Source organism: Sceloporus occidentalis, unplaced genomic scaffold (assembly GCF_023333645.1).
Source record: "Sceloporus occidentalis isolate IW3139 unplaced genomic scaffold, rSceOcc1.0.p SCAF_95, whole genome shotgun sequence".
Classification (NCBI taxonomy): domain Eukaryota; kingdom Metazoa; phylum Chordata; class Lepidosauria; order Squamata; family Phrynosomatidae; genus Sceloporus; species Sceloporus occidentalis.
In genome coordinates, this window is record NW_028317075.1 from 1,542,803 (window position 1) to 1,686,981 (window position 144,179).

Here is a 144,179-nt window from a genome sequence, read left to right on the forward strand (position 1 = left end):
GTTTTAGTATCTACCTTAGAACACCATAGGTTACCTTGGTGTTCTATGCATAGTAGCATGACTGGGTGGGTTGGATGAATGAATATTGCAGGCAGAAGGGAAGTTGGGTTGGTGTCTGACCTAATTCAAGGTGTTCTTTGGCAGGGTAGCCTACCGTAGGTCCTTATATTTACAAGAAAGTACACTTGCAATTGTATGATTTATTGCAGGAGGTTTGCTGCCTAAATGTCCTGCAATTGCTATGTTAACACGCTTACCACATACACACACACATGTACTTTTGACAACATTTTAGCTTATTAATTTGTTTTTAACCACCAAGTTACAATTACTTTGTGGGTGCTATTTTTTCATGATGTAAAATAGTAACGCAAAACTGCATTGCACAAAATACCACGCTATGAATGCTGTACGATGGATAGGAGAACTGTCAGGATGAGGAGAATTGTACAAAAGAAAGAAAATTAGCACACAAGCTGAAAATATGAATCATATAGAAAAAAAACCTTCTACAGGCTAAATAATACACAATATAGATCTCCTTAACACTAAATTTACATTTTTATGAACGGTCTTCCTAAACTGATTTACCCTGATCACACTTTATATATATTGGAAGCAAGTTAGGTAATACTGGAAAAGCCAACAAAAGTGTATTCAATATTTACAGCTTGTTTTGACACAAATAGGACGGTCACAAATCTATATCTTATAATAAAATTATTTTAGATTTTTTGTTTGCCTTAAAGAATATCTCAAAACAAAAATAGATTATTCTTTCATTACAAGAGTTAACAATTAATAAACTAATATGTGAACACAGTGTAAGGTTTCTTTGGGCATACATTGCTTTCTATTCATGATTATGCCTTCGGTACATTGCTTTAGCACTGAAAGGATAACCTAGAAAGCAATGCACAATCAGCCTAAGAATTCACATAAGGCACTCTGTAGTTCTTTACAGTGTAGAACAGAAGTAGAATATGTTCACGTATTTTTGGCTAAGGTTTAGAAGGTCAGATGTGTGATAGAGGCTGGGTCAACGTCTTGAACGGATCTTAATGATGGCTTGCAAGCCTGGAAAAAGAGAAAAGCGAGACAAAGTGTTAGACATCAATGAAAAGTTAATTCTAGTGGTTATAAAATTTTAAGAAGGTCAAGCTAATAAATATACCTAACACAAGAACATGTTGTTTTATCTATATTTCTCACAAAAGAGAGTGTGTCCTCACTAAGAAAGCACCGGGGAGACATAATGAGGAGAGAGGGGAAGAACATTATGTTCAAAATTTCTTTTCTCTTATGGAAGAAAAGGGCAGTGGCAGCAGCACATGGGTTCCATGTATTCTAAATATGTGTGCAAAACCTTGAACGCATCCTGTTTAATCTAAATTTATATATGTAATGTGGATGGAACCCATGTGTTGCTGCCACTGCCCTTTTCTTCCTTAAAGAAGGAGTAGATATAATGCAGATTATTCCTCAAATTGCTGCATTCATTCCCAACAGAATTATATATACTGTAAATTCGTATGGAACAAACTTCCTTTCCATATTTAATGTGCAATCTTGTGACTTTGAGGTCTGTAACTGGGTCTCATGCAGAAAATTGGGCACTCAGGCCCCCCAAAAATTGCCATCACTGGACTATGACCTATAGAAGGCCAACCAAACTGTTCTTGAAGCAGAAGCTCACCGGGATTGAATTGTCATTATGTATAGTGAAAAGAAGGGAGATGACATTTTCAACTGTTCTGCAGACTACCTGTTTTGTAAATATACCCCAAAGCGGCCAATAAGGACACCAATGTCCGTTAAAAGGTCACACTGTGGAACTAATGGTTGCCTGTGGGGCATTAAGTGAATTGTCTCCTCACAAAGCCTTCTGCTGCCTACCTCTAGTAAACTATTTCTTCATACCCGCTTGGCTATGGTTGTCACATGTCTATTATGTTTTATAAATACATGTGAGGTGTATTTCAGTTAGTATAATCTCCTTTGTTGATATACTAAGTCATTAAGCCCCTTGGAACCAATGAATAACATTAAAATGGAATGGATTTATTCTAGTGAAAAGTTCCAGCCTATGGGATCATATACATCATCCCCTATAAAGTTGATAATATCCAATTCTATGCTACAATGCCTACATATTCATGTGTGAGATGCTAGGTAGTTTTGAAAAGGGTCTGTAGATTTGTCTTTGTATATTCCTTATTACCATGTGAGGAATGTCATGTTTTATAAGCATAATTTTATTCCATAAACATTTAGGAAGTAGGTAATTGTAGGCAAGGAATATGTTGGCCTGAACAAGCCTTATCATGCCAAATGGATGCACGGAATAACAGACCTTCTCAAAAGGAATGATGAGCCTTTACAGTGCACAGTGAATTTCACAGTCCACTGATGGCAACTGTAGTGGTTGTTTAATATCATGGACACCCCTATAGAAATGCATTTCAGCGACGGATATAGCTCCTTCACTGATCCTAGAAATTTGAAAGCTAAAGCAATCAACTGCTCTCATTGAAAAGTTTGGCAGTCTATTTATCTTTAAGTAAACTATGTGCAGTTTGTGAATGCCAACGTATCAGTGCAGTATCTCGGTATGAGGCAAATTCTCAGATCACTTAAGACCATCTTGCTTTACTTTGTTAGGCTTTTCAAACGCATATTCTGTTTTATAACAAAACATAAATCTGTCCTGCTGTGTTGGCGCCTTACTGATAAATGTTCTGTTGATTAACCCTGTCCAAGCCAAAGTAGTTTGCACTGCATCAATGATTCAACCAGCTGGCTAATGTATATAAAACATTGGAGCAGTAGCTGAGTTCAGAGGTAACGCATCTCTGAAATACTGCACTTCAAAAGTAATTTCTGTTATTCCAAACTTTAGACTTCTAAAGTTTAAACGTGTAAAACGTTTGTGGGATTGTCTTATATACAGAGTACGCACTCCTTTACATTGGTGATGTACAGAGGAGAGCAGGTACCACTTGGCTTCGGGGTGCATCTATAACCAAGCACCTCCCCGTTACTAACACACACATGCTTACACAAAGACTAATACACACTAACTCGAACACAAATACTCACTCATTCATTCACTGTAGCACACACAGACATCACTCACCTTCAGGCACTACTACTGGGGATTATGACATGTCGTGTTATGTGACCCTGCTGAGCCACCCCCAGGCCGTAAGCAGAACTCGAGTGGGCCCTGGTTGGAGAATTAGGACTGCCCCAGTTATTTACTTTATGTACCTCATACAAAACCATAGGAAAGGGGTTATGCATAAGTGATTTTGTTGCAAAGTGCTCTTATTCCCATGGCAACAAATGGAATGTTTCTGGTGAGTGGTTCATTCCACTGCTATGGTAATAAGAGTACCTTTCAAACTTGGGAGGAGAAACTCTCATAGGCCATAATTTGACAACCTATTCTCTGACAAAATGACTTCTAAAAATAAAAGATAAAAATATATAGGTGGTAAAAATAACTTTATAAAACTACCTGTGGATATTTTATCACTATTCTTCCCTTTCACCACAAACAGACTGCATTCCACATCCCATGATGCACTGATATAATATTTAGCAGAAGTGTTAATAAGTGACACAGAGATTGTGATGGCAGATATAGTACAAATTATTAATAAAGCCATCCAAACACATTTGATTATATTATGTTTTGGTTCAAATAAGAAAACGTTTTACATTTGGAACAAATATTTTAGATAACTACTGAATTTGCTTGATTACTGAATTATCGATTATTGGAGAAAGAGAGGTGCAGAAACGCTTCCCTTTCTCCACAAATCGGTCTGCAATATTCTGGCCTCTTGGAGTACTTCCGCAAAAGGGCACCACAGGGACAGTCTCTACCCCAGTTTTTCCAATCGGGGTACTTTAGTGGAACAAAAAAAAAAGGAAGACAGAAGAACAAGAAGAGACAAGAGACGAAGCTGCATAAAAGGAGACAAGGACAAGGAGGCGGTTGACAGAGATAGTGATAGAGTGTTAGAGAGAATGAATGAGAGTGTGAAAGAAGGAGTTGGAGTGAGAAAGTAAAGAAAGCAAAAAACAATTGTTTTGAAACCCCCCCCCATATGGTTGTTTTATATTCAGGGCTTTTCTTTTTTTCGTTCATTAAGATTTAACCGCTTAGGTCAATGGGCGGTCCCTAAACCCATTGAAAACAATGCATTTTGAGCCTGTACATGTACGGACTTTGTTATAAAGTGGTTAAAGTTTGGGTTATCATCTTACAAGCAAGAAAACATAGTATATACTTAATCTCCCACGCGTTGTGAATCTATTTCTATTCATATTACATAGCTGGTGTATCTGTCCACCTGCACGATCAACAGAGTTCTCCATATCACCATCACTACAATAAACTCACTTAAACAGTCCCCTCCTACGGCCTACTTTCCCCCTTAACCACCAAATAGATTATAAGCTCACGGGAGCAGGGCCCTCTTTTCCTTCTGTGATGTTTAAAGACTATACTATACTATACTGTACTGTAACAGCACTACGAAACCTGCCGTTGTGTATGAAGAGATGTATAAATAAATGTAATGTGAAAAAGACAATAAGAAAAGTCTAAGGCATAAGAGATACTCCATTAAGAAGAGGAAAATACTGATTCTACAAAACAATACATACCGCTTGTAACATACTTGGGGCACATAAAAACTACTTCAGAGTTAGATTTGCCATTTTTCTGTAACATTTATATGACATTTCCTCTCCTGTAAGTGGATGTGTTTGTATTTCTAATGGATAATATGTTGCACCTGGTACTTTTAATACTTATTGAACAAAGAAATACGAAGTCTAAAAGATTTTTGTTTGGCAACCTAAGAGGCATACATGACTCCTCTAAAAATACCTATTTTCACCAAGACACAAAACATGTTGTAGAGATTAGCACAATGTACATTCTATTAAAACATGCAGCCCTCACTTTCTCAAACTGCCAGGTTCCTGGATAAACAGTCTATTTCCTTAAGTAATGCCATTTGTTTCTTTCAATAAACATCATTTTATGTATACACTATTGTCTGTCTGTTGTTGCACCTACCTTGTCCGCCGCGGTCCCATTCCGGTCTGCCGCTGGTGGGCGGGGCTCGCGTTGTGCCGTATGCACGGTGAGTCCCGTCCACGGCGGTTGCATGAACCCGTTGTCATCAGTACGTGCCAGCGTGGCACACCCGCGGGTGTAGCACACGCTGACACTGGTTTTAAAGTTTAGTGTACATCGCGATGACGCTATTCGTGTGCGTCAGTCGCGATTACGTCATAGTGCACTCATTGGTCGTTTGCCGTTGTTTTCCCGCCCTTGCTCTATTTAAACCTGCCTTTTTCATTATTTGTTGCCCGGTCAAAGAGTCACGTTGCCTTTGTGCTCTGGGTTCATGTGTATCGCGTTTCTTTATTCTTGATATATATATACCTTTGGCTATTGTTCTTTCAACTTGGATCACGACCTCGGCTTATCCTGACAAAGGTTTCCTGCCTCTGGCCCTGAACTGCTTTGTTTGCATTGGACTGTCCTACTTGCACCTGCCACCTCGGGAGTCCACTACCGTCTCTGCATCATGGGTTCATCCACCGGTGCTATCCAGGGCCCTGCATGACATCTGTCTGTCTATACTGTATTTCAACTCCCTGGTAAGCAACATATTTATGTTATGAGTGACTGGATTACAGCACTTAGCTACCTATTCCTTAGGTACCTCATATTTCTCTGCTCACATCCCCCAAATACTCTCCTACTTGCCCTCTTCACTCTGCCTGAGACTGGCTTCTCGCCTCAACAGTTCACAAAACTTCCCACTCGCATCTGCAGTATTTACTTGTGTTTTAACTATTTTCTACTTGTTCTGTCAGACTCTAACCTACATATTCTAGCTTTTAATGCTCACTAAAACCCTACTTGTTCAGAGAAGCATACAGTCTTATCTTAATACCCATAATCTCTACATCTTTGAGTTCACAATACATTTTACTGCTTCACATGACCTTTGCTACACTCAAATAGCCCATCCCACCCAAAACAAATTCATCAGCCTTAAGAGCGGGGACCTCTTCTCCCTAACCCCTTCATGACACAGGACATACTACTATCTTCTCTAAAACATGCTCTAGAGCACATAATAGTATGTCCTATGATTTTTGTACTGGCGGGTATGTTTCATCATGGGTACATGGGAGGTCAGGGTGTCATTTGATAGCCTGGGGTTTCCAGTGTAACTGCCCTGTGCATGCAGTTTAAAATTTAATAATAAAAAATCCAGTGATGTCACCATGATATCATAATCGGCACCATCTAGTTCCAAGAGAGATCCTTGATGGCTTTAAAGACCTCAAAGGGATCTCCAGTAAACTAAAAATAAATGTTTTTTTTTTAAAATGTTAGACAATTTTAAATAATGTAAGAAACACCTAATGTCTCTCTCACTCCAAAAATACTAGGGCTGCAACTAACGATTATTTTCATAATTGATTAGTTGGTGATTATTTTTTAGAATAATTGATAAATCAGATAAAAAAACAATATGCACATTTTTTGTTTATTTAAAATAATGTAATAAACAAACTGGGTGTTAAAAACAAACATACAAAAAACAAAAACTGTCTGCGCTTCTTACCCTAATAAAGTTGGCAACAAATATATAAACATAATATAAATGAGAGGTTTTGGTTATATGAATTGGCCAAAGCATAATTAAGCTCACCCGCCACGTCAAGGCACACTCTCAATAGGGTGAGAACCTACGCTCACCTCCTACATAGTGGGCACACAAAGCAGTTTATACTGCTACCAAAACCTTATTAATGTGTTGGGGGAGGTGCAATTAAACCTCCTCCCTATTAACCCCTGGACAGCAAGCTGCAGCCAGACTAATGAGGAGCCAACAACCTCAAATATGTGCAAACAGGGAAAAGAAAAAATGTCGGTGCGCTAAGCTAAGTTATGTTTATATATTTGTTGCCAACTTTATTAGGGTAAGAAGCGCAGACAGTTTTTGTTTTTTGTATACATTGTACAGCCAATACACTGTTTTTGCAGCATGCTTACACCTGTTTGGTAGGCCTCGTATTATACATTTGTATTATTTGAGCCTGTGACTAGCTTAGCGCACCGACATTTTTTCTTTTCCCTGTTTGCACATATTTGAGGTTGTTGGCTCCTCATTAGTCTGGCTGCAGCTTGCTGTCCAGGGGTTAATAGGGAGGAGGTTTAATTGCACCTCCCCCAACACATTAATAAGGTTTTGGTAGCAGTATAAACTGCTTTGTGTGCCCACTATGTAGGAGGTGAGCGTAGGTTCTCACCCTATTGAGAGTGTGCCTTGACGTGGCGGGTGAGCTTAATTATGCTTTGGCCAATTCATATAACCAAAACCTCTCATTTATATTATGTTTATATATTTGTTGCCAACTTTATTAGGGTAAGAAGCGCAGACAGTTTTTGTTTTTTGTATACATTGTACAGCCAATACACTGTTTTTGCAGCATGCTTACACCTGTTTGGTAGGCCTCGTATTATACATTTGTATTATTTGAGCCTGTGACTAGCTTAGCGCACCGACATTTTTTCTTTTCCCTGTTAAAAACAAACATCAGAAAAAACAAAAAAATTACATTAACAAGTGTCATTGTACTCTGTGCACACAACACTTGTATCTCTATCATGGCATTTCTCTAATCACCTTCTTATTTTACTATGACATAATAATAAAAGCTATATTGTAAAGGTACAAACAAAAGAAAAAACCTGAATAACAGACTACCGTATAAGCCCCCTAAAATGCATTGTACCCCCTATATGCCACCCCCCAGATATGCCTTATACCCCCATGTTGCTTATGTTGCTTAGACAACATCGCTCAGACGTCCATCGATTGCCAGAGAGGAGGATCCAGGTCCCCTGCAGAGCTTCGGAGGATCTGGATCTTAGTCTTATAGTGAGACTATTTGAGGTCGGATTATAAAACGACCTTGCATAGAAGACATGGGGCAATGAAAATCGTTGACAATGATTTGTATCATCGATTATCATTGATTTTATCGATTAGTTGTTGTAGCCCTAAAATATATCTTAAAAAACCTTTTCTGGTACCTAATCCAAAGTTTAAAAAAAATAAAATATGTAAAGGAACATTTTCCTTCCTTAAAAAATAAGAACCTATCCATTGTTGTATTATTGTACTCAGGGCATGCTGTTGAACATAAATCAGAGGTTTTTTATTAGTCTAGAAATACTAGGTGAAATAAAATAAATAAATATATATATTCTAAAACATAGAAAAGGGGAATCATGGTTGAACAATGATATGCTAAAAATTACAAAACCCCTTTGTGACCCTTAGGAGTACTATTACATCCTTTGAAACAAGCCCTGCCGGGACATGGGAGACACACCCTGGTGTCTCCCCTGTCAGCAGGAGCTAGAAATGCTCAATTTCGAAAGGGATATAATTTGTGTGGGTACACTAAACATGGAAAATGGGAATCATGGGTGAACAAAGATATTCTAAAAATGGCATTGAAGCTCTGGTCGCTTAGAGGGTTAAACAACAGCCACCACCAATGCATTTTCTTTATCTGACAAACGACTACTCCAGGACTGGAGGCATTAAGCTAGTATAATTTAGTTTGTATTAAAAAGATAGATAGACAGACAGACAGATATTGCTTTTTTAAGACATTTATCCTTTTTAAAATTTTGAATGATGATATATCGTAACAGCGGCAGTTCATTTAAAGTACATCCTGAGGTTACAGTAAGCACACTGATGAAAGAGGCATGGAATTAATGAATCATGTGCGGTGTACGGTTTGTATTTTACAGTGCAGTCTCTAGGATTTCATAACTTACCAGCGCACTGTTGTTGTGATGAATAGCCTGAGACTCCAGTGGCCAACAAGAAAGACTACATCAATACCCACAAGACAGAATGTAGCCATCATCACACACCTGGTACCTGCAAAACAAAACAATTCATATATAAGTCAAAGACTCACAAAGACTCAATTACCAGTGTGTCTTCAAGCTAGAAAGTTACCATTATAAAATCAGTTTTATTATTAATAAAATCGTGCTACTACCATATTTGCTCGATTATAAGACAAGGTTTTTTTCAGAGCAGATGCTCTGAAAAATACCCCTCATCTTATAATCAAGGTCGTCTTCTAATCAGACCTCAAATGAGGTCTGACTATGAGACTAAGATCCAGATCCCCGCAGCGCTGCAGGGGACCTGGATCCTCCTGTCTGATAACCTCAGCTGCTGCCGGCACTTACACCGGCTGTCTATCACCCATCGCCGGCGAAAGTGCCGGCATCGGAGGTTGTCTACGCGCATCGCGCATACCTTCCCCGGTTCCCAGAGAGGAGAATCCCCCTCAGCGCTGCGGGGAATTCTCTTCTCTGTCAGCCGGCGAACGTCCGCTCGATGAACGCAGACAACTCCCGCTACTGGCTTGTACTTCCGCCGTAGCTTCTATGACGCAGCACCTGCGTCACATGACCTTCCGATGCTCACAGAAGTTCTGGCGGAACTAACCCCAGCCTCCACCCGCTGCCCCCACCAGACACCAGGGAGTCAAACGCATATCTCCGATATATTAGATGGAGAGAGCTCTGCTCACAAGCTTACAATCTTGGGGTTTTTTCTTTATAAACACAAACTCTACTGTGGTCGAATTCATTTTTTTTTATCATATTACACAAATTATCAGGGAATACACTAATACAGAGATTACTAGACAGGATATGGAATGTAAATAAGAAATAATGTTGCATGGCTAGGTGCTTTTGTTGCATTACTGTCCTCAGACTTATTTATAAAGGGTCAGCATTGACCAGATGCTTAACAACCCAATATGAATGACCTAGTAGTGGAAGGTATGTGACCTCGCTCATTTCAGACAAGTGACATCACATGCATGTTTCTTTCCTCAACTGTATATATACACTTCTGGAATGTATTAAGGGATTAGGCCATATCAAAACATACAGAAACAAGCCTTTAACCCTGACCACCATATGGAATTACCAACTTCATCACATGTGCAAGTCGATCTCTCCATTGTTTTCACACCATGACATTTTGTTATTTATATAAAGAGAACTGTGACCTTTACATCTTTTAGCATAACTAAATGTATTTAGCAAAACTATCTGTGCTTATTTCAATATATGTAATTGTTTTTTAGTTTATTTCACCTCAGTGAAGCTAAAGTTAGTACAAAAGGCACTGTGGACATCTAGGCAGTGACAGATTTGGTGTCTGAGTGGTACCGTGACCTTCTGCCGACTCATGGCCAAGGGCATGGTAATATTTCAAGGTTTAAAACATTAGTAATGATTAACTTTGTATTTTCTGCACGTCATTTTAGCTTGCTACCTTTATGTCAAAAAGCTGTTATATCAAATACTGCACACAGAACAGCCTTAACTATATAGTTTCTTTCTATACTGAATAGCCTCAATGTAATGACTTGTACTCAAAGGTGGTGAAATCAGCATAACTAAGATTCCTCACCCATGAATATTATTTGTAAACAATCATTACATGGGGTTTTCAGATGAACAGTAACGAACATCTTGAGGCCAAAGCAAGTAAAATGAGAATATTTATTAGGATACCCAAAATATACCTAAACGTACATCTGTATTTATCAAGAAAGCAATGGTTCCAAATAAGGAGCATGCATTTAGCTCCTCGACGAAAAGAAAATGGCTGACTTGAAAAAACCCCTGTTCTTCATTTATCAGTATAGAACTGGAATTTAAAGGTTTTTCTTTTCTTTTACATTTTTTTTTCAATCAGCTGAAAGGAATACATTCCCTCCAAAACAGTTTTCCAGGGTTTTTCATCACTAAAATCATCCACAGTCATACACTTTTGACCTATTACATTGATTGAAGGCCAATTTAACCTTCAAATTTTCCTTTAATCCTTTGTGAATGAGTGAATTTTATAAACTATGACAGAACGTGCCCGCTAATTGCTCCATTATTTATGTTGAAACATGTTAACAGGGTATCACAACAAATCAGTTTTGCATACATACAATGACAGCCGAGACACCAATCCTAAAAATAAACATGACATATTTTTCTCACACATTTTTAACGTCATAAAATAAAAAACGGGGTAAAGGTGAACACAGCCAACAAAGGCTCATTTAATCTGAAACAGAACACGTTTTTGTTCCAAAAACACTCCAATTGTTGTGGGTGAATGGTGAGTGAGGAATGCAGATTGGGATGTGACAGGAAGGCTTTGTGGATAATAAATAACAAGTACAAATGAGAATAAATATTTAAAAGCCTAGCATTGGATAATCTATTTTGAGTGAATCCACCTGTCAAATCTATGGATTCCTCAGTATGGTTTTTTTAACACGTTTTATTTTAGGAAAGAACATTTAAAATGTATTACAACTGCTAAAAGCTTTACAGAACCATAACAGAGCACGAATGCAAACAAACGTCATAACATACTGTGGTATTCTAGACTGCAGAAAAATAGGTCCTAAAATAGGTTTAGTAATTAGGCCACCGATCGCCAAAACCTTTACAGATCGAAATAACTGTTCGATCATATAACATTTCCCTTCATTCATGTTTTTGACAGGGGGCACGTGTCATGTGGCACAAAAGCAGGCACTGATAGCTTAAAAATTGTGTATATATATGTAATTAAAATTTCAGAGTAAAGAATAAAATGCTACATCCAGTAGAGGGTACAATTAATGTTTTGTGTAAGTGGAGCAACATTTTTAAATAAAGCAGTCATACATTAAATCTTTTTTTTTGTTGTTTGAGCCCCCTATTTACCTCCAGGAGGTGCCCTGACATGGCGGATGAGCCTGTGCACTTAGGCCAAGTATAGAACTAATGGCTTAGGACTATTTGATGCATATATCTGGAGGCTTTTTCTTTGTGAGCTAAACAGTAAATATTTCTCTTATGGGACATGTTAAAGGGACGCTCTGGCCACCATAAACACTAGCTGTCATTTTTAAATTATTATTATTTTGTGCCCCCCCCCTCCAAAGGCCTTTTTGATTGCAGGGGACATGTTGTGCCAATTTTGTACAGCTGGTACTGTGAATATGTTTATGTTTCCTGTGATGTCATATTTTGAATTAATATTTTTGTTTTACTTTTACATAATATGAACCAATATAATGATTGTTTCTAAAAAAATCACATGATTGCATTATATTTCAAACAATCTGATGAAAACGTATGATTAGATAAGAAGCTATCCCTATAGACGTGAATGAGAATATCATACAGGAATAAATTCATCTTTGCTGTCTATTCACTAAAAGGTAAATGCAAACTAACAAAAATTGGCATTAAGCCAAATGCCAAATGCAACCTCACTTGCACACTTGAAGAAAAAAAAAAACAATCTTGACTCACATACACTCCACTGCAGGGGAATTGTGTTGACAAGTGTTAAAAAAGCAGTTGGGACTGGCAAACTTCACCTTGTATTCTCAGAGATATGTAAGGTTAAATACACCCCCTCACCTTCCAGAAATAACAAAAATTGTGTGATGGGGTAATAAATTTACCTTATGGGGGTTGTACATATATATACATATATATATATATATATATATATATATATTTAAAGAAAAAAAATGGGCGGGGAGTGGAGCGTGTCAAGACCCCGCTCCCACGACCCGGAGAACCGGAGGAGCAGCGCTCACCCGGCAATCTCCGGGCCAAACCTGGAGAGTTCCCAGGTATGGTGATAATCACCAAAAGGGTACTTGGATGGACCTAACCCTGCGAGCTGGGAGAAGAATAAGTGTTTATGCATAGCCCCTACTGTTGCCACAGTACCATTTTGTGTTTCTTCATGCAATGTATGCTTAGTGCATAACATTTTAAATAAGTATATAAATCTACAGAATATTCAATATACTATTATTAATAATTTTCTACCTTAAGAACATACATAACATTTATAGAAACATTATATAAATAATTAAAATATCTTTTGTTGCCTAAGAAACCACAATATTTAGATTTTTTTGGAATTACCTTGACAGATTTTTGGCTTTCTGTTTTAAGCCCTGAAGAAATACAGCTAATTTAAGAAACCTTTATACAATTATAAAGATTAATTCAGATTTTTTTTTAAAAACAATTTGGAGTCCTAATCTAGCCGTGACATTTGATATGAACAGAACGCGAAACCTTAAACATTATTCAAACTTTATTAAGTTAGACAACAATGTTACATCAACTCTGAATAAGGATTTTAAAAATGATAAGATCTGACAAAATGACATCATCTAATTACATATACATGATGTCACTCTTCATTATAAACCACACAAAATTCACAAAATTATTAATGCTTCATGGGAATATACCATTGCGTGTGAACATGGTTTTCTTCCAAATAATCATCTTAATTTTTTAATTTTTGGTCATAAGTGATGTGAAGTGTAAAATCCCAAGGTTTTTTTCCATAGAAAGTTTTGGCTGCCCACATGCAGTATTACTGTATTTTTTTAACCAACAATAATTAACAAATCAGCAATCTAAAACACGTTTGACAGCTTCCTTCTAAAAGAAAGTAGTTACACAAAATGCATTAAAACTATACTCACATGTTACTCAGCAGAACTGTCGGGACTTCCAGCCCTGAGAAGTAGCATCTGAGGGTGGGAGCCAGCGGACCTAGGAAAACAGATAAAAAAACATTGGTATTGTTTGGACAAAACATGAGCTAGTACAAATTATAAAAAATCATCTGATAGTAGTCCATGATGTAGTGTCAAAAACCTACTTTACTACACATATATTAGCTTATAAATAAATTCTACATCTGTAAGTTAAAGCTTCTCCTGACACCACTGTTCCTGCTGAGTTATTTGAACTTTAACCAGTGACTGTATGAGATGTGGCAAGTGTTAAATTCATAGGGTGGCCCATGAGCCATTTTTTTCTAGGACACACAAACAGTTCACATTTTATTCATGGAACATAGATAAGGGCTGCCTTGTGTTACATTGGATGTAAACTGACAGAGAAGAAGCTCCTACACAAAACTTCATGAAAATACAAACGAAGCTCTCGGAGCTGAATGGTCCAACATGAAAAGGTGATGCAAAAAAAACCCCTCACAAATAAGTCTCTCAAATCACTCTCCTGTATGTCCTTAAAAATGATCCTTGGGAGAATGTAGCAATTTATTTTCAAAAATAAATATACATTTGCTTTGATAGGTGTATAGCAATAGTGTCCAATATAACTTCTGCCAGTTCTTCAGTAAAGATCCTTAAAAGAACATCATTATACATTGCAATACGCAGTAAATTAAAATTAGAACAATAGTGCAGGTAACTTAAAAACCAAGAAGAATTTAATCTGGATACGCTTCTAGGATAAAATCGATCCCTCATCATTTGCACAAACACATAGAAGGGAACAATTACAACATGGAGCTTTGTGGTCAGATGCTTATGACAACTGGTAGGAAACAGGAATTCTGAGTAAGAGGCACTCAGGTGAGCACTTAGTTAAGGTAAATTGTGCATTAAATAACCATAGCAGAGAAAAATATGTTTAATGTATGGTAAGGTGGTATCAGCTGATTGACCATTCTACTGACAGCCATGGGGTATTGCAAGCTCCAATGGATGCAAACAATTCAAGTGGAAGACTGTATGTTTTTGGTGCAGTAATGTTGCATTGTATCTTATCCGTTTATTGCTTCTGAATTATTAAGCCATTTTGTTTTATGCACACAGACTGACCCTCCTGACCCACACCTGTTCTAAATCGTGCTCACTTCTGCAGTGTACCCAAGTATATTGATGAAGTGAAGAAATCACACTCACCTCAATTGGGCAGGTGGGAAAAGGGGCCAGAACATACAAAAGGAATATTTGAAGAAAAATTGTAGAAGGAATGATGAATAATATTATTTTTTACACGTTCTATAAAGTGGCATGAGAACCTAAGGCTGAATAATTGAGTATTTTGCAAACTAGTAAAACTTCTGTGATGCGTTCATTCTCTTCTCCTACTGGGTTTATAAATCATAGCCAACTGGTCAATCCACCAACATTTGAGGGCACAAGGCTTTTCCCCTGGATTTCTAAGGCATAGTATAATATCCACAGTCATATTGTTGGCAGCAGATATGTTCTAATTGTTGTTCCAGTTCAAGTGGTTAATTTCCTTCTCATTGTTGGAGATCTTATCGGATCTAGTAAAAATTATTACATAGGACATCTCAGGATTAGCAAGTAGGTGGTTATGTACCAAAAAAAAAACCATGAGGTTCTCATGCTAACCTTTGGAATAACTAGCAGCATATTTAAAGGTTTTGAGAGTAGAAGTTTGTGGCAAATTCAACCTTTGTGGAAGATAAGCCCACAATATTGATTGAATTCCCAGGCACAACTTGTTAGAAACGGCTGTGGATTGGTTTACATGATAATTGATTAGGCCTGAAGTTGTGACTCCTGGCAACATACTACCATAAGAGGTATAGTTAATATAGTAAGTAAATCAACGTACAGTCGGAACACTGTTTTTAATAAAAATGTTGAAATGATAAAGAATGAAAATTCTGTATACACCATTGAGTACAATAAAAATGGTTGCAAAAATATCTACTCAGCACCTTGCTTCCAATTTAGCACATTCAATATAATACAGTCTGTTCTTTTTTAGACAAAATGGGTCAAAATTGTGTGTCATCCTAACAAACATGCAGATCATGACCATGACTTACTAAAAAAATGGTCAGTATTTTATTAGGTTGTTCACTGTGAATAACACAACTAAAACTGGGACTAAAAGATGTTGTCCTAGGAAACAAACTAGTTGATAATAAGGTGATTATCCTTTTATTTAAAAATCATTGTAATTATTTTTTTCTATTCAGTTGAGCTGGCCATATTTAGCATGAGCGGTTTTCCCTGTTCTATTCTTCTCAGGTTAAAAAAATATGTTTCCGAGATAACCTATTTATCTGAAGAAATTAAGTAAAACCACCTACAAATGTTTCATTCTGTTAACTGAAAAAACATATTACCTACTTGAGAATCCATTCATGGACCTCAGTCTAAAGTGTTAAAAACTGAATACTTTTTCGCTTAATTCAGAATTATAAGAATTATATCCCTGTCATATAGAAAGGCATATGATGGTTTAGCTTAGCTCATATGAAATATGCAAGAATTTTTACCAATTCAGCCAGCTTTTTATATAATGCAAAGGGAGAAGTGACAAGTTCAGGGTGACCTTCAGACTGCAACTCAATGTCCATTTTGTATGGTCAGTCTGTGATCTCCCCTGTAACCATGACCCTTCCAATACCCAAAACACACCATGTTAAAGTAAAATTATGTATCAGTATGTGGGATCCCACTCGTTTTTTTGCCAGAGGCCACTTTCTGCTATAGAATTATCTTCTTTGGGATAGAGAACTATTTTACATGGGATCAGATTATATTTGCAAGCAAAAGATATTCGTAACATTCTTTAACCTAGAAGACAAATTAGGTTAATTTTTTATAAAGTCAGTGGCAAATAAGCAAAAATGTTTTTTTACATAGATAATATGGCTTAATTGCATCTACTAGAAGGACTGTGGAAGGAGCATAGTCAACCATTAATTTTTAGGGTATGTGTGAAGTACATTTTTTGACAGATGAGTTACTATACAGTAACTCTGCTTTGGATTGTTAATAACAATCTGATTCAATTGCAGTTTGCAATTAAACACATTTTTCGTTGTTTCCATTAATATCTATTGTGGCTGTAGAACATTGGAGTCTGTATTGGGGTATAAAAATGGATAAAAATGCTAATTTAGTTTCCTGGGAATTACATTAGTACAGAGTTATTTTGAGTACTAAACTCAGGTGGACCGCTTTATGAAGCAATGTTCTGTTTCCAGTAATTTGTACCATTTAAAACTCAATAAGTAGAGTGACGAAATGTAATTGGTATTCAAGTGGCATGTACAGACTTTAAACTGCTCATTTATGGAAGATATCTAATTTTGGCCAACATAGCCTGTCATCTGGGAAAATACAAGAGAATTAAAATCGCTAGCAACACTTTTTTCAATCCAATATCCCAATCCAAAATGTTTTTATTAAGGCTTTCAATTGAACATGACATGCAAAAATATGACAGTCGGTGTCCCAAAAGGAGTTGAGTGGTGTACCAGGACGTCTTTTCAAAGGTGTTGTGAACTTGAAACTGACACCATTTGTATATAAAGAGTCCAACTGTGAAAAAAGGTTGTTGCCCTGGTTTCCCTAGTGAGACACATATAACATTCTCAGCATAAAGTAAACGTAATTTTAATTATTGGATTCTGGGTGGATTGGGGAGAAACAATCTTGCAAAACAGCTTTTCATGCTGCCGCTGGGAAAATGCGGATCTTATTTTAGATGATAAAAATGCAGGCTGACTTAATCCAAAAATAGCCGCTTTCTCTGGCACTTTATGTGAACAGTCACATAACAAAGGAGCTCCTTCCAAAGTCATTTTATAACCTGGTAATCTCAAAAGCAATGATACAAATGAGCATCTATTACCTGATATTTAGGACATTTGCCTGTAACAATGAGACCTATGTAATGCTGTTGTTTTAGGGAGTAGCATGCACGGCACACCATTGTATGTATCATTACACAATATGTGGAGGCAAGGAGACATTTAAGGGTCTTCTCAGATGTCTTAAAGAAAGTCCTCCTTTAGCAACATGTGGCATCGATGCCACTTTGCGGTGTATTTCTGGTGGGGGAGATTCCTGAACCTTCTTGTATCTTCTAAAGGAACAGAGCATACTTGTAGAATGGGAATCCCCCGCCCTGCAGGACAAGGATATCAAAGTATTGCCCCAGTCGCCTTCTTTGAAGTATGGCATAAGTGAAAGCATAATTTTGCTAATGTAGATCCAGGTATTTGTCCTTATTTTGTCAATATGTCAAAGGCCTACATTGTGGAATATTAAGGACATTCCACAATGAGGTAAACCCCCACGCAAGTCAAGTCAAAGTCAATCTTTAACTTTTCTTTAACTATTACCTGTAATACCAATAAAACTAGAAGCCAAGAAGCATCCCACGGGCATACAACTAGTGGAGAAACACTACATGCAACCCTAACGCATGAATTTAAAAGCTCAGTAAGTAACCAGTTAATAGCTCCAAGCACCCCAATCTATCATAACTACCCACCCAGTGCATACCAGACAACTAACAATGCAGTGTCTTGTTTATAATCTGTTAATTTTTAACAATTTCCCATTAAGTGCCCTGGGTGAAATCTAGCAACATGCCTCGTTGATCACAAGGCTCTGCCTTGATATAAACCAAATGTATCTCTATATTTTGTTCTTCTCCTGCTTACGATAGTTGTGGTTGTGGAGCACATGCCTCTATAATACAACATTGGAGCTTTCCATGCTTCATATCTTAGTAAGTCTATTACAAAGCTTTATACAGAATTCCTTACCAATTTGCATTCTTTGGTCACTAATGCAGCACTAATTTTACCTACTTCCACAAAAGTTAAGATAATTGTCTTGATAAATATAACGCAGCTTTGTATACCATGTTAAACCAACAGAGACCTGTAATCATTATGTTTCCATCCCATCATTGTGTTTCATAAACCTTTGTACATAACTGCTAGGTGACACACTCAAGAGAAGACAAGTTTCATATGATATATCCTCATATTCCTTTCTGTACTATATCCTTTTAGCACAAATAATTTCTGACAGCATGACACATGGTATTTAACCTAAGTTTATATTCATTTATACTGTATTTTGGATTTTGTCCCAGTCCTACATCATGAATGTACACTTCTAAAGCAGATTCATTGTTTTGTCTATTAAACAGCTTTACAACATGATACCTGATTGTGACGGAAGCCTCCATCACTGGGGCCACTGGAGAGGCCTAAGAGCCAGCCTCCTCCCTACTGACTACAGGCACTGGCTTCGTAAAGACTTCTGTGTGTAGGTACAGGGGGTCAGTTTCTACTGCTTTTCCCCCTGGTACAGGCTTTACCATAGAGAATCTGAGGACTGTGGAGCGCTGATATTGATTTGGAATTGGTCCTATACTTCACCAACACAGATGATGTTTTGCAATTAACCCCCCCCCCCCAGTTCCACCACTACAGACATTTACCCCGTCCAAACCATCTGTTTCCCTGGAACTGATTTTGGCCATTAATAGATAGTGGAGGTTGGGACCCCATTGTATTGTTAATCCCTTTACTGGACCTATTGTCTCTGGAAGACAGATTAAGGGGTGGTTTGTATCCCAATATTTTATGTTAATATATGCTTTGCTTTCTATATCCAGCCATGTTTGTGAAAAATAAAACAGTTGTCAGTTTATTTATACCCTACACTGAGTCTCGGCTAGCGACTGGGAAACCGGGGAAAGAGTGTGTTGTCCCAGGCTAAGAGAGCACAAGTCAGTGGAGGTAGCCGGTCTGACTATACAGCTCCGTGACACTGATAATCACTAAACATTCCATTGGCTAAGGCTATTGGGACACTACAATAGACCACATTCAAGCTTAGGGATATCTATGTGTACTGAACTTCAGCTGTCAAGGTTACACAGCGGCATACTAAATGGAACTGCCCAATAAAATTCTTTGATTTTGTAGAACATGGATCACTGGTAACTAAAATCTTAATTTCCAATTCTACATATGGCCACATATAGTTTCCAGAATAAGGAGGGCAGACAGCTGCTGCTTCCTAGTTCTGCTTCTATTCGTAAGGGTTTTATGACCGCTGACAAACACACACTGACTATCCCAAGTAAGCTGACCCACGAGCCCCATCCAGCACTCACTTTTATTATATTTAGTGGTCTATTTTAGCGGCATTCAGTTAGTGCTGGATGGGGCTGGTGGGACAGCTTACTTGGTGTAATCGGTGTGTGCCAGTGGTCATAAAACATTTATGAATGTTCCAATCAAACCAGCAATGTGATTAAGTAGATTAAGGTAAACCAAGCAAAGTTTCACATCATGTTAACAGAGTTAGTACTGGTACTAGAGATCTAACAAATTTGCAAGGAACTTTAATCACGATATTTTCAGCAAAAACACCCTTCAGGTACAATGGCTTAATAAAACAATACTGTATCCTGCGTATCAAACAGAGATAGGCTTTTTTACTCACCAGCTTCTGTGGGCTACAACTCCCACATTCCCACACTATGAAGCTGCTGGTTATCTGAAATGGCATTTGTAGTCAAGTGGAGCTTAAAAGCCAGAAGGCATTTGTTTTTGGTCATCAGAGCAACAGAAACCATAGACTTTGAGTTTCAGCTTGAGTTATTGCTTATTTTTTACTAATATGGCTGCTTTTAGATACTTTTCCCTTTTCCAATAGCCAAGAACAGTTCACTATGTTCCACCCGAATCAATGTTAAAGCCTGATACAGTATACAATCTGTATGATTAAAGTTGGTGATTACTAATCACAGGTATGGGTCATCTAAAGAGGTTCTTAGGATCAATTACAACAAAAGAAGCATCAGTCCCCGTGTGGTAAACTGGTTAGCCAGTAGAACGGAAGTTAGTGTGTGGAGTGCACTGTGGTACCAGGAAAAAAGGGTTGGTGGAATACAGAGTGAGGTCGTGGCTGATTGGTGTTGATTACCTGGGCATGCAGTGAAGCGGGATAGGTGAAAGCAGGAGGAGGTAGAGCAGGTGCTAATTCCGCTGGGTAGAGGGGGTATGGTGCCCACACTTCAGGGCTACCTGGGTAAAGTGCAGGGACTGTGAGTTCATCTGTAAAAAAAGAATAAGGACACTGTGTTAGTAACAACATTGCTGGAGGAAAAAAAAGGTCAACTGTGGGGGAAATATTCCGGAGGCACCATGTTTTTTAAGACATGTATTTATTTTTGCATACCTCGTCATTTTCCATGTGCCACAACAAACACACACAGTGTAGGACAATGCTAAACCTGTCTTGTGTCCTTGTAAAGTCATAACAGTCTTTAATCAGTAGTTCATTTAAACGTGAAACGAGAAATTCATCTACTGTGTGCCAATAAGTGAAATTGTCATGCAGATATTTGGTTTTTACTTTACACGCGCTGGATCTTTTCAAATGGTGGTAAGAATACCGTACTTGTTCATTTTCATCATGATATAATCTACTATTCTTCACCCCAACCCTTACAAAAGACTTCTGAATCAATCAGCTGCCATCAAGGATAGGCAGTGACTTCACAAAACTGTAGAAATAACAACTGACGCCAGTGATATACCGTACATACAATACATTGATATATCATTTTTTTTATTTACGGTTAGGCTGGGTTAGAATGCCAGATATGTACTCAGTAAGTGGTGGCATTCTGTGGGGTATAGCGCCTGTGCTGTGCAGCCTTCCATTACCTCCCCCAGGTTGAAGTCTCACATTTTGCATTTACACTTTAACAAGAGGCTCCATTCTCGGGAGAGAGAATGCTGCTAATTGGTCTGTGATTGCTCAGCAACATCTATGAGCAAAGGAAAATGTAAAATTAAAACCTGATCCTGTCTTTAGGCAGTGATCACCTCACAAAACAGGCAGCCATGAAAGCCTGCTCACTACCATGGAAACCTGTGCTGCTGACAGCTGAGATCAGCAGACCAGCATGCAGGAAAAAGTCTGATCCCTGCTAACACACAAGGGCCCAAAAAAAACCACACACCTACTTGCATACAAAATACTTGTATTGGATTAATTAAGAAAAAGGAATGATACACTTCTGTGAACAACTTGTCCTACCCAGAGTGCATGAACTGTAAGGATTGCTTGTAAATTGTTGGCACTATATAAATAAAAGATAATGATAATTGTGGCAACTTAGGGATTCCTTGTTAAGTTTGTGATTTCCACCTCAAGAGGAGCCAAGGGGAAATGCAAGTGTGAACCTCACCTAAGTAATGAAATGGTTTCCTTAACCATGGGAGTTTGATGAGTGACCTTCTTTTTCTACTACCCTTGTTACCGTGTTACCTTTGCATTTCCTCTTCTCAAATCTAGTGGCCCAGTGAGATGGGTAATTAAAACATGTTAACCTTTTGATTAAAATAAATGTGGACCCCTGTATTGGTTAATAGAGTGAGTGAGCGTAAACATGCATTGGATACACATATGACTATCCTGAATATAAGGGGCTGCACGTTTTGTGTTTTTTTTCTATCTGGCATCAAATACTGCTTCTCTCTACCTTTCTCTGATGGACAGAGTTAACTTGTCACCCTCAACTTGTTAAATAAACCCATATGACCATCTTCACTTCAGACTCAACTGAAAGACATGCCTAACAGCGACTTGACAGCGAACTCACAGCAGGAGCTTGACTGACAGACTTGACAATCAGCTTGTTAGAAACTTGGTATGAGACTCATAAAGTCAAGCTCTCCACTTTTTGTAACTATAGAAGTTGTGTTTCGGTTGGCTTAGGCAAGAGAATTTGATTTTCTTCTGTAACTCGGCTCCTCTTTAATGAATAAACCAAATCTATATTTATTGGAATAAGCATTAAGCATTACAATAAAGTCCAACATATTTTAAAAGTAGTGTGTCGTACATTAGGAAAACACACTGGACACCAGAATCTCTTGAAAATAAGAGGACTTTTAGCCACCTACCCACATCAGTAGAAGTGAAACCAAGCCTTCAAGTGACTAGAATGAGATCCACGGGAAATATCCAGCAAAAGGTTCCAAGTGTGGTTGGTGTGTTACCTTATAGACCTTCTACTGAGAGTGCTCTAAGAATAATACCCTTTGTTGGTTGTCCTACATTTATAAACCCTCTTTACTATTACCCTATATTAAAGGGTATAAAAAAGGGATAATATTTTGTTACATTATATATGTTTAGATAATGCATATTCCAAATATAACACAAACGTTTATATATACATATTTATATATATATATATATATTTGTTATTTTATTTGCAATTAGCAAGAAAATCCCTACCTGATTGCCTGGTTAATACATTGTAGAAATAGCAATTTGAAAAATAATAAGCCAAGATTTGCATGCACTTCTACAAATTATTTATAACTTTTATCGTAACTTTACAGTTATAATCTTCCACTGGTCACTGAAAAATCCAGTAATTAACATTGTTTTCTACAAATAGTGCCTCATTTTGTGCTGATTTACTGATCTAATTCAGAACATTTTAAAGCTGAACATTACCTAAATTGGGATGGATCTGGCAATGTTTCAAGAAATTGTTCCTTTGAGCTTGCCAACAGTGTCTTGGAAGCAAACAGAAAAAAAATCAAGTTTTTATTGAGATATGTACTAATAAGAAGCTAGCACGTACGTTTTCAGGAATCCCAGCATTTTACCACCAGCATAGCAGCCAACATTATTTCCCGGGATGCTGTGAGTGAATTTTGTAGAAGGTAATTTTTGAACAGGGCTGTGATGTCATCTAATATTATCCACTCAATGTGTGGCAGTTTGATGATGTAACATATACGCAGCACATGACAAAAGCATGTTTTACAGAGTGGAGTAGGCATCATGCCAATGAATGAGACTGTTCTAGAATACTTCTGGAGTGTCCATGCTGCTGCATACTTTTAGGATCATTAAAGGCTGAGTTTTGGTCTAGCTTGAGACTGTGGAAGGTGGTGTAACCTGACAAGCCTGCAAGACTGTCTACAGATAACACTTCACTGTTTTCAATGGGGATTCCATTCAGAAGCTGTCATTTTAATACAACTATTTATGTAAATATGTTGTTTTAATGTCATTATGTTTTTTTTCTGAACATACCATCTATAGTAACCATCTTACAGATGTTTTCATTTCATTTAGGCATATGCAATGCAAGACATGTCTACTTCCTGCTCATTACCTAATACTATTAATGTTATCGCTAAAGTAAAGTCAACAATCCGAAATAAGAATGTATTCTCAAAAGGACATTGATTAAGTAAGCTTTAGAAGATACATCAGATTTGTGTTTGTGTGTGTATGGGGGGGGGCTCCAACTTGTTTCCCAAGTTCTGGGGAGAAACACAAACATATGTGCGCACCCAAAGCCATGAGTTCCCATGGATTGGTCTTTTTTTAGAAACATTGTTAAAAGTAAACATGCTTTTTTAGCATCCCATAGGATTTGTATTCCCAAGGCAGTATATGAACTAGAAGGGAAAAATAAACTTGTGTTTCCTGCAAGTGGTAATTTATTCATGTGAATACCAGGAGTTCTATGAAAATAATGGTGACATCCTAAATATATACTTGTTAAATACTACTTCCAAATCAACAAAGATACATACATTACATATATATATATATATATATATATATATCATAAGAAAACACAAGATGCACAACCGGACGGCACAGAAAATCTAGCATTGACCTTGCGGCTCTGCATATTCCTGCTGAATAAAGGATGATGGCATATGACATCATATTCACTACAGTAGGTTCCACATGGTGCTTCGCACTTAGGAAGTGAGAAACGTCTCCACCATTGTTGGCGTTAGTTTGACAAATCCCAGAAGCAAAGTCGCCATAGCTTCGAAAATTGTACTGCTGGCACCTGATGAGTAATCTCTATGAGTATACCCTATACTTGACTGCTCACAAAAATTGATTGGCTGCTCCAATTTTCCTCTGATCATGGTGAATTCCAGTTTCCTTTAAGAGCGTACTGTGTTGCGGTCTGCAATATTAAAAGCCTTTCTAAAACATTTAGAGAACTAATAAACATGAACATAATCCATAAGATAAGCAAATACGAATTTACAAAACAGAACAAGTTGTTTCTTCGCAGAAATAAAAGTGCAATTGCTACATTCCATGTCCTGTTTATAAAACAAAGAACATTAAGCACACACAAATTAATTTTTTTTTGAGGGCTGTATACTTCCTTTGCAAGCGTCCCGCTGGACAACAAATGAGTTTCTATCTTTTATAGATTGTCCGCAATTAAATAACTGCAGTAAGGCCTATGGTGTATGTACACAGTATGGAGCTATGCAAACCTTGTGAGGTCCTGGTCTATGCCACTCATCTGAGCTGGCCTTTGCAAAAGTGTAGACTTTTTGTTACAGAGTGACTGAATTCTGGATATTTTGGGTATATCTGGGTATGTTGAACTTTACCATATATTGCCAGGGCTGGACTGCGGATTAAAATCAACCTTGGCACGTTTTCTGGATATGTAACCAGTTGGCGGCTGCACATTGAAGTGCCGGATCTTCCACATGAACAACATTTAAGTAAGCGGCACCACTGGGCACAAGCCCTCTGGCCATCTGCCCAAGTGTGTCAGATGGCCAGTCAGGGCTTGTATATTGCATTGCACAATTTCTAAAAACCTCCTCACTGCTATACACATTATAAATGCGTATCAAAAGGAAATGGATAAAAAAAAAAACAAGTAAATATCAGCTAACTAAAAATCCCAACTGAAATATAGATGATAGTAGTGAAAAATTGTCCTTCTAGCTATATACAGGAAACCAGGATAAATGAAAATCAAAGCCAAAAGATTGTCTTCTGCCTCAAGTTGACAATTTACTGCTCTCAAGGCTTTTAAAAGCATTACACATACCAAAGTGTATTTAAGGTTCATTTATAGTTTAGTTTAAACAGATGCTTTGGCGCTGACTCATTAGTTACATTATGCATAAAGTGGAAAGACAGTGCTATCGTATTCTCTTCTCTTGGTAACATGAAAAACCAAATCTTTTGGGAAATTAAAAAAAGAGAAACATTAGGTAACTGACCCTGAAATAATCACAGTGACCCGTTCCTAAAATCTGTACTGAAATCAGACGTGCAGTCAAGAGTAGTGGGTCTACTCTATGTTCTTTGGCTCAAAAGAAAAGAGTGCATGTGGGTGAGAAAGAAAATGACTACAGAGAGGGGGACGAATACATAGAACAGCTTCTCATCAGAAGTGGTAGAGGCGAATACAGTAAGGGAGTAAGTATGCATGGGATAGCCATAAAGCAAACCTGAGTCTACGACAAGACCAAGAGCTGGTTAAGGTCTAAGTCTTTACGTCAGGAAAGATGGGCAGACCAAATTCTATATTTCTATGATGTCTAAAAAAAGACATCTTATAACATGGTTATCTGTTGATCTGTTTCCTCTGGGTAGGAACACAGCCTAGCACGCTGGCATGCTTGAAGAATGTACAATTAATTGGGTAGCTATATCTAAGTTAAATACAGCTAGACATCCCATAAGTCACATCAAGCTTCATACCTCCCATTTACTCCTCGTATGAGGACAGAGTGACCCAAACGCCTTGTTCCGCCTGTGATGCCTTTCTTTTCTAGAATGTTTTGAGCATGAGTTTATAATAGTGCTCTTATATAACAATCTCTCCCCATTTATAGCAAGAACCAATCTTAAATTGGTATGGTTATTCATTTTTCTATAAACATTGCATTTCAATGCGGTAGCAAAGCTGCAGGCACCAGCTGACTATGACTATGTTTTTTTCTCTAACATTTGGCACTACCTTCAAAAGCAGATGATCATAAGCTACCATGTCACCTGATGGTGGTATGAATGTTCCAGCAGATAGGCTAAGCCCCTTGTCCATACCCTTTTGTTCAAAGGTTCTTGAGATAGATTATTATGCATTTATATGCATCTGCAGTACATTAGAAATTCTTTTTCTGTACTTGTTGATCATTTTTTGAACGAGGGTACGTGTGAGCACTGAACCTCTGAAATATATTCTCTTTAATGACATTCACGTTTTAAAAAAAAAAAAATCCTGGGAGAGTTGCAGTTGCAATTCTTAAAAAGTGATGTCATTCACTCACAATAGAAAGTCTTATCTCCAGACAGAATTCTTAAAGAGAAACTGCATCCTGGATTTCTAATACTGTATATAAACAGCTATGTTTCATTCACACAGAACATTCTAAAATATCCATATATATATATTTCCATAGAGTATTGAAACCAGACTCAGATGTATACTACCAAAAGATAAAAAAAAATATTCTCTATAAAGTATCCCCCCCCCCTTATTAAGCTGGGGAAATCAGGCCTGACATTTTTTTGGCAAGAAAGATATTAAAGGAATATACCGGTATTAACCAACAAGTAAATAAATAATCCATCTAGGTTGGATTATTCAATGGATATCTGCTGTGTTCAGCAGTTTCAAACTGGCTTCACTTGCCTAAAATTTAATTTTAAACAATTCAAATGAAGATGTCCTCAGATCACAGGTTCATAGGTCCTAGGTTCTTAAGGATGTTTTGTCTATAAAAACCAGATCTATGTTTTTTTCTACAATTGTTATCACTAAAATCCTAATGGTCATAGACAAGATATGTTCTACAGAAGTAGAGAACTTTTAATGGGTCAACAAATTCCTAGATCTTTTTCTGAAGCTCTTCTTCTTCTTTTGCCTCTTCATGGCCTTCTGTATTCTTTCTTCTTACTTCATCAGGTTCTCTCCGGTATCATCTCCGTTATCCAGGTAGTTCTTCTTGGTGCTTCATCATTTTGCAGACGTGCTCCAAGAGGCCAGAATATTGCAGATTTGCGCAGAAAAAGAGGTGCAAAAATGATTTCTTTCTCCACAAATCCATCTATCTATAGTACCAGGATATCCGAGCTGACAAAGAAATAGACAGATGAACCAGAAGAGGCAAGAGAAGAAGTGGAGCTGCTGAAAAGGAGACACGAACACCGACCAAAGTGGTAAAAGGAAAGGTGATATCTTTCATGTTAGCCTGGAACTTGACAAAGGAGAAAAATGTTCCAGGTTGGTACGATATAGAGAACCATGTGTGTAAAAAATCTGATCCTTTCCTATTTTTTTGGATGCCTCAAACTCAATTTAAAAAGAAAAAAATTTCTAGTCTTATTATCAATGATGTTTTATCTACTTTCTTTAAAATTAAGAAACGTTTGGAAGAGGGGATTATATTTACTAAGTGTTGTCCTATTGATGTCCTTTCTTTTTTCATCCCTGACCTCTCGCTGGAAAGCTGGAGACTATTGGGTGTGGAAAAGATAGGCGATCTTTTTATCGGATCTCAAATGGCCCCTTTGCCCTCATTGATTGAAATATATGATATACCTGCTAAAGACATTTTTAAGTATATTAGACTCAAGCATTTCCTTACTATTCATTTGCCAGTTGAGTCTACTCCTTGGTTTAAATTTGTTACTTCTAGTACCCCTAAGAATTTTATATCTAAAATTTTGAAAATCTTTAAGGTTAACAAAAATTATGAGAAGAGTAAGGCACAAAAACAATGGGAGAAGGATTTTGATTTACCTATTTCCTTATCTAACTGGAACAAAGCATGGCAAGTTACTCGAAAAGCGTCTCATTGTTTGAACCTCCATGAACAGTTTTATAAACTCATGCATAGATGGTATTTGGTACCAGTCCGCCTTGTTAAATTTCAACCATCTAAAAGTTCTCTTTGTTGGCGATGTCATATTGAAACAGGTACACACAAACATATTTGGTGGGAACGTTCGGGTTTAAGTCAGATTAAAACTCAACTAACCAATCTCTTTTTAACGTTATTTGGATTTAATACTTTCCCCACAGGGGTTTCTTCTCCATTTAGATCTACCTGATATGAACAGAAATGATTTAATTCTCTGGCTAAATACCCTACTAGCAGTTAAAATCTGTATAGCTAGGAATTGGAGAAACTCAACTCTTCCTATATGGCCTGAGATTAAAACTCAGATTAATCAACAATGTTCTGCTGAAAGATACTTCTTTAAGAGATCTAATGCAGAAGAGAAATATAAGACAATTTGGCATAGGTGGCTTCTATATATTGGATAATGATTCCTGTGCATTGTAAAAAAAATTAAAATATTGATAACATACCCATATTTATCTCCATGACCCTTTTTCTTATTGAATCTGTGTTTATACTCCCTCCTTCGAATCTCTCTCACGCAAGATTGGTATGATTGTTAGTAATTTGAATGAGAAATCCTAAAACAGGTATATTTATCATCATGTGATATTACTTCTATCAACCCACTCTGTTTTAATACTGTGAAATGATTGAATGTCTTTGTTATTTGTTTAAAATTTTATTTTTCTATTGAAAAATATTCTTAATAAAGATTGATATATATAAAAAAAAAAAAAAAAAAGGAAAGGTGAGTGATTATTGTATTATTAGCATTTTTCCTTGTGTGAAATTAATAGCTGTCAGCGTATTTGAGGATCTCAGGATATTTTGAGTTGCTACTGGTCGATTACCATTAAAGAATAATTTTCAATCTTCAGAGCAAATCGATTTTAAATGGCACGAGGATCATAAGAAATAAACTGGGAAATACACAATACTTTTCATTAATGTACAAGCAAATATATTTGTTTCTGAAACCCTGCAGGAGTTCCTGTATGCCGTATAACTACTGTAACTGCATTCAGCAGCTGCTCTCCGCCAGACATGAAATCAATTCTTGTGGTGTTAACTTTCCTACAAAGCGGCAAATGCTGCTGGTGTCTGGCATCTAAGTTAATGTACGTGTGCCCTTACTATACGCCCAGAATAATAAATTGTGAGAACATAGCAAGTGTCAGTCTGGTGTTCCTGATTAGATTCATTACCGCTATTTGGAAATTAGTGCAGGGGAAGTGGGCACTTGGGTTACCGATACACATTATACGTACAGAGAATAAAATTAAGATATAATCTTGTTGGAGAAAAATGTGCTACCTTATGATTGGCAATATTTAGTTTTGTAAACACATGAGAATAATTGTTGCATTTGGTACTTCACCTACAAATAGACGAAACAAAGAAAGGGCTGGGAATGGCGACTCGGAAATAAATATTGCTCTTTTCATTTATATTATTTATTTATTTAGTGCATCTTACTGGAAATCCGATGTATACTTTCCAGTTGTTCCGTATTCCTCTCACAAATTTCAATAAGCAGGTATTGTGTAAAATTAGGCTCTTATTAGACAAAACAGGTATGTATTTATGTCTACAACATGATAAATATAATAGTCTATGAATAGGTATTATAACCCGCATAGGGCCTTATGCCCCCAATGAGTAACCAGTACAAACGTATAATCTAATAATGCGATGACCTCATTAATGTTATTTTCTTTTACTGATTTTATTGAATTTTTTTATGGCACTCAAATAATAAAGATAATGCATAAATGGGCACAGGATTAAATAACTGGTTGGTTTGAACGGCATAGAAGGAAATCATCACCACCATTAAATGTCTCCAAGAGGGAATACATATGTTAGGAAATATGATTTTGATTTAAAACACTCTAAAACATTCTAGCTACGCTTCCTACCCTCCAGACTTACTTATTCTGTTAGTCGGTGGCTACAACAATGCAGGTCTCATAACAGCAACTGGACACGTTTCAGGTAAACCAAGAGCAGATGTATACGACTTAAAAGTGGATTTTAAAATTACCCATCAATCATTTAACCCTTTACGAAGCAGGTAGGTGAATAAAGCGTTGTGCATTCAAAACGGTTAATTGCTAGGCAACCATTTATGTTGTCCTTCGGGGTAACCACTTGTACAACTTGAAAAGCAGATTAGAGTTGTTCCAAGAATTGTGGGTAAGGTGTGGGCCCTCATCACTACTATAATTACTTCAATCAGTTCATATTGGTATCATTGCGAGATGTGCCACTGATATATTTGCTGCCAGTTCAATAAAACGGAACTAAAATCACAAGCTCAAGGCGAAACAAAATACATTGAATCTTTGAATGGGTCTTGCATATAAACACATTTCATTATGATATTACGAGAATTTTCTACAAAAGAGCAGTTCTGATGGAAAATGGTAAACCTTTAGCGATCAGTAAGAACATCCCATTGGTTGCTATGGTGACAGCAGCACTTTGAGCAATTTGCAACATAATTTCTATTTAAATATAACCCCTAATGACTTTGGCAAAAAAGCTGTATCACGAAGTCCACAAAACTCGAGAACCACAGTCATTGGGTTTTCAGGACAACATGTAGCCCACATTCAGTGCATCATAGAGATGGGGGTCAGATGCCTCCACAGAGTGCATCATCTCCCCCTAGGTGCTAACCTTCCAGTACAGAGGGCTGATGATCCAGTGTTTGCCTCTACTAGATCAGATTTAGAGGTGTAGTGTGCATCCAGCAGGGGCCTTATGTGATTTATTATCTGCTGGCATTAAAGTTTTTAGTCCCAGGTTTTATCTACACTGCCCACAACCCTCTTCACAAAATATCACATGACCACATGGCCTTCTAAATACCTGGGAAGGAGTCATAGGACAGTAAAAGCAAAGATCTCTCTTCTCAATCAATCTAGCAAGCCTATATATGTATGGAAAATATTGTGCCTGGACAACTTACACAGCAGGTACTCACATTGCTCTCTGGAGATAAACTGAGGTACACTGTTCAACTGAGGTGTGCTTGGATTTGGGGTGCCCACAAGCTTGCTCTTGGCCATCTTTGTGTTCGCTTTTGCAAACTCCAACCGTAACGTCTGAGGAATTTCTGGATCAAAACGGATTCCCTAAAAACAATTAAAGTGGAAAAATCTGAGTATTTTGACACAGAATCATTTACAACACATTTTTGTATAAACATTGTATAGCTGTAGCTGAAAGCAGTTATAAGCAGCCTCTAGTTGATAGCAAAATACAATTCTCATTATCGTTGATGATGAAAGTAGTAGCGGGGGAGAGGTAGGTTCTTTTGACTTGGTATAGGGTTTTTACGTAGGACATCCTGCCATTAATCCGTATAGGACGCAGCAAGTGGGGTGGCAACAAGCAGATGGGTCTGACCGGCATTGGGGCGAGGCTAGCTACAGTTAGACTTCGTAGTGGCGAGAAAGTTGGTGGAGTGTGCGTGGCCAAAAAATTTGATACACTGCTATAGTCTATACACTAAAGGGGGAGTTGTGGTTTCAGCTCCTTAATTTTACTATGCACTATGGAAGTCCAGCCCAGGAAGAGCTTGGAAGGCCCTATATAATGCATAGTTAAATAAGAAAGATTTTTTTCCACTCTCCTTACACATTAAATGATGCATTACGCAGGGCCAGCTCAGACCTTCTTGCTGGAGAAACCTGCCAGTGTTGGCCTTCCATAATGAATAGCGAACGGAGCTGAAACCACAGCTCTCCTACAAAGTCTTCCTTCCAGCAACAGAAAGAAATATAATTCAAGAATACAATATGAAGGTACAATAATAAAGGAATAGAAAACTTAGCATTTACTTCTAACCCCTAATGTTTCTTTCAATATAACTTTTTACATTTTTCATTCATCATAAGCAGTTCTCTTTAAAGAATATGGCCTCTCTGAAGAGGCCACATTCTTAATTTTTTTTTTAAAATCAATTTGCCATTAAATAGCCCAATCACTACACAGATGTGTGCATTTAAACACAGCAATAAATAAACTATTTCACTTTCTTTTGAAAGCTAATACGTTGAGAAACATTTTAACTAAATTGTTCTCATTGTTAAAGGATGTGTGGGAACAATTTAATTAAAACAACAATAAGAAACTGTCCTCCTGTAGCTCAACCAGCCTCGGGGGTGCCTGATTCTAAGTAAGCCCTTAAATGGGGATAAGTTTAAGAATGGAGAACAAGACATAAGCACAAGTGTGTGTTCAAAGCAAAAAGAACATTTCTGCTTCTCAAAATAAATAGTGCTCAACATCTATATATAGGTGGAAGGAGTACATATTTTTGGAATAAGATGATGCCAAAGTTATATTGTCGAGCTCCAAAGCAGTTGTGCCATGGGTTTGAAAACCTAACTTTCAAGAAAATTCTTTTTTTTTAACATGTATATGTTGATATAAAAGGCATGCTTGGGGAGATTAATATTTGGCAAGCAGGTCATAGTAGTGTATTAGCTGATTTCCCATAAAGATCTGGTATAAAGCACACTTACAACAAGGCAAAGGTACAGTATTATCGAACTACGATTTTGAATACTTTCATATGCATTTTTTTACCGGTATAAAGAAATACAAACTCAAACATGTATCTTTAGGAGAAGCTTCAGCTCCAGGGCTGCAGAGCCACACGCTCTCCAAATTTCGCACCACTTTTGGTAAGCAGGAGATGTGTTCTACCAGACATATCTCCTGAAAGCCAATTTGCTGTGCCATTGGGAAAAAGTGCAAATGCATTGCATGGTTCTAAAAAATCCCTCTACACATTTTCAAGGGGACAAAAAGAGAACACCTAGCTATCAACTGTCTCTTTAAGTTATGTCTAAGAATTTTAAGTGTAATCTAGGTTAACAAATAAATATGACCTATGTAAAACAAAGCAAGAATTTATATATATATATATATATATATATATATATATATACAGAGAATACCAAAACAATTCAAAAGACGCCTAATATTGTGGGTTCCGTCACACTTTAGAAGGGTTGAACTTGATGGACTTAGGTCTTTTTTCAACCTTATGTACTATGTAACTATGTAACACTTTATACTGGTTAGCTAGCTACTACGTCAAAGTATCGCAAGTTTGGCTAGTCTTATCTAATTTTTCATCTCTATATTGCTTAACAAGGAGCTAAATTATTGGGACTGCATTTTAATCCTAAAGAGACTTTCAAGCAATTAAAAGCTCTCTCTGGACATTAATGAGATACCCGTGTGGCAGGAGGGTCTGTTCAACCCAAAGGTTTGGTCAAAACCAGCAAATATTCATAGCACAAAAAATATGCACAACTTAAAAAGCATAAAAGGCATACAAATTCAGATTCCTGAGTTGCTGCAAGAATAATAATGACCAATAAGTACACAAAACAAAGCAATAATTCCGTAAACATGTTTAAATGTATTTCAATTGTATTTTCTGCTTACAGCGCAACACTTTAGATTGCTTCTATTTAAGCAAGTAAATATTTCACTATTTTCGAGTCAGTTAGCTAGCCAGCCAAAAAGCTTTGTAGAGTATTATGGTAATTGCAGTTCACATCAGCTAGTAAGCCAGACCCCCCCCCCCCCCGATTCAGTCTGAACCAAGGGGCTAGTTATAGTATAATGTATAATTATAAGATGGGTAGGGTATCCTCAACTTGGATGCCCCACAACTCCCTGTATGCTGAATCATCCCTTTTCTTTCTTGGGTGGGTAGTGGCATTCACAAGCTAAAGAACAGTATGACACAAAACCACACAACCTTAATTTGTATTACACCATTAATTATAAGCATTACATCATATCGCCGTGGCTGGGTCCATCCTCACAGCTGTTGTGTTTTGCTATCTGAGGCCTACACCAGACCCAAAAGAAAAAGAGCAGGAGTGCAGAAATTCTTCTCGGCCTGTGGCACGCGCACATATTGATTTCATTTTCCAAAAGATGGTCCAAGTAGTTTTTATACAATGTTTAATAAATTAAGAATTTTCCGACAGTAGGCTACCTTTCGAACATATTCTAACCACTGGGGTAATTAAAAACAGACAGGAAACATAATCCCTCTACCTGCAGATATCCCAACATTGTGCACACATGTCAAGCTCTGAGCAGAACACCAAGGGCTGTTGCGGTACATTAGAGTATTATTACAGTAACATCTTTAAAAGCTCATGCGAAATGACCTCATTTGTTTTTGGCAAGGCTCGCTATGGCTATCAAGCTTAAAGGCGAAACAAACATTCTTTTATCGTCTTTATGTAGCAAAGCACCATTTATGGAAAGTTATATCCTGCGTCGCTAGGTGCTTATCCTCTGACATTCAGCATGAAAGGAGCATTTGAACATTTCAGAAATGATCAAAAGAACATAAAACTTTCATATGAAAACTTAAAAGTTGATGAGGTTACTTGTTGGGCATTGTGACTCCATCCAGAATGTCACTATGATAAGATTTAGTTTTAGCTGGCAAACCATCCCTGTTTTATATCTCAGAAAATGACTATAAAAGTGCAGATTTGGCAACACATGAGTTGACTGTGATTGGCAGTAGGCTGCTGGTTAATATTCTAGGGCAGGGATTCTTAAGCACATTCCTGGTGATAATACATAGTAAATCTGTACACTCTAATAATGCAGCTGTCTGTTCTGCTTCATGCAAAAATTGATGGTCTAAAAAAGGGGGATCATGTCTGTTTTTTTCAGGAGTTTACTTCACCATCCCTCTCTTCCTTTAAGCCGAGCAATATTTCCCAGAGAAACATTGCATTTATTTATAGTGTGCCAGCTGATTTCCATGGAGCACTGACAACACTGGCGTGACTACAGGGGTCACAGCTGCGATGGGGCCTGTGCCTCTAGGGGTGTACTTTTGTGTGTGAGCATGGATGGATAATTGTGTGTGTGTGTGAGCATGCGTGTGTAGCTGTGTGTGTAAGCATGCATGTGTAGTTGTATGTGCAAGCATGGATGTGTAGGTGTGTGAGCATGTATGTGTAAGTGGGGTGAGATGGAGTGTGTGTTAGTGAGTATGATTGTTTATAATTTGTGAAAGTGTGTTTGCATATGTTGTATGTTTGAAGGGGAGGCAAGAGGCAAAGAAGGCACAGACAAGTTGTTTGAGGGCAATGATTGCACAGAGTAGCTGTTGAAGTTGGGGGCCCTGTGGTTTCTAGTTACCCCCCTGACTGACAATATACAATTTTGGCAAAAAATTTACACTTGTGTGGTACAGAAGAAGAAGAAGACGATCCTGTTCTTGCAAAATTATTATTATTATTATTGTTATATTTTATAAAGCACCAACAATTTACGCAGCACTTCTTACAATACATTAATTCAAAGGGTATGACAAAACTAGACAAACTAAGACAAACCAGTATGATAAGTAAAGAGGGCTCTGCTCGCAAGCTTACAGTCTAGACAATCGGTTCATGCCTCGGCTAGAAACGCTACAGCCTACAGCATCTTTATATATAAGTAGACGAAAAAAAACCCCATGAAGTAACAACCCACTAAGACAACTCTGCATATTGTGGACATAACTGTCAGTAATATGCATACTTGGAAACTTTCAGGGTTTGCCCCCGAGTCTCATGGTTTTTGCCTGGATCTCAGAGTCTCAGGGTGAAGGGGCAGATTCTCAGGGTCACACAGTCTGATGCTGACTACTTCCTATTCTACACTGATAAGACTCCCGATTTGGGGAGTCACTACATAGTCTCTTCACAATGGGCTATTAAAGGGTTAATATTTCAGAGCGTCTCATGGTCAGTTTATTTACAAAGTTCCAAGGTATGGTAAAATGTGTTGGATATGGGAGCAGTCAGATGGTTTGAATATTCATATAAAGGCTTTCTCTCAAAATAAAATACTTCGACAACGATAGATGTACCAAAAGAACTGATCATGATGGTCTCCTTGTGAAAGGTCACACTGAAGAAATCATGGTAAAGCTAGGATCTCAAATAAATCTAAAAATATACTGACATCTGGTTTAAGAAAAACAACCATTATGAAATACTTAAGCATGCTACAAAATGATAAGAAAAAAATGTGGGTTTTTTTAGATTTCAAAATTCTGTTCTAATACAGGACATGTCAAATCATTTGGTAATCCACAATAAACAGCACTCTTTATGTACAGCTAGGAAAACAACATCGAGTGTCTCTCAAGTGTTTCTTTTCATGGGGTAACCATGTCTCCCTCTGTCTGATTGAAAAATACTTTGTGTTACTAGACATTTTCTGTGTTTCCCCATATACATGTATGCATTCTCTTTTGGTGATTGAGTACACACTGGGCATGCTGTCTTCTAAATGTGCCTTATCACTAGACCACCTGGCTAGAATTGCCCCACGGCTTTAATGCTGTCAGTCCTCCCCAAGATGTATCAGAATTTACAGAGAATTGGATGTCTTTAAGCAAGCAGAGAACCTAAGCTTTCAACAATGGTGATGACTGTACACTGGGTGGCATGTCATCTTTCCTTTGACAAAATCAACCCCTAGGTCACTGTAAACTGTTAAACCCCCCAAATGTCTTTTTTTTAAACTTGTCGGTCACGCTATTTGGTTTACCTTTGTGTCATAAACTATGTTTGACAGCACCCAAGCGTAAAAAGAGTCTATGCGTAAACTCCAAAAAACCTTACCGATGTATTTTAAGAATTCTTAGAAAAACAAGATGCAGTAAGGTTAAATTTCAATTTCTCCAATACATACACCCACACAGGTAACAAAAGAATAAGTCTAAATCATAAGGAACTTCTGTTTTCCTTTACTTCACTAATTACATTGTTATATTTGCTTTTTATTAAAAAAAAATTTACGGTAAATCAACCATTAAAACACCTAATTAAGTCATTTGTTAATGCCACATGGATGCAGGACATACTAAAAAATGTCTGATGCAGAGCCCTCCCAGCTCCAAAATAATAACTTAACGCTGGATCTGCATACTCTTTATAATTCAAAAAGTCATTTCTTGGCAAAAATATGAATGTGACAAATATTTACATGATGCATTATTTTTAAAGTCCACCCAATGTATGCATGAGCCAGGTACACACACATATATATAAAAAAGTCATATTTTAAAGTGATTACATATTTCCCAGCACTTATCCAGAAACTTCTAGAAACTGCATTTTGGACAAAGATGTATGGGAAAGACATGTTTTTTTTGTTTTGTTTCTTACTTTTTTAAATAAATCCACACTATAAATGTCTTAGGTTCTTCTGTGGCTACTCACAATGGCTCCACCAAAAGGTACATGGAAACTTTCCCTGGGCTACATTCATGTAAATGAAATCGGTATATTATTATTACCCCGCCAGTAAAAATCTGTAAAACTAGTAGTAAAGTAGTACTAGTAGTATATTTTGTCACAAGTAAGACAAACTAGCCCTCTCAGTATAGTTCATGTAAATTAGAGAGAGTCCTACTAGTAGCAATGATGTCATAGTGGTGAAAAGGACTGATTTGGCCTCCTGGTGGTTTGAGGATCATCCCTGAACAGGCAAATCCATGGTTACTATGGCAATAATAGCAAGAAAATACACAAAAATAATAATTAAGCTTTTCAGCTATTCTTTTATTGACAGACACTGTGTAGTGTTAAGCACAAAACCATTAAATAACTATTGCACAAGACTTCTGTCACAATCTACCATGTTCATCTGCAGTTACAATACACAAAGGAATATGTAAACATCAATCATTTGAATCAGATAATGCTGACATAGAGCAGATCCAGTACGGAACTCCTGAGAATGTTATGGGTTCAGGAGTGTATAATATGAGAACAACAAGTGTAGACGTCATACTGGTACTGTATCATCAAAGCAGCTCTGTCTGTCTTTGTTTTTAACACAGTTGATTTGATTCATGTAGAATTTACTAGGACTGTTCAATAAAGCAGAGCAAGTGGAGGATGCAAGGAGGAGACTGTTTGAGGTTAACATTGTGATTCCCCGTATAGCAACCTTTACTTATGGCTTGATCAGCCAAATTCTAAGACAATGAGCAGTGTCTGGGCTACAGGATGTTTCCTTTTATTTGTGGTGTCAGGCATTAGTTCAATTTCAGGTCCTGTGACCTCAGATTTTGGAGCATTTTTCTAAATTAAATCTATAGGAATAAGCAAGGCGCTTATGCAGTTCATAATAGCTGGGGTGTATCTGGCTAGAGTCTGTTTATTTATGTATATATATATATATATATATATATATATATATATATATATATATACTGTACCTGTGTATATGGTATTTAGAAAAAGAATAAGGCAGGGCTTGACAAATTTGTTGTGAATCTAGGCGCCAGCTAAAAAAGTTCTGTTCATCAATAGCCCACTTACTAAACTCACAGCATTTGACCTGGAAGCACCCTGGACATTCAGGTCAGTGCTGGTTTGTTTTTTTTGATATTTTTTTTTTTAACTCTTTCAATGCTGATGTTCCATTAGAGCACAGCATTGACTGATATTTAGTCCCCACAAGCTTGTGGGGACAACTGTTAACCGCTGCAATGCCACGAATGTGTCATACACAATTGTGGCATTGAAGGGGTTAACGCTGCACTGTCGCTCTCATGGAGCGATCCGACAGCAGGAGACCGAAGAACCCTCTCCCCTGTCCCTGAAGCTGCTGGGACGCAATTGCTGGTCTATAGACCAGCCATTGCAGGGGGGGGTCTCTGATGACTGCTGTAGGCTTCCATGCCTACAGGAGTCATCAAAGGGCTTGTGGGGGCTCGTATTTGCTGTTGCTGGCCTGTCTGGGCTTCCAGGCAGACCACCAGCAGCAGAGCCCCGTACAAAACGGGAATTAACCCCTAAAATGCACGGCATTGAAGGGGTTAACGCTGCACTGTCGCTCTCATGGAGCGATCAGGCAGCAGGGGGGTGCTGTGTCAGGTCCCCACACTTGTGTGGGGACCCAATCAACACACAGCCCCCTTCCCTGAGGTTTTCCTGCAATTGCGGTTTCAGCCTACAGGATCACTCCGTGGGAGTGCTCACAGACTCGGGGGCGGGCTCTGAGTGGCTGTGCTGTCTGCCCAGACTCCTGGGCAGACAGCAGCAGCAGCACCCCCGCGATCACCACGATTGTGGCGACATTTTTTAGGGATTTAACAGGCTGCCAAACACCTAGGCTACAGGGCAAAATGCTCAGTCGCCATGGCGACCTGGCACCTGGGATTTGTCAAGCCCTGGAATAAGGTACTATATTTACAGAATTTTTACACATTTTTCATGTCTCTATACATTCAGAAGACTGGGATACATTCACACTCGGCAAACATTCTGAGCTTCTGAAAATAAAGACATCATGGGAGGAGAGAGGGGCAGATACACCCTTCCTAATTTAAAGGAAATGTTACCTTATTATGAACGTGAAACCATTAAAATACACATTGCCACATATTTTGGAATACTGCAGAATCTAGAGTAACTGGAGCAATCAACAACAAATGTGGACTTCTAAAAAATATAACCACGTTTAAATTGCTAACAATATGTACTTGTATAAATCCATTTAAATTTACCACTCCATTATTTTCGCAAAACCTTTCTTTTCATATTGTGTAGCAGTAGGCTGTGCAAACTTCACAATATGGAAAACAAGAGACTTTAGAACAAATTGGGACTAATATTTAAAGTTTATTGTGACCTACAAGCTAAACTCTTGGCTGATGGTCATCTCTGCTGCTACTAAATAGGAAATTGTTAGATAAGTTGTTGTATGCAATGCTTTGGCCTATGTCTATGTGTTAATTTATTGGGTGTGGTGGACTTGCTATGTTATTACGTAAAACATGAATGTATCAGAATTAAATATAAACAGAAATTATATTCCAAAGTATGAGGGATCTGCAATATTTGTTCTCACCACTTAAAATTGAAATATAGTCAATCTAACATTCTATCAAGTGTACAAAAAGAGGGGCTACAGAAAACAAAAATTGGCTTTTTAGACAGATCTTGCAAGATACAGGGTATGTAATATCCCTGTTTGTATTTTTTTTAAGTAGAAGATAAATAAAGCAACGGACATCTCCGTTATGTCCTTTTTTGAGGAACTGTCCCTCTCTGGGAATTAAATCTTCCCCCACCTGATGTCTCTCAACAGCTCAGAATGTATCGGTGTTCTGCAGTCTGAAAAGCCACAATAAGCCACAGAAAGAGCATAAGTTGAGTAAGAAATGTTAGAAAAACCATTCCTAGGTAAAAAAAAAATGCTTTGTATAATTCATGTAAACTTATTGCCTCATTTACTATTTTCAGGGAATGATTAATTGTCATGTGACACAAATGGAGGCACCGATTGGTTGTTGGCGCGAAAACGGGAAAGTGTCTTAAGGTAAGAAAAAATAATTAATGTCAAACCTTGTATATAAGATTAAATAATATGCAAGGGGGCTCAGTTTATATTTTGTCGAACTGGAACAGTCCCTTTAAACGCTGTTGATGTCAGGATATTTGTTTTATTTATATATCCATCAAAAGACTGTAATGGCAGAATTTATTTAAGAAGTGATTAATGGTTTGGGGCCTTCCAGTGTCTGTTAATCTGGACCGTGGAGAGGGGCTTCCTGTTTATACAGAGGCAGGATTGAGAGATGGAGCCATTCTGTAAGCCAACGGCATCAGCACTGATGGGAGACAGTATCCCTCTAGATATAATAAATATTTTCCTTGCGCTATACACTTCTTAGACCCAGAACAGTCACTGGCAGGTTTAAAAGACAATATTTCTATTTCCTACAAGAAGTGTTATATACAAACACTAGCAATCCTTGGCTTGTAAAATTTCTTTTTCAGATTCTAACCTTTTTTTCAGGTCAAGATTCAAAATTAGACATGATGCATTCAGCTTGGAAAGATAGAATATAATGTGGAAAGATAATAAGATGGCAAATCAAAACTGGCAAATAACCAGATGCTAAGATGCGTGATGACTCAGATCAACCGACCTCGATGGTATTTTCCAAAATAATGTATTTATAAACGGTATCAGTCCTATGGCAGACATTTCTAATATAATTTACCATGGAAACTTGAATAAAACATTCTGTACTATAAAGTACATAGATTATATGAGAATAGGCCTTCTTTTACATTTCTAATGTTTTATTTCTAAGTAGCAGAAAGTTGAGCAATTAAGTCAGTAGCATACAACCAGTCAGATAGCACAACTGGTTAATATACTATGAGCTGTGAAGGTCACGGGCTTTGTCCCTGACAGGAAAAACTCTGCCTTTCTTCTCTCCAAGGTTGACAGAATGAGTACCACTCATATAATTCAAGGCTGCCCACTAAGGACTCCTTGTCCCTACAATAAAAGCAAATTATAAAATATGTATATTAACTGAACCTTTTTGCTCTTTTTTTTATGATTAAAAAAAATGATTAAGGCTAAAGTCAAGACACTGCAGGGGAGGATCTCTAGAAAATTGTTTTCAGAAGAGGTGCCATTTAAGCAAATTAAGCATCTGCTTAGGGTCTCATTGGTCAAACGGCCACCATCAAAGGATGTTGTTAAAATTCGTTTTTATGTTCTTTTGTTTATTATTATCTATTTTTTTATATGGCCAATAATTTACATAGCACTTCTTACAATAGTGTCTGAACTTCAAACCCAAGGTTACTGTACATTTTTAGGTCCACTTTGTCCCCCAAGTCTGGCAATATCAGCTTGCTGGGCATTTACCTGATGTTCCAGGTAGCCTAGAGCATTAGGCTTTTACAAAAGGGAAAATGGGCACACTAGAGGGTCCAAAGGGTTTTTAATCTATGTTTCACTATCCTTGAATCAGCCAATCAGTGGCTGAAAAATGCTTGAAACCAATGGTGACAGGGGGTCTCATTGTGATTGTAGCAAGCAAGTCAAGAAAGCAAACACATCTCCTAAAACCCGGGGTATCAGGATAAGAGGCAAATGCACAGGGGGAGTTTCTGTAGAATTGCTTCATGCATGTGAGACAGGGAGAAAATTGTAATTTAAAAGGATACTCATTAAAATGCACATGATGGCTGTCTCTTTCAACATGATATACTTCATATGATTTCCAGGAAGTTTGTCTCTGATGACCGCTTGCACTTAATTCAATTCTCCATTAACAAGAGATAGCAAGTGATAAAACAGAAGCAAAGTCAAAGTCAATGTAAAAGGGATGTCTGCTGATATGTTGAGAAGAGACAGGTACAAGATGTTTGTAAGACAGCATTCCTTCCAAATGCCTTCCTTTAACCATCTCTCCCAGGCCTGGCAGACTATGGAGTCAGTGTTTGTAGTACAATCAGATAAACATACTAAGGAAGAAGATGTTAACACATTCTGTTCTCTCCCAGCACAGGCATACAGGGTCAGAAAAGAAACCTAAGGTACATGCTCATGTCGGCCTAATTTTAAGTTGCTTGCTGTCCTTTGTATGGTGTCACGCAGACAGAATCTAAAGCTTACTGCCATTTTCACATGGCCTGCTCGTGTTGTTCCCAGCTATGTGGAGGTGAAAGCCTTCAACGCAAGGGACATATTTTATGTCCCTTTTTGCGTGACATCTAGAATCTAGAACTGCTTTGGAAAGTTTGCACTTTTGGGAATTCCAAGCAGAAGCCACAACACTACTCCTATGCTAACATTCACAAGAACGCGCTTTTTATCATATATATTTCAAATATATAAAAAGTCACATGTAATAAACACCACAAACAGTAAACATTTCTTAATAACGTGCTCACAAACCTATGTACAAAGTAATGTTCAGATCTACTTTTAACCGTTTTTTAATGCATCCCTCTAGCATACATTTTTTTTTTCCATGAGGCTTTAAAGAAGTCACCTTCTCACTTTAAACTTGAGTTATTATCTTCTTAATAAGACTGCATATAAGAATTCAAAAATGTGTAATAACGCTCACAAACATCAGGACAAATAATAAAAACCAGCGCAGCATTTACTGTCTCCTATGGTGGGGTCATAAGTTTGCCCATATAAAAAAGAGGTACAGGTTTGTCAAACAGTGTAGTTTTTCTGGAGAAAGTAATGGATTATTTAACGCAAGGGAAATAATGGGGCAAAACGAGCATTTCTGTTTATTTCCTCCCCTGGTGTTATCTCCCCAGCCAATACATTTTCAAAGTTTACTAGCCCTTTAAATGCAGATCCTAAAAGTATGTGCCTTCCTATGGTCTGCAAAGATTGCAAATAATGCTTAGAATGGCAGATGGATATAACAACAAAACAGCCGAAATTGAGCACATTGGGAAAATGTTAATGGGAGAGATTAAAAGTTTTTCACATTTGCAAAGAATTTTTTTTTTTTATCTAATCAGAAATCAATGCTGGCTGTTGAGACACTTCTACACCGAAAAGCTAAACAACATACTACAGTAATATTGCTAGTTTATAATGGAATGCTGTTTAGGTGCCAAGCATTTGATAAACGTTCCAAACTAAATTTGGAATAATTTGAAAGAACTGGGGGAGCACTGTCACGCTAATAGGGGCAAAACCCAAGGGAAATACTATTTTTTTGAAGGATAAAAAAATTACATATTTTTTGGGCAAGCCTGATACACACAATTTCTTAGCATATTATATATTAATATGAGAAACTAATCTCAATATATTGGCCTGTGTTATGTGCATCACTGAATAAGTCTATTAGATGCTTAATGTTCTTCGACGACTGAAGTGGTGGTAGCCAGCAGGACTCCCACGATGAACATAGTGGAACCTTGTGTTGTCTCCTTCCTATCATCAAAGCATTAGCCTCCTTATCTAGCCCTCACCAAGCAAGTCAAAAAATATTTGTATTTTTTTCATTATGATGCTGAATGCACAGCAAGACGAGCATTTCTTTGAATAACATGCATAGAAAAAAGAAACAATCATTCTTTGAAAAACATGATGCTTTTGATCCATAACGTGTTATATTCTAAGAATTGAGGTGGGTTTGGAGTCAAAGAAGGACCGGCAAAATTCAGATGGGGGGACAAATACTCTAGTAATAAAGTAGCTCTAAACATATTTGCCAAAAAGCACTCAATATGTACTATATACACTTTTAGAGAAATGGTATGCCTGGCAGACCCAAAAAATAGACAGAGAAAGGGTGCAGCCCTCTCTAGCTCCCCAATACATGGAGTAAGGGGTGCAAATATATCTGGGACGGAAGCTAGAACAATCAAAATAAATCTTTTTTGGAGTAGGCCTTCAGCTGTCACTTGAATTGCCAACAATACAGCAAATGCATCTAGTATTGAAAACATTGTGCATATGTTATGTGTCTGTACGTATACATAGCATCTACTATTATCTCATGGTGACTTACGTTTAATGCGTTCTTGGCCGCTTCTGCTTCTGATCGGCTGTCAAAACTGACAAAACCCACAGGCTGCGAATCAAGAAAACATAACGTTATAATCCATTCAAAATAACAAAACATGAGGAGCGCTGGATGATATGGGTCTGCTGTTAAACAATGGCCTACAAATTAGGTAGACAGATGAGAACTATGGGCTGCTTGAACCTAACTAAACTCTGGTAGGAAACATATTTTTAACCTTAACGTTTAATTGAATTTTATTTCTAATTTTTCAATTACAGTATATTATTACATCAGGGCTGTTGTCATCACTCAGCCAGGCTGGGTTAAAAAGTACTGCTGCGACTCAAAGCGAACACGGATGGGAATAGGGAATCTAGGAAAGAGGTCAAAATGTTGACATGACTCACAGATCGGAAACTTGGCTCGAGCTAAAATCTAGAAAGTATTGATTCCGCTAGATCCCTAAATTAGAAATATGCTCCCTCCCCGGTGCATTCTGTTTTATGGTTGACACTGTTATCTGCACTGCTCTGATTCAAAGGCCTGGCAGTTTGTATAAAGGCATGGTTGTGCTGCATATGTTTTTTAGCTCAGTCTGAAAATGTGTTTTATCAAGTCCAGTATCTGTACTCATGGAGTGAAAAGAAAGAACATATGAACCGACTTTGCACGCCAACAATATGACAAGTAGATCTTTCAATACCCACAATTTATTTCTGCGAACTGACATCGGTATGATGGCCATGAGCACACAGGCAAGGACACAATCACAAGAGCGGCTTGCGTTTTTTTTTCTATGGCTTTCCAGTCCAGACATTGAGACAGACTGTGATTTCTCTGTACACAGACATCGTTAGTTTGCTTAGACACATATTTTCCTGACGCTTAATAAAAAGATATACAACGTCTACAAAGGCTATTCTAAGAATCAGGACTAGTTTATTAACTCATGTTCCAGGTAACACTACTCATAATTAATTTTATAATAAATGCACTTTAATGAACCGCATATACGGTATGTTGCCTGGTGAGAGCCAGTAAGCATCTGCTAAATCGGTAAAAGAACAATTTTTGTGGCCTATTTAGGGTCACTTAAGAGCGTTGTGCGTGAAACATGTCAGATGTGACCTGTTTGTGATCATCTTAATAACAAAGTTGATTGGTGTTACAAAATACCTGCTGCTTGTCCCAGTTTTGCAGGCAGTGAGGATCATAGGAGGGTTAGGGTGATCCACTGATCTCCCCTGACTGGCCCAGGGAGCTGTATATATGAATGGAGGTCTGTGCTGTTGCAGCAAAGGCCTTGATTGCAGCTCTCATGTAAAGCTAACAAAGACATCTTTCCTATAGGTAATATATATAGGTCTGTAACCTTTGGAAATCTGTCCCTTTTCACCTTCATTCAATTTTTTATTTTTTGTGAACCACTCCATGGACAAACTCAAAACTTTCACAACAATTTAAATTCTTTTCTTACACGCATGATCAAAAAGTCAAATTCTAAGTGCGGTACACATATTGCCAGCTTTGGAATTAAGCCTTTTTTCGTTTATCACTGCGGGGGGGGGGGATTGGAATTCTGTCTTACAAGGAAGGTCTATCCCTTATTGACAGACATATGGAATGACGTGATCTATACAAAGTTAAGCAAGATTTTTAAGTCCTAACATCTGGGAAGGGGTCTCCACATGCTTTTAATTTGTTTCATCATGCTATTTACAAACAAAAATGTGAAAAAAAAATTACACTGGTCAATAGATAATTTTTAACGTCATAGTCTAGTGGTTTAACTTCTTAAAGTGCACCTGAAAAACGAAAAGGGGGTAACATTTTACTGCATTGATGAAAAGTGACTTAAAAGTTTAAATTCCCCCATTATCTCTATGCCAGAAATAAGCAACATCCCCTGTGTAGAATAATACCACGCATACGTAGGGGTCTATTCACTGAAGGCAAAGTTGGCAGGACGTTTGTGGTTTCAACTCTTTCACTTTACTATTCATTATTAAAGGCCAATGCCTTTGAGTGAAAAACAAATTGCATTGGTTTAACTGTACATTAGACACGCCCTCTCAGCATTTTAATAATTTTATCTAAAATGTAAATATTACTTTTTTTTCTAATTAAGTTGTTGTTGTTTTTTCATTTCTACTGAGTGGGATATGATTTGTTTGGAAACCTTTGACCCTCCCAAATTAAGAGACATGTTTCCCCCTTTAATTGGCATGAGCATGGGTACATTATTTCTTGCATATTTTTCAACCAATGAGCGAGTAGCGAAAACCCTACTACAATGACTACAATACAAGTAAATGACAAGTGGTCTTACCTGCTTTGATGTGAGTTTTATTAGAGAACCCTCATAGCCCTAAAATGAAAAAATAAGAACATTACATCAAGCTTTGGGCATGTCATTATGGGGAAATCTATTTTAATCATAGAAAAGAAGTGAGTGAATAATCTAAATGATGTAAGTAATAAAATAATAATTAAAATGTTCAATGATATAAATAATGCATCATCAAAACAAATCTCTGAAAATAAATGTAAAAAATGTATTAGATACTACTAATTACTTCTAGTACCCCTTTAAGTCTTGTGTACCCATCATCTTTTTAGGAAAGTTCACATGACCATGCCACATGGCTTTCAGACTCAACTTAAAATTGATAAATTCCTCTTTTAGATTGGAAGCTCACAAGTGGGGCCCTCTTAAGCCCACCACTCTTGCCAGGAACTCTCTATGATAGCGCATAAGGCTAAATGGCAAATTCACAGGCAGGGTTCTCAACTCCTGTTGTATCTGTATTCGCATATTTGTTGTGTATTTGTCAACCACCCCATAGTTAAATTGTACAGCGTTGACGAATTTGTTAGCATAAAGAATAAGAGTAATTATATTGTTTAAAGGTAACATACAGTAGCAGAGCACACACAGCTAAAAGGGGAACGCAGCTGCTGTGTTCCAAGAATACCAAATTAAATATGGTTATTCTCCCTGTTCAACAGCTGTGTTGGAAACACCAGATGTGCACAGAGACTGCTGAGCGTTTCTGTGACCTCAGAGCTGGCAAAGCGACATCCCAACAGCCTACAAGCGCATGAGTGTATGGTGAACATGGAAGACGACTGTCATATGTGGTAGTCTATAAACCCTTCAATATCTTAAGCTGTGAGCGTTCAGGACACAAAATAATTTACACAGCTGTATTGCTCACATTCCATATATCTTTTTTAATTCTTACAATTATCATGTCAAGTGTAAAGAATATGTTAAACATTTGTTTGTTAACCCCTTAAGGATTCAGAATGTTCACTATGTCTATCTCCAACAGTAATTTTCATCTTTCTCATTTAGAGTACCCACTCGAACATTACATATATCACTTAGCACATAAATCCCCCCAAAAATTAAAAGTCAGTTTTACGCTTATGAAATACTACAAAAAACTAGAGCGAATACTCAACAGAACCCCATTTGTTGCTGAGCATCCAAAGAACAGACAATAACCCCTATAATACAGATGAATCACAGAACGAAAAAGGCTGTCCATAATAATGATTAATAAAACATAACTTTTATTAGTAATGTCTAAGGCTACAATATGTTAGATTTTAATGTAGGGTGTTATACTATGATAGCCTTAGATATCACTAATAAAAGTTCTATTAATCATAAGACTTGTGCATTCGGATTTTGTCTTCTTTCTTGGTCGGTTCCCTGTGGTGTGAGTCGTGACTACACCCCTTCGTGGAAGTACTCCAAGAGACCAGAATAATGCAGACGGATTCGCAGAGAAAGAGAGGTGCAGAAACGCTTAATCAAAACGAATTAAGTTTTCCCAATTCCTCCAGTTGGGCGACAGGATGTGCGCAGAAGTTCCTCCATTTTGCGCATCCGTCTGTATAACGCAGCAGATAATGAGAAGTGGACCAAGAAAAAAACAGAAGAATCAAAGAACAAGAAGAGGCAAGACAAGAAGAAGAAAAAGCTGTGTAAAAGGAGATGGGGACATGAAAGAGGTTGGTGGAGAAGGTAGAGCATGTGAGAGAGACAGTGTATGCCATCTGAATTTCGTCGGGACCAAAAGGGCAGGAAATAAATAGTTTTTGGTCCATGTGCAAAAGTCTATTAGTCATGACTAGTGGGTGTCTTCTACATTTTGTGATTCATCAATGCAACCCCTTCCTTCTAAAAAAAAAGTTTGTAAAACCTCAATATGCCTTTAATTGTATGTATGTATCATTTCCATTTACAAGCAAATGTTAGAAAGCGCTCATTTTTTAAATTAAGTATATGAAATCTAGAGAGGTCATACTACCACTTTTATGCAGCCACTGACCTCATACAATTTGACAAATAATAAAACTTTTTACAGGTGCAACAGCGGCAAAGTAGAAGATATTTATCTTTAAATATTTATTTTTTTCAATAATAACGGGAAGTCAGCAGTATTGGTCCCCGCTGCCATTTCACATTGCAAGTACATTCTTCATACACAGTTAAGCGAAAGCTTTTTATGAGCATACTCATACTCAGGAATTAGTTTTTTGTTGAAGGCAAATTTGCTTTCATTAAATTTATGTGCTGTGATTTTCAGAATCAAATAAAGGTTGAACTTGAACTTCTGTTCTGTTTTTGATTCTCAAAATATGTGAAAATATGTTTACAGAGTTGAAAAAAGCACAAAAAAGCTTAACTTTTGAAACCATAAGACAGAATTCCAAATCCAGAAATGTGAACTATTTGACACTACGTAAAGAGTTACGAAATCCTTAACATCTTCTTAAGCAATAAAAAAAATGATTTATTTACATTTTCATTTGCCAGGCACTCTTGATTTTATTTTAATGAGAAATACAATACCTTAAATGGCCTGAATAATAAATAGAGTTCCCGAGGTTTGATATCTAAAGGCAATCCGCTGACAAAAAGCGTCCTCACCTAAGGAAGAAAATTTGAATACAAGTTAGATACCAGAAAGACTAAATTATGTGAAATATTTATTACAATTGATCAATGAGTAGATGACATGAAAAAGTGGCACAAACATACCCTGGGTGAGGGAACATGTAAAAGAAAAGTGATTCTGCTGCACCCTTCCATTTCATTGGTTGCTATGGTGAGAAAACCACTTTTCAAACTTTGACTCAGGATCACTTTATGCACACACCCTATTTAATTGATTCAAACAGCAAGTCAATAATTCCCCCATCATTAAGTGTTATTTTTTAATAGGCTGTATGTCAAATAAGCATGTAAACCTTCCCACACCCTTTTAGTCAGCATGCACTGGCCGCATCTGAGGTATATTTTCATCCAGGAAAACCTCAGTGTTGGTAATGTATTTTGCAAAAAAAGTAGTAAAACTTACATATTAAATATTTTACTATTCCTAACTACTCTCCTTTTTGCCTACCCTACCATCACAAAAAAAGGTGAGCAATAACTTAAATAGGGAGGAATACATTTGTTCCTGATGCAAAGACCTTCAGTCCTCGGTCTTATCTAAGATTCAGGATAGCATTATGTTTAATCCCATGCATGTTTAAATTCCCTCACTGTATTAGCCTCTACCACTTCTGATGAGAGACTTTTCCATTTATCTAACACCATCTTGGTAAAGTAAAACTTCATTACATCTAAACCTCTGACCTTCTAGTTTTAGACTATGGGCTCTTGTTCCAACATTCCCTTCCTTTGAAATAAACTTCCCTCCCATACTTTGTTAAATCCCTTTAAGTATTTAAATGTCTCACATCTCCCTTCTCTCCTCCAAGCTATACATAGTAGGATCCCTTAGTCATTCCTGATCATTTTTATTCTGCGAGCCATTAACTTTTTTAGTAGCCATCCTCTGAATTCTCTCCAATGTGTCAATAACCTTCTGGAGACCTCCAGATGGCCTACTTGGGGTCTCCAGAACTGTACACCATACTTTAGGTGAGGTCTGACCAGATATCGGTAGTGGCAGAACTGCAGCTCTCTTTCTGCTACTAATGCCTCTCGCCATACAACCCATCACCCCGCTTGCTTACCTTATCAAAAATCTATCTTGCTTACTTAAGGTACACAGAAGTATATTTTAATTTTAGTGTACTGAACTGAAGTCTAGGACCTAAAATGTATCTTCTTTAGATGGAATCATCTTTCTGAGAGGTAGTAGAACAACCTCCAAACAGTAGAGGTTTTTAAACATTTATGGTATAGGTATATGGCTATCCTGAAGCTAAGATGAGACCAAGGTCTAATTAAGGTTTGAGCCGCTACATCAAGAAAAAAAAGGGCAGACAAGATGGGCTAAATGGTTCTTATCTGCCGTCAAATTTTATATTTCTATCCGGAGAGATGATGAGAAGCATTTACTGAGGCAATGGACACTGTTATTCCAGTCATATTTCATAACAGAACAAATATGATTTTTTGGGCCAAGCTATAAGTCGTGAAAAATGTATTTAAGCAAGCATACGGCCCGTGTGCAACCAGTTAAGCAATGATGAGTACATACCCTGAAACAAACTGCATCAATAGAATCATTTCAGCAAAAAAACCCTATTCCTCAGACTACAAAATGATGTTCCATTTAGATAAATGTATTACTAAGCCAAATTGTGTATTGATCTTGAAAGTTGCATTTTTTTTATATACGAGACACAAAAATAAGTTGAAAACTTGATTTTATCAAACATCATAAATGCCTTTTCCAGTAATATAATTTCTTGGAGCTCGTGCTGAGGTCATATACAGTTTCCCTTTATTTTTACTACTAGAAAAATAATTGAATGACTTTACTGGATCAGGTGCATGCTTATCTTTTACACCCCCCCCCCCCCAAAACTAACAAGACTCTTGAGTAATGAATGGCATTTTTAAGAATACAAAACACAAGTTATTTGAGGGGAGGTTGCTAAGTCTTTAAACCCTTCGATGTAATGATTAACTTTTTTATGGCAGCTACTCCTAATTTTAAGATCAAAGAGAAAGAATTGGGAGCATATGGGTAGTCAGGAGAGAATTTGGCAAGCAAACAATTGGTTAGTGATTTGGCATAAAAGAAACCATTTGCTTCTTAACCCTTTTGACTCACTTAAACATAACATAAGCCCACCTGATTTATTTGCAGCTTGTTTGTTAGAGAGTTAAATGGCTTTTCACCTTACTTGAAGATTTATAATTAATAATAATATGAACCAAATGGATCATGTATAAAAAAATGACTTGCTATTGCACATCCACATAACATGTCATGGCACCCACACAACTTGACATGGAACCCAAAAGACCTGCCGTTTCCATAAACACTTTAGGCACCTGTCCATGCTCAACAGGTTATGTGCCATCAAGGGTCAGGCCCAGGCCATGAAAGACTCTTTTTTACAAAACATCTTATGTTAATATTAATCAATTCCTAGGTCAGCTCTCTTGCGTTAAACACACACACACTATATATATATATATATATATATATATATATATATATATATATATAGTTTTAAAGAACATTATAGCATTGCAGTATTCTGAGCTGTACTGGGGATTGAAATCAGCCCTGGCACTTTAAGGCCAGGGGCCAATTAAATGATGAAAGGCCCCCTGCTGAATACACAAAGCTACATGCTACACTTACGTTCATCCAGTTTTGCACCAAAACAAAGAATTGATTTGGCAAGATCAGTTTAAAACAGAATCTAAAACAAAATCAAATAATAATACAGCCTGTCACTACCTCAAACCAAAAAACACAGAAATATGAGGAAATTAATCTAGATTCTATGAACGGTAATTACCAATCATGTCCCACTAAATCCATAAAAAAACTTGTAACGTAAGTCTTACAAAAAATAAAGGAAACCATGTAGATATTAGAAATATCAATGTATGAATGACATAAACTTTTCTTTGTAGAACTGGGCCTGTTCTTTGTGCCATGAGAAGATAGTCTGCTGTTTAACCATACAAAACAATAGGTAATGTGTTTTGCGTGCTCATAAGTAGCACCGAAGGAAACCCTTTTCTGACTTTTTTGACCACTGCGAACGTCTGTCACTACCATGGACTGAGCAGCCATTTTATTGATGCCTCGACGGCGCAAAATCTCATCAGTACTGTAGAAGCCTACAAATATCGTATGAGGAAACGCTTGTGTTTGTGAGATCTAAGGCATATGGTTCAGACAAGTCCTAAAACACTGTTGGATATAGACCAGTAAACTGTCTTAAAGAGTAAAGTCAGCCCATTGCTTTTTGATGGTTTTTTGGAAACCAGAATTGACATGTCAGTCACAATGTAAAAATACCATTAGTATCAGTAGGGTCCATGCTCTTCAATGATTCTTCGGGGGGGGGGGGCGGTATTGTCTTTCATATTGTATTAAAAAATACAGCACTGCATAAATATTATTTTATTATTCTAATATATATATATATATATATTCTCCTTTAACATTCCAGTTCCTCCATTGATGGAACAAGTAAAGTCAGAGCATAGAACATGACATTCATTAGAATCTTTGCTTATCTATAAGTGTGTGGTGTCTGAAAGCAATTCTGGTTACAAGCGGGCACTGCTAACGGCTTCCAGCTATTAGCCTGTGCCAGACCCCATGCTGTTTCAGTAAATGTCCTGCAGAAGTATTACCCTAGTTTACACAGTGATTAAGGAAATTATTTTTCAATTATATCGGATGCATCTGTTTTGCATGCTATACTATGTGTTGATGTTTTAAAAATATTAACAGTTTCACGTTATTGGGTATTATATATATTATAGGTCACAGTTTTTCAAGAAATACTATTCAAGTTTCCGGTGCATGTCAGCACTTAAATAAGTAATAAACATGTTAAATATGTAAGTAAACCAAGTAAGCAAAAGCCAATGTCTTTGATTACTTGGCCATCATTATGCTCCAGCATACTTCCCAAAGTGATTTTTGAGGGACAGGCCTGATTTTCAGTCCCTATTCTGGGTAGATACCCTACTGTCCAGCTTTCACCAGTTGGGGAGATCCTTTAAATCTGATTATGTTTTGGGATACATACTAAAACCAAGATACTGTTTATTTATTATATAAGGCAAAAAAGCTCTGCTGATTCTCATCTACATAAATACTTTCTTTGACAGCTTTATTTCACAGGACATAATAAAGCCAATTCCTTTATGGAAATATTCAGCACTTCTAAGGAATCATATTCCAAGCATTTCAACACATGGATTGCAAAATCTTTGTGAAAGAAAGCATAGACCATGGATATTTCTGGTAAAAGGTCATATAAATGTAAAACAACTGTGAAGCTTTAGAAATAGGATACTATGGGACAAAATTACAATATTAAAGGGAATCTCCAGCCATCATATGCAGTTTAATGCATGATAGGTGTGTGGTCCCTTAACATTTTTGTGTACTCCGTTTTGCAAATGAAGAATCCCTCAAAAGCAGAAAGCCCATTTCCTCACCAACAGCTAAATGCCCTGCAGGCGAGGCATTCGGCTGAATGCATCTCTGTGCACATGGTCTACTCTATCTCTAGCGCTGGCTCTAGTGGACACTGCATTAAGTCTTCCCATTGAGTTATGGAAGAACTTTCCTACCACTGATTGACAGCCCTAAGCATCCAACAGTGGCAAGACCTGTCAATCATGGAGGAAGAAAGAAGATTTTGCAGAACATTCTGTGTCAGGTTAGTGCATTATTTTTATTTTTTCACGTTGGAAGAATACATATTAAAGTTCTCAGAGTACTTTAGTATGCATTCTTCTTTAGTAGTGGCATCAGGTACATTAGACTGTCCCTTTAAGGTGAAAATATATTAAAAAGGGAACTCCTGCCTTTTTGCAATGTTGGCAGAGTTACAAGTAGTTTGGAAGTTTAAAGGCTGCAATGCACAGTGTTATTAGTTTAAGCAGAAGGAAAACTTAAGTTGTGCATGGATGTCCTCAGTTCTGGGTTCTCTCTATGTGAACAGCCTCTATCTGTTGCACATGTCGTCTTTTCTAGCAAGACATCAGACTTCATGGAGCAGAACCAGCCAGCACTGACATCAGATGTCCCATAAGTAAAGTTTTGTCAACAATAAAGCCACAATTCGCTTCTTTTTTGACAGTAAGCGGCTTGGTTTGGGAAGTACTTGCGTGAAACATATGTTTTAGTGTTCACCTATATACCATTTAACATCTATCAATGATGGTTTTAGTAGACATACTTTGTCATAACTAGAGCAACTGGAGTAATCTGGAACAAGAAACAGTGACATTACTTCTTATAGCAGTTACTTGAAAATTAGAACTTTGTCTCGGTATAGCACCGGTTCGCCCTACATCTAATCTGTGACACTTTTGTGAATTATTTTAAGCCATACACAATGTATTTATGCTGTATTTTATGATGTTTTAACTGTTTTATGCACCACATGTTTTACATTATAGTAGATGACAGGCAATTATATTACAGCTATGTTTACTCCATTAAATCATATACAGTATATATCAATAATGAACAGGCCTAGGAAACAGTGACATAAACTAGCCTAGGCCGACAGGTCTGAGGGAAGTGCTTCTGAGGGGGAACATTGGGATATGATGTCCCAGGGCTTAGCAGAGAAGATGGCAGACATAGAGGTAAGCTGTGTCAGGCGGCTGGAATGAAGTGCTTAACCTCGTTTGAGCAGGGCCCTCCTCACCTGTTGTCTCTGTAAATCAATTTGTTATGTTACATACTACTTGTTATGTCCTGTCTACCCATTGTACGTACAGTGGTACGGAATTTGATGGCGCTATATAAAACAATAAATAATAATAATAATTAGGATCAAGTGTCTCAGTGGCAGGCACATTCTCAGCATAGAGCTCTGGAAACAAATATTGGACGCGCCCATGGATGATGATGGAAGCCAAAGTTAAGTTGAATTTGCCACTGGAATTCTCAAAAAATGAGGCGTACCTTCTTAGCAATACTACCCTTTCTGTAGCCATCCGACTGACATCTGAGGCCAGTTGCTAACAATTGCTCCTGCAGTGTAGAGCACTCGTCTTAGCTTACAGACAGTACAGGATTTAGTCAAGATCACGTCTACCAATCTAGGTAAAATGTAGAAAGCTTCTGGTAGCGAGCTACAATCCTCAAATAATGTCAGCTTAAGTGAAAGCTGTCCCCAGTTGCTGGTAGTAAGACAGTGTACGAGTTTCAGTGTGAAATAAGCCAGAAGTCATTCATGCCTAGGAAACATGCCGTTTGTAGTGTCTGAATGCTGTTTGCTAGAATAAGGTAAATCACAGGCTGATGATCATCTAATCAGTCCAATATGGAACTGAGGCCATAGCCCTAAACTTGATTGCAATGGAAGGAGGATAGAATAAACCTACCTTATAATTACAACATTGGGTAAAGGTGGGATTGGTATAGTTACAGATTACCTGGATCTCATATCCATTGTATTACTTACTGGCAAAAGTCTCAAGTAAAACAGACTATTATCAATTCCACCAATTGGGGCAAATACCAACAAAGTTATCAAAGGAACAACCAAAATACAAAAATGTAAGTAAGCTTGTTTCCAAGTTACACTTTCGGAAAAGAGATCTGGCTTCTGTTCTATGGTTGCCTTGGTTATTGCTTAATAATGCGAACCCTTCATTTTAATCATGTTTTAGTTGGTGTAGTTCGTTGAACTGATTGAGGTAGAGATTATGTTTGCGCCCCTATACAGCAATTAAATGCTGTCAGCAGATTGCAATAAATTACCAAAGACTGCAGTAGTATGACCACAGGAAACTGAATTCCTGCAGATCTTGAGAGGCTGTTTTTACTTTGTAAATACCGTACAAAGCCATGTTTTTCTTTCTTCATAATGAGGACAAAGTATTTACAGTATTCCATGAGATTGTTCTAAAAATCCAAAAAATACTTTAAACAAGACTCCTACAAACCTTACCCAGAGAGCAACAGATTGCTCTGATGTTGATTAAAAATGTCAATAATTTCCGAATTTCCTGTTCAAAGAGTGTTACAGCACCACCAATTACCATTATTTTCTTGTATATGCTATGAATTATAGAGAATTAAATCACATGTGTAATAAATGTACTGTAGGAACATAATCCTTTATTAGAATATTCTGTACTGGAAAGGGTTCTTTTGTTCATCAACAGTGATCTTTCTTTTAAGAGGATACAACCCAAAGGTGATACTTTGTTTTGGTGGGCAAAATCTTTTCCAAACACAAAAACATATGAGCTGAAAATACATCTCGAGTTGCGTTCAGGCTGAAATTACGTTACTGGTTAGAAACCCGCATCATGTTTGAATTAAAAAAAGGTGTCATTGCTAAGTGGCACCAAACAGTGAAACTATTTTGTTGTAGTGGTAACTGCAGTGGAGCCTCATCTGTTACTTATAGGAAACAGGAAGGATAAAGGGACCAAAAAACGCTCTTCTGCCCAGAGTTTAGAGTTATTAATCCAACATCACGGTAAACTACCAAGCTCTGTACATGTAACAATGGGGATTTTATATAATCAACTAATTGGATTATTTCATTGGTTCCTATGGTGATAAAGTAACTTTTCAAACTTTGTGCCCCCCTTATTTATTTGTGTGCGTGTGTACTGGTAGTAAGCACAGAATTGAGCAAACAGGTGGTTCACTCCTGAATAGTGATTTTACTAGAAACGACTAAATTCAAAAAGTATGTCCACAATCACCAGCTGCAAGAAAGATACACTGGAGAAACAAAACCACACAAAATACGGAGCGCACAGTGAACAAACATAAATAATAAATCAACAATTAGTGCCAGTTTTTACATCATCGGTAATAGTCAATAGTAACGTAAATTAGATAAAAAAACGAGTACACAACCTAAAAACAGACTCCTGGTGCAGGCAGCAGTGTTCAGAATCATAATATATGAATATTGGTGTTACATTCACATGTTAAGCTCATAAAAAATAGGAGCAAGGATGTATAGCCCAGGGGAGGCACTGCCACCCCGGATTAATCTTCCTTTTTAAATAATGTTCTGTATGATCCAACCGTACTGGTATCAAAGAGACTCAAATCCAAAAGTCAGATAGGGAGATCCACCTAAACATCCCATCGTGGATGCACAAGGAAATCTGCTTGAAGCCACAGCGAAGTGGTTAGATTATCAATGTTTTCGGTTGTCTAGTTTGTTCTAGGATGGTTTTATGCTCCACGCTAACACTAAAAAAGTACTTATTTGACCAAGCCATTTTAATAATGCATATACACGCTTATTCTGGCACAAAGGCTTTATCCGACATTGGTGCGGTACTGTGAAAAGGCACAGTTCTTAATATATGAAAACCTCATAGGTTGAAGATGTATAGTTTTTTCTATTTGAAACAGTTGGCACATTTTCTGGTTCAAATAATTCCTTAGTAGTTTGTTTCATTCTTAATTGCTGTGTTTCTTGTGTAGAATTTTGTGTAGACCACTCATGTAAACAATTCGACAATTTATTTATTTCACCTGCTGGAAAGAATACTGCGATAAGCCTTATATGTAAATCTAAAATTTACAAAGTGTATATGTTAACATCTCAGTTCCAAGGCCTCTGCACAAGTTGTGATATGTTTGGTTTCCATGGATCCTTGTCTTTCAGCAACTAGGAATAGTAACGTATTACTGATCTATGGATTTATAGTCTGTTTTTTCTGGCTTAGACTTTCTGACAGAAAAAATACTGGCAAGGTTTGAAGAAACAAACTGCGAAACTTCAAAGATGTCAAAAGTAAATATATCATCACAGGGTTATGATGCAGTAATAATAACAGTTATGAGTCCCAGTTCACATTTCTATTTAGCAGCACAGCTTAAGGAACACAAAGGTTTAGTAGTAAAAAATACTCTTCTCTGATGAGGTGGTTTAAACCAGGATTTTGTCCAAAAATATAAACAGGATTAAATACGTGGCATTAACAACCAAAATGTTGTTATGGAATATACACTTTCACCATAGTCTTGTAACTTGTCCTTATTGTATAGTTTACTATATCACACATACCAAAGAGTAATTCAAGATAACATGCACACTCAAACTAAGGTTAAGTAGTTGAAAATATTTATTTATCCTACCAATGTTTTAGCTATACAAGCCTTTCGTCAGGGCAAAATGAAGTTGTATAGGCAATTATACATGTTATACCCCATAATTACTAGATTCAGATTAAAAATACATTTTTAAAATATATGTTTAAAAATAATCAAAATTTTTGTTTATATAATGTTATCAGGCAGCTGCATACCAGCCATTTGTATGTGTTCTAGCTCTGTTATCCTAGCCCAACCTCCTAGACAAGCACCCTGACTCCTTATCATAAGACTCAGTATTAATCACCCAGCTTGACACTATGACTAATGAAACTCTATGGAGGAGCAGACTTCATTAGCATTGCCATAAAGAATCAACTCAGTGTGGTCGTTGGACAGGGAAAGTCCCCCAAAATATCACATGACTGACAACAATGGCAGCCTCTAGGTCTGCAGATAAAGGACGTTTATGGGAACAAAATGAGATAAAATATAACCTACAATACTCTATACAGCACTGGACAAAATATTTTTTCTTCCTCTTGTAAGGACTGGGCAACTATTTGTAGGATTTAGGGACATGACATATTTTAAGAACCTGCTTATATTTTTGTTACAAGCCAAGAAACAATGTATCTATAGAGATAAATCTATGGCGGTACAAAAAACGCTAAACTCTATGAACCGCGGCTACTCAGGTCTTGGGATTTGTTCTGTCCTGTATAAAAAAAACGTGAAGACAGCAACAAACATTAGCTCTAGCTTATGTAGAACAGATGTCGCAGAAGAGCATGCAAATCCATTACTAAAACGAATTACATTTTTTTTTAAATAAATCGGAGTGTTAAAAATAGAAGGGGAATTATCTCACATACTTGACGCTTTTCAAGTTCCAAAATATACTCCATCAAAAGGTTAGGGTGCATAGGAAATGACACGCTTATTCAGGGAGACAGATGTAGCTGTCATGAATCCATTAATCAGTAATTTGGAGGCTGCCATTGTTGTCAGTATCCACATTGAGTTTATTCTGTAAGCCCTATTTGTCCAGTAAATATATTACACTTGTATAGGTGAATCTAATGGGCCTCTGTTGGGTATCTGCCTAATCTGTTTATATCTGTTTATATGGTCTACTGTGCTGATCATCACATATGCTCCCAGGGATATGATGTTATGGGTGCATAATAATATTGAATTTGTTTCAAATACTAACATTTACCCCATAACACTAAGAAAAAAGGTAAAGAATAATCTTCTTTTTAAATGATATATATATATATATATATATATATTTAACTTTCTTTGTGTCTTTCCTTTCAATATACCGTATTTGCTCGATTATAAGACGACCCTGATTATAAGATGACCCCCCAAAATCTAAATATTAATTTAGGAAAAAAACAAAAAGCCTGAATATAAGACTACCCTATAGGAAAAAAAGTTTTACTAGTAAATATTAATTCATGTAAACAATATTTTCATATTTAATAAAAGCTATGATTGAGAAAAATATTTTTTTTATTTCCTTTTATTTGCCAACCTGCCCCCCCCAGTTATGCACATCTGCCCCCAGGGTTGCCACTCTGCCCCCAGAAATGCCTTATACCCCCTATTTGCCACTCTGCCCCATTATGTGCCTTTTAACCCTCTATATGCCACTCTGCCTCCAGAAATGTCTTATACCCTCCTATATGCCACTCTGCCCCATGATATGCCTTTAATCCCCTATATACCAGAGTGGCATATAGGGGGTTAAAAGGCATTTCTGGAGGTATTTATATATATATATATATATATATATATATATATAACTGCTAACAGCAATCACACTCCTATCAAGCCAAGGCAGCCAGTAAATGCTGGAACCTGGGGATGATAGGAGTCTGAGTACAGCCTCCCTATGCCATGCTACCACCACCACCCCCCTTACACATCCATACTAACACACACTCATTCACAAACATTTAAATACTCATTCATTCCATTAATCACAAAAACCCTCCCTCCCCTTACCTGAACTGCAGATCTCTCTCTCGAAGACTTCTGCAGGGGCCCGGCTGTGCGAGCAACTTCTCTGGCCCCGCCCCCAGAGGAAGGAGGGGGGAGGCAGAGTTATGTGACACTCTTCTAGCTTCCTGTTCTCCTGCTGCTCGCGACCAAAGCACCGGTAAGCAGCCTGGCCCCAGCGGACATTTTGAGGTCTGATTAGAAGACGACCTCGATTATAAGACGAGGGGTATTTTTCAGAGCATTTGTTCTGAAAAAAACCTCGTCTTATAATCGAGCAAATACGGTATTGGACCTTACTGATGCAGTATAACTACCTTTTGTGTTGTTACTGTGCTCAGTCCTGCCATGGTGTATGACTTTTGACAACCTCACCTTCAACAACCTCACCTTGTGGGTGAGTTTGGCTGTTCCTCACCCGGTTTTATTCCTCCTACAAGGTTGCACATATCAGTTAGTTTTCCTTCCAATATTCCAGGACCAAGGATAGAGGTCATCTTATTCATCATATTTTTCAACTGAACAATTAATAGTTCTTAGCAAGTAATATACTGGCAAATGTGTCTCACAAATTGACTCACTTTAATTATAGTTCTGGTTAAAATAACACGGAGGATCTTTGTAAAAGCAAAGACGCCTGCGAGGAGGTGTGTGGAGGAGGAAATGTATGGCTGTCTATAAAGCAAGAGACCTTAATTATATATAAACGTAAAACCTGGGAAAATCTTTCAATCAGCAACTACGGGAATCTCGCAAGCAAACTGCAGATGGAATGTTAACGGGTTAATTTAAGAGGAAATACAGTGGAGTTTTGCTTATAAAAAGATAGCTTGGTTATATTTACTACCAATCAACAAAACACATTGTAGTCACACAGTGTCAATGTCAATTCAGCATTAACAAGTTTCCGCTTAAATGAGCTACTAAGTCTTAAATAAAGCTTTATGACATTTTTCCATTAATTTAATTAATGCAAAAAACATAAGTCCTCCGTTGCCTTCCTGTGTCCCTGACAAAGTCACTTGGTCCCTCCTGTTTCCTAGGATTGGCATGCTAGACTGTCCAACAGGAAACTGTACTAAAAGCACATTTATGCTTAAGGCACATATTTGATCTCACTAAAATAATGATGCATTGTAAATTATTAGACTTTTTTTTTAATATTATCTATCTCACTCAACTATGAATTAAGCAGGACCAACTTTGACCACTGTAGGTAGTAAAGTAAGTCAATATGGTGAAATGTTTCATCCAAACTGTCTGTTTAGTAAATAAACTACAATTGGACAAATCACAAAAAAAGTGATTATGGTTCAAAGTTTTAAAAATGGTTTTATTGCCATAATAAACAACAGAATGTGAGTGCTGTTTGTACCATTTCTTTAGCTGCTATAGTGATAAGACGCCTGTTCGAATTATTCTGCAGTTCTCTCCAAATTGTGTTTTGACCAACAACCTTGTCGAAGAAAACACAAGTATACAAAAAAAAAAGATCTTAACTTTTGTCGATACTTTACATGTACCGTTTTGGAAATTCCTAAGAGCCATTTCCTAGAAATAAAAAAGCACTAGTTTCATTTTAAGATGTTACCTAAATTAGGCCTCTCAAAGCTAAATAAAGGGAGGGCAATCAGTTAATAATGATTCTTGTTTACTTTAAGAAAGTTGAAGCACAGGTCAGCCAAGTTTCAAACTGAAATAAGGTTGCATTGTTCCACAAGTGCAGGGAGTGATGCGGAAGGAACACACAGAGCAGGCAGGGCAAGAGCTGCATTGTGGGAGTATGACTTAAAAAAGATTCCTTATCTACCCAAGGGAAAAAAAAAAAACACATTTCTCTTTACACCGCAGACCAAAAGTTCCACCAAACCTACATGGACTATTAACATACTGTAGATGGATTGACGCAACAATGCTGGAACCTCACCAGAATTCTTCAGAGTTCTTCAAGGAGGAGTGAACAAATACAGTGCACAAATTATAGGTTGTTATAGTTGAATATATTAAATAGGTTTAAAAAGCAAAATCCTTATTTAACAATGTAAAACCAACAACATGCCAAAGTTAAGTAACCTGGACAGATTTTTTAATGCAGTAGTGTCATGAGATGATGTGGTTATGAGGATGTGGTGTATAAACATGTCTTTTTTTATTAATCTGAACAAAGGGGAACTATGTGTAAATATGTATTTCAAATTTATATTACTAATATAATGTTTAAGTGATACTCAATAAAATAAAATGTTTCGTAAGGATGACACTGATCACTGTACATAATTTAAACCATTTAAATCAAAATACATGGTAACTTGTGTAGGCAGAAGTCCCATTCAGGGTACTGTCCCTTGATAAGCAAACATAACTAAAGCCACTCACAACCTTTCCTTTTCTTATAGGACAGTCCTGATTTTTAGGCAATGTCCTGGGGTGCCACCCTACTATCCCGCTTTTGTGGGCAGTAGAAATTATGAGCTGGTTGGAAAGATCCTCTGATCTCCCCTGACTGGTCCACCATGCTGTACAGCACAAACTTCTGTCACCCCCCCCCCCACATTTCCACTTTGCACTACATTGAATGTGAGTGATAATGAGGGTAATGTAGGTGCCTTGTCCTGACCTGGCTCTGCCTCTATCTATGCCCTGTGCCCCATCTCTATCCCACCCCTCCAAGTAAGGCATCCTGATTTGGACACCTGAAATGTTGTGGGGTATGGTATAGTTGACCAATTGTTACTGATCAACATTCTGATCAACAGAAAGGCCTAAGTGCCTTGATGTGCCCCATCACTGTCCTGGTGATATCCAAATTTACAAGCACTGTACAAAAAGAATGTAATTTGAAAATACTGTTGTCTCATACAAAAAATATTTACATTTGGCAGTATTTTTTTATATACACATACTAGATACACTGGTGTAATGGAGGCCCCTCGGGTCCTGCATTGGGAAAGGCACCCTGCTCAGGGCAGGCCTTCAACACCGCTAAGCCAGCCCCGCAGCCAGGGCTCTATCAAGCTCAGCAACAAGTATGCATGTTAATGTGTGTAGATGTTATAATATGTGTGTATATTAATACACACATACAAGTAAGGCTGTTTGTGTCAGTCACTATATGTGTGCTTATATTTGTGTGTGTGTTAAGTACGTTAAATATGTTAGTGTGTGTGTCAGTATGTTATGGATGTGTATGTGTTAGTATGTTACTGTGTTTGCGTCTGTGTGTGTGTGTAAGGATAAGCTTGGGGGCCTAAACCATACATCGTGCAGGGGGACCCTTTGAATTTTTTGTTACGATACTGACTAGGTTTAAGATCTAACACTGAAAAGGTAACAAAGAGTTATCAGTTGACAGATATGGCTTTGAAAGCTAAACATTTAATTAAATGATTTTCTAAATTAATAATTGTAATAATATAGTAAAAAACAAAACAACGTTCAAGTCTTTACAAACGTAACTATCTTTTTTTATACTCCTCTGTGGTAGTACATTTCCTTTAAGATAATTCCCTTGCAACCTCCAACTGAGGCGGTACCCCATAAATATTGGTGTTCCAATATACATAAAAACAGCATGAGTAAATTTTGGTACTATAAAAAAGACAGGGGCATAAGTTTGTAAAGATGCCAGTTCCTTTCTTAAACTCTGTTTATTCACATCAATACTTATATGGAAAAAATAAGCAATTTGTCATTTTTGGGACTCATCCTCCTTTAAATATAATATTCCTAGTTCTGCCAGGGTCATAAACGAGAAAGACAAAAAGAACATTAATCTTAAATTTCTCCACCATATGTTTTGCTCTGGAATTCACAAATAGCTATAATTAATAAATGATACACGGATACAGAATATCAAATATCTGGTATTTAAAATCAGTCAGCAATTTCATTTTTTTCCTCTAAGCATTTTGCTCATTCCAAAATTTTACCATAATCCACTTCACCTTTCCTTCCTAAATTGACTAAGGTAAAATTTTCAGTTGTTTAAGGAAGAGAAAATAAAAATAAAAACTTTGAAAAACGAATTTGTTTCATATATAAGGTTAACGAAAAAATGGAAGACAAGTCATGTCATAAATGTTTTAACAGTACCATATCTTTAAAAACTATTTAAAAGCACTCATGTTGCAATGTATCCTGGCACTAAAAAAAATATATATCATATTTACTAGTAAACAACATTATCTACCACTAAAATGTCCTATTTTGAACACTAAATTTAAAAGATTTTTAGCATGGCTTTATACAAATTACAGACTAACACAAGCACATTAAAAGACAATTTCTGGAGTCGTGACAAAACCTTGAGCCTCGTCATACATACCAAATGACTGATGCTTGGACCAATAAGATTAATTTATTCTCTATCTAAACATATGTGAGATATCTCCCAAGAGACAGCAGCTTGTCATTTTAGAGTTATGCGTTCTGATTACAAGGTTGTTCAAAAACCTACCATAACAATCACAATTTAATGCTTCTGGGATCCATTTTCTATGCATGAAGTCTGAAACTGCAGTTTGGAAAAAAAAAATTCTCCCAAAATAGCAAATATTTCCAAAACAGGTAAAACGGACGTGAATTTTCAACGGGGCAAATTCATCAACCTTATTTGACAACAGCTAATAACGAACAGCTTTGTCGTACTTGCTAAATTCCTGTTTCCAAATCAAGCATGGCTGTAAAGCTGTCCTTCTACTGAAGGCCCGATAAATGGCTTGTACATGCATGACACTGATAACATCGCAAGAGACTCAATATTTTAACGAGCGCAGATGTTCACTGATATCCGTAAATCTGTGAACATTTAAATACGTTATGGTATGACTAAAATGGAAAGAAACTTTAGAAAATGTTATCTTGGCTTTCATGGTAAATTTGGATCCAAAATGACATTATTTCTTGGATGAGATTTAAAAAATAGATTTTTCTTTTTTTTGTAGGCTGTTGTCTGCCAGGGATTAATTAAAAGTAAAATATGATTGTAAATAAGAAGTAAAGGTCAATTTTATATATATACATACACAAATATATGTGTATAACTAGTAAACAGCTATACGAGATCTAAATGGATTTATAAACAGCAATTAATTCCCAACAATTACATTTTCTGTGAACTCCAGATCCATTTCTTCTTTCTCTGTGCAGCTGGGAACTGTTCGGCTATGCACACTTACCTTCTACTCCTCTCTCATGTAAGGATGTCAGGAGCTAACCCCGCCCCCATGTGCAGCTAGCCACACCCCACACATTAGTTGCCCCTCCCACATGCATGGCTAACACTGTCCCTTGGCAAACCACTCCACTAGAATAGGAAAAGCTCTGGGTACCCTGCCCAGATAAGTTCCTAGGCACAGTTACGTCCTGCCCAGTACATTTCATTTTGGGACCTCTTCTGCTTAGACTTGACAGCGTAAGATTAAAATAGTTTCCAAAGACTCAACATTTTTTTCTGATCCATCACAGAATTTGTCCTTTCATGAATTCATAGTTACATATTTATGGTATACATATTTTTGTTATAACGTACCATAACAAAACATTTTACTTAAATCTAGTAAAAATATTAAAAGTAATAAAGGGACAATCATTTTATTAATTATCTTGAAACCAAATCTGTTTACTGTTTTTTCTCAGCTTTGCTTGTTCTATATTGTCAGTAGAGCATTCAACAAGCTAGCAGTCATTCGATGGTAGTAAGCCAAATAGGCATTAATATAAACATATCCCCAAGGAACAATCTGCTCCAACACAATTTATGTTCTCAATTGAGAAAATAAGGATAGTAATCACAGGCTGCTCTGAGAAACCCGAAATGCAGTTTGTTCTCCTAACAAGGTCATAGTGGCATTAATAAAAATAATGGAACCATCCTTGCTTTCAATAGGTTATAAATCAGTAAAACGATACCTTCATGTTGCACAAGGCTGCATAATATTTTGTTTCAAGACGATTTACCCATTTTGCTTTTATAGGCATGATTTTATTTACGAAGCGTTGAAAGTAAATATTTTATTTTTTTAATAATAGGTTAGAGACAAAGAAAAATGCAATTTCTTTGTCAACATTTGTAGGTCTAATTTCTATTTAGAATTCTTTTAGTATGAACAATTAAGGAAGCCTCATGTGTGTCTAAGCAAATGGAAGGGTGACAAAAAAGCTGATATTTGATCTTTTCAACATGTAGTTTTACACCAATTTTAGAAAGAAATCTCTTCGGATTTAACAATCAAAAAAAAGAGCAACAGTGCTTTATGATCTCATAGGCAACTGAAATCTGATTTATTGATATTTCAGAGTCAGTCTTGGGAATTACAAATAAGACAGATTTTCATGATCCCCTCGTGTGATCTTCTGAAGCTCTTTCATGGACAGGTATGCCACAATGGCAAAGCCTGTACTGCGCTCCTTTATGTGTCACAGCTGTAAAACAAACTTTACGGTTTGTTCTAGAGGTGGACAAGTTGTCCTAGGGCGAAACAAGACTTTGCTATCATGCCCATGCACAAGTTGATCCAATATGCCTACCAAAGACTTGCTCTTATGGGCAGCGGTGGCTTTGCAAAGGTTGGGTCTTTAGTAGCTTAGTACTTACTTACAGTTTTCACCCTCATGTTACATAATGGTATTTACCAAACACTCTGCTTCAATAGGTCACTAGCTAACAACTTTAGCGTCCCCATTCTGCGTCCACATGTTAGGAGGTTAGGTCTGACGTTCAAGACCATGCTGACGCCTAGCTTTAGTTATGTCATTTTCTTTGCAGTTTAAGTGTTACGATTTTTTTGTAGCAAGCATCTAATAAAAATACAATATAGTACTGAGTAGACCTACGTAGTATGATCCACCTACCCAGAGTGTGGAGTTTGAGGACTGGTGTTTAAAACTCCAGATGTAAATGGACGGGGCTGCTACCAATATATTATCATGTATACGTTCTGTGCAAGGACTGTGTGATTTATTTCTGTCGCTAATAATGTAATACATTTTCATCACCTGAAAGAAGCTCACCAAAATATGGCTACATCTTAAAATATGTTTTCCTTTTTAAGAGACTGTAACTAGCTTATTTGAATTTTTGTGAGGCCTACAAAATCTTTTAACAGAGGGTATGATATAAACAGATTAAACATGGTGTTTGACTTAACCCTTGTGCTGAGGGATTCAACGACTTTTTTCCACCTTCCTTACAAGTCAACTTGTAATTACAAATGTGTTGAAAAGGCTATAATCTAAACGCACGGGATAATGGATCTTGTGAAAGCTATGTAATATTATACATCATTACCGAGTCTGAGTGAAAAGGCGAAACTACTACGCTGGAACTCTGGAGGACTGTCAGGTGAAGAAAAGGATTTAGAGAAATACTCGGGAGGGAGGGGGGTCTTAAAGTCTGACAGTTTGGTAGATATACAAATCGTCTCTATGATGTCAACTCTTCGATTATCACATTCATTGTGTTATAACTTTGTGTATACAACACATTCCTTGTCAACAGTTTTAGTGAGAATTTCCAAAGCAAGTCTGTTTGACCCCACAAAAAAAACTTTATCCCAAAACGAGCTTTGAAGAGCTTGTTCACACCGTGGCTGAGCTACCTGTTTCACTTGTGCCATGTAAGCCTGAACTCACTAATGCCTCAGTGGAAGTCCTGGGCTGTCTAGCTTTTCCTAACATCCTAGGTCAAGCTATGCATCCTATGACTTCCAATAAAAAATAAAAAAAACTCAGTAACCCCTTCAAGCTCAACGACCTTGGTAACTGCCTAGTTTGCATATATATGTTAGGATCGACTGTAGCATATCCGACTGAAAAGGTTCGAACACTCCCTTTTTCTGAAGGTTAAGAACGATCATGTAGAGCGACTGCCTTTTGTATGCGATTCAAATACATGATTCCAACCACATGTGGAATTATTTTGTTATCCAAATAAGAATATTGCTATTGCTATTTTTAGATGGCTAAGCACACACCATAACAAATTATTTCATCTTTTTGCTGCCAGCAAATTGGCTAAGCTCTTTTTTTCACAACTTACCCCTTCATCATGTATGTAACTATAATTGTCATCTCAGGAAATACTTGAAAGAAGATTTATATCTTAATATATATTGGCGTGTATTGATGTGTATTGTGTACTGCACGAAGTTGGAACCTACAGACATCTGAATGCTCTTGGCACGCTATAATTGAATGATAACACACGTGTAGGTAATACTATGTGTGGAAGCGTAATAAATCTTAAATTAACAACATTTTTAAAAACAAAAATACTCCTTCTTTTCAAAAGGTTTGGGCCAGGACAGGGCACAGACAAACAGAATCATAGTTATAACCAGAAACAGATAGGCAGATAGGTAGATTATGGTAGACAGGCTATGAAATCAACAATTGTGGCCACCTTGCCTCATACTGAACCAAAACTCTACAACATCCGAATGGCCAGAGGGGTAAGGTAGGTGGTTGGACCTTCCATGCCAATAACCATAGCATTAGGACACCTGAAATGTTGGTGGGGTGGCAATGTAGAAGGTGACTGGTATGAAGGCAGGGTGAAGTCAGCAGATTTGGACAGAGAGGTAGGCAACAAGTTTTTCTTAAACAGACAGTTTACAGTCCCCGAGAGCCCCACTAAAAATACTTCATATTCAAGTACATTGTGAGTCCATTGATATGCATTGTTCTAAAAAATTACGATAAAAGCACTTACCTGAGCTATTATCTGCCTCCTCTGTAACGCAGGGGAAGGGGCAAATGTTTATGAATTCCCCCATGCAGTTACAAGGGGTTCACAAATTTAAAGGGACCTCTCAGCTACCATATGCATTAAGCGCATATGATGGCTGGAGTATAACACTTTTCTGCAATTGGAAATGAATAGCTGCTGGCTACCTATTTGTACAGCTTGCGCGCTGCAATAATTTACTTAGCAATATGTGGAAAACATTTCCAAAAGCTAGCTAGTTCTGACAAAACCATATCCATATGTGGGTAACACAATCACCTGACATGACACAAGCACTGATGACTAACGCATGGAACCACAACTTAAGAGGTGAAAGCGATACACGCAGTCTCATTATACTGCCTCTTGCACAACAAACTAGACTGGGAAATAAGATACTGTACTTTCTGATTAGAAAAAAAAACCATTCCGAGCACAGATTTACAGGAAGAATTTAATTTAGATAGTCGTATTCATAGACATAGGTGAGGCAAGGGAGGGCATATCAGGTCAAGTATGCATCAGGACAATAAATCATATATATGGCTTGGGTATTCAAGAAAACTCCCTGGTGGTTTTTATTTTGGAATAAAAAAACATAGTTTTATTGTAAAGCAACTGGTATGAAATGGTGTGGTTTAACATTTTATAAACCACTTTCATCTCCTCGCTCTTTCATTTCGAAAGGAGGTGTAGGATGTCCTTTCCCTTTGTAAGTAACTGCACAATATAGTGATGCTATATCCAAGGGGTATACTTTAAATACTATCTCTCGTTTTAGGGAACTTGAAGAAAGCCTGTGATAAAGGCATGTGATAAAGCTACCCTAAAAACATTAATAGTTACAAAGCAAGTTCAAGAGAGCAGACTACATGCGTCATCCGGTTCTTTTTGCAGTCACTAAATTATCTTTTTATTTATCTTTCTACCTTCGCTTTCTTTTTGTGACATGAGTTTGTTTAACCTATAAAATCCAGAGCTTTCCCACACTTGCAAAGCCTGTATACCCATAATTTATTCTGTAACGTGTATTTCAATAATAATTTATTCTTTAATGTTACAGGACATGATCCAAATGAGAATGCAGAAATAGTGAGGATACAACGCAGAATATCTCGTAGAGTTAATTTGGAGCTGCAATTGTGTAGACGACACACCAAAATGCTACTTAAAAACCTCATAAAACACAATAAACTGCATCGAATACTGTGAGTTATTGTATGGCTGTTAATGGAGGAAGTGTAAGCTATGCATTGCTACAGGCTCATAGCTGCCAACAGTCTAGATTTATTAGGAAGAGACCCGACTGCTGCCTCACTGGCTAGACGACAGCTACAAATATTACATTAGGTGGGCCATGAGATGAGGAGTATAATAGAGTCAAATGAAATGAATGAAAGTGTTGTAAAACATTTTATAGAATTATAGTTTTTTTTTAATATACATCTCCACTTTAATAAAATTAATTGTTCCTACAGGAACAGGACTCGGTTATAATAAACTGGCGATATTGCTGGTAGCAATAGAGGGATTTTACTTCATACGGTGTATGTTTATGGAATACTGTGGTGGATTTACGCGCGGCCACAAAGTAATCTTACAGCTCACATCATCAAGTCTATAAAAGGATTTGTTCATTGTTTTCGGCAAACCTTTGTCACTGGAACACAGTACAGCGCAGCCAAAAATGCACAGCCAGACAATTAACAAGGCTTTAAAATACCACAACATGCAGTAATTCATCCAAGACCCTGCTCAATAACCCCACTACACTCATAAAAGGAAATCTGATTTTTAACTTGAGTGCCGGGGATCAGGGCACCCCCCCCCCCCCCCCCCGAGGAGGCCTGACCACATTTCCTAGTTTTGCTATACTTTAGGAAACAACTTTAGCGACGGCTTAAACTTTATCTAGGAAATCAAATATTTTTTGCAGGAAAAGTTACGCTGTTCATAGATACTTACCCAGTCTCAGTAAACACTGTATAAATGTAAAAACATCAAAAATATTTGCCCCATTATTTCTTAATATATGCCAAGCCAAAGCTCCGACCCCCTTTTTAAATGTATCCAATATATATGAGTGTAGATACATGCAAATATATAATTATAAGTAGAAAATTCACATTTCCAGATGAGATTTCCCTCATCGTCATTCTGGTTGAGAGTGACTGGAGTTGTAGACAACAAAAGCATCAACCTATTTTTTTAAATGTAAGATTTAATTTATTTAAATACATTTATTTGATAAATGTGTTTTTATTTTATTAATTTTCTAGGGCTAGGAGGAGGTTACAGTGTGTGGGAGTGCACTTATGACATCAAAAATATTGATCCTGCATGTTAGCAGGGATCAGACTTTTCTCCTGTAATAACAGATCATCAGCAACAGATCAGCATTCTCTCACCCCAGCATGGAGCCTTGAGTGCAAACATAACTATGGATTTTGGAGAGGATTCATTACATCAGGAGTTGGAAGAAATGTGTTGGAGATTTAAACATTATGACATCACTTTCCAACATGAGAATCACAGCTAGAATGGTTGAGAAAACCTTGCATAATGAATCACTGAAATGCCTTTCAGTATACATTATACAGGGTCAACCCCGGAGTTCTGGCAGGAGAACCTCACTTGCTCTTCTTAATGCATAGTGGAACCAGGAGAGTTAAATGTTCAGTTCCTATGCAAACCGTTGTTGCGCATACAACGTTCAGAGATTCTACAGAGCAGGCTATAGTGGGGTAATGGCTCATTTTTTCCAAGACACATATACATTTCCCATGTTCCTGATGAGCGCATGTGAATGCGTAAGTTATACATTCCACTTACTGCAGGGCAGCACTTCAAATGAGATCCTAAGCACCATCAGGGAATCTGCACAGGTACAATGCATAGGGACCCTATTTTCAACTGGGTTTTTTTGCAGCTTATCATGGAACCTCAAGTTTTTAAATATATAACCTAGGATGTAGAAACATGCTGCACGTCTAACCAGATGAGGTCATTTCTAAAATTACAAGTTTAAAACCACAAATATCTTTGTTCTCGACAACTCTCTTGTAACTAAAAAACAAACAAACACATAAATGAGAAGAAACCTGAAAAAGTGCATTCCGCAGTAAATGGATATACAAAAAAAGTACATCCATTTATAGCTACAACCCATAAATCAATTTATTGTATCCACAGACATCCACATCTAAATATTTGCATTGGACAGAATATACAGGATCCAATGACTCTCATTCAAGTGAATTACGTAGATACAAACTGTATATCTTACTTTACTCATTTGTTTAAACAAAAACTGTCTCTGTTTATACAAAGCTATCTCTAGACATACTATACCTAATACTAAACCTACTTCGAATGTAGAGGAGGATTTTTTTTATCTTGTCTTTAGACAAGATTGGTTATTTGCCAGTTTTCTGATCGGGCAAGACTATTTCCAATTGGAAAATCTATGCTTCGTATAAACCTGCCAAGATTCCAAAAAACAATTCCTGGACCAGTTTTGTTATCAATTAGCGGTATACAGAACTTCTAACTAACATAGTGTGGAGTGTGCAGTTGAGCTACAAAGTTCAACTTTTCGCCTGACTTCATTATGCAAAGGCTAAGTCACGATAAGCTTCTCCTGCAAGAACAGCAGAAAAATTTGGCCTCTGTCATCTTCATGCATCATGAGTGTCGGTCTTAGTGAAGAGAGATATTCCTACAAACTTACAACGAATGCCTTCAGATGGGGCAAAGGAGCTTCTCATTGGGTCTGATTATGGATGTACAAAGATGACATTGGTTGGTGGAGGGCATGTTAGGATTTATGTTAGAGGGAGAAACTCTGTAAAGTCATTATAGCTGATAACACTGGTAAGGAACCAGGAATATAATAGCATTGTCTTCTTTGTATCAGCAATGACACCCCCCCAACAGATGCAAAGTTCTTGGGATGTAATATTATATCCTAAAAACACATTTTACAAGATGTAGCTGTACATCCTAAGTTCACGGAGAGTTTAATATAATTATATCAATTTACATAGTACTTTATACCAGGGCTCGACAAATCCCAGGTCGCCATGGCGACTCAGAATTTTGTCCTGGCGCCTAGGAGTTTGTCAGCCTCTTACATCCACAAAAAAATGCCCCCGCGTCACCATGCGGAGGCCCTGCTGCTGCTGTCTGCCCAGGATTCTGGGCAGACAGCACAGCCACTCCGAGCCCGCCCCCGAGCCTGAGATCACTCCCACGGAGTGATCCTGTAGGCTGAAACCGCGATTGCAGGAAAACCTGCAATAGCGTTTTCAGCTGCCACAGGCAGCTTCAGGAAAGGGGGTTCAGTGTGGATTGGGTCCCCACACAAGTGTGAGGACCTGACACAACACCCCCCTGCTGCCTGATCGCTCCATGAGAGCGACAGGGCAGCGTTAACCCCTTCAATGCCGCAATCGCGGCATTTAGGGGTTAATTCCCATTTTGTAAGGGGCTCTGCTGCCAGGCAGACCAGCAACAGCACCCACAAGCCCTTTGATGACTCCTGTAGGCATGGAAGCCTACAGCAGTCATCAGACTCCCCCCCTGCAATGGCTGGTCTATAGACCAGCAATTGCTTCCCAGCTGCCAGAGGCAGCTTCAGGGACAGGGGGAGAGGGTTCTTTGGTCTCCACATGAGTGTGGAGACCAGCCCCAACACCCCCCTGCTGCCTGATCGCTCAATGAGAGCGACAGTGCAGCGTTAACCCCTTCAATTCCACAATTGTGTATAACACATTCGTGGCATTGCAGGGGTTAACATTTAAACATTATTAAAAAATAATAAAAAATAAAAAAAAACAGCACTGACCTGAAAGTCCAGGGTGCTTCCAGGTCAAATGCTGTGAGTTTAGTAAGTGGGCTGATGATGATCAGATCACTCCTAACCAACTGTTAGTTTAAAAACAAATCCTGGCTCCTAACTTTTTTAGCTGGCGCCTAGATTCACAACAAATTTGCCAAGCCCTGCTTTATACAATATTAGTTTTGTGAGTAAACCCGAGAATAGTTCAATAGTTAAAAAATAAAGAATGCACGGTAAATCATCAAAAGGGTTTCCAATATATGCTGGGTGCTGGAGAGTCAACAAGGGGTTTATTAAAGTTATTATACGTCAGTGAATAAAGGTTTTTTTCTTTAGGGATTGTTATCTCTTTGAATTTTTATCCAACATGATTTAGGCCTATATTGTTTCACACGGGGAATATTATTAGTTCTATGTCAGTCAGCTAAAAGACAAATATGTCTATAGTGGTTGCTCTTTCTTGCATCGCTGACAATAAAACTGCATTTTATAGAAAATTAAATATAAAAAAAACACATTACTCCACTTATAGTAATAGTTAATTCCATTAAAATTATATTTGCTGTTCCATTTGGATAAAACATTATTGCATATTAGGCAAAAAAACCTTAGTAAGTCATTTTTTCCTTCCTTTAAAAGGTTACGTTTTTACAATTTTTTTTATGGCAACAAAGCAAAAGTGACCACTAAGCTATCATATAAATTAAAGTGTATATGATGGCTGGTGTACTGCTTTAACAAAGCATCTGTAACATACTGAGACCAAAAAAAACAACAATATGGCTTGGGGAAGCACGGTATTTTATTGGAAAAAGGGATTGGGCTTGAAAATATGTGTAGGAAACAAGCCTCTAAACACCTAGTCTAGAAAATATTTAACATGTTTTAAAATTCATGTTTATGGTATGGTATGCAAGGAATAGCACAGAGGTGACTCCAGAGAATTGGTGGTCTGAATAAGAGTACATTATCATACTAACTTCAATAATTCACAATTAATGGTCATTACAAATGTATTCTTTAGTTTCCAAAACATTTTTCTAAACGGCTAGTTTTCTAGTGTAGCTTTCCTCAATGCTCAAAATGTGATTTTTTAAAAATCTGCAAGAAAGAAAGGGGAATATTAAATGGAATTTAGTCCTTTGTGTGGAGGGTATCATGAACGCCACTCCAAAAAACCAATGATGTGCCTCCCTAGAACTTCCTAAATGTTACATGGTTGAAATATATGCAATTATGTACTACTGTTAAGTTTGTTCCCTGTGAGTACATAAGAACTTTATTTTACTATCTACTGACACTGAAGTAGATTAACTACTTCAGTGTCAGTAGATAGTAAAATAATTTTCATGGCAAACCCATTGCAGCCAGATGACTTGCAAGTTGTGGTAGATGACCAGTTTGTGTAGACCATCATCCTGTCAACATAAGCTTGACGTTTTATATTATGGCTAACTGGCAGCACAAAGATAATATTTGGATTCTGTAAAACACTTGAACCTAACTGCTGCCAGGAAGATATTTCTGTGAAGCATATTTTTCACATGTTTAAAGCATTATTACATGCCAAACCAAAATGAGCTATGAAACATGCAGTGGGGTAAGTAAAAGGTACACAATACACAGACTAGAGTCTCTAAAACAAGACATGTGGACATCCAAGTCTTTTTTTGTCCTCCAGTTGTCAACTACAACACCCAGGAACCTCAGGGGCCACAGGCTGCATTCCCTTGTTGAGTAGGCTCTAGGCAGGTATAATAATGCAGCTTGTGGATCTCTTATTTTGAAGGTACAGGACAAATTGTTGGGCTAGTGCCAACATCAAACTACAGGTGGTTACAGCTGTGTTTTGCCCAAACAATGCATCAAATACAAAAACTGTATTAAGAGTATTAACAAGTAAAGGGTGTGTTGCAGCTCGAAAAGTCATGTAATTCTTCAATTTCTAAAGATTCACGCACAATTTTCATTTGCAAAAGCAACGGAAATAAAAAGTAACATTTGATTATTTTTTGAATGTCATGTAGCAAAACAGCCCAATCAAGAAACGTTTTTTTCTCAGTGATCCATCTGAAGAAGAGACCTCTGAGGAAGGGATAGGCTAAGTGGCCGTACAAGGACACCAGTGTCCCTGACAAGGTTTGTGAAGGTCCATAGAGCCTCATTAAATTGTCCACCACAGTAAATTTCCACCATGTGCAATGTTGGTGCCTACACATACCCAAATACTATTAAGTTTCATGGGAATTAATGGCACGAATGGTGTTATTAGTATGTAATGTGTATTTTTCTACTGTAATTTACAAAGAAAAAGAACAACCTATGACAAATATTAGTTGATATTCGTGGAGCTAGGGAATTATCACATACAAGCACAGTCAATTAATGAAAAAAAACAACTGTTTAAACCCTTACAGGCCAATAACAACATTTGATGGGAAATGTTCTAAACACAAAAGACATGAAGAGTGGTCACGCAATAATGGTATTGCTTCTGGAAAAACTGTGTCGCATTATACAATGAGAGGCAAACAGATTGATAACCATTCCTTGTACTCAGTACCAAATGGTTTCCTTGTGATTTAATTGCCTGTGAAATGCCTGAAGGGTGGTGGGAACTTAAATGTGTTCAAGATGGCTCCCCATATGTTATAGTAAAACATTATAATAGCAATGAGCAAAACCGTAAGCCTACCACTGTCATAGATTTTATAAAGATTTGTGTACAACACAGAGCTAGTCAGTTTATTTCATTTCGGTAGCATAAATATTGATTTCAAACATAAACAATGACTTTATGTTATGGAGTGAACGATAACACAATGGCTTAATATTTATCCAGTTAACCAAATATTTGCCTTCATTATTGAAGAGCAACACAAAGAGATGGCTCCCGTCCGAGAAATACCTCTCAAGCAAGTCTATGCACATATGTACGATTTAAGCTGGAGGACAGCCACCATTATAGAACATTGTGCTTAGGACTGTGAGGAGAGACAGATCATACCTCAGTCTTCATTTTGATTTCTTTGTTTGTCCTTGTTTAAAGGTGACATGGAGCAAGCTGGGAAGGTGACTTCTTGGAGTGATAATGTGAAACTAATCTGGTGCTGATGGTAAAGCTATTAAATAGCTGCCCCATATCTCTGGAATCTACTCCCAAGGAACCTTCAGCATTCACCCTCCCTCCCAACATTCAAGAAACGTCTCAAAACTCACTTCTTCAGAGAAGCATACCATCTTAGCTGCTAGAACTTCCTTGTCATTGATACATCCACCACACTACCTCTCACCCTTTTTCTGTGCCTTATGTTTGTCACCCCATTCCCTCAAGATCGTAAGCTTCCGAGCCGGGCTCTCTCCAACTAATGTATTGGTTTGTCTTAGTCTGTAAATTCTCGCCTTGTCAGACCCCTTGAATATATGTATTGTATTAAGCTCTGCGTAAATTGTTGGTGCTATATAAATAAAAGATAATAATAATAATAACATATACTTGTGGACTGCCCTGTGACTTTAGGTGTTTAAAACACACCACTTGTATCATAGACCATGTCATAGACAATAGTGTCCGTGTAGACCTACCCCTGAAAGTCGCAGTTTACTTATCCTTTGGTTCCACTGAAATCAATAGGATTGTGGCAACCAATCACTACCTGAACACTGCTACAGACTAACACTACTGCTGTTACTTTAATTGGGGGTTAACCTGATAGTAAGTAAACAGAGAAACAGAATTTGATGGTAGATAAGATCCATTCAGCTGACCTAGTCTGCCCATTTTTCCTGACCTAAAAGACTAGCTTTATGGCTATGCCATGCATGCTTTTACTCTCGGTGAAGTCCCATTCTATAATTCAACAAAACTGTTCTACTCTCGCTTCTGCTCATTAAAAAATATAGACCTTAGCAGATCTGCCATCTTATTCTCTAATCTGAAATTTCAATTACATAAAAACAACAGAAACTTTTGAAAGCATTTACTATCATAATGAACTATCTGTGCTTGATCTTGTGTCACGAGACACTTAAAGATTTTTTCTTAAAATTATCAACACGGCATTTTTTTGCATTTAATAGTCCCAGGAACAGGGGATGACTGATGATGACAAGACGGCTCTGCCACTTTAAGGCCAGCTGCTGCTCGAAGACATATTGTATGTGCGGCCGCACGCTGAACGATCTGATAGGCGCAGTATCAGTAAATATTCGGCCACTCCAGGCCTGCCTAGGAATGATATTTCTAAGCCACATTTAGTTATAGAACAGCAAATGTACAGGAAAAGCTTTGCCATCAAATAGTTGGTAGATATTGGTTGTACAAACAATTTTTTTGACGTTATACATTTTTTGTAATGGCCTTAATAAGTCAACTAATTCCACAGAATCTAAGCATGGCTGAAAACTGTAAAAGTATTTATCTACATAATTGGTTTAGAAATATCATGAAACGCATCTACAAGTCAAACCATGTGAACAAATGCTTTTTATAGACAATAAATATTTCGTTAAGAATGTTACATAATACCTTTTTTATTTTTCCTTTTAAGAAAATATATTCCTTATTCACAGTTAAATCTGGTTATTGTATACGAATTATTTTTAAAAAGGTATTTTTTTATGGCTAACATGCGTATTTTATGGTGTATATATATATATATATATATATATATATATATATATATATAATTTTATACATATTTTTATACATATATTCAACAATCCAGAGGTATTCCAATACTTTACAGACTGAAAATGTGCTCCTTGATTTATACACAAGAGTATTGGAAAGATAAGCACAATACTGTTCTCGCATTTCTGACCTCCAACTGACTTTGTTTAAGGAAAAATAGGATCAGACAAAAGGCCATGAGTCGCTGTTAGTTACTGACAATCATCTATCGTAACAAGCATATCTATAAGTATGTGTAGCTGTTACATGCTGGTGCTTTCATTAATGTATACATTTGCCGCTCCCTTTATCAACTGAAACTGTAAAATTACCTAACTGTATGTTTATACTTGCAGTTTGACCTAAGACAATCAAACCGGTCTCAGGTTTCATGGCACACATATTAAGATGTCTATACTGTACACAAATAACTGAATTAATATGCTCAAATAAATATTCAAATGGAAATAAGAATAATCACACATCATCTCTATGCCAAATGTAGCTAAACCCATGGCTAGGTCATACTGTGTTTTTAAATTACCTACACTGATGATACAGCAAGGACCTTATTGGCTATGAAGTCACTGGAAGGTTCACAGTAGCCAAGGTGACATCATACTGGCCAAGAGAAGGCCACAACTGCTTATTATGTATTAATTAGCATTAATATTCATAATTAACTCACTAGATGGATGTGAACGATAAATGGGTAGGCTGATAAAATATTGTTTTTTTATAACTTAATAACTTTTATACACATTTTATACTTGTGAAAAATATTAATAATATTAATTGATTTTGGAAATGTTTAACAATTATATGTCATATTCAGAGGTATTGCTGCTATAGGTAAATCACAGAATTCATATATTTAATGATACATTACACTTTTACTACATTTCATAGGCAGTCAGCTTTATCTTAAGGATCTTAACTTGCCAAAATAGTTGTTTGGAACATTTGCACTCTTTCTACTACACAATTATTACATTATGTTTTATGAAGGAAAATAAATGGAATAAGAAAAATACGGTGGCAGATATGGTAGTAGATTTTAAAGATATGATGAAAGCTACTAAATTCTTATATACAATAAATATATAATGAGCATTCTAAAAAGTAAACTGCTTCTTAATTGTTAATGATTTACTCTAGCTTGGAGGCTCTAGTATATTTGCTATACAGTAAGGTTGTCTGAAATGTAACCCTATGGTGACCTTCAACACAACGCAGAGATTAATCAATACGATGGGGTTTATTCATTAAACAGCTGAGTTACGGTGAAATTAAAAATATCACTGCATTAAGTATGCATTATGGGAGGCCACCTAAGACAAGACAAAAAGCACTGAACAATTCACTTCAAACTATACATTTAAATCTTAGCAAATTTGGACCTCATAGGCATCCTTATTATATATGTGAGTTATTCCAAAAGATGAATAACTAAAGAGTGCTCACGAGCCACGGTATTCCGTTTGGAGTCAAAACAGTTAAAGTACATACCACCTGATCATTACTACTCTTGTTCAGTGAGGTGGTTTAACAAGCAGAGTTAATAAGTTTGAGAAGGTTGGTCTTAGAATGAATTCCATTGAAAGTCTTTGGACTTCCTGACCACAACTTAAGAAGCACCGGAGAGCCAAGGGTATTTATGTAAAGAACCACAGGATCTGCTCACTCAGATATGGTGCATAACATGCCTGTTTATAATTTAGCCCACTTAGTTCCAGGGGCAGTACAAAGAACTCAAAACAAGCAATGCTATGCATGCTTACACTCAATACATTGACGTTGTCAATCTTGGTACGTTAAAGAAATTATCAATATGATATTCATTATTTCTTTTTGGCACTGAAGTAAAAAATAGCAGACACTTAAAAATATAACACAAGATCTGTAACACAGTCTTTTTGCTAAAATGAACGCAGAAGTTGTGAATAGAAAAAATCCAGAGATTTTTCCTTAGGATAAAGACTCAATGAAGGCTGAAAAAAATGAAATGCTTCTGAGAAAGATGACAAGGGACCTTTATCCGACCCAGTTTGGATCTCATGCTAGCTTTGTTGCGCATAAACAGTCATTGTTTTTATAACAATATATTACAATATATATTATGATCACAGACAAACAGGCTTTTTGGACCATACCATGTTAAGGATATGGGTGAGATCACCACCAACTAAAGTTACAAAAAGTTTATCCGTAAAGTTGTTAGTTGGCAAAATCTGAGGAATTTACTATTCACCAGGATACACTGACATCCCACCAAAAGTGATCCCTTGGGTTTTTATCCAAGTCTGACAAGTTCCTTACCAGGTTACTCAGAATCCTGTGGCCACTATCAACTTAAAACAACACAAGTATGATCCATGATGTAAAGGAATACTATTAGAGCTAGCTACAATTTACATTATTACATTGTAAAATTATTTCTGCTTCAGAATGATATAAGACCCTCCATTAAAAAGCTAGACAACATCACTTTGGTAAATACTCATGGCCCATAATTATCTTCTCTACGGTGAACTTGGGATTCGAGTAACAGACCTCAAGGAGTTATGAAGTTACATATTACAGTGATAAAGCCCACACTGACCCACAATTTCTATCGTTGTCAGCAGTGAGATTTGCTATTCCACAGTTAGCAAAACAGTGCCTCACATGTGGAAGTAAAAGATTAAATAAGTCATACTGCAATGCATTACCCCATTAACATTCCCACAGAAGTATGACTCAAACTATGGTTTGGAACTTCCAGAAACATGAAACATGTACTTTTCCCCCATATGGGATGTACACGCAAGGGCCAACAAAAAAAAATAATCCTAGAATAAAACTTTTTGTGAACTGCCCTCAGCTTTTAAGGAGAGGATGCACAGCCAAACTAAAGTCTATAATGATTACGCAACTTTAGAAAAATGATCCTGGCAAAACTCCAAATGACTCCTTGTAACTACATGGAATCATGATGCAAAAGAAACAAAAAAAAATTAACACACATCCTGCAAAAGTCCTAAAAATGTACATATGCAGATGCACTTATCTGACCCACAGGACAGAGGCTTCTAAGTAAGTATTGTGCAAAACAGTTGTAACATAAATATGACAATAATGTCTTGATATATATATATATATATATATATATATATATATATATATATATATATATATATATATATATATACTGTTTTTGTCTTTTTATTATTATTATTTATTGTTTTACATAGCTCCATCAAATTCCGTAGCGCTTGTCTTGTATAGGTTTGCCCTTCCAGGCACCTATCGCAAGGGCTCCACTATGTTCTATGTATCCAAAGCACTATGTCAGAGGTCACAATGGGAATAAATCAGGAATAAACCGTTTACACAAAAGCCACATATTGTGTATATAGGCTATTGCTATTATTGGGCTTCTCCATGGATCGTCTGTATAAGTAACACTTGAGTCCCACCAGCTGTTAAACAGGCATACGTTCAAAACTAAAAGATTTTGAAAGTCCCTACCATATAAGGAATTACTAGAGAATATACATTATATATACACACACACATACATATATATATATATATACTTATATATACCTATCTACCAACATATATATACATATATAGATATATACATAGTGTCACAAATAGACAATCAGCACTCAGTAATGAAGCACACACACTTAGCATATTAACACACACACATATATATATATATATATGTCACAATAAGGGAATTCCAATAAACAATCTCTATGTCATATGTTTATAGCCCATACACAATGAAAGGCATGCATGTAGTACACATACCTCCTCTTCTGGTAGGCTGATGTCATCCTGTGGGCTTTCTTTTTCTGCTATAGTGCTGTTCATTGTATAGCTGGAGTTGTATGCTCAGAGGAGTCGCTCCTAGCACACTTACTTACACAAGGAAAGTGAGAGGAAATAAACTGCACGATTGAAAGAATGCAATCAAGTAAATAATTAGTTAAGGGGGGGAGGTAGTAAGATCCAAAAGTTAGAGAAGTTTTTTTCTTTAATTAAAATGAGGAACTAGTTGAGAGAGTGATAAGGAGGAAAGCATGAGTGAAGAGGAAAGGGAGGAGAAGGGGAAATGTTTCTTGACTGTTGGTGATTAGGGTTAGAACCAGGCTTTGGTTTGTGAAGCTTTCAGGAGGGGAGGGACTGGAGTCAACTTCAGAGCTTGCTAACTAACTCCCAGTTTTGTGGGTGGGAGTTTAGAGAGAGAGAGAGAGAGAGGATGGTAGGAGCGAAGGAGAAAGGGAGAGAAAGTCAGCATCACTTCTAATTACTTGGTTTAAAAAAAAAAAAAGTCTGAAAAAATAATGATGATTTCCAGAGAGGGTCAAAAGGTGAAGAAGAGAGATAGAGGCAGAATAAGGGTTGGTGGGAGGGAGGAGGTGATAAGGGTATTTTACTCTGCAGGCAGATGGGGGTAAATTCTCCAAACTTGTCTTTCTATAAACATTGTTTGGAAGGTTTGTGATGGTTTCTACTGATTATAAATCCTATGATTATGTTACTTTGTAACTAGCAATGTTAGTCACGTGTGTGTTTTTATTACTGTTGTACTGAGTATGCATGTGTTTATAAATTATGGTTTATAACATACTCTAGCAAACTTTATTATATAATATATTTATTACATATTTATATTGGTTCCTCAGGTGCACAAGTGATGTGTACTTTTTTATTTAAAAAAAAAAGTAAGAATTCTGATGTTACTGCTAATTTTGCTACAAATGTCATCACACTGCACCAGATTAAACCCACAGTGTTACTCATATGCACATCTGCTTTTACAAATTTGCCATTTAATTTATCTCCAAAGTCAGATTTAGCTCCTACAGTCATTCCTGCCTAGTTAAATTGACATAAATAGTTGTATTTTATTATTTATTGATTTTTATAACACTATTAGCAAACAGGACATAGCTAATACATCACATAAAAAGTTGGATTTACGGTAAAATAAAAATGTGACAATGGCCCTGCTCAAATACAAGAAGCCAGGGGTGTACCCATTGCACATTACTAAGGGGCATGATGGCGCTATATAAATAAATATATAAAAATAATAGTAATAATGATAGTATAGTGAATAATTATTATTGGGGGGTTTTCTCCTTTCCATATCTCCTTAGCAATTTATGCTACCCTATTCTCCTCTTAAATATTAAATTGACGATTAGTTAAATGTACTAAACTTAAAGGGACACTCCATCCGTCTTATGTTTGTTGATGCATTTTTGTGGTGTCCTCCATTTGCAATCCCTCCATATGCATTTGCCTTTTTCCCCATGGTAGGCGGTCCGGCTGACATGGGTGGGCGGTTCCGCTGATGTCGGTGGGCAGTCCCGCTGACATCAAGGGTATTCCTGCTGTCGTCTGCTGGAAACATCCCTAATTCAAGGTAAAAATGGGCGGGGAGCAGGGCGTGCCAAGACCCCGCCTCCGCGACCCGGAGGATTGGAGTCTTGACCCGGAGAAGCAGTGCTTCCCCCGGGTTTCTCTGGGTCAAACCCGGAAAGTTCCCAGGTATGGTCCTTTCTCTTAAACCCTTAAATGCTTCCACCAAAGGGAGGCATAACCAAAAAGACATACTACTCATAGATCTTTCTGGTAAATGATCCATACAATAAACCGAGCCAGAACATAAGCGCATTGCTGTGACGAAAGGAGTTTCAGCGGCACAACAGGATGAGGCCTTAAATGAAAGAAATGGAGATCAGTTAACGCAGTTAAATGCACAACACAACTAAACTGTTCAGTGTCCATCCAAATCATAGATTTCATTTAAACTTACCTTAAGATCCTATAGTTCACAGTTCAGAGCACTAAATAATACAAAAGTATAAAATTGTGTTTACAGATTAAAATAAGAAAAATATATAGACTTGCGAGCAGGGCCCTCGTTACCTCATATAAGAGTCTGTCAGTTCTAGTTTTGTCTTTTCCCTTGAATATTTATATCAAAAGAAGCCCTGTTTTGCCGCTATACAAATAAAAGATCATTAGAATAATGTAGTATAGATTAACTTTAAACATATTCCATGGGGGCAGGCATCATAATGTCCAGAGGATCTACTAGATTATTTGTCCACAATAAACTCTCTGTCCTCTGTGTGAAGTTGCTGATTGGTCGAGACGCCCTTTGTAAAGGTAGAGGGCGGAGAAGAGACAGGAAATTGATAATGCTAGTTGTGTCAGATTCTGTCCCGTATTTCAGCTTTTTTTTAGATTAAAGTGTATGCTTAATATCTCTAAAACAGTAACCCTTATTATAAAACAAATATTATAAGATTGTAGTGTAACGTTTTGTTGTTATACTAATGAGGCATATGTACCAATAAAACTCGGGTGCCAGTTATGGGTAAACTGGTATAGGTTTATGACAGGTTGAAAACAGCAGAGATGTGTGAATGACTATCGCTACCAAATTTCAACTTGCTCACCTTAAACTAGATATGGTATCTATTATCACACAATTTGAATACTGCTATGTGATTGGTTGGAACATACATATGCAAAAATAAAATCTCCCTTCTTTTTTAAAAAAAAAAGGTATGTGAGGAAAACATGTTAAAACAATATACGTATAACATATACATAAAATAATGCAGAATGAGTATATCTAACTGGAGTGCTTAAATTAGAAAATTCTTAAACAAAGATCTGTAACAATTCTCCTTTCAAGGCGATCCTCCCCTAAGCCACCTTATCCGCGCCCTGACGGTGCTGTAATGTGCCTCTCCTGATTGGTTTCTTTGTGGTAATAACCCCTGATGGTTTGTATATTTGTTCTGATGCTTTTTTGTACCACCTTACCATTATTTTGCATTGTGTAAAGACTAATTTTTTACTAATAAATAAATACTTGTTTAGCTGTACTCAATACGAGTTGTCTACTTTATTCGGCGGGAACGGTTGTTGAGCCCCCTTTAAAGAAGCTAGCTATATTACCTTCTCCACTTCTTCTCAATCTATCACTGTTTTTTACTCCTGAAGAGTGAGTACTTCTTTCTGGGGGGTTCTGAGGATTATTCTTGAAGGACCTGAGAACGACATCACCATGGTGTCCTAGAGACAACCACGAACAATCAATGTAAATAAAAATACTAGTAAGTATATTCACATGCATTCATTTAACTAAAATAAAAGATTAACTAATACTTGCCTTGGGGAGGAGCCGTAGAGCTGAAGCTCCACGTACCTTCCATGGTCCAAAGTTTTGTAACACTTACTGGCTGCTGGAAATAATTGTTAGACCCCCCTCTCATGACATTCACCACGCATGGAAATTTAAAGGGACTTCTCAGCATTAAAGTGCAAATGATGGCTGGAGTGTCTTTTTAAAGACCCCTGGTTCCCAGAACAGATATAAAACTAAAAGTTTTTTTTTTGGCAAAATTAGAGTAGAAACCTAGACTACACTGCTCTGTGGCGCACGATACTTACATAAACAAAACATCGTCTTACGGGCGGCATTCATTTCTGTTTATTTCCATGGCTTGAGTTTTTTCCTAGCCTAAGCATTTGTAAATAGGAAAATTCAGAAGAAGACTTCAAAGCAGACTTTGAAACAGGGGTCTGAATTGTTTTGCTATTCTTAATCTAAATGGCCTTACTGCTCTTTTAGACAATATTTTAGTTATCATTGTAGTAATTAATACGACAAGCGTATTGTTTTATTCCAAGCATCTGGTTTTGTCATACTTTTAGTGTGATATGTTTAACAACCTGACCAAAGAGTCCTACCAGAACCTTACTTCAAATGAACAGAACTTTGCACTCCTTATAATTAATTTGTTACAGGACCTCTTGTTTACATTTGAGACATTCCTCTCTTCTTCAAGACAACTCATTAGACACCATGTACATACTCTTAAAGGCACATCTCAATGTTGTCCACGGCGTGTAAAAACATTCTATTTCATGGCTTAAAAAGACGTTTTCATGTTGTCTGATATAACAACACTTCATATACTTCATAAAAGTTTATCTGCAAAATCATAGACATATTGTTGGATGTCCAACAGGTAGGTAGGGTCTGCATTAAGTCAACGATGAACTTAAGCTACTAAATTAAAAAAGTTTTAAAACAAAAACACATTATTGTTTATTTGTTGACCTAATTATATTATATCTATACATATATATCCATAAAATTAAAACACCTCATCAAGAGCGCTCCAAGTGTTTTTGCTCTCCAAGCGATTTTACTCTATGTATCAGCATTTTAACCCTATATGTCCCACAGCATAGGGCATTGTTGGGCAAAGATGCCTCCTCAAATATGTAACATATATTTTAACCCCCTATCACACTGAGTATGGGATGGGGGTAAGGGGGGTCATGTATGGGCGCCACACTTTCCCATATGCTTTTCAAAAATATATCTAATTTTCCCATCCAACTGTGACAGGGAGCATAGGTAAGATCTATGTCCCACTGGGTGGTATATTATGAACCCTCCAACTACCTGCAAAAGAAGAGGCACTGGCCAGCACCCCCTTGTTTAATAGGGGCTCATGAACAACAAAGATGACATTTGCAATGTGGAACTATCATCCAAAAAACGTGCATGCAAATTGGGCATTAATGATTCCCCAAATTGTTTTTCAACTTGGATCAACTTGAGTTAATGCCAATATAGCGACGTTCACGTTGAGCGAAAGGACAGCCTGGCAGTAGTAAATATGTGTGATGGCCATTTAGTTCAACTCATGCAAGTTTGCTTTTGCAAACTCGCCTCGACTGCTAAGTCACATTCACTCATTACGTTTCTCGGAGGCATGGAATAACCTGGCTAGAGTCCAGTATCCCTCAGTTTTGTTAAATAAACAAAGTATAAAGTTGATTGCGAAGTTAATTACAATCCGCTTTATGATTAGGTACAGTGTTGACCTTCTATTTAAACATGAGGATAACTGGAAAGATACATGCTCGTGCTCGTATGCAGGCCAGATGTTTGACATAATAGTCACTTTCTGCCATAACAGCTGGAATACCCTGGCAATGTTCTTATTTGTTTATTTCTGATTTTAAGTTTCCCAACATGACTATGCAGGTTGTGCTGCAAAAGAATCTATCATGCTACTTATGTTAAGCAGCATGGATCATAATGAATGGAAAATACAAATAAATGCCAATTTTAGCTCTTTTAAATCCGTCTGCCAATTTTTGCGTGGTGGTTAAGATTTTATGTTTCATGCCTGGCCCTAAAAGGAATTGTCTTCTCCAGTGCTAATTTTACAACGTCTGGCTGAGGCTCTATCATGTCCATGGACAAAAGTGTCGATTTTCCTGAGTGTTGGTGCATTCCTTGAATGGAACACTCCCGTCTACAATCTTGAGGTGATTTATTTAAATAACAGAAAAAAGTACGAATTCTCCTCAATCTGGACTGTCATTCAACGATTTGCAGGCATCTTGCAATATAACAGTGAAATGTGTACGTGATATTTTTAACAGCATTGCTAAATAATGGTGAAAACAAGTTTTATTAGCACATAATACTGAATATTACTGTATATCGGAATACAGGTTAAGGAGATAAAATTCAGAGTTTATTAATACAACATAGTTACAACTTGTTCCTGTGCATTAGCTTATTTTAGGGCCACTTTCGGGTAAGTATGGGTAAGTATGGGGCGCTGATGGCCAGTAGCCCACTGGGCATTTGCCCTGTGTGCCAGATGACAGTACAGGCCGTGTTTTTTACTATAATACAGCTAAAAATGATTGATTTGATCAATTACCATTTTATTGATAACCCAAGATCCTTTATTGATGTGTCCAATGTGTTTTAATTGTATTTTCATGATATAAGAAAAGTATATATAGAGGAGACAGCAGAGAAGTTCTCTCTTTATTTTTGGCCTCCAGGTAGTGTTGGCCTTGCTCTATACATAAGTCAACCAACAGAAAATAGCATCCCACAGATGATAACCTTCAAATAGAGAATTAAAAACAATATAGATGAAGACACGAAAAGCATTACAAAAGGTTATTGTCCTAGCAGTAATCATAAGCTTGTAAGGGAACCAAGAGCCTTTTTTCAAACCCTAAAAATACAAATACCGGTAGAGTCCTTCCACTTAAGTGGAGTTTAATGAGGCAAAAGCCTTCAAAAAAAAAGTCTGGCAGAAGTCTTGGATGTTTAAGGCTACATTTAAGAGTCCCATTAAAGTGACAGATTGTCCACTTCTATTAGTACATTTATTTTTTTTAAATACTCTTATAAGGCTGGCACTACTGTGACAAGAGCCTTAAAACTTGTGTGTGTTGTGTTTTACAATTATTGCTCTAACATCAAAATAATCAGCAGCAAAACATCAAGCGGACATTGTATTCATGATGCCTCTTTAGTATTCAAGAACAGAAAACTATAACTCGGACAATTTTTTCGACAAGGATTGGCCTATCTAATGCAAGTAGATAAACCCAGTAGTACAACGCAGCAGTCATTTTCCCTGGGGTAACATCAAGCAGATGACCCAGTTGCTCTTCATGGTGAGGTTCGGGGCCAGAGTGGGAATTAAAACCAGCTCTGGAAATAATTGAATACCATCCCAATATTTCATGGTGCAATTTTTTTAGAATAGGAAACAATCCTGCATTTTAAAGTATATTAAAACACATTAGTCTTATTAGGATACATATGAAAACACATAGTTCCTAATATCACTGTGGCCTATGATATCATGTAATGGGCTGGGACCAACTGAGAGAACACTGGTATATTTCATTCAATGCAAAAAAAAAAATCTTTAGCATGAAAGTTACCATTTTCGAGTTTATTTTAATAAATTACTGCGAGCAAGGTTGCTTAAAACAGAAAAAAATGTATTTAAGTGCATGGTTTTAGATTGTGTGTGCATGTATGTTTAAGTGTATGGTGTTAGAGTGTGCGTGCATGTATGCATGCATGTTTATATGTGTAACTCCATGGTTTTGGAGGGGCTGTGTGTAGATATGCTTAAGTGTTTGATGTGTTTGATGGTGAAAGTTTTTAAAACTATTCAAAATAAGGATTTACATACCCAAATATGGCAGTAATATAAAAAAAACAAGAAGTATAAATTTAAAATATGTACTAAAAATCAGCTAACTAATCCAGAAAAATTATAGAAAATATTACCCTCGTTTCTTCCACCTCCTTATCTATAGAAAACAGGTTTCCCGTATTGGATAGAGTGGCAGCATTTTAGAGGAATCGTCAAACGTTCCATTCTTACCACAAGTATTTCACGTGTAATGACCATATATGTTTTTTTATATAGGTATACAGAATATATTATTAGCATATCAGTATTACTGGTTGTACTTTCTGTAATGATTCAAAGAGGGTTACAGGGGGCAGGCTGGCATAGGAATGTTTATTTCCATGAAACTCTGAACTCTATAATACATTATGATTAACATGATTTACTGTTAAAGATTATAAAAATATGTTAGTAGGAATTCCTATAGAACAATGTATTAGGGCAATAATTTAGGAGGGTGTAGCTAACCACCAAATTAATCTGATGCAAGTGTATGATCATAATTGTATTGAATAGATGGGGCTAAAACCCCTAGTCTTTACAGAGCCGTCAGTGTACCAGACCAGCCACTATGGCAACAGAAAAAGAATCCTCCAGCTCAGACATGGCGAGTGAACATAAGAGCCACTCAAAGTATTTATACAATTCCAAAGACCTTGAGCTCTATAGACCATCCACCAAGGAGGGGTCCCTAAGTCCTGCAGAATTTTAAATCTACCATCGCGGAGGCAAAACAAAGGCTCAGTTCTGCAATTCAGCCTATGGGTGCCAAGGCGGAAATCTTATATTGGGGGAGCAAGCTAAGACTAATAGAGGTGTATAACAAAGTCCTTCTGCAATACTGCAGATTAGGACATTTGGAAGTCATGGAGCACATACTCAGTCACATGAGGCAGAACATTCAAAGACAATGCCTTGCTGAAGCAGATGACAGGAAAGGCCTCTGTGCTATACTCACCAACTTTTTCAGTTACCTTCTGGGCAGAGAAAGCGACTTGAAGCTGAAATTGACAGATCACTTAGAGTAATGTACCCCAGAGGATCACCTGGCAGCCATCCAGGTGATGTCAAATCCTGAATGCACAAATATTTGATAACAAAAAATAATAATGAGGTAACTAAGGATGGCCTAACTATGATCTCCAGTCCCTGAGAAGTGAGCCACTGTGGATTCTCCTTCTCTTTGACAACCTAAAGAGGGACAAAAACAACCCTGCACACTAGGGAAAATCGACTCCCATATTTTTCTTTTACGTTAGTTGCCCGAGATGGAAAAAAGAGCAGAAAGAGCTTGCAAGCACAGAATGAGAGAAGCAGGGTCTATGGAGAAGCTGTATAGGTCAGGGTAACCAAGAGTAGGTCAGGTACTGATCAAGACATTTGGAAACAAAGTCAGGTATGAATTTGGGGCAATACACTGGTTAGACAGTCTGAACAACAGTACCAGAAACATAATCCACAACCGTAGCTTTGCTAAGTACAGAGAACAGAAACATAATCCAAAAAAGTAGCCAGGAATTTAGTGACACCACACAAAGTGTTAATACCCTTTTATATACTTTTATCAAAAAAAGTCTTGATAAATCGGGGTGCCATTACATGAAAATAAAACATATAATCATAGTAATTTTGTAAGAAAAAATTCTAGTGAATGGACTGTACCAAGGACAATTTTAATATTGAGTCCTTTCCAGTGAGTTGTGTTTACATGAGACACAATATTCGCTAACAGAGGCCAGCACAAATATTTGCGTTATAACCCTCCAGGTTTACCATACTTTTATTGTGTTTTTTACACAAGGACACAATAACCATATTGGAGATTTTAATTAAAAAAAATCATGACTGTTCTTTTAAGAACTCTATCAACTATATTATTGGATCTTTTATTGACGAAATCCAAAATTCTAATAGCAGCAATCTGTTCAATGTGACACAGTCATCATAAAAATCCATAGGATGTTGTTGATTGTGTAAATTAGCACCAAAATTGTTCTTTATAAATAAAGCCCAATAGGAAATAGGAAAGCCAAATCCAAATCGATAGTATTTATGGAGAATCCATGATGCTTCTGTTAGGAAAGAAAATATGACTCAGTTGGTACCTCATTTACTTTTTTCCTTGCTTTAACATTTTTCTCTAGAACATCTGTTTCCTGCTATATACATACTGAAATACATATCACAAATTATGAAAGGCATCTCTTAATCCCAAAGTGAACTGAATTAGGCTATAAAATGGGAACTGGCCAAAAATGAGCTAATAAATAATTTGCACAGTAAGTGACGTAATTGATATAGAATGCTCCATATTATAAGCATCAGACCACTTAGAATGCAATAAACACTATACTCTTCTGAAAATTTGAAGATTATTACACTAGATTATATCATGGCTCCAGGACAGACCATGTTACATTTTCTACATCTGATAAGAATTTATTTCTATGAAAAAAAAACAAAAAACGTATGATATCTAAAACTGGCCCGAAGGTTTTACAGATCTTGGTAGCTACTAAAGGGATTCATTAGATCTCTGGTTTAAATGAGTTCAGCATATGTTGTTTTAGATATGATTTTGGCTTCCATGTATTATGACTTAAAACAAAGCATATACCCGTACATGTGATGAGTTCTAATATGGATGTGTTACTGAACAATTAAGAGATACCATTCATTGCAGCAGTTACAGACCCTTTACTGATTTCACTAAAATGTTAAAATTGTAAAGGCACTCCAGTCACACACGCAAAACAGGCATTTTGATGGATTGGTGTATTACTTGGGTAATTCTCAGAAAAAGTGTTTTTAAAGCATGTCAGCAGCCATTATGTACATTTATTTACTGGAGTTTTCCATATGGACTAAAACAAATATAAGGTACACTGCAAGATTATCTATTGTGTCCTCTCATATCCTTTTAGCATATTCAACAATGGTCCTTCAAAAATATATCAATGTATAAAATGAAAAATATATGCAATATTTTTTTTCTATGGCAAACTTTGTATTATGTCCATTAGTTAGTTGTTTTAAACATTATGAGTTTTTTTTTCTTCTGACAAAGTTAAATAATTAACAAGATTGTTGACTGGAATTTATAGTGAATTTATAATGAAGTGGAAGAATAGCAATATTCATCCTAGGGGGCTATTCCAGCCATGTTGCTCTGTAGAAAGGTAGCCCAAACTAAGTGTCCATTCCATAGTTCTCCACATTTGAAAAAAATGCATAGCTATCAATTATTTACTCGAAAATGTACCACACCCACTTACCTAAAGCTCCACCCACTCAGCTCAACCTAAATAATTAGCAAACTTTAGCTCCACCCAATCATTATGTACAGATTATATCACCAAATTCCCACCAACACTAATATACATCCTAGTCAGGGAATTACAGAAGGCCATATGCATACCTGGGAACTCTCCGGGTTTGCCCGGAGATTGCCGGGTGAAGCACCACTCCCCACACCGCTCCCCTCCCATTTTCCCTTTAAATGGGGGTGATTCCCGCTGACATCAGCAGGAACGCCCCCGACGTAAATAGAAATCCCCCCAACATCAGCAGGACCTCCCACTGATGTCAGTGGGACCTCCCACTGACGGCAGCGGGACCACCCACTGACATCAGGGAAACTCTCACTGATGTCAATGGGACCTCCCACCGACGTCACGGGACCTCCCGCTGACATCAGTAGGCAGTTCTGGCCGCGTCCTGCAAGGAAAGGCTCTGGGTAGCCTTTCCTTGCCCAGAAGTTCCCAGGTATGGCCATATATCATAAAACAAGTAGGCATTATCCTAGATATGCTTTTTTGTAGGAACTGTGTATGAGGTTAGTAGGCGTGACAAAATGGTGGCTGATGCATATAATGACTTATTCAAAAGTATTTTTGGTAGGATTTGTTTTGGTATTAGACCAAAGATCCTAAGATGAAAGAAGCAAGGAGAGAAAATGTGATTACAATGAGCCTAAAAATAGAGGGACTGGGGGTTTGAATTATTTATTATGAAGGGCTGACTCAGCCATTCTTGCGGAGAAAGGATGACTATAATGAGCATTGCATTCAGGGAATTCGAACTACAAATCTCCTGTCGACTCCCACATTAGTAAATAAACCCCTACGGCTGTATGGTGAGCTTAGAAAACATAAAATTAAATTGGGAAAACAGCAGGTTTCCATGGAGACCATGGGAAAAGGCTGTGTAGAAGTGATACATTCACAAATCTTGGAAGAGTGAGGAAAGGAGACATGATAGGTTTGACAGAGGAGTCTATAATGGTAGAGGGCTCAAAAGGAGTTATCAGTATTAGAGACCCAAAAATTGGGGTGGAGACTGGAGGAGAAATATTGAGGCCCTACAATGTCTTCTTGTGCCATTGAACGTGACCAGGGTATTTTCATAAAGGCGAATGAGAATTCTGGTGAAATGTATTTGCTTTCCTGTGACAGTGAGGTAACTTGATTCCTGTACAGTTGTCAAACGTGAGTGAAACAATAGAGGGTGAGGAAACCAGGCATAAGGCCAATTAGAAATGACGGCATAACTTTACCAAATAATGGATGTGAATGCTTATGTGAAATGTCTCTCTGTTATTGATTTACAGGCCTCTTTCTAGAACAATGGACTTACAAAAACTTCAGCTGATGACAGCCAGAGAACTTGTACTGAACAAACAAAAGTAAAGAAAAAAACTAAATATATGCATCTAGGGGTGTCAAACTAAGACTGCTGAGACTTCATGGTAGAACATATTTAAATTAATATGCCTTGGAATCATTTTACTGCAGTGAGACATGGAAAATCCAGACCTGATATAGGCATTCCATCACTGATGGACATGTCCCACAGCATGGTCACGTTAAAAACAGCAACTCTGGGATTTATTAACTCCCTAGTTGCGTGCGAGTTGAAACACTCTCCCAATTATCATTCTCACATATTACTTGAGATTAGTTAAAATGCGAGTTGCCTTCCCCATTAACACTGCATTACAATAAATGGCCACTTTCTATTGTTCAAAGAGGATGATGAGTAGTCCACTACTTCTCCCTGTGTATGGGTGGTTAATGGGATGGGGGTGCTGAAGCATTGGCTTTATGACCACCTGAGGTTATTATTTGATATGTAACCCCCATCACAGACCCCTCTGCATGTGTTAATGTAAATAAATAAAAATGCTTGATTCAAATCAATAAATAAATTATCAAATATGCAGACACAAAATTAAATTGAAAGCAATGGAAAACACCTTCTACGAAATGATTTATATTAAATATATATGAAATATAAAATATTAGGGTGACTCCAATGGATATATATCTACATGTATCTTCTAGACCATAAAAAAACATCCTCTAGAAATATTTAAACATGTCTAATTTAACACACCATAGAAAGCTAAAACAAATATTCAGTATAACCCTTCAATGCTAATACAACACAAAAGTTATAGCTGTACTACCTAACCATCACCAAACATTATAATTTTGTTACAGTTGAGAACATGAACATGAGTTTTCTGGAAAAAAATATAGCCATCTACTTAGAGAAACATGGCTGTGATACTCAACCATGATACAGATTGAAAGCAAAAACATCATTATATTTTCTGTGCTGCAATTCTTTACTGTTTGCTACCACTGTTGATATAATGGAAAATGCAATGTTTTTGGATGAAAATCATGGTTTCTCATTATTTGCCGGAGGATGGGAACATTGTATGCCCCTCAACGTCTGAAACTGCAGCTGTAAGGCATGGGATGTTTACATTTTTGTTACGCTGTTCTTAAAGTTGCTGCTGTGTTTTTCAGTTCAATATAATATATGATGTACTACGTAAGACTGTGATTCAACAAAAATTGATAAAAAGATCATGTTTTAATTAAATTTATGATGATGCTTTATGGCTATTTTGAAATTGTATTTTAAATTAGATTTGAAGTTCAATCCAAACAAACATTATGAAAGCATTTTCCTATTGTTCTTCTTTATTAATTTAAAAAGAAAACAAAAGTAATTCCGTGGGATTCTGTAAATCTTCCTGTCAAACTTTCCCTAGATAGTCATTTGACACTTCCTGTTGTCCATAAAGTTCTTGAAATTGTGCCTTACTTGTCATCATACTGGAACTATAAGATTGGTGATATGGCTGATCTGTGTGTGTGAGTATATATATATATATATATATATATATATAATGTTATGGCTGATCTGTGTGTGTGAGTATATATATATATATATATATATATAATGTTATGGCTGATCTATGTGTGTGAGTATATATATATATATATATATATATATATATATATATATAATGTTATGGCTGATCTGTGTTTGTGAGTGTATATATATATATATATATATATATATAATGTTATGGCTGATCTGTGTGTGTGAGTATATATATATATATATATATATATATATACCGTATTGGCTCGAATATAGGCCGCACTTTTTTCCCCCACTTTAAGTCTTTAAAGTGGGGGTGCGGCCTATATTCGGGGTCTAGCACCCGACGCCCGGGACATGCAGTTCCGGGCGCCGGGCAGGCAGCAGGGTTAGGATACAGATCCCCCCCGCAGCGGTGCAGGGGACCCGTATCCTACTCTCTGATACGCTCAGACTGCCTCCCCTGCCAGCACTTCCCACGGGGGGGGGGTGCCGGCGCGGGAGGTTGTCTAAGCGCATCGTGCGGATGGTCACCGGCAGCGGAGGTTGTTTACCCGCATCGCCGCAGCCGGTGACCGTCCGCACGATGCGTTTTACCTCTGCCCCCAAGACTTACCAGAGCAGACTCCCGGGTGTCTTGCGGGGCCAGCAGGGGACATCTACGCAATACGCGTATACAACTTCCGGTGCCGGCACATCCGCTGAGTTCCGGCACCGGAAGTTGTATACGCGTATTGCGTAGATGTCCCCCGCTGGCCCCGCAAGACACCCAGGAGTGTGCTCTGGTAAGTCGGGGGGGGGGGCAGAGTGGCAGCATATCTCGGGGGGGGACAGTGGCAGCATATCTCGGGGGGGAGGACAGTGGCAGCATATCTCGGGGGGGAGGACAGTGGCAGCATATCTCGGGGGGGAGAGTGGCAGCATATCTCGGGGGGGGGGGGAGACAGAGCGGCAGCATGTTTTTTTGGTGCTTTTTTAAAGAAAAAAACTTTTTCTTTAAAAAAGTACCAAACTTTTAGGGTGCGGCCTATATACGGGGGCGGCCTATATCCGAGCCAATACGGTATATATATATACTGTATTGTCCCAATTATAGACCGCACTTTCTCCCTCTAATGTAAAGATTTTAATTAGGGGGAGGGGGAGGACAGCCTTTAATCAGGGTTATACTGCTTCCGTGCCTCTGTCTCCTTCCATGTGGCTCTGCTTCTGCACTTCTCTTGCGGGGCTTCTTAGGGTAATAGCGGAGTCACAGAGACAGCCTCTCCCGCGTTCCTCCAATTGAAGGATTGCGCCCAGAAGCTTCACCTTTTCCCAGAAGTGTGTCGGGAGTCAATACTTAAGACATGAGGACAACCGGAAGACAGCGGATTAGGTAGGGACACATTAAGAGAGTGAGAGAGTGTTAGAGTGAGTGAGAGCATGAATGAGTGAGAAAGTTTTAGCTTTCCAGTAATGTTTTTTTTTTTGTTAAATTACATTTCTTTATATTAATATCAAACTTTAAGTGTGTGGCCTATAATTGACTACGGCCTATACTTGAGACAATACGGTATATTGTCTGTCTCTTTACTGATGAAGACACACCAACAGCTGATAAAATGTTGACTGTTTCCAAGTTTAATATACAATTTGTTTCCTGTATAATATACAGTAATGGCTGGCTAGCATGCCTTATAAAATCTGTTTTTTTTTGGTAAGCCTTTCTAATATTGTTTCATGTTGTTTAATACTGTATTTATTTCTGGATTTACCATCTAATTTCAATCCTCAAAACAACTCTGATGTTTTTACTTTCTTTTGAATATAACAAGAAATGAATACTCCCCCCCTAAAGTTATCATCAGTCTCCTAGAATTACAGTTATAAAATATATTACTAAATAGTTTAATAAAGTAAAACATTTTTATTACATAATAAAGTAAGCATTACGGACAGATTATATGAATCTATGTATTGCAGAACCAGAATGGATTTCAAATGTATAGATCTGGGTAAAAAATGTAGTTGTGTCCCATTCAGGATGACTATAGCTATACACACACTTCAGTCAAGATACTGTACTTGAACTTAAACCACTTGTGTATTTGTGGTGAAATAATAGGTGATATATAGCATAATGATTAAATAATTTGTAAAAAATATGCAGTATTGCGGTCTTTAAGGGCCCGCTAGCTAACTTTCTGATTTGGACAAGGCGATTAACATCGTCTTTATTACAGTGTAGGAGTGTAATCTCAAACACCTATTTTGGACGCACAGTTGCAAGGACGTTCCTTTTGTTGTGTGAGTCTGGCTTAGTTTGTGTTAGACTCAACAAAGCTAAACCTATAGCTTGCTCCTCACTTGGCATGATGTAAGCCACCAGCCAGCTACTACAACACAAGGTTAAGAGAAGGACAAAGCAACTTTATCATCATGACTAGTAGGTTTACATAAACACCGGGTGCTCTGGCGTCTTTCTATCGGTGGCACAGCACCTTGTGCTGTTCATTGCTTTTTATGGAACTCTTTCCCCATGTACTTGTAATTAAATCTGTATCCATCATCTAAACCTTTGATGTCTGACATGACCTAAAAATTGTTTTAATTTTGACAGATTTAATGTTAAAAATCAGTATTTTGTGTTGCTTATGTAACATCAAGAAACGTGAAGTCTTGATGCGGAGTGTGTATGACATACTAGTCATGTGCCTGGGGGTCCCTGAGCTCTGGGGGTCCCTAGTTTAGAAATGGATAATGTAGCAGTAGCTGCACTATGCAGCTTAATGTAACCAGGAGGCTGGTGCTCAGGGTCATGTGAACCCCCGTACTAAGAATATGGCGGGGTGTCTGTGCATGCGCAGTGGTGTGACCTGGATTACGGTATGATCACAAAAGTATTGCTTGGTTTATATATTTAAAATCTGAAATTGTTCACATTTGCTTTTCTCTCCTTTTGAACCTAAATATCTTCCTTATTTATTTCTCAACATATATACATGAGTATCTTCAACATAATGCAACTCTTAGCCAAGCCTCTGTTCATTTGTCGTTGTTTAATTATCTTGTTCTGCAGGATGTTAAATTATAAGAAGAGTTTACATGTACAACATAAACTAACATACATATCAAAGTATGCTTCCATATGAACAGTTTGCCATCTAACAGATGTGATTAGACAAATTGACGGTTTGTAAAATGCACAATGCCTACTTCTCACTAGCATTGCTGACTTAAGTATAATCCTACCTTATTTAACCTCACTCGTGTTTGTCAGGATGACATGAGCAGATTGATTGGCATAATGCCTGTCTACTAATTTATTGGCATATTTTGACATCCAAGTAATAACAGTATTTGAAAAGTACATGCTTTCCACATGGTCATTTACATCAAGAATTGTTTATGGTTTTTGTTAACTCAAAGCGTAATGTGGTCTTAATGTAGGAAAATGTAAAGAAGGCATGCATTAAATACGAGACATAAGAAAACAAGAACAAGCTTTCAAATCATGTTGTTAAAGTTACATTTTATCTAAAGTATTAAAGTTTAATATAAGAAGTTTGGTGGTTATTTTTTGCCAAAATTTCATTGTATGATTAAAAAATTGAGCCTCAATTTAACTCTCATTGTCCTGGGGAATGAGCAATGTACCACATGGCTAAAAAAAGGTATTACTAGCTAAGCCATCACTTTCTCCTTTTTACTGCTTCAGGTAGCTACCAGTCACAACTCATTCACTGGGGCTAGGGGCAAATGACCTCCCCTTGCCCTCATGTTTTGCCTTGGGAACAGAGCTATGTGCCTACTTTCTATTTTCCTTCACGTATAGATATCACTGAAAGTGACAACACCAGGATATGACATAATATCTTAATGCCATCATTGACACCATGAGCAGCATGTGTGGGAGCAGCAAAGAAAGATCTGCTCCCAGGAGGCAAAGGTCTTCTACTTCCCATACAAGACACTATGCACATCTGTTGGGGGAGGCGCAGAGTGGCCAGGATCCCCTTGAAAGCTGGCGTCTTGGAAACTGCACCCTTTATGACCATACCTGGGAACTTTCTACATGAGCTGGCCCTGACACTCTTTAAATATTAACCCTTTAATAGCCCGTTATTAAGCTTTTTATGCAGTGTGTTAACCAAATGGCTCTAATATTTGTCCTTGTGGAAACCTTGACTTGTCGTTATTTAAAGATACACATTAAAGCAGGGATATCAACCATAACATACTGGTAGCAAAAGCACCAAGTAGGAGTCTTAAACATGATCACATGCAGTAACCCTAAGAATCTGCCCCTTCACTATGACATGCTGAGATTAGGGCAAAAACTCACGGTGAAACCCTGAGAATTCCTGTGTATGCTTGGGGCCCCTATGGTTACACCAGTGATAAAAGGGTCTGGTTTAGACTTTTAGAACTTATAGGCAAAAAACAAGGATTTGGGATTTTGTCTAGTATGTGGAAACTCTGTAACACATCACAAAAATATGCTGTTGTTGATCCAACCTCACTTGCATAATTAGCTACTTTTCATTCATTTTCCCATGGCTAAATTTGGGGTACTGAGTATGCTTAACGTCATAATATGGCTCTGGAAAATTTAGCAAAAATACAATTTTATATAGAGCAATCAGCAAGTAAATGGTAAAGTATGTTTTCCTTTTTTTATGTATAATTATCCTCAGCAAATTCTTCTGTAAGCACTTGGTAAATCTGTCTTTTAGTAAAAGTGTATAAAGGCAGTAGAATTAGCTTATTACAGATTGTTATTTCATTCTAATATTCTCCAATAATGTTCCACGATGAATAAAATACAATAACTAATATCATCACTGATTAGTAAGACCTTAAAATCAGTTCTCCAATATTTAACTCCTTAGAGAATGCTGCATGTGAATTTGAGAAGATATCTATCTAGCTATCTAGATAGATAGATAGATAGATGGATGGATAGATAGATAGATAGATAGATAGATAGATAGATAGATAGACACTCACTGGCCACTTTATGAGGTTCAATTGCTTGTTAACACAAATAGCTAATCAGCCAATCACATGGCAGCAACTCAAAGCATTTAGGCATGTAGACGTGGTCAAGACAACTTGCTGAAGTTCAAACCGAGCATCAGAATGGGGAAGAAAGGGGGTTTAAGTAACATTGAACGTGGCATGGTTGTTGGTGCCAGACGGACTGGTCTGAGTATTTCCGAAACTGCTGATCTACTGGGATTTTCACGCGCAACCATCTCTAGGGTTTACAGAGAATGGTCCGAAAAAGAGAAAATATCCAGTGAGCGGCAGTTGTGTGGACGAAAATGCCTTGTTGATGTCAGAGGAGAATGGGCACACTGGTTCAAGATGCCAGAAAGGCAACAGTTACTCAAATAACCACTCATTACAACCAAGGTATGCAGAATACCATCGCTGAATGCACAACACATCAAACCTTGAAGCAGATGGGCTACAGCAGCAGAAGACCACACCGGGTGGCACTCCTGTCAGCTAAGAACAGAAACTGAGGCTACAATCTGCACAGGCTCACCAAAATTGGACAATGGAAGACTGGATAAATGTGGCCTGGTCTGATGAGTCTCGATTCCAGCTGTGACATTCAGATGGCAGGCTCAGACTTTGGTGTAAACAACATGAAAGACCACGGTGTACCCATCTTCTGATGGCTACGTCCAGCAGGATAATGCACCACGTCACAAAGCTCACATCTTCTTGCAAGTCACCTCAAAATCCTCTGTTGTTGCATGCTCTTCTTTCTCAATTCCTTTCCACTCTTCATGATGCCAATATAAGCAAATGCTTCTGAACTTTGGTTAACTTGCGAGTTTGCTGGAAACTCCCATATTTTACCTTGAGCAGAACCCTATCTTTAGTGCAGCTGTCAAATTACTACTGCAGCATCATGGAACATTTGTTATGTGACCCTGCTGGTTGCCCGACTTATCGTGCCTATGACATAAAACTTTTTGAAGATATGTCTTTCCAAACATGAAAATGAAAAAAAGGGTATAGGATAAAAGTATTGAAAAACCCCTGACTCCTGAACATGGCTCTAACCACAGCCCCTTAAACAAAATTGTCTCTTTTATGTCGTGTAGTATAAAGGTTGTGAAGTAATATATATATATAACCCAGGCAGCCATATTGTAAAATCCCAAGTAACCAACACCAACAGTGGTCAGGTTTATTATGTATATATAAATTTGCTAGAGATTTCAATATAACTATGCATATATAATGTGTACCATGGAGTGAACCTAGTAATCATGCATATATTATAAACAATTTCTTTCACCGTCCTTATTTTACTTGACGCTGAACATTGATTAAAGGCTTGAGTCTTGAGGCTTTCTACAATGTTTAAATTTACAATTTCTCGGTAAAACACACACATAAAACTTGCAAGGTCATGACTGAAAAAAGTAATAAAAAAATCTAATATTGTTCTGGGCTTTTAAGTCGAAGTGGTCCATTTTGAAGATTTATACCATTCATGGTCTTATCAGAGATACAGTGCAGCTGCTCAAACAGGAAATGGAATCTCCACTTATAATACAATGCAAGCTGAAGGCTGACTCAACCACAGCCAAGGCAAACAGCCCTTACCTCCCCATAACTGACCGGGAAAATGTGAAGCAGCAACGTTAAGTATTATTGGCAGTCTATAAAGTATTACATATGCTGGATAACATTATTGCATTGTGACATGTCATTTGTTTCTTTTATTTGGCATATCAGCTTGTTTAGCAATTTGTTGGTGGTTTTGTTTTTAAAAGGGTATTTTTGGCTAATGTTGTTATTTTGGGGATCAGATATGCACAGGCATTAGCTTTCAGTGCACTCTTTTCCAGAGGCCGTGTTTAGGGTTGACCTACTGTCAAAAAACTATATATTAACTCCTTCAAAACCTTCATGACATTCTGTGGCATCATGAAAAACCTATCATGATGACATGGAACGTCATAAAAAAAAAAGTAGCGGAATGTGCTCCCATGCACACCGTTACCCGGCGATCCCCGGTGCAGGGGACTGCCTCGCACTCTTTCATGCCAGAACCCAATGCTCCATTCGTGTAGTCATAGCCCAATAAGCAGCTGCAGTAAAGTACTTAAAAAGTAATAAAAAACCCCCCAAAAAAACATTATCCAGCTGGATCCTGGATCGCTGTGAAGGACGGTTCCCGGTGGAGGCGACTACCTCGCACCAAAGGCAGCCCTCAGTACCAACACGATGCTCCATGAATGTAAAGTGAAAAAAATAAATGTTAAAAAAAGTGTGCCAACAGTGCACACTGTCATGCAGGGGATCAGACATAATGGCACAGCCAGCCACCTTCCCCACCTGCAAATAAAATCAACAAACTTTCAACAAAACTAATTATTTAAAAAAAACATACACCCAGAAAGGGGGGTGCATGAGAAAAGCAAAATGCTGGTATACTTGTGAAAATTTATATTTTATTATCTAAACTGTGTTTGCATAATCAGTTACCCCTTTATTTTCTGTGTGCCTACCATGCCCTATTACAGGGGTGTCCAAGTTTTTTCTGCAGTGGGCCACTTCATCAGAATTGTATACATGCGAGGGTCGCACTCATTTTTCACTGCGTGAAAATATGGCCTTTAATTAGATATGCAGATTAAAATAAAGTAAATGACACAAAACCTTTACTTTTCCTCTCACTGATTTCTGGGCCTAGAAAGTTTTGTGACTACAAATTCAGGATTCTGGATAAGTTCAAATGAAATAGTTCTATTTATTTTAGGGATACACCGAAATTAAAATTTTGGACCAAAACCGAAAATTCAGGGTTGACTTAGCCAAAACTGAAAATGACCCACCCCCCACATACTTTTAATAAAAGTAAGTTGCACACCAAAATTGTACCAAAAAAATTATATATTATGATTGTTAACAGCAATCTCAGGCATACCCAGATTCCAGCATGTACTGGTTGGCTGGGCATTGTACCAGTAATTTTTGTCCAATTTTAGTGTGTAACCACACTTTTATTAAAAGTAACACACCACAATTGGACAAAAAAAAATTCAACAATATGACTTGGCATGATAGGAGTGTGATTGCTAACAGCAAACACACTCTTTTCATACCCAGGCAACCAGTAAATGCTGGAACCTAGGCATGATGGGACTGTGATTGCTGTTAGCAGATTGCTGTTAGCAATCACACTCCTATCATGCCAAGTCAGCCAGTACATGTTGGTACAGGGTGGCTGTAAGTGCAGACCCCATACTGCTGGCAGCATCAATACACAAGGGGGGCAGCTGGCCAGGTTTCAGCATGTACTGGCTGACTTAGCATGATAGGAGTGTGATTGCTAACAGCAATCACAGTCCCATCATGCCTAGGTTCCAGCACTTACACACTCATTCATTCATATACTCATTCATTCACACATTCATTCCCTCACAGGCATACTCATTCAAACAACCTCCCCCACCCCCTTACCTACTACAGCTCTCGATGCCGCTCACAGACTTCAGCAGGGGGCGCGGCCTCCCTCGTTCTCCCCACAGAGGAGGCAGGACTGGAGCAGAGAAAAGACCCTCCCACAAGTAAGCGGCAGGGCTTGTGATCCTGGCTGCCGATCTCACGCGGGCCGCATTTGGCCCGCGGGCCGCATGTTGGACACCCCTGCCCTATTATGTGTGCTATTGTACAGTAAAATGTAGTGTGTCCTGTAGATTTAAAATATATACAAAAACCTATGCATGTGAGGTATTTCTGTAATCTGGAGATGCAGCTGAATACATTTTGGTGAGTTTTTCTGCAGTTGCATGCAATCTGTGCAAGCAATCCTAAAAACATGGAAAGTTTAGTGAAAAAAGCAATGAAAATTAACCTTACGACTAACTTTGCCAAGGATTGTTGACTAACTGGTTGCATGATAAGTGTCCACAAGCTCCTAGTGAAATACCTTAGGCTGTCTTCTCTAAAAAAATATATATACTCTTGTGAGGGTATTTTGAGCTGATGGACTGCTAAACAGTCCCAAATGGGACACAGGCGTCACAAAATAAAATTAGAAAATTTTCAGTTTGGAACTTACATTAATATATTTTGTGGTATTTTGGTCAACTGAACTGGTTTGGGGACCATTTTCACAAAATATGTGAAAGACAGGGGAAACTAGAGATAAGCAGCTCTGCAGCCTGAATGGGGCCTGACAACATGTATATAATGACACTGTACAGGGGCATAACTAGAAACCACAGTGCTCTGGTGCAACAATTGCCCAGAGGCCCCCCAACTTAACCAAGCAACATGTACCACAGTGCCATCTTTGTCCTAAACAGCTAACGGTCCAGATTGAAGGGCCCTTTCAAAACAATGTTGAACTGGTACGAGGAGACAGGAACAAGGGATCGCAGGGTTTTCCCCAGGCCCCCTAGAGGCACGGGTCTGCCACAGTTGAAACCGATACCCCTGTAAACGCCACTGATACTGTAACATTAATATGTTTCTAAAATTAAAGAGCCACCTTTTTATAACTCATGTTGCATGTTGAAGATTATATTAAAGGTCCTGGGAACCACTAGCTGAACAATGTATGAACCTAAAATAAACATCTTGGGAGCTACAGATTGGTTAGGCCTATTTACAGAAATTGGAATCTGTTCACTAAATGGAGAGTTTTCAGGAAAGGCTGCAGGAGAGCTGTGGTTTTTACCTTGTTCAGTTTACTATATATTATAAAGAGCCAATCCCAGTGAGCAAATGCTGCAGGAAGAGTGTGGCTGATTCTGTATAATGCATAGGCATTCATTGAAACTCCGAGTCTGATTTGGGGTCTCAAGGTGAAACCCTCAACTACTCCCAGACCACTTCTCTCCCACTCCCACAGCCCTTAAGCATGTCTGGCCCCACAAGTTCAAACAATAATGTTTTTCTCTTCTCTGGCATTTCCTGGGAAGTTCCTCCTCGCCTATTATGCATTATACAGGGCCTAATCCGCCTTTTTTGTTAGAGAAACATGTCAGTGTTGCACCTTCATAAGGACGAGCCTAATATATTGTTACTCAAAAGTTTTGAAATAACTTTTTCACTATAGTCTTCTTGAGATAATCCCTCAGCAAAATATGAATTACATTTTTGTAAACACTTTTTATCAGGTCTATCTATTCTGGCATCCAAAGCTGTACCCATTGTTTGTTTTTTATTGTCACAGTAATAAAATGTGCCGTTTTCAAAGCTTTTTATAGGGTCTTATCTACCATTACACTTTCTTGTTCCGTGGTGTTTACATACATACTTGCCTTCTGACTGCACTGAAAAGTTCATTGGCTTTGGTTTTAATAAGGAATCCTGCTGGGATTTCAAGCAATTAGTAACTTGTTTGGCTGCAGATTAAGTCCCCTACATCTGCATCAAAAACTCTCAGGCTCAAATTTTTAGATAACCCAGCTGCTTGGAATGATTTTATTTCGGACAATTGCATGCTGGCCTTCTTATATCTCAAACCCATTATTCTCAATTAATCCTTTTCATGGGGAAAACAAGCATTTTTTGCAGTTTGGAAAGTGCTCCATACCCTTCTACCTTTGAATACTGAGGTTTACTATAATAATAATAAAATAATATAATAATAACCACAAAGCACACTTGATCACTAGCCTTTACATTCCTGTCCTCATTTCATGTCAACACTCTCCCCAGTAGCATAACACACGTATTATTACAGTTCATTAATAACAATTTTCAAGCAGCAGAGAAAGATGGGATAAAAATATATAGCTCACATCGTATTAAAAGCAGATTTAACAGTGCATTTAAAATCATGCGAAAAGTAAGATAGATATGTTTTTTCCCTCTTATGGATTTAAGATGCACTAAATTGCAACCCCTTTTAAAAAATGTAATTTTACAAAACTTTATCTGTAAATAGCTTTTAATGATGGAGAAAAGTATATATATATATATATATATATATATATATATAATTAAAGTAATTATAACTAAAGGGTCTAAAAGATACATTTCTACCTGTTCTGGACAGGTATGATTCAGTCTTCTTTGTTACTGCAATACACGTATGATATCATTAATGAAAACAAAACAAGTAACACAAACTACTATACACTAAAAAGTAGTTTTTTCTCTATAATGGCTCCCTGGGATTTAATTCATTTTGGCAATACCCAGATCACTAAATATTTTAGATTTAAAACACATTTTCGAATGTCATCACTGCACACTGGGGCAAAAATGAGCATAGCAGTGTGTATATTGCAGATGGACACAGATTTTATGAGTTATACCAAGGTAATCCTAATAAACACTTACAAAAGGGTTGATTTTCTTGAAAGTTTTGGACACTTACTTTTTGGATACATGGTTTGACAACTGCTTTCATACTAAACCCTGGTAGATATCACCTTGCCCATGATCTTTGTGGATTGCCTTCAAAACCCAAAAAATTGATGGGAACTGAAGTGAGTGTTCATATAGGTTGACAACTTTCTTAGATCTACTCAATCAATATAGTTATGCAAGGTGCCCATGTACTTATTGTTCCCTGGATTGTGCTTAAATGTTTAAGATTTCAAAATCAAGCCTTAAGGGCTAATTCCTACAGCTCTGTTCACTCGAGTTTAGGTTTTCTATGAAGTTTCAGAAGTAACCCTAGTAATTTACTTGACAGCACTCAATAAAGCCAACTTAAACAGCAACTGACATATTCACAAAAAATCAAGATGTTGTTAAGTTGAGTACCATCTAGATGGACACTGGAGTTGCCTTGTCAAGGTGGGTCATTTTGGTTGTTGGTTGAGTTGCTGAGTCTCTTGACATTTAGTGAATAGACCCCCAAAATGTTTATTATATTAGCTTTTCAGATTATTGTATATTCAGCCTAAAATTGTTTAAGATGAATCCAGTCACTCTTACTTCAATAAGATGTATGATTAGGTTGTTTTGCATAGTTATCTTACAATGGCAGCTACAACAAGTGGATACCATAGGGCTGTAACAATCTGTTGTAACATGTAACCAAAATCACTGGGGCTTAAAGGTTGAAATCAGATGAATATACTCACAACAGTCTGGTGCCACCTTGATTAAAACTGTGCAAACAGGATTAGTAATTACATGGAAAAGCCACATATATCAAGTAAAACAAGTATAGCTATTGTTTTTAATGCTATTTATCATTGGTGTCAGGTGTATTGACTAATGTAAGCTGCAGGGAATAGTTATGAACAATGGCAAATACGCAAACAGAAAAGAACGAATGTGAGAAGTGTATATAAAGTTGTATGCCAGGATTTGGGCATTCTTGCTGTTTTATGAGTATCCTGTATAAGGCTTGGTAATGCTGTATTTTTCAAAGTAGAGGGCGTATTGTGGTTCTAAAGAAAATGGTCTCTAGGCGTTACATCATAATCCTTTGTGCTTTTCGCAGTCCAGTTTTTAAAAAATAGTGTAAATTGCAGGACATTAAAAAACATATTTACTTTGTATTTACCAAGCTTTGTCATCTCTTTATAAAACTCAATTGAGCATTCTTTATTACGTGTATTTTTTTTTTACCGTTAAGTGCATACTGCCATCTAGTGGCTGCCATTATACAGCATTATTATAATTAATACATTTTTACAACACCATCATATTACACAGCGCTGTACAATGTTATATATTATAAGTTCTTATTTTTTGCATTTATTAATTATTCAAATAAAATATATTCCCATGATCCTTTCGTCTAACAGTTTAATACTGTCAACGACCAGAAAGTCATACGGAAAATTTATGAAGCTGTTGTGTCTCATGCTGTCTACCCTTGCAGCCGTCAAGTTTGCTTCGTTTCACTTACATGACAACCAGATCCACGTTCTGGGCTTTTGGAACATTCAGAAGATTTGTTTTTTGACCCAGAGAATTACTCACCATACTGGTGCACAACCCATGCTTCCGTCCACCATGGTGATTCACACATTTCTGGATGCCAGTCTGATGGGCTGGGGGAACATGTGTTGTTACCATCATGAACAAGGTCTCTGTTCGTATCAAGAGTCTCACATACCTATCAGTATCTAAAAATGGCCATCGATCCTGCTGTCTGTCACTGGACAGAGTTATTGCATGGCTTAGAAATTTTAATTCGCTCTGACAATGACACCCCTGTGGTTTACATCAACCATAAGCGTGTGGTAAGGTGATCAGAAGTTTCCAATTTAGGGTAACCTATAAATGTCAGGTGGCCTTCTATACTGTTGTTAAAGTGTATTTATTTCTATGACACTTTTTGGCCCAAAGACATGAATCTTCTTCTTAATTAACTGTTAAGTCCTAATATTTATAATTTTTATTATCTCTTATTCATTTAGCTCCATCAAAATACGCAAAGCTATACAAGTTAAATGGGACAGTTAACACACATAACAAATTTACATTAATACATTCAGATACATCAGAGTTGAGAACCTTGTCCGTAAGCTTGCCAAAGTACCTGGCAGGGACGGTGGGCTTTTTAGGGCCCGGCTGGTGAGCTTACAATTTAAGTATATTTACATATAATAAATAATATGTCATATACTGATGATGCAGAATTTCAGATTGTATCATTATTTCTTATATATGAATATAATACACAACACACAATATATACGACATGTATTTAGCACATAAGGGTGCAAAACTAAAGATGTATAAAATAAACAACAAGAGTATGAGCTACCGAAATAAAAAGTGTTGCAAACATTCAGCTTGTATGAGGCTTCCTTTCCACCTAACCCTCATTAGTTCATTATCCTGCTATTAACTGTTCTCTTTCATGAAACACACAAGACGCTTTGTATCTTGGGGTCTGCTAATTTATTCATTTTGTGTTAGTTGAATTAAGCCATTGTCCGTCATTTTGGATTCACAAGTCTTTTCCTTCTTACCGACACCAGGTGCAATGCTGGCTTTTTAAAGTTCAGCAATAACAGGCATTTTTTGTCTATAAAATGAGTCACAGCTCTGTGGATCCTCCATGACCACCCACATATTTCATGTGGCTTTTTTTTTCAGGGAACGAGTACTTGTGTCAATTTGTTGTATGTACTTTCCGTGATACAGCATTATACATAGATAAACAGCGGATTTCGACTCAATATCACAATGATGTCTTAATAGATGCAAGCTGGGAAAACTATTAAATGTGTTTATTCTTGCAGTTAAAAGCCATTTGGTCTCTGAAGTACTTTATGATCTCACCGTGGTAGTCATATAACCTGTTTACTAAACTCCCTTTGGTGAGGATCTGTCCCATACAGTATACATAATAAACACTTATGTTATGGTTGTTACATATAAAAGTAAGCAAAGTAAATGCATTAGGACCCACCACACATGCATAGCAGTGGAAGAAATCCGGTAACCTAAATTTTGTCTCACGCCAAAATCCTATTTGTTTCATCTTATACTCATTGTGACCTCAGCAAAGCACGCAGTGTTTCATTTAGAAATGGTCATCATTGTGAAGGTCCTCACAAAGCATTGCATACTAGTGCTTTGTATCCTGCAGGAATTATTACTAAATGAGCTAAAAAATTCAGATCTCCTAGCCTACAGTCGGTAGTTATTATATAGGAAGATATAATAAGATGATAAGATACCACGCAATGGCCAGGTTAGCCTGAAACTAGACAGCTGCCCAGGGCAATAGCTTCCGGGTGACGTTGCATTAAGCCTGGCTATAGTCAACAAAAAGGATTTTAATAAGCATGACTGGGGGCAATAAAGTCATAGTTTACATATGATGCATCATGCTGTTATTACATTAAGGGAGATAAATGAAACAATATTTCTAAAATCAGCATTGACGCAAATGTATTTAGGCTACTGAGTGTGACTAGTGTGCTATTAACCCTGCTATGGTTTTTAATGGACTTTCAAACAAATTATAGAACAGAAAACCAGTTTGGCTAATATATTACAGGGTTATACAGTATAGGCATCCTTGTTGGCTCACTTAAAAATATTGATCGATCACAAACATAGCTTGGTAATATATGGGCTGAATAGGTGTTCTTTTTCAAAAATCAGCCTTGGTCTAGTTGGGATCGTCTATGTTTGATTGATCCAGCAAGATCCCACGATGGCAGAAAGTGGCACTGGATAAATGCCTCAACCAACATTTAAATGATATAACAATATGCTACTGTAATGTCCGTTGCATGTACATATTAACCCATAACAAATCAATAAAAAACCACAGACACAGTATTGTAAATTGGATAAAATTGGCCGTAGTCAATAGCGGGTATAAGAGGCATTAACAACACAAACCATTTCATGTAATAACAACCAAATAAATTCTTATATATAACACACCAAATACAATCCGCCCTTTTCTCAGCCAGATTGTGTAACACCAAGCCTCTGTCCACCTCACCACAGAGGCAACCTTTACCCCTATAAAACTACGACAATATACATACATTTAAACACACAAAAAAAGGGAGGGGGTGGGACACTCGCTCAGCAACAGCTTCTTGAAGATTTTCCTTGAGGTAAATGTAATCTCTCTGTGCGCAGCTGATTGCACCAATCAGCTGTGCTTATTTTCCCGCCGCACAGAACACTTGAGCAAACGCTCGTGCTGCAGTACAGCTGATTAACCAATCAGCTGTGCTAACTAAACTACCTGCCCGGCAACCTAAGACTGGATTTAACTAACCTAGCCCGCCAAAACTTAATGCCCTAATCTTTACTGACCTTTTAATGACCCCTGTTATATAACTAATGTCCAGCAATGGAAAATTAGCGCGCCGCTTAGGCAGCTTGCGCTTTTCAATACTCACCACTCTATTGATGCTCAATTAAGGACTTGCTGCTTTTGTGGATTCTCCAACTGACATGCTATAAAGCTTCAGTTGACACAAGCAATATACAAGCCAAATCTATCCTTAGCTCTGGCAAGTGAGCTGTGAAGTCTTGGGTTGCCCAAAGGAATTTAAATGTTCCAAATTTCTGCACAACAATATACTTTCATCTGTTTGTGCAGATGTTCAGTAAGGTGTAACTGACTTTGGTTGATCTCAATAGTTTTGTGCATGTATTAGAATTACATGTTCCCAATACTGTACATTTTTTCTGGTACATTTCCATCAAGGTACAAATAATTGACAAAATCATCCCTCTTCATTCTCTTTGGTATTTCGAATGCAAAGGCCTTCTCAATTCCAGCATCAACAAACCACCTGGAGATGCATCATCACTTACATGTGTTTTGTTTTAAACTGAGCTACAGGTACATATAGCTCAGGTCTCACAGCTATGATGTCATGCCAGCGGCATTATGGTCTCATCTACTGAAAATATTGCCATTGGCTACTGCTGTTGTCATGCCAACACTTCACCTCAGGGTTGCTTGATGTTTTATCATACATTTTGTGTATTGTCTCACATGTAAGACCCTTATATTTTAAATGCCGCTCATGTTAGAGTAACATTGTAAGACAACACTTTTCAAAAGACCTTATAAGAAAATCTTAATCAGAGTCTGAAACCAATGACAAGAAATAGATAATTCGATGTAAAACTGAACAGTAATAAGAACCTGAATGCTGGACAACAGTAGAGAAAGGACTGCTGCTCCATCCCACCCCAGGTAGGTACGCAAACCAAGAGGGAACCTAAGAAGATTAATGCAAAAACTCTATTTATAAATGGAATATATTTTGGACAATAATAACTCTGTGCAACTTCTAAATAATCAATTCCAAACAATTCAGTGTTTTGGCTTTTGCTTAAGAGAAACCGAGTGACTATTGTTGGCCCTGAGAATCAACTTTATTCCCAAATATGGCTGTAAAGATTACATTATATCCACAGGATTGTGTGCTTCCGGACCTGAAGTCTTAATGTGGTATGTGTAAATTTGTTAGTCACATTAATACGTTTTACCAGAACAACAGCTATATTTAAAAACTTTTTGCAGCCCAAAAAAAGGAAAACCGGAAATCTAGATAAAAGCAAGGAGAGAATACAGGTTACTAAAAATGATGGGGTTCATGAGTAATTGGTACTTGGAAGCCAATAAGATAGTTTCAAGATTGTGATAATATGCAATCAACACTGATGTGGGTACAGGGCGTGCACAGGGTAAACTCTTATGGGAGAAGACAAAATGAGTATATAAAACTTAACATAAATTGAAATCTATATGGCCCAAGCATCTCAAAGTTTTAATAGCTTCAAAATTTGAGGTGGTACCCCAGCTGGGTATGTATGGGCGCAGCAACAGCAGTACTTAGACTTTAGTTCGTGTATTCAACCTAGCTTTTTGTTGTGTGTTAATAATGTGTATAATATATATGAATCCCTATGTTACTGTTTTCCATTAAAGACCATAATGGTGGGAACCTTGGTTTTTTCCCAAGTTCAAAATGATTGGTGACAGTAAAGTTTTATTTAAGTATATTAGGGGTTATGGATAAACCAAGATTATATATCAGTGCTGTATACCGCTTTTTACACTTTGCATGAAAAGACTTTTTACACATAACAACCACTGTCTCTTTAAATTAATTTAAAATTTTATCTCACCAACATATATAATCTCCATGTTTATTTATGAATAACGAATCTAGTAGTTAAATGTCAACGCTGGTTTTCCTTAATATATACTTTATAATTATCCTATAATTTGAAATTGCTCAAGTTGGGAAATTGGAAATCACCTGAGGAACTGTTTTTGAAGTCATTACAACTAATAGTCATTTGTGGGAATTCATATTAACGCTGTTGCTTAAGGCAAAAAAACCCAGGATAATGCAAAAGAAAATAAATAGCACAATAAACTTACTGCTTAAGTACAATGCAGTTCAAAGGGAAATTGTATAAATGAGCCTTATTGTTTTCCCAATAGCGAGTGTAACTCTGATCTCTTATTTAATGCTTGAAAATCTTTATACTCATCATGACATAGGCAGTGGTATCCCATGCACTTGGGTTTATTCACTAAAGAGAGTTGTGGTTTATACTCTCTCACTTCACTATTCATTATAAAGAACCAACACTTGCAAGTTTCCTCATTCTGAAATGTTGTGATGGCCCTGTATAATATAATATAAATTAATGTTAGAAATGTAACTATACATTATACAGGGCTCACAGGGGCTGGACCTTCACAATGTATAGTTAAGCAAAGGAGCTGGAACTCTCCTGAATAAACCCCACAGGGTTTTAGAACAGTGGTCATGCAAAAAGCAACAAAATGTTTTCACTAACCTACTAGCAGGGGTAAACTTTTCAAAGGTAAGTCTTAAACATTTACAGATGTGATTCAATTGGCAACTCAAACCACTTGAAAGCACAGGACTGAGCTGGCTCACAGGTGAGTGAGCACTCAGTTGTACATTGTGATTGTTCTGTTGACGTCAATTGGGCACATTTTTAGTGGGGTAACTGGTCTCCTCTTCCTGAGGAATACAGTTAGAACCCCTTTTCAACTCCACTGCCAACTCTGTAAATATAGCAAGTTGGTATGAAAAGCATAGCATTTTGTCTCCAGGAGTTTACAACATCAACTTGAACCGTTAGCTCAATGCTTTTTGCCTCTCAGTGAATTAATCCTAATGAATGTAATGCGTAATAGGGGAAGGTTTAAGAGAGCTTCTGAAATTTAGGATTAATTAAGTACTGATTAGTAGGGTATGAGTTTATCTTTATTGTCCAGTGGTCTTAACGTGGATCTGCCTCCTTTCCCAATGTTATATTTTGCAGTTTAGCACACTAAATAAAATAATGCAGTGGCGTTTACAGATTCTAACACTAATATATATGCACTAGAAACCTATTTTATGTGTATGTCATGACAATAGCTATCTTTACTTCCCTTTTCTCGTGATTATTCCTTACAAGCTGCATGTACTTTTATTAAACTTTGTTATCGTAAAAGCTGTTATCATGGCATTCCCCTTACACCTATAACAACTATGTCCTGAATAAATGTATAAGAGAACGTTAAGTATCCTTAAAGTGGTGGCAAATCAATAAGGGACAAGGATTACTTTTGATATGTCTTCATTAGCACAGCAATAGTCATGAGTATGAGTGAACATACTGATGCTAGGCTTACTTAGAACTCTTGACCAGTGGATTTTTTGAGTTGAATATATTTCTTTGGCACTTTTGGACTGTCAGTATTGCTAAGCATACAGTATCAACACACTGAATTTACAATATACACACACAAATGTACACCATGTAATATTTGCCAAAGGTAGATGAAATTGCACCATCTGCATTAGCTTTGTACAATTTTTAATGGGCAGATTTTTTATCAATGATAGAAATTCCACTATATGACATAGGATCGCTGTTATTTAATGTCCAGGCTTTTCTCACCAGTGAAACTATGCTTTAAACGAGAAGTGCTAAACACTTCACATGTAACACACTCTACATTTTGCTTCAGAGAATGAAACTTTACATCTGTAAAGTTTTTTATTAATAAAAATATGTACTAATTAGTATTGTACGTGATACTAGATATATTTAGTTCCTGCAAAACAGGCTAGATATTGATCTGCTAACGGTGTGGTTTATCATAACAGATGTTTAAATCTGTATATGGGTGCAACAGAATATCACAGACATCGTGGGTAGGTATTTTACGTTCCAAATGAATTGCATTGCACAACTTCCTCATCCTCAAAAGGTTAAAAGAAATATACAAAGAAATCAGTTTACTGTTCTAGCAGTGTATATACTGGCGTACTATCGCCATCTGCTGCTAACCTGGTGAACTGCCTCTTGATTTACTTTTTGGAGTCTTTAGTCCAAGTTGATACCTTTTATGGCCCAACATAAAAACGCAGAGTACCATAAGATTTCGTTACCCTTAATTTGATTCATAGGTCTACAAGTGAGCAACACGCCCCTACATCACTTCCAGGAGCATCAGTTATAATTTGTGTTGGTAGAGACGTAACAGCCTTACCTAAAAAGTAAAATGAATCCTGATCATTCATTACAAAATACCATTTAGATGTGTACGATCATGTAATAATATAAGTCAAGTTTATTTTCAAAGCTTTATTGTGACAGAGGCAAGGTGTGCTATCATTAAGGACAGTGTCCTCTATCGCTCTCACTGCTAGCTTTCATTTACACTTTCCTTTTCAATGTAAGGTGACCACATAGTAAGACCTTACACTACAAATAAATAGCAATTTCAACTGAAAGTAATGCAGTTAAAATGACAGAAAATAAATGCTTTAGAATACGAGGTTATGGAAGGGGGACAGACTTGACACGAGATCTTTTGCCCTGAGTAGTTCAGTTTTTCATTGGGGTAGATGTCATTTTAGTTGTCTTCTTTAGGTGATGGTAATTAGGAAGAATTTTCATTAAGAAATCCAGTTGAAGTGTTTGAGGCTGCAATAAACAAGATTGTGTCAGACAAAATGACTTGGATAATGTTAATCTGAATAGGATAATGCTTGACGCGTATACTAACCTGGGGGCGCTCGGTCTGTACTCTGCGTAGACAATCTGATCCATAGATGACAGTGTTCTCTGGGATAACTTCACACGTATCGACCTGGCAGCAGGCACCAATAATGCAGCCACTTGTTAGGATAACATTTCTACCTACGTATGCTGGAAGGATCAACACGATTGAGACCTATTTAGCATTTTCTATAACACTGAAATAGAACACATTTTAAGTCATAGGACTGGTTGTTTGGTTTGTGAAGCATACCACTAAAATACATCTGTTAAGAACAAAGGATTTGGGGCATCCTCTTCGCAATAAAATGTCTCACATCTGAATTATTATTATCTTTTATTTATATAGCGCCAACAATTTATCAAAATTCATATTTCTCACAAAAGTTCATAAAACTCACAAACACAACTGAACTCTTATATAACTAGAAATTATACACACACACACACAAACATACATACATACACACACTTCTGAAACCAGAACAATTCAACATCAAATGCTGACACGGCTCCTAAAATGTTGTTATGTATCAGATATATTAGTTTGCATTTGCCTGTTGAATGATCCATCTGGTCTAGAGCTTTCTGTAATAAAATTTTGTTTCAGCATTCAAATACTCCATAACATGCCTGCTCTCGCCACTCACTTATACGCCAAAAGACTCGACTGTACACAGAACGGGGTACTTTCCAGTTCCAATACTGCAGAAAACGCAATAATTGGCCCTTAGCCTATTTACTTTAAATGTACATCGAATTACAAATATGGCATTTCCTTCCCTCTCCTCCCTTGTGATTACAGCATTTAGCTAGACGTTTGCATATCCTTTTCAAGCTTCCTGCCTTTTGTTTTGCTAATTAAAGTTTTTAAAGTACACCAACAATATGTTTTCCTAAATACAATTAACCCTGAAATCTCATAAAAGTGACAGACAAGAATAGTGAAACAAGAATAGTAGATTGTGTGTAAATATTATATATATATATATATTCACACTTGAATATTTTTTTTATCTACAAGAAAGATGTATGCAACATGTCACATACCATTTGATAAACAGAAGAAAGAAGAGTAAAAACAGAACATTCCATAGATTTTAGAGAAGTCATAAACTTCCCATAATATGATAAGTACTCCATTAGATTGTAAGCACATGTGCCTTGCCCTCAAAAGCCCACCATTCCTGCCAGGAACTTTGTGTAGAAGTACCATAAGGCTACACGGCAGTTCCATTAAAATCACACAGCACTGCGTAAGCCGCTAATAAACAAAAGGTAATAATAATAATATAATAATAATATATATTACTCAGAACATATAAATAAATAAAAAAAAACTGCTGGCTTGGATGCTCATAGCCAAACTCTTACCTTTGGATTCAATCACATTATTGTCGCCAATTTTCATTGCTTGAGAATCTAGATATGACAGTTAAGGTTAAGCAGAATGGCAGTTAAGCCGCAGCTTTCAGTGGCTTTGTAAAAATACATACCCTAAGTCTTATTTTCTCCACCTACACTTCCTAAAGGATATTGGAAACATGAGCTGGATTGTTTAAACACAAGCCCAACTTGACATTTTGCTTGCTGTATGGCCCTGTTGAGTAGCTCCCATGCCCCAGTAACTAACATATACACTATCGCACACACTTACACTAAAGCATACTTACTCCATTACACGTCACTCTGTCATCCAGATATATTCTTGATATACCGTATTTGCTCGATTATAAGACGACCCCCCAAAATCTGAATATTAATTTAGGAAAAAAAGAAAAAGTCTGAAAAAGGGTTATAAGACAACCCTATAGGAAAAAAGTTTTACTAGTAAATAACAATTCATGTCTATTTTTTTTTTTGTTTTTAATTTCCTTTTATTTACCAACCTGCCCCCAGTTATGCTCATCTGCCGCCAGTTATGCACATCTGCCCCCAGGCATGCCTTATACCCTCCTATATGCCACTCTGCCCCATGTTATGCCTTTTAACCCCCTATATGCCACTCTGGCATATCATGGGACAGAGTGGCATATCATGGGACAGAGTGGCATATAGGGGGACACTTACATACCCAGACACTAATATACCCACCCAGACACTTACCTACCCACTCTGACACTTACCTACCTACCCAGACACTTCACTCACTCACATACTCAGCTCCCACGGGATTTCAGCATGACGCTGTGTGACCCCACTAGGCCCCGCCTCCTCCAGAAAATTGCTTTGGGACGGCACAGTGCCGCCGGGTCCCGGTCCTGCAGCAATCTCCCCAACCGGCTCTGCTTCCCCGCAGTGGGCGGGCTATCCCGGGAGCAGGAAGGTACGCGCGTATGCAACCTCGGCTGCTGCCGGCACTTTAGCTGAGGTTACCGCACAGGAGGATCCAGATCCCCTGCAGCGATGCGGGGGATCTGGATCTTAGTCTAATAGTCAGACCTCATTTGAGGTCTGATTAGAAGACGACCCCGATTACAAGACAAGGGGTATTTTTCAGAGCATTTGCTCTGAAAAAAACCTCGTCTTATAATCGAGCAAATACGGTATTTTATTGTACTTGCAGTTTTTTGGTAGCCGGCTGTGCCACTGTAACAGTTTCAAGATATGAAACCAATCAATGCCCAATTCATTGCTTTACAAAGATAACCAGGAAAAGAAAGAAGCACACACTTGGTTATTTGCTACTGGCAATTTCTGTCCACAAGCCATGTAAGATGAAGCCTATATTAGGCACATGTTCATATATCTGAAAAGGATACAACATCCAACTTCAAACACATTGTTTGTGCCAATGATCATGGTCTTTGGTTCAACATCTTGTGAGTCAGGTGCGATGTTTTCAGGAAAACTAAAAAAACAATGAGAAATGTACCATGTATTATCTTGTACTATCTCACTAGCCTGCAGAAAACTTGCCGGGGTTAGTCCTTTATAAACCCAAGAGTAGTTGGAGAAATGGGAGGTTTTCTAGCCATCATAATCCCATTTATGCATATAGTAGCCGAGAGTACATGTTTCCTCTTACAAATGCATGGAGTGATCTACAGGTCACCCTCTGCCTGTCCACCCCAGCTATTTTCCGTGCAGGGGGTGTGTTTCTCACAAAGTACTTTAGTACGGATTCTTTTTGGTGAAGCTTCCAGGGATAGTAAACTGCCACACTAATTAATAAACCCCTCTGGCACCATAAAACGATGATTTATTGATGATGAATCAGGCAAAAACCCAGCTTAGAACATAGATTTGAAAATCAAAATCAAACCCCACCTTAAGTTTTTTTTATTCGCGGTGGTGCACACTTTCCATCTTATCTTAATGCTTAGTACTGTTAGGTTGGCCTGCAAAGCAAGATTCCTTACCCGTTTCTAATGAAAGCCTGCTCTTCAATGAGGTTTCCTTCCCCGATTATAATTGGACCCGATTCTGCATATATGCGAGCCTTTGGGTGAACCACTGTTCTAGGACCTGATTTAAAAGAAAAGGTATTTAATGATGTACTCTCAAAAATGTTAGTGAAACCGTTACATAAAGTACTAACTTTCTCCAGGATCACTATACAACAAAACGTTATATTAAAGTCAAGTTTCAATTTTCTTTTGTGTTCTTTGCATTTATAGTTTTATTTTATAAATTAAAAAGGACACATTTAATATCTTTTCCACACATAAGTATAATGTATTTTATGTAATCTAAAGTAGGGATGGGCTGACATAAGTGTCTACTTACCGATTGTAACGTCTCCTTTAATTTCACTTTCCACACATACAACAGCGCCTGGAGCAATTTTCACACTATAACGACATTGACATTTTAATGAAATTTGCACACATGTCCGAAAAGGAGGAGGGACACCCAAGGAAACAAGTGAAAACAAAGCAGAAAGTAACAAATTTTAATTTCGTTGCTTTGTTTTCGTACCCCACTCACTGCCGCTTCTGTGTCCCCATTATCTGGCCTCCTGGAGCGCTTCCTCTACAGGGTAGAGCCTTGGAGCATACCATGGGGACAACCTCATGCACAGGCATCCTGGAGATGTTCCACAGCAGGGCAGAGCCTAGACACACCCTCTCCCCCTATTGGAGGAAAGGGAGACGGGGCTGTCCCTGTGATGTGTATCTACCCCTTTGGGGAAGTGCTCCAAGATGCCAGACTAATACAGATAGATCTGTGGAGAAAGATGCACAAAGACGCTTATCTTTCAGATATGTGGATCTGTCTGCATTATTCTGGCCTCTTGGAGTACTTCTGCAAATGGGCTTAGCCATGGTGCAGACCACCGGGACAACCCCCACATCCCATTAGTTGGAGAGGGTGTGTGCGCGGAGGCTCCACCCTGTTGTAGAGCCGCTCTGGGAGGAAAGGATAACACAGATGATAGCAGGGAGAAGAGGACCAAGAGGAGAGAAGAAGCTAACCAAGAAGTGGAACTGCAATAGACATGGAAATGGTTTGCGTAAAAGTTATGGAAACATTGAGAGAGAGTGCGATAGAGTCAGAGTTAGAGAAAATGAGAGTAATTACGTGCATGATGGTGGGCAATAACGAATTTAATTTCCAAATGGAAAAATCCTTCTAAATTTTGTCTAAACCCGAAGTACACTGTCCAAGAATAAAATGTTAAATGTGTCCTAATTGTTGGAAGGTGAGAAAAGAGGCAAACGCTTATAGCGGTGTGGGGGTTCTGCAGCATCATTCCATGCAAGAGGGAACCACCTGCCTATTTAAAGGAAACACTCTGCTATTCGTTGCATTTACAGTGCTGTGAAAAAATATTTGCTCCTTAACGATTTAAAGAGGTAATGAAAACCTATATCACTCATGTGGGAATTGCCATCCTTAACCTAATAGCTGGTCGCGCCACCCTTGGTAATCAATCATTTGTGAAAACGGGCAATGAGCCTCACATTGCTGCAGAGGAATTTTGGCCCACTCTTAATTGTTTTAATCCAGCCACATTGGAGGGTTTGAGCATGAGCTGACTTTTTAAGGTCATGCCACAGCCATTCAATCGGATTCAAGTCAGGATTTTAACAAGGCAGACTTAAATTATGGGGGGAAAGTGCGGGTTATAATCAGGCCAACATGGTATTTTATGGATATTTGGTTTGTGAGCCGCCATCTGAGAATAGTCCTGATGTGACTGAGGCATGCGGGGGGGGGGGGGGGGGGGGTGTTTCATGGTTTTTCCCCATGTGTCATCTTGTTATATAGTAATTATGTCCCGTCTACACTTTGTACAGCGCTGCAGAATCTGATGGTGGTATATAAAATAATAATCTCCCATAAGGGTATCCTTCACCTATCGACAAAAACGGAGAAGCTTTCTTCGAGAGTACCAGATGGCTGGGATCAGACGCCAACCCTAGAGCAAGTTCATCATGTTATTAGCTAGTGTAGGACCTCTGAGCGTCTCCGGTAGTGGATATTTGCCAAAAACATCATGTCATAATTTAGAGTGCAGATTTAAGGATATAAGACTGGTTGTCATGGTGACTGCATCATTTACTCCTTTCCAAATCATTATAAGTTTATAAACAGCAATTCAAGGAGCAACAGCTGTGCATTCGATATCTGCTCAAACTGCTGAGCACTCTCTAATTGGCGTTCATAAAATGTGGCCTTTAATGTCGTTTTATATGAGATGGATGGCGATGAATAAGAATGAGTCAACGTATATAGGGCGACAGCGCCAGATACCTAAATCAGAAGATACCCTTTACAGATACACGTCATTCATACAGAAATGTAAATAAATGTGCAGGTTTAGTCGCTACATCACCTCTTTTGAAGCTGTGCCTGCTTGATCAGCTCCGCCATCTTGGTTAGGGAGGAGATGATGCTCGGCAATCGATTTAGCTGCGCTTCCCGACGGACGCGAATAAGACTAGACTAGTTGTTTGAAACGCGGAAGTAACGCGTGGAACGCATTGAGTACGCATAACATACAGTGTAGTAAATGGGTAACGAATGCTTAAAAAGAGGTCACAGCAAGCCACCTATTATGTGAAAGAGATCTATTTAAATTGATTTACGCAACTGTGCGCTCCTGAATAGCACCTGATGCATGTGTTTGAAACATTTATATCAATGAAGTCCATGTAATTGTAGGATGGGGTTTTAACTAGAATTACACTATTACCAAATTATTAGAAATCACACATTATGTTTAGTATCTGTTTCTAGGGATCAGGCTGCAATGTGTATAGGATGGTCATTAGATTGCACTGTATTTTATTTGTATGGAATGCATTTAATAAAAATCATGCATTAAAATAAATGTTCTGTCTGCAGTATGGATTGCTATTAAAACTATATGTTATGTGGACATGTGTGCAGCAATTATGTTCTGAATCCAAAACCTGCAAAGTGACTAATGCAAACTTTCTAGGCGCATTAAAGGGACAATCCATGTGAGAGTACTTTGTATAATGCATTCTTAAAACCTGAAAAAGTAACCATGTACTGAGAAGCTGTAGCTCCAGCTGCCACTTCCCCCTTCTCTGTGGTCTGACATTCTGCGCCATAGGTAAAAATCAGTGGGAGCACTTTCCTTGTATGTGTGTCTCATCAGAACACCCCTAGAGTGTTATTACATTCTATAACTATTAAACATGGCGGGAGATGGTGGCCGGACCGTCCCTTTAACATAAGTGCATTTTATTGTGCTTGCTGTACTGTGATCATTGAAACACAGCTCTGATAAAAGTTGTTAGTGTATACGTGCAAAAGTGTGCATCACAGGGAGTCTGTTGAATGTGTGTAAATGTGTATGAATTTGTGTGTGATCATGAGCTAGTATGTGTAAGAGTTTGTGTGAGCATGAATGTGTAAATATTTGTGTTAGAATGAATGTGTATGTGTAAGTTTGTGTGTGAATGAGTGTGTGTGTGAGTATGAATCTCTATGTGTAAGTGTGTGTGAGGCAGTGTGTGTGAGTATTTGTGATAATGTATGCATAAATATATATGCCAGTGCATATGTGAGTTACTGGGGCAGAGCCATGCACTTGTCTTTACCTGCCTCCTGGGCCAGAAGGTGCCGGCCCTCCTCTGAACAGAATATTCATTACATACAAGGTAAGTTATAATGTAACACAGGGGTGGGGGGCAGGGGCAGCTTGTTTAATTCCTAGTCCCCACTCTTATTTTTCCCTTAGCTCTTGGACTTTTGCCATATCCCCTTCTACCTCCTCCCAATCATCAGCTGCTATTCTTGCCACAATTATATTATTTTTGTGCCCAGGAGTAATATTTTTACTGTATGTTGTAATTACCATCCATTCTTTGTATTTTGCATGTTTGACTGTTTCAGGTGTACTGCTGGTTATTGACAGTACAGACATGCTATCTCTGTATGTACTTGGTGAAGCTGCTGATGCTTGTCTGCATATAATGTAAGTTCTGTTCTTGAATAAATTCAATCAAGGGGTTGTTGGCAGCAACCTCTTGTCTTAGATCAAGTGTAGTCCCTGTCAGAGGGGGAAGCTAGAAGGTGGCACAGGCAGGCTGCTAAAGGGGCCGAGGTGGCACAGGCAGGCTGTTAAAGGGGCAGAGGTAGCACAGGAAGGCTGTTAAAGGGGTAGTAGTGGCACAGGCAGTCTGTTTTAGGGGCTGCTGAGGCCTACCACGTCAATGTCTGGCTTAGTGTATAGTGATAGGAGTTATGCTGTACCACATATATTCAGTTAATGTTAGTTATTTAAACTTATTTAATTTATAAGTTTATTTTTTTCAGATTTCTAATTTTTCCAGATGAAATACAGTTTACAAATTTGTGAAATAAATATTCTTGCCAACATTTATTTTTTGTAGGTGGGGGGTGCCAGATACAGGATCTGTCCCGGGTGCCAAATAGTTTATGTATGCCCCTGAGTATAAATGTATATTTAGATATATGTAGATTTAGTGTTTAGTACACTTAGGCACACCTAACAAAGCAAAGGCTATTCTTGTGGAATTTAGAATAGAATATATTGAGGCTTATGAATGCCCTGATGCATGAATGAGCTCAAATAATCGGAATTTCCCCAGCTCTGTTTACATTCCACTAAAGTATCTTGTATTTCCCATCTTTCCTGTTACTTCTTTTGACCACTAGATGTCACAGCGGAACCATCACACAATGTTGATACTTTTTCTTAACTGCATAGTCATGTTTACTTAAGGAAAACCGTTGAAACTTGTTTTGACTGCATATGTGGATCTTTTTACATGCAAGAAGCGAAGGCGATAATATATTAAGACATTATATGCATACCTGGGAACTACTTCATTCCGGCTACCCGAAGCCTTCCCTTGACGTCGGTGGATGGTCCCGTGATACCAGTAGGGAGACACCCCAATTTAAAGGGCAAATAGGCAGGGAGCCTCAAGACCCAGCTCCCACGACCCGGAGGATTCGGGTGTTGACCCGGAGAAGCGTGTATATATATATATATACTGTATTCAGAGGCGTATCTACCGAAAATAGCGCCTATGGCAAGCACTGAAATTGCGCCCCTGTCCAAATATCTAAAACCCATTTATTAGCCCCTGCTGCCCATATATATATATATATTAGTCCCTGCTGTCGATATATATATATATACCGATAGCAGGTATAGATCAACACACAAACCCAGATCAACTGAAATTCACTTGTGACCTCAGCACTGAAGGTATATATCAAATAAACAGAATCAGACATACAAATCCTATATTTGCAGGTATACAATAATAATATATGAAACGTAGCATCGGAGGTATAGATCAAATAAATACATGGAAACAGCATTGCAGGTATTAATCAACTGAATAAGACATATTAACCCTGTATTTGCAGGTATACATAAATAATGTATGGAAACATAGCATAGCAGATATGGATCTACAGAATAACACAAAAACCCAGCTTTGCAGGTATAGATCAATTGGAATTCACATAAAAACACGGCATTAAAAGGTATATTTAAAACCCCCTAAACTACAGGCATAGATCACAGGTTGCACACCCCAAAGCCAGCCCTGGCGTCCACACTGCCCGCATAGAACCTGACCAGCACCCATATTACACACACATAAGATTTGCCATCTTTGTCCCCAAATAGCCCAGCACAAGTCAACTTTGTCCCCAAACAGTCCCATATACACCCTGCCTGTGCCATCTTGGTCCCCAAGGCTCAAATCTCCTGCTAGTGCCATCTTTGCCCTTCCACAATTATACATCTATGATACACACAAACACTTTTACTGTCACTCACTAATTCACAACTCATCCACACATTAACCCATGCTCTCCCTCATTCAGACAATTCATCCACACATTAACTCATGCTCTCCCTCATTCAGACAATTCATCCACACATTAACTCATGCTCTCCCTCATTCAGACAATTCATCCACACATTAACTCATGCTCTCCCTCATTCAGACAATTCATCCACACATTAACTCATGCTCTCCCTCATTCAGACAATACATTCACATATTAACTCATGCTCTCCCTCATTCACTCAATGCATGCACACATTAATCCACTCTTTACTTATATCACTTTCTAACCCCTCTCCCTCCCTTATCACTCCCTTACCCCTCTCCCTCTCTTATCACTTTCTAACCCCTCTCCCTCCCTTATCACTCTCTAACCCCTCTCCCTCCCTTATCACTCTCTAGCCCCTCTCCTTCCCTTATCACTCTCTAACCCCTCTCCTTCCCTTATCACTCCCTAACCCCTCTCCCTCCCTTATCACTCCCTAACCCCTCTCTCCCTTTGTAGTTCTCACCTTGAGGTCCAGCGACGAGAGCACGAGGCTTCTGCCTTCTTGCACTGCTGCGGTGCCCGCTGCTTCACTGCTGAGCGCCTTAATATGACATCATATTTCGGCGCTCAGTGCTGAAGCAGCGGGCACCAGCGACCGGCTTTTAAAAACTGTCTTTTTTTGTTTTTTTTTGATGCGGGGGAGAACGAGAGACGCAGAGCGGTTGCTAGGCGCCCCTCTCTCTCCTCCGCATCAGTGTTTAAAAGCCGCTCGCTGGTGCCCGCTGCTTCACTGGTGAGCGCCGCAATATGATGTCATATTGCGGCGCTCATCATGAAATGCCGGCACCGGGACGGAGTTACAGTGCTCGTGGAGGAGAATGAGGGGCGCCGAGCGGTTGCTAGGCGCCCCTCTCTCTCCTCCGCATCAAAAAAACCAAACAAAACTGTGTTTAAAACCCGCTCGCTGGTGCCCGCTGTTTCACTTCTGAGCGCCGCAATATGCCGGCATATTGAGGCGCTCTGCATGAAATGCCGGCACCGGGACGGGGGTAGAGGGCTCGTGGAGGAGAATGAGGGGCGCCGAGCGGTTGCTCTCCTCCGCATCAAAAAAAACAAAAAAACCCCCGGCATTTAAAAGCCGCTCACCGGCGCCCCCCTTGAGATGGCGCCCATGGCACGTGCCATAGCTGCCATACCCTATATACGCCTCTGACTGTATTTGCTCGATTATAAGATGACCCTGATTATAACACAACCCTCCAAAATATGAACTTGAAGCCTGAATATAAGCCTACCCTATAGGAAAAATAGTTTTACTAGTAAATATTAACTCAAATGTAAACTATTTTTTCATATTTAATAAAAATTGAGAAAAATGCATCTTTTTTTTTGTTTTGTTTTTATTTCCTTTTATTTCACAACCTGCCCCCCAGTTATGCACATCTGCCCCAGGCTTGCCACTGTGCCCCCCAGATATGCCACTCTGCCCCCCAGATATGCCACTCTGCCCCCAAAGACTTACAAATGCACTTCCGGGCATTTGCTCTGAAAAAACCTTGTCTTATATTCAAGCAAATATGGTACATGTTATGTCCTTTCTACCCATTGTACAGCGCAATGGAATATGATGGTGCTATACAAAAAAATAAATAATAATAATACCCAGGAATCTGGTCACAGTTTTTTTTAAAAAAAAAAGGTAAAAAGGTTCTACCATATTAAAAAGATATGCACGATTACATATATGAACAATATAATACACAGTAAATAACTAAAGAAATTTGACACACATAGTAAAAGTCCTATGCAGATTAGATAACAATACAGAGTCTATTTTATTATCTCTGTGTTTTCCTCCTTCTAGTGCATTCCTTTCTGTGTCATGGTGACCTTTCTCACTTGGTTTAATGTCTGAAGCACACATTTGAAGGATTTTTATTTTTGTTTTTACATATTTACTTCTTTGAATATATATATGTTATATATGGAACTATACGAAAATGATTAAACAGATTTCATAATATGCACCTATAAATGACTGTGTGTGATCTGACTACCTTTAAGTATTTAATCGATTATAAAAATTGTTTTATTTCCAGTTAGAACACAGTTTTCTGCTAACCCCTCACATGTCACATGATACTGGCACTAAATGTTCGAATAATGTGACAGGATCTAGGAACCCTGCAGACCTAGCAGCCAATACCTGTTAGCTCTGCACATGTGATCTTATTAATTGTAAAAGGTAATGAGGGTCCTTTTGCATGTTTTCTCCATTTTGACTTTATTTTTGTTAAATAAATCACGAGAAGGTGTAATATACGCTGATCAACCATAACATTATGACCACTGGCAGGTGAAGTGAATAACACTGATAATCTTTTTATCATGGCACCTGTCAGTGAGTGAGATATATTAGGCAGCAAGTGAACAGTTTGTCCTCAAAGTTGATGTGTTAGAAGCAGGAAAAATGGGCAAGTGTAAGGATCTGAACAAAGTAAGGAAAAGCGGTGAATCAGGGACATGGTCATGGACGGGCAAGGCTCATTGATGCACACGGGGAGGCTGGCCTGTGTGGTCAAATCCAAAAGATGAGCTACTGTACCTCAAATTGCAGAAAAAGTTAATGCTTGTTCTGATACAAAAAAATGTGTCAGAACACACACACTGTTGCGTATGGGGCTGCGTAGCCGCAGACCAGTCAGAATGCCCATGCTGATCCCTGTCCACTGCAGAAAGCGCCTACAATGGGCATGTGAGCCTAAGAAATGGACCACGGAGCACCCTGCCACAATGCAAAAATTATTCGGGAATGGTGTGACGAACACAACAACGAGTTCAAGGTGTTGACTTGGCCTCCAAATTCTCCAGATCTCAATCCAATTAAGCATCTTTGGAGGCCCTATGGATTTACAGGACTTAAAGGATATGCTGCTAACGTCTTGGTGCCAGATACCACAGCACACCTTCAGAGGTCTAGTGGAGTCCATGCCTCGACAGGTCAGGGCTATTTTGCCGGCAAAAGGGGGATCTACAGCTGGTCATAATGTCATGGCTGATCGGTGTATGTCATATGTTGTTGTTCATCTGAGGTTGTATTTACCTAATTTTTAGACCTGCTAAGGAACAGATGATTGTTCTTATGTCCTGATATGTAAAACCACAGAATTTAAAGAGGTTGTATTTTCTTTTTTACATGACTGCAGAAAAAAAGATATAAAAGGGCTCAACAAGCCCCATAAGCCAGGAAGCCATGACTAACTTCTTACCAGAGAACCTTATGGGTGAACTTCTTGGGTGGGCCTAAACTTCTTGAGTTGTTGTCTGAATTGGTCTATTTGGCTTCTTATAAAAAAAAAAAAGACTTGTCCGCGGAAAGCAATTATTTTCCTCTTCAAAGAATCATTAAGGCATTGAATCTTGATATAAAACATAGCTTTTATTAGTAGAATTAAGTAAAATACACAATGCCAGTATATCAACATACGGTCCTGATGCATTTCGTCTGCTTCTTAATTCTATACTCATCTGCCAGACCCAGCACAAAAACCAAGGTCACTTTTGATGACAATTCACGTCAACAAAAGCATTGTTTATACACTTGTTAACGATTGAAAATATGACACCCAGCTATACCTATAACACCTTGAATACCAGAAACGTAAATATATATATATATCTATGCATACAGTATACTGTATATAGCTGATAGCTAACCCTAAGTCAATACTATCAAATCCGATTTCTTTTATGTCTTGCTGTGGATACCAAAGGTTATATATTTTTTTTTTCCATTACTCTTTCAACAGATCATATGTCCACCTGATAACGAGATTAAGGTGTCTCCTATTTCTCCTTTTTTACAGTTATCTTCCCACTAGACCTGAAATGCAATGAGGAGTGGAGGAGGGATTTTTGGTAAACCTAGCAGGATAAACATTTCACAGCTATGTTTCCCAGCTACTTGCTTTTCAGCTACAAAGAAAGGTGCTCAGGACTGCTCTTAAGCAAACAAACACTGGACACTTGCATCATAGTGGATAAATAGAATTTATTTGGGATTGTTCGGTCTCCCAGGGTTATGGTCACCATGTTCCTTGTATTACTGTCAAACAGCATCTCTCACTAATGGTGTTACGGTAGTATATAAAGGATTGTAGACGGTTGGCATTCAGTGCAGAAGGTGATGCCTGCCAATACTTCTTTTATTGTTATAGAACAAGACGTTTGATGGATTATATTGTGGTGACATTTCACCAGGTCGCTTTGTACCAGTTGGCTGCATTTCCATTTGCCCTGATGTATAGTTATCTCTGTTCCCTTGGCCATTTGCCTATCACACTCAGGTATGCTTTGATGTGCTAATTCCATGCTGCTCTGTGTCAAATGAACTGTGAATATATTCATAACCCACGATAAAGCTTAAAAGGAAACTATAATTAAATTTTGTCATCTTCCCAAATATAATATCTGACATTGCGTGGACATTTCATGGACTTTAAGTGGTTGGGGCAAATTGCTCTCTTTTTACTTTCTCTTTTTTGGTAAAATTGTCTTTTGCTTATTATTATTGTTCTAAATTTATAACTGTACAATGGGTAAACAGGACATGACAAGTGGTAAATCACCTAAAACTTTGAACTTGTCATTATGATTTTATATAGATCTGTGTTCATATGTGCGAATATAATCAATTTTTTTATTTGCATAGGAGAAATGTTTGTCATAACTTTTTTCAAAAATATTTTTTGGGTATTTGATGCACTTTTATAAAATTTAGTTGGGAGAACTAATGAATGAACATGTATGATAATCATATCCACCCAAAAATACATATTACTGGACACCACAGCAATGTACACAATAACTTATAAAAAAATATCCAAATAAGCTAAAGATATTGGACTGATAAAGGGTAAATGCATGCTAGGATGCTAGTTCAATGCCTAAATCACAATCATCAAATCACAGCAGGCATTATATTATAATATATATTATAATATCATATAATTGCCCAATTATGAATATTGTATTGTGTGTCAATGTACAATTTCATTTGTATTAGAGATGGACCCTTCTTTTTCCATATAGCCCCTAAATATGTAGAGCATCTCTATTTTGGGTGTATTTTATTTAACAGATATTGAATAACTAATTGATAATATATAGTTATTTACATTCTATATATTTTTTACCGACCTAGTATCTGCACTTAATTTTTTTAAATGTCAGCATAGTCTTATCTTTTCGGACTGCAAAATTCTATGTAATAACATGAATATTCTCAATCAAAGGAAATGATAAGGGATTTAAGCAGACAACCCATTTATCCCTTAAAAGCGATTTGCAAATCATGACATTTGGTGAGATGGTGAGGTTGTAAAGCTCTGAAACTAGGAATGTTAGAAAGTGCAAATTAAATATTGAAAACTTTTACTGACTGAGGTTTTGGACCCGTCAAAATTGCATTGTCCTCCTGTGCTTCTGCCTAGGGAATTCTTTTAGCTAGGAACTAGAAAAGGATGGGTGCTTCCGGACTTTGTGGATACAGTAGGGTATTGGTTTACCCAAAAAAGAGGCCAAAATTGTTTTTTTTTATTTAGCTCCTCTGAGTTCTAAATAAACAAGTATTTAATTAATAGCAAAACCTGTTTTTTTTTCTCCTTTTTCCCAGAGCCTTCCAATATCCTGTTTTGTTCTTTGACCCAGATTGAGACATGTAAGCTCTCTTTTTTCTCAGTTGCCTCAGTAATTAGCACGAGATAGACAAAACGAGATAGACAAATGAGTGGAACCAGAAACCCTGGGGTGGGTTACTAGCGCAGCGGCTACCATGAAAAATGTGGAGTGGAGCAATAGGCCCACTAAGCTCTCCCAATTCTCTGCCCCAGAAGCCCAAACATATTTTAAACTGTAAGCATATTTGTGGCACCTAACACAACATCTCCAGAGATAAGGTTGTATGTGTTTGCTTGTGACTACTCCATTCTGTCCCCTTTGACATCCATCATTAACACCCTGTGACCTGCTACAATTATCTGTTATGGTGTTTGTTTACTCTGATTGATTGTTTGCGTTTAACTCTGGACTCTATCTATACTGCTGTCTACCTAGGACTCAACTTTAAAGAGATTTGCCTTTAATGTGGACAGAAAACAATGCAGGGCTGCTGTTAAATTTCTAGTTGTCTTAATTGGATAAAACTTGCTCGTTCTGTGCCATTGGCTTGCTCATCCACCTCTAGTACATAGAGTATAGATAACCCTAAACACCTAGTCTAATACCTCTAGCCAACCTTCTGCAAAAACCGCTAACATTTTACTTTTTTGGTAACTGAGAACACAGGCTACTGTTTCTGGCACACAGTACAAAATCATAGAGCCCTTTTCAATAAGACATCTGAAAACAAATGGTGTTTAACGTTCTTGTTTGGTTACCATGCATTGTTATATTTGTTTGACCTAACCTTGTTAAAGATGATTGCAGATTATTGCTTGTGCTCACTGTTCCCCGAACAGGTCTTATTCAGCTGTGGTATGTGGGCTGTTTGGCACCAGAGTATTTAGAAACTTGAAAGCAAGGTTGAACATGATGTATTGGCCATTATCAGATCAAGGATTTCAAACTTTAACCCCTTCGTGACAAAGGCTGATTTTACTTTTTGTACCCTTCGTGACAATGGCCGTTTTAACATTTCTGCGCTGCTCGTGTTTAGTTGTAATTTTCTTCTTTCCCGTTTACTGAACCCACACACATTAGATATTGTTTTTTTCAGGACAAGAAGGGCTTTCTTTAGATGACATTGTTTTGATTGTATCATATTATTTACTATTAAAAAAAGTATAAAATATGGTGAAAAATTTTTTAAAAAATTACTGTTTCTAACTTTTAGTTGAAAAATCTTTTACTCATCTATAAAAGGTAATAAAAAAACCTGCTAAATAGATTCTACTATTTGTCCTGAGTTTAGAAATACCCAATGTTTTTATGTTTTTTTGCTTTTTTCTACACATTATGGGGCAAAAAGTACAGGTAGCGTTTTGCTATTTCAAAGCCTTTTTTTCCAAATCTGGTAATTCTTCCCCCCATGTGCCATTTCGGGTATCTTTGAAGCCGGCCAATGCAATTTACCCCATCAAGTCATATATTTTTGAAAACTAGACAGCCCAGGGTATTCCAAGGGCTAGTATTTTAACCCTTTCCAAGCACTAATTCTACCATCAGCCTTTGTCAAACTTTATGGTAGTCATTTTTTTGCATTTGTTTTTTCACACACTTTACTTCAGGTATGAATAAACAGGTTCTGGTATATGTCACTATCATAAAACACCCCAATATGTGTTTAGCAACATCTCCTGAGTACAGCGATACCTCACATGAATGATTTTGCCTGGCTGTTTGGGGGCAAAAGGGCCACATTTGGGGCATGCGCATTTTCAATGTTGAACTTTGGCATTTGGGGATCCACTACCCATGCCCTATTTGGCACATCTTTGAGCCGGGCCATTTCAGTGTGCCCAATAAAGCCATATAGTTTTGAAAACTAGACACCCCAGGGTATTTCAAATGCTAGTATTTTAACTCTTTCCATGCACCATATCTACCACCAGTCTTTGTCAAACTTTGTGGTAGTAATTTTTTTGCATTTGTTTTTTCACACACTTTACTTCAGGTATGAATAAACAGGTTCTGGTATATGTCACTATCATAAAACACCCCAATATGTGTTTAGCAACATCTCCTGAGTACAGCGATACCTCACATGAATGATTTTGCCTGGCTGTTTGGGGGCAAAAGGGCCACATTTGGAGCATGCACATTTTTCAATGTGGAACTTTGGCATTTGAGGATCCACTGCCCATGCCCTATTTGGTACATCTTTGAGCCGGGCCATTTCAGTGTGCCCAATAAAGCCATATATTTTTGAAAACTAGACACCCCAGGGTATTTTAAATGCTGGTATTTTAACTCTTTGCATGCACACATTTTACCACCAGCATTTTTTCAAAGTTTGCAGTAGTATTTTTGTGTGTGTATTTTTCCCACACACACCTACTTTATGTATGAATTTACAGCTCCTGGTATATGCCGCTGTCACACGACACCCCAATATGTGTTCAGCAACATCTCCTGAGTACAGTGATACCCCACATGCATGGGTTTGTCATTTTTGGGGGAAACTAAAAGGCCACATTTGGTACGTGTGCATTTGTGCATTTTTCGAATTGGAAATTAGATGTGTGGCCATCCTTCCCCCCGTGTTATTTGGGACATTGTTGAATCCGGCCAATTCAATTTACCCCATCAAATCATACATTTTTTAAAAGTAGACACCCCACGGGCATTTAATATGCCAGTATTTTAACTCTTTCCATGCGAGAATTGTTTTAAGCTAATGTGCTAATTTTAGGACTTGCTCACAAAAATATATTTTTTATATATATATTTTAAATTTTTTTTGCCTTTTTTAAAACATTTTTAAGATTTTTTTTCAACTTGAAGGTTCCCCTGATAGTGGCATCAGAGGGAAATTATTTTTACATTTTACTGGTTTTTTACTATTTTTTTTCTAATGATTATTAATTAGCCAGCCCTTACAAGGCCACCGTCACCTTACTGCAGAGCACCAGAGTATGATGTCATATCTTGACGATCTATGGATTAAAGGCACATGCCGGCTCAGCACCAACTCTTTAGTGTAAATAGGCCGGTTGTGGAGATCAGATATCTTCCTTCCTTGTAACTAACTGTCCCATTGAGCAGCAGTGGAGGCTCCTCCATAGGAGTGAACCCACAAGTGCAAAAGGAAAAGAGAAATTTGCAAAATTCATTAAAAATCCATTTTAATCTAATTTAGATTAAAATGAATTTTTGTTGAATTTTTCAAATATTTTTTTCCTTTTGCACTTTGGGGTTCACGTGCCATGAAGCCTCCTGTCCCCTGATGTAGCCTGCCTTGTATCGCACGTGCGATAGGAAGAAAGACCCTATTTGGCTCAATTGCTGCCGTGCTTAATAAAGTGCCGACTGTGCCGTCCATTTGATCCCTGTTCGCACAGTAAAAGCTATGCAAGTGGGGGAGGAGCTCCCAGCCGTCAGCTCCCAGCCAACACACTCTCCGTCCAGACCAGAGTCTCCCCTCCCTCTCCAGTGTCTGACGTGAGCGGGGAGGCGGGGCTAACAGCTTTCTGCTTCCCAGTCCCTTCCTGCAGTCACACTGATGGTTGGCCACGCCCCTTTCCGTATAGCATACACACTGTTCGGCAACTCATCTAACAGTATGTATAAAATGAATATTTGGGCTGCTGAAAGTTAGGGGAGGTGAGGGTTAACCTCTAAATTAGCCCCTAAATTAACCCTTAATACCTCTTCAACCATAACTGCCCCTAAATTAACCCTTTCCGTTATATTTCATTATTACAGCACCAGCAGATTGTGAAGCAATATACAGTGGGGCATGTTTTTACAGGTACAAGGTTTTGAGGATTAGTTTCTATTGACGTCATGATTGTAAGCTTGCGAGCAGGGCTCTCTCCACCGAATGTATCGGTTTGTCTTAGTCCGTCAATTCTTGTCTTGTCATATCCCTTGAATTATGTATTGTATCAAGCGCTGCGTAAACTGTTGGCGCTATATAAATAAAAGATAATATTAATAAATTAAAGTATTTGTCAAAAAAATAAAAAAATGTGCTTGATTTTTTTCCTCATTATATGCAGATGGAAAGAAGGACTTTATATATTTTGTATTAGAAGGACTAATAAATTCTTTAATATGAGTCTCCTGCTTACTCATTATCTTCTGTCTTTACACAGAAGCAAAGGCATAAAATAAGATCCAAGCTGAATTTTATAGAGGACTAGTACCAGGCAGTTCATGAAATTAGTTTACGGGATAACATAAATGGAATGGGTATGACTTCTTTAACCTGGGATGTTTATAGAAAATGTATAATCCAGGGCAGTACGGAAGACTGTATACATATCAAGATAAAAGAAGCCATCTGGTCACAAATTCAATATGCATAAGCAACTTTGCTCTTGTGCATGCCTAGTAATAAATGGTAACAGAAGACATTAGAAGCAAATGCCATCTTCAAAGGGCCCATTTGTGCTCCACGAAACCTGTGAACCCTCTTGAGATATGAGGGGCTCCTGTATCATTGGGACTACAATTTGAATTGGCAATGATATGTTAAAAATGTATTTGAGGTACCCTTATTTGATTTTATATAACATTTATCATGTGTTTTAGGTATGTTTATCTGCTAGTTGGAGGAATTATTTTAGCCTTTGTATCCATGGGGCCATTTGCACTACTGCTCCTCATACCTGCCTTGGGCTCCATTTTGCTGTTTCACATAGTTCGCTGGAAGTCTGTTCACAGATGGGCTTTCACTCTGCAGATGTCCTGGCAAACCGGCTGCCACATATGGCTACTATACAGAGAATACTACTTACAAGAAGCTATGACCACAAGGTAAATCATGAAACACTCACACTGTTGAAGAAAGTGTTCTAGATAACATTGAATAATGCTATTAGTATTAGAAAATGCATGTTTATTACACAAGTATGTGCCTGTCACTAAAATTAGGGATTAATCTAGCCTTGGTGCAGCATTAATCAAAATTTTATTAAAGACAGGAGGCGAGTATTTTGCATTATCCTTCTTTACTGAATAACCTCCAGCAGCAAAGGAGTTAACAACCAACAAAATTGATATCCCTGAAACATGACATCAAAACAACAACTGAAACAGGGACAACCCAAGAAATCCCCCACAACCAAACAGGGAGGGAAAGAGAAAGGGAGGGAAAATACTCGCCTCCTGTCTTTAATAAAATTTAGATTAATGCTGCACCAAGGCTAGATTAATCCCTAATTTTACAGGAGGCTTCATATTTTGCAATTTTAACGCCGCATTAGAGTGCAGGAAGCATGCGGCTGAGGGCGGAAATAAAAGGTGCGAAAAGTAGACTCCCGGGACCAATCTGCCGCCGAAAGGATGTCCGACAGGGAACTCCCGAGAGACAAAGCCGCCGAGGCAGCAGCGCCCCTGACCGAGTGAGCCCCAAACGAAGGCTCAACCCCAGCCAGGCTAAGGATCCACCGAATCCACCTGGCCAAAGTCGGAGCAGAGACAGGACGAAACGGGCGTACATAGGAAATAAAGAGAGGACCCGAGGAAGAACTACGAAACGGCCGAGACGCGGAAAGATAAGCCTGAACACACTGCGCTACGCAAAGTTTGGGTCTGTCTGGGAAGTAAGGGTAAGAAACAGAAACCGAATTGGACTTAGTCCGGTGCGAAATAGAAACAGAGACCCCGACAGGCGAAAAGGAGAAAGAATGCACATCAAACGCACGAACGTCAGATACCCGCCGAAAGGAAACCAGACATAACAGCAGAGCGGTCTTAGGCGAAAGCTGACGGAAAGACAGGCGGACATTATCCGGCCATGCCTCAACAAAGTCCAAGAAAATATGTAAAATATATACGATAATGATATATATATGATAATAGATAATGATCTATAATTGGAAATTGCTCACCCGGAGGTCAAGCAGCAAAGAAAGAGGAGGAGTTGCTGGATGTTGGGACTGATATAGGGTCCTGTCTGAGTTGATTGGTTGTTTTCATATTGGTTGTTAACTCCTTTGCTGCTGGAGGTTATTCAGTAAAGAAGGATAATGCAAAATATGAAGCCTCCTGTCTTGCTGTAAAATTATGTGCCCAACAATTGTCTTTCCCCCTTCTTTCTCTCTCCCTCGTTTTTTCTTCTCTCATTACCATCCCCTTTCAACAAATCCATGCATCTCTCTAAATATCACAACCTCTTTCCCGCTCCATGGTTGCCTCTTCCTATACATTGAAATCTCCATCCTGTCCCATGCCCACCTCTGCTTTAACATCTCAGTCTCCCACCCACTCCATACCTATGTCTCAGTTTCCTTACCACTTAATATCACCCTGTCTCTTAACATCACAATGTCGCTCATGTTCTATACAGGAAGGGAGATTTTTGATCTTACGGGGATGGGTGGGAATGGAGATTGTATCAGATTTCTTTCTATAAATACGTCCAGATTTGAGGAAGACTCCTATAACTGGGCAAGATAGTGGCAGCATTGACTACGAACTTGTAGTTTTGCTATGTGCTATGTACTAAAACCTTAAGAGTCAATTGATCGCTTTTGAATGTTGTTGGTTATAACTCAGAGCTCAGCTAGGATGAAACTTTCAGGTATTGACTGTATAGGATTTAAAAAAATTATAAACATTTTGAGGGAGCCTGTTGGGGTTGAGTTTGCCTTGATAAACATGAAATGAATACATGAGGACATTTTGGAGATTTTTTTTTAATCAATTTATTCACACATTTCATTCTGTTTAGGTTGTCAATAATGATTTCATCCCTTATGCTACTAACTCAGAAGGTTACATCTCTTGCCCTGGACATTCATGAAAGGCAAATGACCATAATAATCCTTGATGGTAGTTTGATGAAGCATTTTTGTCCTCGGGTAGCACACAATATTCTGATCATTCTTTCTTACTTCATGTTCTTCCCTGCCCTGCTGGGAGGTCCCCTGTGCTCATTTGAAACATTTCAGCAACAGATCCACAAATCTCATATGCCCAATGGCTTGTGGTCCATCTGGCTGGTAATTAAAGGCTGTGCCTTAGCAGTTTTCCTGCGGATTCTTCATGCTTTAGTGTATGAAAATATTAACTTGCAGTGCACCCTCATGGACTGTGAACAACTAAACTGTATATACATCATGTGGATTACAGCTTTTTTATTTAAATTGACATATTATTCCCATTGGATATTGGATCATACCCTTTTTCACGCAGCTGGCTTTGTAACTGATGTTTATCACAGTGTTGGCTTCTATACAGACTTCTTTGATGCTGATATCTGGACCTTGGAAACCACTTGCAAAATCTCAGTATTTGCCAGAACCTGGAATAAGAGTACAGCAAGATGGCTAAAAAGACTGGTATTCCAACACTGCAAGACGAGGCCATCACTAATGACATTTGTCTTCTCTGCGTGGTGGCATGGATTCTACCCAGGACAAGTGTTTGGGTTTTTGTGCTGGGCTGCGATGGTAAAGGCTGATTATAGGGTACATAATTATTTAGATACATGCCAGAAAACCTGGTATATCAAGTCCCTTTGCAAGGGATTTACCTGGGTTCAGACCCAATTAATAATTGCATTTATCATGATGGCTGTAGAAATGCGGAGCTTTGCAATCGTGTGGGCCCTGTGCACCTCAAGCAATAGTCTATTCCCCATTTTATATTGCGTTTCAGCAATGTTCTTGTAAAAAAAAAAGTGAACTTGTAATAACTTCAGTGACACATGAAACACTAATAAAACGATAGGTTTCCCGGCAATTTCTTAAAATCCAAAGTTTCAAACCTGTCTTTTTGAAACAATTTTTTTAGTTCCATTCTGTGTTAGAAGGAAACACAAAACATAAAATAATAATATTTCCTTATATACAAAAGTGTCTTTTGTATAGCAGAAGAAACAGTTGGGCGACTCGAGCATTGCGGTCACTCCAGACAAACTGAGGTTTCTTTTGCCCCTTCAACAACATTTTATTAAAATATTTTACTCTAGACCTGACAGGTGCATTTTGATGCCCTAGACAGCCTCATATTGTAACCCTATGGATGGGCCAGTCCTTAAATATAGTATATTGGGCTCTACCTTGTAGTAGTATAAATGCCGTTCCTTATAGTAATGCTAAGTAGTAGCTTAGATAATGATGCTTAAAGCTCACTAAGCTTAGAGCTGCTGCATAATCGTTCCAAGTGGTTGACATGTGCGCAGTGACCTTGATGTTAGATTAGAAGTGGCTTATCCACTGTTCTGTAATGTACACAGAAGTTGTACATCGTTGTGTTTGTACAGTAGATGCATTGTCAACTTATTAGGCCTGGTCACATTTTGTATGTCAGTAAAGCACAATACATAATAAAGGAGAGGTTGGAAATATGGAGAGCAAAGTTGGTGTTGAACAAATGCCTGCGCAGGACAATGAGGTTTATTCACTAAAGAGAATAATGTGGTAGCACTGGTCCTTTTGGGAGGGCAGTTTAAAAGCGTCTTCAGGAATGAGCTCAGTCGGGTCCAGCGGAGATCATAATTCAACTCTTCTTCTTATCCTAATTTAGCTTTTTTGTTACTCTGGCTCTACAGAGGCTAGTTATTTTCTAGTTTGGTTTTGTATATATGAAATTTGTAATTGGTGTGCAACAACTTACCAAATTTCAGTATTGTCTATGGCTACAAAACCCAAAATCTATAAGATTTAAAAAAAAAAAAAAAAAAAAAGGTTTGTATAATTTGTTTATGTTGTTTTGTCCACCTGGAAACTGAACCATAATATACTAACTAAAGCTGTCATTTCTAATTTAAATATGTTGGTATCCTAAGAGTTATTTCCACACATAAGATAATGTGGTTTGTATTAAATAGTTAGATAAGCAGCCCAGATGCTTATTTCTTTGCGGTAAAGCAGTGCCAGGAACTCCTGCGAAGGATGGTTTGAATTCAGAAAAGTGTATAATGTATTAATAGCTTTTTGATTCTTTTGGCCAATAATAACATTTTTCTGTCACGGATGGTGTGCGGGATGTAGAAAAATTAGTTTAACCTTTGGTCTAAAAAAATAAATCAGCTCTTTTTGTGCTTTTTGGCTTTTTTCAGCTGGCAGCTTAGATTTTCACATGGAAACATGCCCTTTGGCAAGTGAAAGAGAAAATTATACAGCTCATTTTGAAAGCTGGTTAACTTTCTTTCCTACTTTCTGGATGTGGATGAAAGCTTAAATAAACAGGATTGTTAAGGCTTAAATCTCCAATGTCCCATTATCACTGGAAGTCAGGTTTTACATTTTTTAACATAACTGTTTTTCCATAAGAGAATAAAATATTTAACAGTACACTTACCTGTAACCTGTCTAAACTACTGAGGCAGTGTTTTTTTTGTAGAGATTACGTTTTGATCATTCTGTTATCCTTTAAAAGTAAAATTATTGTAAATAGCTTGCATTTAAAAAAAAATACTTTGTGGAATAAGTTAAGCTTTTCATACAAAACATCACTGTGTTAAATGATATGATGTTATAAATGCATTAAAATGTGAAACATTTGCATATTTTTTAAATATTTTTATATAATGATAAATAGAAATGATTATATTAAATAACAGTATGGTTTTCTTTTAAAATCCCTGACTTCCTTAATACATGTGGTCATGTCGTATGCATAGGACAGACTCCGTGCTTTTATTCGAAAGAAACACAAATGTGTCTAAAAAGGGTTAGGTCAACTAAGCAGACTCAACACGCCCTTTGCTATTACACTACTGTTCAAAAATTTGGGGTCACATAGAAACGTCCTTGATTTTTAATGTAATATCTTCATAACCATGCAGAGAGCCTTTATCAGTAACCATCCCTCCTGTGTTTTAATGGCACACTAAATTAGCTAATCCAAGTTTAAAGATTAAAAGGCTAGTTGATCATTAGAAATTCCAAATATGTTACACAGCTCAAAATTTCCTTGTTATGTGACCCCAAACTATTAAAAGATGATTCATGATTGCAGGTCCTACAGGTGTGTGAAATGTAGAGATTGGAATAGTGACATATTTGCTTTGAGCAAGTAAGTGACAGTAAGACATACATTTACTGAAAAAAGCTTACCTAAGGTTTCTAAACCTGCCTTACCAATGGATATGGAAAGGAAAGCCCTTTGCTACATTGGAGTTGATCACCATACCCATGGAAAGATAGTGATGTCCTTAAATGTTTACTTCTTGCAAACATGTGGCTTCAAGGACTTGGTCAGAAGTCTGGACTCACTCTGCTCAGGATTGCAGCACATTTAACGTAAAAAGCTGATGGTACAAAACTACCGTCAGATTATAACAGCTAATCAAGGTTCGCATTCAGAAACAAGGAGAACAATACCCTAATTCAGTTCTAGCTACCATTTAAAGCACAGATCATCTACAATTGTCAGCTGGAAGCTGACAATTATGTTTATTGATGATATGGATGGAGGTTGTACAGCTATTCAAGGTCACAAGATGGGCAAAGCATGTATTTGCATATATATATATATATATATATATATATATATATATATATATATGTGTGTGTGTGTGTATATATATAAATATATATTCTTAAATCTCTTATACTCGTTATCACATGTGAATGCACCATTGTTCCTTGGTTGACACCCCCCTCCCCGGTTCTCTAACTTCATCTGCAAACTATCAACCTGTAAAAAACTAGTACAGTCTTCCTAAGGTGAAGAGGATTGTTCCAAAATAATGTTTGATTATTTCTAACTACAAAGTCAACAAGCGATCCGACACGTGCTGCCGGCTGTTGTTAACTACATGTTTTTTTACAGAGGACATCAAAAACCTTTTTTGTTTTTAGGACATGACTTAAAATAAATCAAGCCTGTATAATGAACTGTTGTGAAAAAGGACACATCGACGTGAAAGGTTTATTATATTTCCAGATGAAAGGTCCTGTGGGAAATGTATACCCAATCAGTATCTGAGATCTTAGGATCTTAGTGGATAGAATTTGTGATACCAGGACTTCAACAGCCTTTCACACAATTTAACAGTAACTTAATTTTGTGTTTGCGCTCTAATCTGTCAGCAATGACTTTAATGCTATTACGTTCAAAGGAATGTACACATGGCTGTGAGTAACATCAAGGAGCTATCTGAGATTAATAGTCCATTTAAAGAGGAACTATAAAGATCTAAGGATCAAGCGGATAGTTTTCTGTTGAAATTCAATTGGACAGATGCATTGTCAAATGTATATGGTTGAATTAAAAAGATTAAATTATTATTGATATTAAATTATTGCCATTAAAGACTGATCTCCATGAGAGATTAAGCCTTTGGCATTCAATAGTTTAGCACCATACAGTAGGATTAAGTCATGTTGTTTGAATTATCAGAAAGTTATGAATACCACTGTTGTAGACCACTGAACAATGATGGTTTTTATAGGTAACAATAAAATATAATAAAAATGTAGTCCTTTCTTTTTACGGGGCTTTAGCACTGAGTTAAAACAGTGCTGTAGCAAATCAGGCACATAAGTGTGCTTTTACATGATTCTTTTCTTAAAGGGACTGAAGATATCAAGACGTGTATTCACTGACCTCAGAATTTAGTACATTCTAAACTCATGTTCTCGACTCAAAGGAGTTGAGGGGGTAATGTATTTTTTTTCTTTTGGCTTTATCATCTTGTAATTAATTCAGTCTCTATTGATGGGACCGAACTCACAAATGCAACCAAAAGAACTCTAGTTGATGTAACTTTGTGAATTGTAAAATTTGTGGACTTAATTCCAGGGGAAAGCCCTCCCTTGCTAATGTGTTTACAAATACGTGTTGAAATACTGAGGAGCAGAGAAGCCCCAAAGTTTTCCAGCAAGAAGGCCATAGTTTTATCTCAGGGGTATTCTCAGCCCAACTTGGCCCTTAGCAAATAGGTACTACATACATACAAACTTTAAAGAACTGAGTATAGTCTGGAACCAAGCATCTCCTGGGCATCCAGAAGTAATTTTTCTATTTATGAAAGAATTCCATTCAGCAAGGTATGTGAAACTCATAAGTTGAAGTCTCCTCTTTTTAGCCTACCAAACATGTTAAACCACTGATTTGTGATGGCTTTCATCACATAAATAACTCTTGACAAACCATCATCAAAACTATTCATTCTCTTGAAGTGTTAAAACCTATCTTAATAAGTTAAGGTGTGGCTGCACCATGGTATTGAATTTCATATGACATGTACGTCACACTAAGAAATATTTCTGAATACCACATCATATTTTTTATTGTTGATCTAGTGATGACAGACATCGCACAGGTCACTTAAACAAAGTCTAGCCGCTGCCTGCAACACCCATTTAACCTCATGGATGCTGTTGGTATTTAAAATATAACACTTAAAAGTATGATCAAGGGCTACTTAGAATTAGGTGAGCCAGAGTATACTGAAGCCCAACACCAGGCCTGGTTTGGCTCA

At 37.6% G+C, this 144,179-nt stretch overlaps 2 protein-coding genes across 2 annotated transcripts; both read right to left on the reverse strand.

The window, feature by feature from the left end:
• Window positions 1–13,675: 13,675 nt before the first annotated feature.
• On the reverse strand, window positions 13,676–82,994 carry LOC149284313 (RNA-binding protein with multiple splicing-like). The gene is made up of 7 exons (XM_089496893.1): window positions 82,932–82,994; window positions 49,703–49,780; window positions 47,165–47,203; window positions 44,839–44,901; window positions 31,462–31,612; window positions 20,728–20,858; window positions 13,676–13,738 (listed from the first exon to the last, which is right to left on the reverse strand). The coding sequence occupies exons 1-7, from the start codon at window positions 82,992–82,994 to the stop codon at window positions 13,676–13,678; spliced, it is 588 nt and encodes a 195-aa protein (XP_089353019.1).
• A 33,668-nt stretch (window positions 82,995–116,662) lies between these two features.
• Window positions 116,663–122,656, reverse strand: LOC149284314 (dynactin subunit 6). Its single transcript, XM_089496894.1, has 7 exons — window positions 122,619–122,656; window positions 120,566–120,630; window positions 120,199–120,304; window positions 119,599–119,687; window positions 118,211–118,258; window positions 116,844–116,986; window positions 116,663–116,761 (listed from the first exon to the last, which is right to left on the reverse strand). Exons 1-7 carry the CDS (start codon window positions 122,654–122,656, stop codon window positions 116,663–116,665), a joined length of 588 nt encoding a protein of 195 aa, XP_089353020.1.
• Window positions 122,657–144,179: the final 21,523 nt, after the last annotated feature.

Excerpts from the sequence above, each read along its gene's own strand:
- LOC149284313 (XM_089496893.1), bottom strand. The coding sequence starts at position 82,994 with ATGAACAGCACTATAGCAGAAAAAGAAAGCCCACAGGATGACATCAGC. Across the intron at positions 49,781-82,931 it reads TCAGCCTACCAGAAGAGGAG|GTGAGGACGCTTTTTGTCAG; the intron begins GTATGTGTACTA and ends TTTCTTCCTTAG. Across the intron at positions 31,613-44,838 it reads CGGCCAAGAACGCATTAAAC|GGAATCCGTTTTGATCCAGA; the intron begins GTAAGTCACCAT and ends AATTGTTTTTAG.
- LOC149284314 (XM_089496894.1), bottom strand. The coding sequence starts at position 122,656 with ATGGCGGAGCTGATCAAGCAGGCACAGCTTCAAAAGAG. Across the intron at positions 120,305-120,565 it reads TAAAGGAGACGTTACAATCG|GTCCTAGAACAGTGGTTCAC; the intron begins GTAAGTAGACAC and ends CTTTTAAATCAG. Across the intron at positions 118,259-119,598 it reads TGTGTTTGAAGTTGGATGTT|ATTCTCAAGCAATGAAAATT; the intron begins GTATCCTTTTCA and ends TGTCATATCTAG.